Source organism: Xyrauchen texanus, chromosome 38 (genome assembly GCF_025860055.1).
Source record: "Xyrauchen texanus isolate HMW12.3.18 chromosome 38, RBS_HiC_50CHRs, whole genome shotgun sequence".
Taxonomy (NCBI): Eukaryota; Metazoa; Chordata; class Actinopteri; order Cypriniformes; family Catostomidae; genus Xyrauchen; species Xyrauchen texanus.
This window is the reverse complement of record NC_068313.1, coordinates 9,703,250-9,847,428: the sequence shown is the minus strand read 5'-3', so window position 1 is coordinate 9,847,428 and position 144,179 is coordinate 9,703,250. Positions and strand designations below refer to the sequence as shown.

The window sequence follows — 144,179 nt, the reverse complement described above, 5'->3', positions numbered from 1 at the left end:
CACACTCTCTCAGTTTAAGTCTAGACTAAAGACTCATCTATTTAGCCAGGCATACACCTAATTTATCCTCCAACCCACAATTAGGCTAATTTAGTTGGGTCTGCCAGAACCAGAAACCGTGATCATGATCTCTAACTCTGCAATAAATGTAATGCCATCTATGCTTACATCTTTTTATTTGTTTCCCTGTCTCAACCTCGGGACTCCTATCCTGAGGTCACCAGAACCGGCTGGATCCAGCACCATTCCTGCTTCATGTTGGACTCCACTGCTACATGTCACTGAATGATGATGACTAAATGCAGCCGGTGCCAGCCATATATCACTTCAGTCTATTATGATGGACTTCAGAGGATGAACTGATGCCAACTCCAACTGCATCACCTCGGTCTATTGATGGACTACGATCTTGAAATGGAATGCATAGACTATCTATTGCCAACAAAAGCCTTCATCAGCCAATTAACAAGGACAATTGCATCTATGTGAACTTCTGCAGTTAATCAAGATGGACTTCAAAGACTGTGGTCATTAATCTTACAGTTCAAACACAATCGGTGTTTAAACACTGACCCTTAACCCTTACTTAGTTTAATCATTTTAAACCATGATTTTAACTATACATAAGTAATATTTACATTACATTCATAATGTTAGCCAGAGGGGAACTGGCCCCCACAGTGAGTCTGGTTTCTCCCAAGGTTATTTTTCTCCATTAATCTACATCTTATGGAGTTTTGTGTTCCTTGCCACAGTCGCCTACAGCATGCTCACTGGGGTTATTAATACAATTATTATTTAATTATTTTTAAACACGATTAAGAATCATATTTTATCTAAATTACACAATGATGATTCATCGACTTTATAGACATTACAGTTTTATCGTCTGTTAATGCTGATCTTCTGTAAAGCTGCTTTGAAACAATGTGTGTTGTGAAAGGCGCAATACAAATAAAATTGACTTGACTTGACTTGACATTTACAGTGGTAAAAGAAAATGGTAAGCGCTTACCTTAAAATATTATTAGTTATAACATTATTGGAACTATTATTATTGAATGCATCCTCGAAAGGCTTATGTCTGTTGAGTCTACCCTAAAATGATGTTTCTTCCATTTGAGATAATATGAATAGAATAGTGATTAATCACTTATTCAGTGTTTTTATGTGTACCTGCTACATCCACTCCCTATAGATATCCCTTTGGCAGGGCGGAGGGCGGGGCCGGGTCGTGATCCTACACACCCGGTCCCATATTAGGCTAATTATGCCTCTGTGAGGGATAAGGGTCGACTGCAGAGGATTGTGTGGAAGAGAGAGATCGTTAATGGACATGCCCGTCATGTGTGTGTTTATGTTGTCTTTTAAGTTTACTATTAAAATATGATTTATATCGTCAAGCCGGTTCTCGCCTCCTCCTTTCCAATGATCCCGTTACAATCCCCCTCTCTTATTTCAAGCAATTTGATAGCATAGCGAAGTCCTTCATTTGGAATGGTAAACGTCCCAGACTACATTTCAACAAAGTACATAGGCCGATTGGCAAAGGTGGGCTAGGCCTACCCACAATTTTGATTTATTATTATGCGTTTGATCTCAGGCATTTGGCTCATTGGTCACTTCCTCCTGAATGAGCCCTTCCCTGGTTTTCTATTGAATTAAGTCATGAAGTCCTTGCCCCTATTTCGCCATTGCAAAGCCTTTCTATCAAACTAATCAGCGAAGCTAAGTTACACCCTCGCATTTGCTCTCGGTATGGACAAAAGTGTTTAATTCAGACATTTATTTGAATGCTGCCTCGAGCATATGGCTGAACCCAAAATTATGTATTGATAAGTCCCCCTTCTGCTGGTCAAAGTGGATTGTGAGGGAGGTTACTATACACTGTGACCTATATGAGAGTGGAGTGTTGAGATCCTTTGGTAATTTGGCTCAACATTTTGGGATTCTCTGATTTAATCTTTTTAGGTATTTACAGTTGCGCCACCTGCTCTGTAATATTTTTGGGAGTAGCATACACCCCCCTAAAGCAGTAGACAATCTGGGAGTGGGGATTACTGTTTTTGGAAAAGGTCATTAGGCATTAGTGTATTACTCCCTGCTAGTTCAGAGTCTGTGGTATGGAGCTTTAACCTCTATCATGAGACAATGGTAGAAAGATTTTTATTTGGTATTTATTTAGTCATTAATTAATCCTTTTATAAACCCTTAACAAAGGGAAAAATAATGTAAAATGTTACTGAAATATTTTTATCTTTTTAGAAAGTAGTCATTTAGCAGATGCCTTTATTCAAAACAACCTCCAGTACACTTATTACTATGGTGTATAACAATTAGTACACAGGGAGTAAGCTGTGGTTAAGAGCCATGATCAGAGGCGTTTCCAGCATTGAAAGACATCCGGGGCTTAGCCCAGACAATTTTATTTTCACACTAGCAACCACTTCTCTGTAGTCCAAAGCTGGTGAGAGGGTATTCTTTGAGATTTGCTCTGGCTGGGCCTGTTTCTACAGTTCCTAAATCTTCCACTCTAGTACTATCCTCAACTAACTCATCCTCTCTCCTCCCTGAATCATCTGTGATGCAAAAGAACAGATACAGCACATAACTTACTGCAAATCAGCTTCAAACAACTAATTCATCAAGTGCTACATATGTCAAATTGTAGACCAATACCATTGAAGAAAATGTATTGGGAAGAGCAGATCAGTGGGATTGCCCTAAGCTCTATCATGATTCTTTAATTTTCATGTACATTAAATTCATGTACCATAAAGTCATCACAAAAGAGTTATATTATAGTGAGTAAAGTGAGGTAAAAAAAATATTGAATATAAATAATTTATATTTTTTGACATAAATAGTCAAAATGATGTATAAGATCCTAAGTTAAAGCAATACATGAATAACTTTAGTCCAAGTTCATTGACACACCATGACATCGAACTGTATATAATTCTCATCATCTCTATGAGAATAATTCATCTGTCAAAATCCTTTCATTAGGATCATTGGGATAAACAATGTTTCACTTTTAACTTTCTCTAAAGTAAAGTGACTGATTAATTGTTAGCAGTTTCCAAGCCTGATTCTGGCACAGCTGCTGCTGCTGGCTCCTCAGTCTGTAGCGTATCTTTGCTACACTCTACAAAACCATTTAATCAAATCAAAGTGTATATTTACTACAAACTATTATCACAAAACAAGTCACACATACATTTTATGCTAATGATTATTGGTTATCCTTAGCGAAAACAACCCCTGATAAACAAGAAAAGTACACTCCGAACGGGACTCGAACTGCGGTCTCTGGCGTGAGAGGCGAATGCGCTAACAAGGAGGCTAGAGGCTACAACATGTAATGACAGTCGGTAGTGGACCTCTTCAGGTTCAGCCTACTGTGGGTGAAAGCCAGCTAGATGATGATCTTCAGACTTTAAGGACAAAAACAAATGTGAATTCTTACCCACTGACTTCTTTCGGAAAAATCCCCAAAGCCTTATTTGCTTCATTTTTGCTGTCTTTCCTGCTAACTGCTGTTAACTCGCCACCAAGTAACGTTAGTTGATGTCAGCGACTGCGCAAGCTCCTCCTCTACCTGCTGCATATTCAACAGAGAGGAAGAAACGGAGTCGCCCATAGGCTACCGACAGCAAAGGAATTTATTCTATAGACTAGATTATGCCTATTTTTACAGGCTGTATGCAGTATGTGCAAAGCCAAAGCACAATGAAATAAGGCAACTTATGATTTCGGGGGTTTACATAGGCTTTTGTTCGGTTTCATATTTGTCAGTCAACATTTCAAAATACATTCAGGGCTACACTCAAAACATTCGGGGCTGAAGCCCCGGCAAAATCGGCTGCCGCCGCCTCTGGCCATGATTAAGGGCAGAATATTGATGGCTCATAGCTCAAACCATCAAACATCCAGTTAATATCACTGTGCTTTATCCACTGTGCCACACCTACACTGTTTTTTGTGTTTCTAGTGAAGGGAAACATTTGATGGGTTTGTACAGTTTATGCAAATCATGCCAACAGAGAGGCCTCTTGAGACATATTTAATGCTATAAAAATACTAGCTTGTACTGTATCTTTACAACACAATACAAGAAGGTCTAATTCCCTACATATCCCATCATTGCAGTTTCAGAGTTTATCACAGAAGGTATTTCAAATTTGCATTTTTTTAATGTTGTTAATGAAATGTAACTTTTTTCAAGATGTTTATTAGTATCTAGCATATGTATATAGTGAAACTGATTAAATAATTCATACCATAAATCATAAGGTTACAATATGAATAATTTAGAGGACATTTTGGAAAAATTATATCTTAAGCTGAATAACAATGACATTTTTACTTTTTTATTTGTCTTCTCTCTTTCTCAGTTCAATGAAGGCATCCTTTGTTTAACAGAAAATGGAAAATGGAACATATTATACCTTGATGTTGTTTGAAAACATTGGTTACATAAGATATGTTCTCTTCAGTATGGGATTTATTGTATATTGTGCTATCATATTCTTTAATGCCCTTGTTATTCTTGCAATATTTCTGGAAAGGTCATTACACCAGCCCATGTACCTTTTGATTACAAGTCTGTCCTTCAACAATGTGTGTGGTACTGCTGCCTTTTTCCCAAGGTTAATGACAGACTTGTTATCTGATACACACACAATATCCCGTGGAGCATGTATCTTACAGGCTTTTGTCATTTACACATATGCCACAAATGAGAATACAATATTAATGGTTATGGCATTTGACAGATTTGTTGCAATTTGTAAACCTTTACAATACAACAACATAATGACTCCCAGGTTTCTAACGGTTTTAATTGCTTTAAGCTGGATTTATCCAATGCTTTGTGTTGGTATTGCTGCTATTTTAAATGCCAGACTGACAGTGTGTGGTAACAAATTGTTGAAGGTGTACTGCCACAACTGGGAAATTGTCAAGCTCTCTTGTGAAAACACTTTATCTAATAATGTTTGGGGCTTTTTCATTGTGACCACGACTCTTATAATGCCTTTATGTTTTATACTATATTCTTATTTAAAAATTCTTATCATTTGTAGAAGAAGCTCACCAGAGTTCAGGAGCAAAGCATATCAAACCTGTGTTCCACACATAGTGATCCTTTTAAATTTCTCAATTGCCATTTTTTGTGAAGTCACTTTGAGTCGGTTTGTGAATGTAGAAGTTCCTATAGGGCTATCGATTGCTCTTTCACTGGACTTTATTGTTGTACCACCGATTCTTAACCCTCTTGTTTATGGATTTAACTTTCCTGATATTCGCAAAAAAATCTTATGCATTATAAAAGCATCCAGGTAGCATGTAATGTTTCTGTTTTAAAATATGTAACAACTAATTTTATTTTTTTGTAACAAGAATGGTTAACCATTGTCATGCTCAATGCTAAACAGGAATAAAATTAAGCAAGTTTAAAATCACTGTTCAATCATGGAATCTCTTTGTTAAGGGAAAGGAAGAGGCATGAACTGGCTTGAAATTGCAACTCACAATTTAATAGTGAATTAAAACAAAAGCCAAATAACAACCTAACATGCAGGACAGCTGCCTGAAGCTTTATCTCTCTCGAATTGTTGTCTCCGGTCACCTTTGTCCCTAACTCACCTTATCAGGGCGATTGAGGTCCAGGCGTGCGTCATTCCGGCCGTGCCCTAATCCGTGCTCTTTCATGCACATTTTCAGGACATTTTTCCAAACTTTATGATGCTATGCCATACATGTATGAGTTTGAATGTATTTGTTTGAGATATCTGCATTGTACTGAAATGCATCTGTTACTGTTTACTGTACAGCATATTTTTAAACTGATCACTCTAGTACTTTTTGCCACAATTTATAAGAGTATTAGGTAATCACTTTTTCCCCTTTTATATGAGAAAAAACCCTTAGTTATAAGGGCATCAATTTCATATTAACTTTATTTTAAACAACTTTACTTCTTATAAGAATATAAATTATTATTGGAGTCCCCAAGGAGCCCTCACAATTATGTACACAGTGTAAATACAAATTAAACTGGCAATCAATATACATATGTATTTTGTTTTATTATTGTAACATTTATTTATTAAATATTACATTTATACTAAGATCACATATTAACACCACAATTGTTTTGTGCCTAACCAGAAAACAAATTGAGCACTTAATCATGCAATGTTTTAATGTTTAAATGTTAAGGCATAATGCCTTAATTAGGCCTATTTTGATATGTTCTTCTTTTTAGCAATGTGACATGCAATAAAGTTTTATTTATTTGGTAAAACTTTATAATAATGACCTGGTGTAAAATAAATAAAACAAAAACTTTACAAAAACAAAACAAAACCGCAACATTGTGCTAATTTGGCTAAACCGAATGGAAGTTTGCAGCACTGCTCAATCCACAATCAGAAATGAATGCATTCAGCCAGCAAGCCTATTTATAGGCTAAACCCCCACCTACAGGGCATAACAACTTAACAGGTACAAACTAAAAAGTTAGCAACAATCAAATCAAATAATATAAACACCCAACACAACAAGACTTAAACTTCCCAAACAGGTAATACACAATAACAACCATTAACAGAAGACAGTTTAACAACATATTACTGTTCCTAAATTTACATCACACCAAAATGGTAGCTTCCACAGGAAGTAATGTGGCTGCTGCTTTAAAAAGCAGTTTGACCCAGATTATGGGTTTGGTTGTACAGAGTGTGAACCGGGAAATTTCCAGCTACTTCCACAGATGTAGGGTCTGGTTGTGTTTTTAAATAAAAAGTAATGGTGAATCTTAAAATAGGCACAACAAGATAGTGTTTTCCTTGCTTTGGAGGTTTCAGATATAGAAATTGTTTCCAAATATTGTCGAAATTAATTAAGAAATGCCTTAAAATGTGGTTTATGATTGGAAAATTTGCATTTATGTATATGAAATTTGGCCAAAAGAAGTAAAATATTCATAATATTTTTTTTTTCAGTTTCTTTATCTGTATTAATAAACCTAAACAACACATCTTTCCAGTATAAAGAAAACATCTAGGTTATGTATGTAACCTCCGTTCCCTGATGGAGGGACCGAGACGTTGTGTCAAAGAAGCGATACTAGGGGTCTCTCTTGAGCGCCAAATATGCCTCTGATCTATGAAAAAAGGCCAATGGGAATTAGGCAGACAGTATTTGCATACCCCGCCCCAGACATATGGGTATAAAAGCGGAGAAATACGTCAAGTTCATTCAGGAATTTTCTGAGGAGCCAGAAATGGTCCGGCCACCACAGTGGCTCAGCTCAGCAACGTGGCCGGGAGGATACAATGTTTCATTCCCTCCATCAGGGAAAGGAGGTTACATCCGTAACCTAGACGTTCCCCGTCTGTCGCTCACTTCGACGTTGTGTAAAAGAAGCGACACTAGGGGTCCAATTCAAATCACTCCATGCGCTGAGCCATGTACGTGTACTGCTGACACAAGCGGGCAGGTATTTTACGTGCAAAGGTGACCAGTTATGTCAGACTCCACGTACCCTTCCCCAATGCCCCATAAAAAGTCGTCGGAATCCTTTTGGTTACCCTAAGCAGAGAAACAAGGCAAACAATGGGCCGAGCCTAGCCGGGCATCTTTTCTCTCTAAGTTTCTCGCAGAGAGCCAAACAGCTGGGGCCCTTACATGCATCGTGGGAAGGGGGTCTTACCCAGTTTCCTATTCTTTCAAGGGGAAAAGAACCTGTGGAGACCACACCTGCCCAGGGACAGGGAGGTAAAGTGGTGAATACATCACATGGGCCATTTAGATCACATGTGGAAACATGACGCTGTGGTAGATCCAGCCTCAAGGAGGGGGGAGTTGCTACAACACAGCGACCCTAGGGCAGCTGGAACTGCCTAAGGGAGACGCGGGTCCACTCGCAAGGGGACCGTACCACGGAAAATACACACAGGAGGAGTCCAAGCAGGAGTCCCGACCTGTGGTGCACCTATTCCAGTACAGGGTAGATTTGAGTACCCACAGTGGATTGGGTCCGCGAATTCCTCCGCCGAATTACGAACCCACAGGGCTAGGGAGGAATCATCCAAGGGTCCGAATATACAGAATCTCCAGGGAGAAAAAGCTCACAGTTTTACCTCGACCGAGGGAAAGGGCGCTAGGTGCAAGCGATCCACCCGGCCAGTCCATCAGCGTGTTACCGAGTTCTACCGGCTCGGACCTGAGAAAACACGGGACGATACTGACTCAACCCTGAGATTGTAAAATCTTGCAAAGGTATTAGATCATGAATGCATGATCACAAGCTTGGATTCCAAATGGCCTGGCTCAGTGAATTTTCCGTGAGTCTATGTTGTGTCAGCGCTTTGAGGAAGGCAAGTTACATTTGTTACAGTACAAAACACTTTAAAGTGTTCATTTTAAATTGTGACACAGCAAAACTTACACAATTTTCCCTTTTCTGTGGCAGGGCTTTTTGATGGCATGTTGGTAGGAGACAGGGGTTATGCATGCCAGATGTTTTTGCTAACCCCCTATTCTGACCCTCAGACAAGGCCACAAAACCGCTTCGATGTGGCCCTCAGTAAAACCAGCATCCTAAAGGCCCGTTTCAACTGCCTTAGGCACTTAAGAGTATCACTAGAGCGGGCATCACAGATAGTGGCTGCATGTGCCATTCTGCACAATATAGCCACTACCAGAAAGGAGTAAGTACCACCACAAAACCAGCTTCTCCCTGATGAAATTGACTCCATCACACTTGACCCAGCTGGCACCGCTGTCAGAGATACAATCACAACACAATATTTTACTTAATAAAAGCACATTGACACTGCAGAATCAGATAGGTCTCAAACTGTATTATTGGTCATGTGGCTAGGGAGGAAGAAAGAGAGCAAGAGAAAGTTACATTATAAATATTCATAGTGTTCATACTAAAGGGTTACTTGGTTAAATAAGTTCACACACTGAGATCTGTTTTTTCCAGCTGTTTGATCTCCAATTAAATGTTTTTAATTTGGAGCCTCCTCAGCTCACAGTCCAGCTCCTTTAGTGAACAGTATAGGTCTAGACTCCTTTTGTAAAGGGCCCTGACTGATTTGGTTTCCACCTGAAACAATTCCACCACAAACAATCATTACAAGTTTTCTGGAGGTTAATCAAATCACAAAAAGTGGCATGACTTTTTACAAACATAGGACTGACTGTAATTTATGTCGAGGGTTTAAAGTATTACCTTGTTCACATTCCTTCTAGAGCCCATTGAGGTAGAGCAGGGGTTCTCAAACTTTTGCAAGCTTGGCCCCCCCAAAGCTGGTTCATTGCAGTTGGGGCCCCAGTGCCCCCTGCCCTGCCCCATGCTTTATTGTTGTTGTTATTATTATTATTATTATTATTATTATTATTATTATTATTATTATTATAATTGGCAGTAGCACCAGACTTCTAATGTGAGCTTGCAGGCATTATTATTATTATTATGAGTAGTAGTAGGCCTATCATCATTACTAGGCTATTGCTATATAATTATATGAGGTTACATGCTTTATTGTTGTTATTATTATTATTATTATTATTATTATCATCCTCAGTAGGCCTATTATCATTACTAAGCAATTGCTATATAATTATATGAGGTTACATGCTTTATTGTTGTTATTATTATTATTATTATTATTATTATTATTATTATTATTATTATTATTATTATCATTATTATCATCATCATCAGTAGGCCTATTATCATTACTAGGCTATTGCTATAATTGGGAATTGGCACCAGACCTCTGATATTAATTTATGCTTTATTATTGTTATTATTACTAGGCCTAATAGTAGGCATCATCTGCATTATTTACAGAAGCTTGCTGGTAGGTGATGTTAATGTGAGACCTGAGCCTGCTTTGCCTTGCAAAGATCCTCAATTCTTGGCTCAATATTTGATAAACATAGCCTCAAATCATCCTCGATTTGTGCACGATTGCAGTATTTCGTTTTGAGTGCAGTCATTTTTGAGAATCCTGCCTCACACAAATATGTCGACGCGAAAGGAAGGAGAATCTTCAAGGCGACGTCACAGAGATCAGGGTATTCCTGCATCAATGCTGCCCAGAATGACGAAAGAGGGCAGGAGCTAAAGAGTTCCTTCAGTCTACTGTCACTCTTCAGCTCAATAAGCTGTTCCTGCATATCAATTGATAGCTCATTTGCTGTGCACACAAACGGATCTCGAACCCACGCAAAAGAGCGATAATCCTCTTTAAAGTACGTCGCAAATTGTTTTCTCATTGCTGACAGGTGCTCAGACGCTGATTGAAATAGGGAGGAGAAATCGTGTGACGTGCCTGCATCAGTGATAAAGTCTGCAAGGCTGGGGAACATGTCGCAGTTCCCTCGATTGATGCGGCCATGCCAGAGGTCCAGTTTTTGTGTGAAGGCGTGCACTTTGTCTGCAAGGAGCAAAATATGAGTTTCGCGGCCTTGCAAAGACAGGTTGAGGCCATTCAAGCGGTCAAATATATCGACCAAATAGGACAGAGACGCAAGCCACATAGTGTCATCCAGATGCTTCGCCAGATCTGATTTGATTTCTGTCAAAAACCACTTCACCTCCTCTCGCAGCTCATACAACCGCTCTCGCAGCTCATACAACCGCTGTAACACCCGCCCCCTGGAGAGCCAGCGAACTTCAGTGTGCAGAAGCAGCTGTTCGTGCCCTGACCCCAGCTCCTGGCAGAGCACCCCAAACAAGCGAGAGTTTAGCGGCCGTGATTTGATGAGATTTATTATTTTCACGGATTGGTTCAGCACGGAGTCAAAGAGAACCGGCATTTTTTTAGCAGCTAGTGCTTCGCAATGGACCATGCAATGTGTCCATTTCACAAGTGGAGCTACTTGCTGAACGCAAGCAGCTAGGCCACGCTCACGCCCCGTGATTGCCTGCGCACCATCCGTGCATAGGCCAATGCATCGGTCCCAAGCCAAACCATTTTCACGGATAAAAATATCAAGGACATTGAAAATGGCTTCTCCTGTAGTGTGCGACTGAAGAGGCCGGCAAAACAGGACATCCTCCTCAATCGCCTTGCCCCGCAGATACCTGACATAGGTGAGGAGCTGTGCCTGCCCAGCAGCGTGTAGTAAGGACTCTTTTTTACGAACTCTATCAGTTGCTCTCTGATATCATTGGACATGTCTACAATTCTCCTAGCGACTGTGTCATTGGACAGTGGTACTGCACCGAGTTTGGCTGCTGCACTATCGCCTATCATTATTCTGCACATGTCTTGCGCTGCCGGCAAAATGAGAGTCTCGGCGATTGTATGCGGTTTACCCAGTTTACCGATCCTTTTGGCCACTACATACGATGCCTCCAAACACTGTTTAGACACAGTGCTGTGCACTGAAATGGTTGCCTGTTGCTGATGGAGGCCATCAAGCTTTGTTTTAAAATATTTAGCTGGTTTATTTTTAATGCCAGCATGCTTTGTTTTGAGGTGCCTTTTTAATTTTCAGGGCTTCATACTGTCGTTTGCCAGCACCTCGGCACACACGACACACTGAGGTCTCAGATCAGCCGTGACTGTAAACCCAAATTGCAGGTATGCCTCATCGTACCTTCGAAGCTTTTTTGCAGGGTTTTGCAACCCATGTTTGTGGGTTTAGTCTTTAAAAAGAATATTGGGGTTTTGTAGTAAAGGCCTATATAAATCGAGAATGATAAGACTAGCGAGAGCTGGCACAAGCGAACTTGGCAAGAGACTAGACTAGAGTGAATGGAAAGCTATGTCGTGAGTCAATTTAAATGCAGTAATTTATTTTTGTGTGAGAGTGAGTGAACATTTACATTTATACCCCGCTCTGTAAGCCAGGGCGGGAACGGCGGCGGCCATGCACATGCGCGATTCATTTGCAGCCTGGACGCGGAGGGGTGTGTGTCTCCTCTCTGCTCTGACTGCTGCACGAGGCTACTGAGAGACTGACCGCCTGTGAGTGCTTTTGGACGGGAGAGGGGCTCACGGCAGCATCCGCTGTTCGTTGAGCACAGTAGGCCTAACTGCAGAGTGATTCGTGCTTTCGAGTCTCCAAACACCACAAAAGTCTCCAAAAACACCAGTAAAAGTCGCTGGATTTGTCGCTTTTGACAAAACAAAAAAAAAAGCCGCCAGGAGGATGATTTGTTTGTGTTATAATCAGTGCTAATCTCTTTGCATTGGCAAATCATGACATTTTTACAGTGAAAAACAAAACTTGGAGATATTGCTGTTACAGCAATGTATTGTTATTTATTTAGCATAGCGCATCTCACAGCAATACTCAATCGTGTTTTGAATGATTCAGTGTTGTGAACGAATCGGTTGAGTCAAAGATTCAATGACCCATTCACAAACATCTGTCTCATTCTTGATGAATCGTCCGTTTGAACGAATCGTTTGAATGAACGACTCAGTGACTTGCTTAATGAAACCGCTTATGCTTATAACCTGCATTTGCACTCACTATCGACAAACCAATCAAATTTGTTCAAAACTTTTTTTTTAAATCAGTCCAAACACATTAAAATTTTTATTCAGGAGTTATGTATATACAAAACTATAACTTTTTATGACAGTAGTTTAGTGATAAAAAAAATTTGCCCAAAAAATATTTTTTTCCAGTTTTTTTTCCCTTCCATCGTAGCCTACTCGCGCCCCCCCGGGAGAGTGGGGGGGCGCGCCCCACCGGTTGAGAACCACTGAGGTAGAGGCTTCAGTTTCTGGGTCAGGTTGTGAAAAGCCCTACAATAAAAGAGATGTGTAAGGGCCAGTCACTTATTTATGGCATACAAATGAGTGCCATAATAAAAAGCCCAATGCATTCACCTCAGCAACTGTTTCAAAACACACAGACAGAGTGTCTTCATCATTTGCTTCACCCTAATAAATAAAAGTATTTTCTGTATTTCACACTTTTTTCTGTTTGCTGCAAACAAGTGTTTGTGATAAAACGTTCACAAAAATAACAAAAGGTTGTGGTAAATACTCACCACTTTGAATTATAGTTATATATTTTGTCTTGATCTGCTGCCAAGAATGTTTGGAGTTGGGGTTGCATCTAAAAAACAATGAATATCAATCTTTCTTAGGATGTCATGCCAATACATTCACATTTTACACACACACATACACACACACACATACATACATACATATACACACACACAAATGTTTTATATATTAACATAAATACACACATTTTCATTTTATAAAAAAAAAAAAATATGATTATATACATAATTTTACATTAATGGCCTATAGAATGTATTTGTTTAACTTACGCATAAATGCAATCAGCAATCTTCCTCCAAGATTGTTCTCTTGCTTTGGCAGCAGAGACGGTGTTACTAATATAGTCCACTTGAATGAGTGAATTTAAACGCACACGTAACAATTTACAATACAATTGGTCATTGTATTGTAAAATGTCATTGTAAAACTCTTTATTCATAAGAATAACAATTTAGGTCTAAACTGATCTATTATTATATTGATATTGATATATCTTTTTTATCTTAATGCAAGGTATTTGCTTTCAATCACTATTCATTAATTAATTCTATGAAAATTAGATTGAATGAAAGTACTGTAAATGTAATTAAATGTAACTCTAATTCTCCTTTTGTGTTCAATAATAATTTTCTATAGCATGCCAAAATTCTTGTCAATAACTTATATTTAACAAACAAAATTTTTGTGCTCTGGTTTTCTTAGGCAGCCTCTGCAGCCTGAATCTTTGGCAGCCTTTATCCAAGAGTCTGATTAAGGTAAGTAACGCAACTTAAAAGTAGAAGCATTTTAGAAATGTATTGAGAGGAATACTCTAATTTTGGAAACACATGGAGGTATTATCTTATAATATTTACAGAAATCATACACAATGAATAAGGAAAAGAGAGAACGTTCAAGGCAATATCTAAGATCATGGAGAGCAGCCAGATGTGTTCTTGAAACTATAGCAAAAAGTAACAGAATTAGATCACACAGTGAGTGATAACACAGAACTAGTCACAGGGTGTCAGAGTGACTCAAGTGATGATGCCTCAAGTTCTATGGAGGACCACTTGTCCACTGAATCATCACGCACATGGGAAGATAGTGACTGGGAGTGTGACTTTGTGGAAGCAATGGACCTTGCTGAAAATAACGACATCACTGACCAGGAAAACGTCTCGGGTTACATGTGTAACCATTGTTCCCTGAAAAAAGCAGAACAAGATGCTGCGCTGCTAAACAACTCTAGCTGTGAACCGAGCTGAATAATGTGTGCAACACGTCAATGAACATTGACCGGAATTTATAGCCTCGGCTGATGTAATCATTAGATGCACCTGCGGCCAGGCTATAAATGGATACATCACCAGGTGTTGTCAGATACTTCTTTTTGAAGAGCAGTCCTGGGACGTCCCAGTGCGGCAAAGCAGCGCAGCATCTCGTTCCGCTTTTTTCAGGGAACAAGGGTTACACATGTAACCCGAGACGTTCCCTTTACAAAAAGCTTCACTACGATGCTGCGCTGCTAAGCGCTACGGGGAACGCAATACCCACGCCGCCGCACTTGGGGCTGTCCGGACCCTTACGGTTGTGCAGTGTACTCACAAAAACGCGAGAGGTCTCAGACATGAGCTTGAGATGTCGACTCAAGGGCATAAGAGCCCGGAGTAGTATAAACATCTAAACCATTCAATTTTGATGAATGTGTGCGGAGAGGACCAGCCTGCCGCATCACAAACTTGTTTAGGCATGGGCTGAGATGTCAACTCAAGGACATAAGAGCCCGGAGTAGCAAAGCATCTAACCCATAAAGTTCGATGAATGTGTGCAAAGAGAACCCTATCGCAACACAAACTTGTCATAAAAACTGATGAATGTGAGCGGAGAGGACCAGCCTGCCGCATCACAAACTTGTTCAGGTATGAGCTGAGATGTCGACTCAAGGGCATAAGAGCCGGAGTGCAGAACATCCAAACTAAAAAAGTCCAATTAATGTGTGCGGAGAGGACAACCTGCCACATCACAAACTTGTTTAGGCATGGGCTGAGATGTCGACTCAAGGACATAAGAGTCTGGAGTAGCAAAACATCTAACCCATAAAGTTCGATGAATGTGTGCGAAGAGAACCCTATCGCAACACAAACTTGTCATAAAAACTGATGAATGTGAACGGAGAGGACCAGCCTGCCGCATCACAAACTTGTCCAGACATGAGCTTGAGATGTCGACTCAAGGGCATAAGAGCCCGGAGTGGCAAAACATCCAAACTATAAAAATCGAATGAATTGTGTGCGGAGAGGACAACCTGCCGCATCACAAACTTGCTGCAGAGGGAGACCTCTAGCCAAGGTTTTAGAGGAGGAGAGCCCTCTGGTAGAGTGCACCCTAAAACCTACTGGCGAAGCTTGACCACGCGCCTCGTAGGCCTGGGCAATAATGAGGATGCACCCCGCCCACCAAGCCGTGGCAAACCGCAGTGGCCACATAGAACCTGGCAGTGGCGAGGCAAGTGCCCGCTGACAGTTCTTTCTACAGAAAATCCAGAACTGAAGCAAACTGGCAGTAAGCTGGTTCTGTAATAAGAACTTTAGTAGAAGGAAACGCATGCAGGCGCATTTGTGCTATGTATGAGTTACTACTATTGGGGGGGGGGGGACTGGGCGACTCGGGGAGAAGTAGAGGAGACATTGCGCTATCAACAGAGGCGAAGAGGTCCTCTAAAATCTGCCCTGTAAAATCTACCCAGATCAGTTCCAAGTGGAGGGAGCCCTAGCACTTGAAATGGTCTTGATTTGTGAAACCTTTCATGTCTGGAGAAAACCCTGTGAACCTCATTTGGTACCTTTAGGGGCCAGACATGAAAGGTTTCACAATTCGGGCCAAGGATGAGAAGGGAAGGGACCCATGAGGCATTCCCTTTCTTAGACTGAAGATAAAATCTATCCCCTAATTTGGAGCATTTGGGGGTCTCTTTTTCGCGTGGCCAGTCCAATCTGGCAACCGCACGAGTAACAACATCGAGCAATTCCTCCGTAGATTTTTTATCGCGGACGGAAAGCTTGGAGGCAGGAAGAGAATCGCGATCCACCTCATGATCCGAAGAAGCGTCGGAACGCGCTTCGAGATCATGTGAAGGACCAGCTGGGTTTGGGGAGAGAGTGAGAGAAAGGGATCAACCCGTCTCTTGCTCCTCAGCCAAATCCATGCAAGATCCCCACAAACTATCTTTTTTTTTCATGAGTGCTGACTCCAGGAAGCAAGCGAGGCGAGCACGACGCACTCTGCCTGTTAAAGCAAATCGCAGTTCTCGCACCCACCCTGCTGCAACGCGAGAGCAGCGTGCTCTTACCCCCAAACAAACAGAGCAAAAACTGATGTGTGTCGTCTTCAGATATAGAGCGAGAAGAGGGGAACACGCACCGTTTGCGGCTTTCAGTCATTCTCTCTTTTTTTTCTTTCTTTTTTAGAAATATATATATATTATATTTTCTAAACAGAAGAGAAAAGAGAACAACGTTCACTGCACACTGCCTAACTGATTCTAACTCCTAACAGAGGAAAGAAAGTTTTGACAGGTTTTGTGAAACAAACGGAAACAAAATCGCTCTGAAAAAAGAGTTTCTGACGACACCTGGTGACGTATCCATTTATAGCCTGGCCGCAGGTGCATCTAATGTTTACATCAGCCGAGGCTATAAATTCCGGTCAATGTTCATTGACGTGTTGCACACATTATTCAGCTCGGTTCACAGCTAGAGTTGTTCCCCGTAGCGCTTAGCAGCGCAGCATCGTAGTGAAGCTTTTTGTAAAGTGAACAAAATATCACTGGCAACAGATCTAGCAACCTGGGTATCACAATTCCAAGTGAAAAGCAATGCTGTTTACCAGTTGCTGAAGATTCTTCAGCAACATGGCCACACAGATCATCCATCCTCTCTGCTCGTACTCTGCTGAAAAAACCTAGGCATGTAGCGACAATACAGAAATTTGGAATGGACTATTTACTCTATCCACAGAATCAAAAGTTACTGGACTGCCTGGAGAAGTACTCTGTTGAATAGCTACAGGACCATGACACAATTAATCTGTCATTCAACATTGATGGCCAACCATTGTTTAGAGCTCAGGGAAAGATATGTGGCCTGTCCTCTGTGCTATCCACCTGAATCCCATTTTTGTTTTCCCTACAACATTAACTTGTGGAACCAAGCGGCCAAATGATCTGCATTTCTTGGACGATGTTGTAGCAGACCTCAAAGACCTCCTGTCTAGTGGCATTCAATACAATCGGAAAAAATACAGTGTAAATGTTCTCAGCATCGTCTGTGATGCTCCACCAAAAGCCTTTGTCCACGGCACAAAGCTGTGCTCTGGATATTATGGCTGTGATAAATGTGACCAAAAGGGCAAATGGTTTAATAAAGTCACCTTTCAGGACACCGAAAACCTTACTCTTCACACAGATGCATCATTTAGAAGCCAGGTTCAGCCAGAGCATCAAAACAAAAGTACAGCGTTAGTCCAGCTATCCATTGATATGATCAAAAGCTTCCCAATTGATTCTATGCATCAGGCATGCCTGGGGGTGATGAAAAGGCTTCTTCTCAGTTGGACCAGTGGAGCAAGAGGAGTCAGGCTCTCCACCACCCAAAAACAAGAGGTAAGCAATAGGCTTCTTCAACTACGAAGTGAAATCCCATCCATCTTCACTCGCATGCCTCGTAGTCTGGGTGAGCTGGAGAGGTGGAAGGCAACAGAATTCCGCCAATTCATGCTCTATACAGGTAAGCTGATGTTGAAAGGAATCTTTGGGGATGACCTATATCATCATTTCCTGAACTTCAGCGTGGCCATGTGGTTGTTAGTATCCCCAACACTAATCAAGAGGCATTCAGAGTATGCAAGAAACCTACTCCACTACTTTGTCAGTAGAGGACGAGAGCTCTATGGTAGCGAGTTTATTGTGTACAGCATCTACTCTATGCTCCACATCACTGACGATGCTGTTCAAGTCAATAGTCTAGACAACTGCAGTGCATTCAAATTTGAAGCATACCTGTACACCATGAAGAGGATGGTACGAAGTGGAACACACCCTCTTAGGCAGATTGCCAAGAGAATAGATGAAAGACTGTCATCTCCTCTTAAAAAATACAAGGAGAGAGAAACAATGAGTGCAAAGGACAAAGCATTCTTGCTGCATGATGAGAACGGCTGTGAGATTACAGACAAAATAGAGAAAGACAGAAAGGTCCTTTGCAGGGTTTACCATAACCCTGCACCACTGTTCATGGAGCCATGCCACTCATTTCTTGTAGGAGTATACAATTATAGGAAAAAACAAACATCAATGAGATGGATCCCTAGATAACAAATTGAAAAGATTAATAATGGAGACACAGTAACGTTCATGGCAATCTTACATCAACAGTGAATTTTTCATGACATTGTTTCATGTAAGAACAAGAATGTTTAATTCAATGAACATACATATATTCTGGAAGGAACAATAGGTGATATCGTAATACCATTAATATTTATTTTATTTTATTTTCCTTAGCATGTACTATATTGTGGAATTTACAGAGGAGTCATCAGTTGGCATTGTAGCCCAGTGTTGGGTCTATGAAGATGAAAGGGTATAACCATCCACAAGTCCAACCCACATCAACAAAATAATCTTGATCAAAATAGTTTAAATTGACTTAAGAAATTAATCAAATTAGACTCAGAATTTTTTTGTACACATTTAGCAACAATACAGTTACTGGCCACCTACCAATCAGACAAAACGGGCAAAAAAAGAAGAACTTCCTGATGAGGAAAAATGGATTTCACGAAACATTCGTGTTTTTGCCAGAACTGGTAAGGTTCCATTCCGAGGGAACTCGCACTGCGTCGTTGAAAACGACTCTTTGGGGAACGCTCCTTAGCGTGCGCCTCTGAAGTATGAATGAAACTATTCCAATCTTGATTGGTGTTGCGTCATGACGTAACATGTGACGGCATAACCGGATGCATAAAAGTGACGCCGGCACACACACACATTAGCTTTCGCTCTTCAGCAAGCGCTCTATGTATATTGTTTGTCTTATTTGGTGTTGTTTGTCCTATTTAAAAGAATTATGGCCACCGAACAGTTCAAGAAGTGCGTGCACCCCTGCCCTCGTTTTATTACGGGTAGGGACACGCACGATTTGTGTGTGAACTGTTTGGGAGCGCAGCACGCACAGGCAGCTCTCGAGGGATCTGCCTGTGAAAGCTGTGAAGCACTACCCCTGAGAGTGCTGCGCTCCCGGTTGGCGTGGTTTGATGAGCACGGTCAGGCTCGCGTTCCCCACGGTTCTGGTCCCGCGTCTGTTGAGGCAGCGTGGCGATTGAGATCGTGGGGTTCGCAGCGGGATCTTGCAGATGAGAATGAGACTGCTCCGGCACTTTCTCATTCTTCGTTTGAGGATCCCGAGCCTACTATGAGTGGTGCAGAAGCCCGCGTCGCGGCTTCTTCTGCCCACGATCAGGTCCCAATGCTCGAGCTCTCTGCTTCCGAGGAAGTGGAAATGCTCAGCATTGATGTGGACGACCGTGAGCCAAGCACGCCGGGTTTCGACCAGGCTTATGAGGAGCTGGTTCAGGTTGTGACGCGTGCTGTGGCCAGACTTAACATTAGCTGGCCACAAAATGAGCAGGGAACGCACGTCGGAAGCAAATTAGACGAGCGTTTCCTGCAGCACACGTCACAACCCCAGCGCCGGGGTTTGCCGTTTTTTCCCGATCTCCACAAAGAGATCTCGAGATCGTGGGATAAACCACATTCGTCCCGTGTCTCCACCCCCAGTGTGGTCGATTACAGCTATGATTTAGGGGCACGGGATATGGGCTATGGGAAGATGCCTGGTGTGGAGAAGGCTTTAGCCGGTTACCTCTCTCCTGAGTCAGCATCTTCCCTTAAAACCCCGGCGCTGCCTAGTAAGCCCTGCTGAGATACATCTGCATTAATAAGCAGGGCTTACATGGCGGCAGGTCGGGCTGGTTCATGCCTGCACTCAATGGCGACTTTGCAGGCGTACCAGGCCGATCTCCTGAAAGATTTAGACGAGGGGGGGGCCAACTCCCGAAGATATCGTGGATTTGCGCAGAGCCGCAGATCTGTGTCTCCGGGCCACTAAAGAGATGGCCTGCGCTATTGGCCGCTCTATGGCAGCTATGGTGACCACGGAGAGGCATCTGTGGCTAAATTTGTTGGGAATAAAAGAAAAAGACAGAGATTTTTTGCTTGATGCCCCGCTCTCGCCCTCTGGCCTGTTCGGCGACGCCGTTACATCGGTCGTCGACAGGTTTCAGGAGGCGAGGAAACAATCTGCGGTGTTCAAGCAGTTTCTCCCCCGTAAATCCAAGTCTAAATCAAGTAGGGTGGGGCAAACAGATCAGCCCCAGCCTTCAGTCAGCTCCTCGCACCGGCGGTCATGGACGGCCGCTTTGCCAGGGGTCTGTGGCAGGACCATCATCATTCTTGGCACATAAACTGTCTAGAGATGTTGGCTGTGTTCAGGGCTCTGAGGAGCTTCCTTCCAGACATCAAAGGTTACCATGTCCTAGTACGTTCGGACAATACATCAGTGGTAGCTTATCTGAACCGACAAGGAGGACTCAAGATCGCGCCCTCTGTGCAGACTGGCGCATCAGATAATTCTTTGGTCCCAAGGGAAAATACTGTCTATCAGAGCAATATATAATTCCGGGGGTTCAGAATCAGGGAGCAGACATCCTGTCGGGGCAGGGGCTGAGGAATGGAGACTTCATCCAGAGGTGGTGAAGTTGATGTGGGACAAATTTGGACCATCGGAAGTGGATCTATTTGCGTCTCGAGAGACGTCCCACTGTCCACTTTGGTTCTCCCTCTCACATCCAGCCCCACTGGGGTTGGACGCCATGGTACAGGCTTGGCCGAGGCTTCGCCTGTACGCATTTCCCCCTATCGCTCTGCTCTCGGGAGTCCTGGAAAGGGTCCACCAAGAGGGCATCAGTCTTCTTCTGGTTGCCCTGATGTGGCCGGCCCGAGTATGGTTCTCAGACATAATTTCACTCCTGATAGCTCCGCCATGGCAGATTCCTCTGAGGAGGGATCTGTTGTCTCAGGCAGGGGGCACAGTCTTCCACCCTCGTCCAGAGCTGTGGAAACTGTGGGTCTGGCCCCTGAGGGGGTTCAGTACCTAAATGCTGGTCTATCAGCGGGGGTGGTTGAAACCATACTTAGCTCTAGGGCTCCGTCTACTAGGAGATTATATGGCCTCAAGTGGAATGTGTTCTCCACTTGGTGTAGAGAACATGAATTAGATCCAGTTAACTGCCCGGTGGCTTCAGTTCTGGAGTTTCTTCAAGATCGTTTCTCTGCGGGTCTCTCCCTTCCACACTTAAGGTGTACGTGGCTGCCATTTCGGCGTTCCATGCACCACTGAGTGATGGGCCTCTGGGGAGGCACCAGCTGGTCATTCGTTTTCTCCGTGGTACATGGAGGATGAGACCGGCAACCAGGTCCAGGGTTCCTGCCTGGGACCTGGCGGTGGTTCTTGAAGGGTTATCCCTGGCCCCCTTCGAACCCCTTCAGTCGGCTTCAGCCCAAGGACCTGACGTTCAAGATGGCTTTTCTCTTAGCTATTACCTCTCTAAAGAGGGTGGGTGATCTTCAAGCCCTGGCAGTGACGCCAGCTTGCTTGGAGTTTGCCCCTGGCGGAGTTAAAGCCATTTTGCACCCGAGACCTGGCTATGTGCCTAAGGTGCCGTCTAACACGGCACGGTCTACGGTCCTGCAGGCATTTCATCCTCCACCTCATGTGTCGGCAGAAGAAGAGAGGCTCCATTTGCTCTGCCCTGTCAGAGCTTTGAGCGTTTACCTCGAGAGGTCCTCTTCCTGGAGGAGGTCGGACCAACTGTTAGTGTGTTTTGGGTCACCTAGGAAGGGGCTCCTGCCTCGAAACAAACCATTAGTAATTGGATTGTTCAGGCTATTATCTCGGCCTACAAGGTGCGCAATTTGCCTTCACCTTTGGCCGTAAGGGCTCATTCAACTAGAGGCATGGCGTCCTCTAGGGTTCTCTTATCGGGAGTACACCTCCAGGAGATCTGTGAGGCAGCCGGTTGGGCTACCCCGCACACTTTCATCAGGTTTTATAGTCTGCACCTCCCTAGTACGCCTGGCGCACGTGTGCTCTCGTCCTAGCTGAGTGCCTGAGTTCAGTTTCACCCTAGGGCAGGCCTTTTTTCGGTGCGTGGCCTAGTGGGCATTCATTCCCCAAAGAGTCGTTTTCAACGGCGCAGTGCGAAGTTCCCTCGGAGGGAACGTCTCGGGTTATGACTATAACCCTTGTTCCCTGAGAAGGGAACGAGACACTGCGTCGTCCTGCCACGCCCCTCAAGGCCTGAGAGCGGCTTGCTTCATCGCTAGGCTAATGTGTGTGTGTACCGGCGTCACTTTTATGCATCCGGTTATGCCGTCACATGTTACGTCATGACGCAACACCAATCAAGATTGGAATAGTTTCATTCATACTTCAGAGGTGCACGCTAAGGAGCGTTCCCCAAAGAGTCGTTTTCAACGACGCATTGTCTCGTTCCCTTCTCAGGGAACAAGGGTTATAGTCATAACCCGAGACGTTCTATCTATGGCAGGATTTGTTTAGTATCTGATTGAACTAGATTATGTGATTACATTTAGATTTTCTATTTCCATAAACATTTCATCCCTAGGTGTTTTTGAGAGGGCCCAAAAGTGGAGCAAAACAGCAGAATATACTTCTGCTGTAGAGAACGATGATGGTAAAGCTTAAAGAGGCCAACAAACAAACCAGATTTGAAGACAACTGTGATGGTATGAGATATACTGTATATAACCTTATGCACCCTTTTCTGAAAATGAAACAGATTAGACATTAATTTTCAGGTAACAAGGTATTCTCTGTTGGAAGCTGATAATACTGACTTTTTTTTGTTTAGATGAGAACCACCTGCAACAAAGAGAAAGCATCAAGGTATACCAGTAAATTCCCTACTACTTACTACTATATTCAGCTTACGTATTAGTCATTTAATCATGTGCATGCCATTTAGATGGACCATTTCCTCGACTCAAGGCAACAGTTGGCGCTGAAAGAAAAAAGCCAGACAAAGGTATGATAGTATTGTTTTTCAATAATCACCTCTAATTATGGAAAATTTCATTATAAAGATTTGCTGATGTTCAGTTTCATCCACTGAAACCAATTCACTTTATTGTTTAACAGTAATCGAAGCAAAACTTCCAACTCCACCCCAACTGCAACCAAGTAATTTTTTTATAAACAAATAAAGCACCATTGGCATAGGAAAAACACATTGCCTGCAAATATCAGTAATTCGTTTTCTTTTTCTCTTACACACTCAAATAGCCAAAGTCTTCACAGAATATTCAACCTGTGACCTATAATTTCTCCCTTCGCATGATTTGCCTGAAGTTAGAATCAGTAATGTAACTGAATAGTACTGTATGATGCTTTCAATTGTTAAAGTTAACAACTGTGTATTCATCTTGCTTGCAGATGTTGATGAACCTCCCAGATCTTCCTCAAAGGACGGAACAGAGGACACAAATGGTAAAAATAAATTCAGTTTACTGAACTCGTAGGAGACAATTAATTTGTTTATTGAATTGAGCATACACACACAAAAACACCCTTGGCCTATGTATTACAAGTTATTTGTATACTACAGATATAAGACAAACCAGATTGCTACTATAATGCTCACACAACTTTTAATTCAAATAACTCAAGTACAACAGTGTTGCATTCTAATTTTCAAAATTCACATTATCTTCTTTAAACAGAAAACTTTCTTCCTCTTTTTTTCAAACTTACTTGTTTTGAGGTAATTTTTGTTGTAATAAGGAAACATACTCAAACTCAAACTCAAATGTAGTCAAAGTCTATCTACTTGTACATCAGAAAAATGTTCTGATGTTACCTTTTCAGAGGAGAGACAACCATGGGCAAGGTCTTCCAGGGATGCCTCAATGCCAAAAGAGCTTAAAGGTAAAATACACAACAAGAGACCAAATTCATTGAAATGCAATCACAAATAAGTACATCACTGTATTTACCACTTACCCTTAGGTTAAAGGAATTGTTCAACCAAAAATTATCATTCTTATCATTTACTAATCATTCATGTAGTCTCAAACTTATGGCTTTTATTCTACCCCCAGAACACACATTTTATGTTTCATTATTTTGATGGAGATATGTGAATATATTTTTATATTGCAACTTTCAAGCTCCAGAAAAGTACAGAAAAGCTCCATAATGGTAATCCACAGGTCTCCAGTGGTTTAATCCAATTAATGTCTTCTGAGGCCATATGGTCAATTTTGGGTGAGAAACATACAAAAATTGAACTCCTTTTTCACTGTAATTAAATCTTGCCATTGCAGCCTCCAAGTATGGTCATAATTCCAATTGACCCATGTACTAAGAAATGTAATTATGATAATTCTTAGAGTCTATATTGGCAAGATATACAGTGAATAAGTAGTTACATTTTGGTCGGTTCTCACCCAAAATCATATTGCCTCAGAAGACATGGATTAAACCACTGGAGTCATACTCTATCACACCACAAGGATCGAGGATGGACGAAGCATCCAGAGGACGCTTGAGGAAGGAAACACTGATGCATCATATGCAAAAGTATTTTTGCTCAAAGCACCTGACGCACACATAAATACTCCTCCCCTTTCACATCTGTCTCAATAGTTTTGAGTCATGTCTTTGCATTTTAAATAAACCATACATTTCAGATATTTCATTAGCTTTATTGAGATTTATTAGCAATATTTTAATAAACTTTTTAAATTGATGCTTGAGTGAGCAAGGATATTACAATTTACTGTAAAATGATTTCTTCCTTTGATTCCTCCATCCTCGTTTCCTTTCCTTGCATCGTTTCCTAAGAGGGCGGAGCCAGGAAGCGAGGAAAGGAAACGAGGATGTGCAAATAAGGAATTGAGAAGCACCCCTAGAGTGTAGGTGCCCTTATGCTGCCTTTTGTCCTTTCTGTGAATTGGTCACATTCACTTGCATTGTATAAATATGATTCACTCAATCAAATCTTTTTGTGTTCATTTAATTTTCTCAGTCCTTGAATTAACAAAAAACCTTTCAATTGCAGAAAAACTGCAGGTGCTGCTACAAAAAGTAGAAAGCCTGGTAGCCTCTCAGAGAGAAATTCTACTTCTGTTGCGGAGGAATCAGGGTCGGCAAAGGGAGGAAGACATCTTGGAGCTCAATATTGCTCAGACCAAGGAGGAGTTAGGGTACCTTGAGCACCGCCTTAAAGATGCAGAATTCAGAAAGAAAGTGGTGAATGCCGTGTTAATATTTCAAAGGGTTTGTAATTTCCTTGATCTTTCAAAATAAGAGTTCAATGTACTATAAAGGTATATAATAACAGCTTAAACCAACTTAACCAAGGCTGCAGCGTTAAATACAAACCAATCATATGTGAAGCTTTTTTTGTAAAATCATTGCTCTATTACATAATTAGCAGTGCTTCATGTGAGTGGGCAGCAGCGATAAGATTGTTTTGGTGCCAAGTCTATTTTTGCTGCGCTGCTTATGCTGAATTAAAGTGACAGTGACATTGTTCATGGTCAAAACGAACATGGGTTGATACGAAAAAGTAGCAATTTTACCATAAAAGCATATAAATGAAGTCTACTGTGTTTCACACATTTACCATATGACTTTCAGCACTGTGTAAAAAATAATAAGAATTAAAACACACTATTGCCAGTAGTTGCAAAAACCACAAAAGCATGTTAAAATTATGGTTATAGTGCCACTTAGCAGTCAAGAACAGCAAATGCATGTTGCTGCGGAGAGAGGACCTCAGCCAGCCAACTGTAAGAAGTAACTGAATGTGTAATGTGTAAAGGTAAAATATACATTTGCTTATAAAACTAGAAATTCAACATTGCAAAGCATAAAACCAAAATTTAATTAGCAATTGACCAAATATGTTTCATATAATGAAATTGCAGGACATATTTTATAGCCAAATTATGTTAAAATGGCTTAATGATACTCCTGCTGTCACGATTCCCTTGTTGTCTGCCCCGTGTTTCACTAGTCATTTTCACAAACTACAATTCCCATAATTCCCAGCCCTCATCACTGCCAGCACTTAGTCATTGTCCTCACCTGTATGTCGTTTAATCCTCATTACCCCTGTGTACTTAAGCCCCGTTGTTTGTTCAGTCCTTGTCGATTGTTGTATGTAGATGTGTTGCCTTGTCTACCCTATTCGTGTACCCTAGATATTTTCATTTTTGGTTTTATTTTCCCCTCGTGGATGTTTCCTTTGTTCCTGTCTTGTTTATTTTAATTTTGTTCAATAAAAGACCCGCACTTAGATCCTCACCCCTTGTCTGCCTCCTCCTGCTTACGTAACACCTGCATGTTTACCTGAATGCCATAACTTTGATATTTTCTTAGACTCACCATCTCAAACTTATTGGTGGTGCCAATCCAGGAGAGTGTGTAAGGAGGGTCATGCGGGCAGTAGCAATCAACATTATCTGGAGCCACTACAGTCTGCTGGGGAAGCGGGAGAAGTTGCCTCTGATTGGAACAACTGTGTGCAAAGTTATCAAACGTGAGTCAGTTTTCGGTTTATGAAAAAGAGATAGACAGCGATAGACACATTGAACAGTTTAGATAAAGTGAACAGTGTAAATGACAAATAGCTAGCTTTAAGTCATCATTTACCTGCCCTCGTGCCTTTTTAAACCTATATGACTTTCCCTCTTCTGCAGAATACAAAAGACTAGATTAAGAAAAATGTATTTTGTGCATACAATGAAAGCCAATGGGGTCCAATGTTATTTTGGACTGCATTTAATTTAATTGCATAGACAAAATAATTCTTCCAAATATCTTGTGTTCTACAAAAGAAAGAAAGTCATAGAGGATTAAAACAACATAAGGGTGAGTAAATATGACAATTTTCATTTTTGGGTGAACTATTCCTTTAAGATATTTCTGAAATCATATAACTTTCTGTAAAGCTGCTTTGAAATTGTGTATTGTGATAAGTGCTATACAAATAAATATGATTTGTGGTTGTGTCTTTAGTCTGTTCTGAACCCTTCTAGGGCAAACCTCCGCCCATGACAGCTGTCAATAACCCCTCAAGTCACATACTGTGTGTGTATTGCACATGCATACAATAAATTCATGGGTTCACATATAAGAACACATTCAGGAAACCGATTTGGTGTCCTGTTACAAGTTATGCTATACTAAAGTTTCTCAATATTATGAGATACTAAATCATTATTATGAGACAAAGTCATTATTGTGACACCATTTTATTAACGAATACGCTATCTTTTACAATTACAATTGAACTTCTTTTCAAGCGCATTGATAAAGTAAACATGAATAATTAAATAAACGGTACTTACATACTGTAACTGTTGTGACTTTCTGTTTAATTCCAGATGCCGTCATGAAATGTAAAGCTGGTCTTGGAGAGAAGGACGTAGAATGTTTAATTGGAGAGACACTTAAACATGCGCCTGCCCAGCTGAAGAAAAGTGTTCAGGTATGGTTGATGCAAAATATAACTAGAATGTTCTCGAATTCAAAGCCAAAGTTTAAAACAAGCAGAAACAAAGAATAAACAACTATCGATTATATGGCTTATAACACGTGCACAAATTTTCTTCACTCAAGGCACATTCGTGGCATTTTCATGTAGCCTATGTATAAATACCATTGGAAAAAAGAGCAACAATTGACTTGCTTCAAAAGATGTACACAGCTATGAATAATCACACATGAATGCAAACTAGGCAACATGCACGCTACTTTCTAAAACAGCACATGTAATTCGACTTACCTGTAACAATCTATGTAACAATTATAATAAATTGTTTAACTGAAGTGTTAAATGTGAATTTAAAGGTTCAAATGTAAAACACTCACATGTTTCTTTTCATTTTGCTAACAGGGCCGACTAAATGAAGATATGGAGGAGTAGTTTCAAATGCACAATTCCACATTTAAGCTTGTTTATATGAATGTTAACCTGTTTGTGTAATATTGTTGTGAACATATTGTTTTTTTTTATTCATAGTAAATTAACTGAATCAAATTCTGAGTCTGTATCATTCACAAGTTGTTGAAAAAGCCTCTAAAATAGTTGTGGGCAAAGGACAAATTAGATTACCAACTGGTTACCAATACACAACTATTGATTCACAACGTTGCCATGGCGACGACTCCAGGAACTTTTCCGGTTATCACGACGTAGCCACTTACGTTGCCACGACGAAAGATTCGTAATGTGATTACGTTGCCGTTACGTAATGGTCACGTAAGTTGGCTAGCTGGGTAGTTAACAAATTTTAGCAGAGTAGCAGGTGTTCAAAACATGGTAAATTACACTCCCTTTTGATAATCGTATACCTGTAGCACAAATGCTAGCATTGCAGTTTGTTTATTAATTGGGTTGATAGAAGACAATTCTGGTGACAGTCAAACACCTGCTAAGCTAATGGGAGCATTGCAGTTTTGTTTCCTTTAACATCTTCCGAGCATCTGGCATTGGAATACCTTTAGTCAGAGATTGGAGACATCAAGTGGAATATCCCACAACCGATTTGAATGGAATGCAGCATCTGTACCTAAACTCATCTTCACCCCCAACCCAAAGAGATTTAGCGAGTATTAGCTATACATATTAGCGATCTATTTACTGTTTTTTTTTTAGGGTGCTAGTTTCAGTTGCTTCCCAGCTATTTACCACCTAGCTAGGTGCGCAATATACCTAATTTAGTTAACATATATTAAGGGATGTAGCTAATGCAGTGTTAACTTGATGAGAGATTGAGGGGACAGGGCATGTGGTGACAAACTGTTCCCAAGTTACGTTTTTGCGTGTGATAAACAATGACGAGACAGGCCACAAAGTTATCAATGTTAGCTAATGTCAGCTCTGACATAAACGCTACATGCTGCGGTAACGTTCCCTCTCTTGGGTGAGAGAGCTAGAGATGTGGCAACAGAGAGTGGATTCTGAGTAGGCTAATGCACCTCCACGTATATGAAAAATCTACATTTTACATAGGCTGCTTTGCTTTTGTTTGGCATTCTTTGATCTATACAAACAACAAAAAACATACTATATTGTTTAAGAAAAGACAGTGAAAAGTGAAGAATGAAATATTGAATAATTGTTTGATATATCCTGTACTTTATGATGGTTTCTATGGGAAGATTCATCCAGAAAACCTGATGCAATGATTGTTTTAGATGGATGGTAAAACTTGGAAAAGGAGTGTTGAATAAATATGGTTAAGTTGATTTCAGCTCAGTAGTGTTTGTTTCTATTGCAATGCCTTTTTATTATTTAAGACATTTCTCGTGGTACACACAACAAAGACAAAGATCCCCATTTAGCCTTAACAGACTGTAGGGGCAAGTGCTGTTAGCAAGCACCAATGAAGGCTGGCACGGTACACAAGGGGGTGGGTGGCCAGCACCACGCCCGACCACCTTTGTCTCCCCAGTGGCGATGTTTACACACTGCACCAGGTACTCATTTTAGGCTGAGTCGACCTAGGGGAGGCCTGGGACCGGTTCAGATAATCATCACTGGTGTTGGACTTGAATTGAACTCCGGTCGCCCGGTTTGTAACACAGCGCGCTAACTGCTACACTACCGCTCCCCACTAAACTGGCGTGTGCACGCACACACAATTATTAGGAACACCATACTAGTACTGTGCTTGACCCCCTTTTGCCTTCAGAACTGCCTTAATTCTACGTGGCATTGATTCAACAAGGTGCTGAAAGCATTCTTTAGAAATGTTGGCCCATATTGATAGGATAGCATCTTGCAGTTGATGGAGATTTGTGGGATGCACATCCAGGGCACGAAGCTCCCGTTCCACCACATCCCAAAGATGCTCTATTGGGTTGAGATCTGGTGACTGTGGGGGCCATTTTAGTACAGTGAACTCATTGTCATGTTCAAGAAACCAATTTGAAATGATTCGAGCTTTGTGACATGGTGCATTATCCTGCTGGAGGTAGCCATCAGAGGATGGGTACATGGTGGCCATAAAGGGATAGACATGGTCAGAAACAATGCTCAGGTAGGCCGTGGCATTTAAACGATGCCCAATTGGCACTAAGGGGCCTAAAGTGTGCCAAGAAAACATCCCCCACACCATTACACCACCACCACCAGCCTGCACAGTGGTAACAAGGCATGATGGAGCCATGTTCTCATTCTGTTTACGCAAATTCTGACTCTACCATCTGAATGTCTCAACAGAAATCGAGACTCATCAGACCAGGCAACATTTTTCCAGTCTTCAACTGTCCAATTTTGGTGAGCTCTTGCAAATTGTAGCCTCTTTTTCCTATTTGTAGTGGAGATGAGTGGTACCCGGTGGGGTCTTCTGCTGTTGTAGCCCATTCGCCTCAAGGTTGAGCGTGTTGTGGCTTCACAAATGCTTTGCTGCATACCTCGGTTGTAACGAGTGGTTATTTCAGGCAAAGTTGCTCTTCTATCAGCTTGAATCAGTCGGCCCATTCTCCTCTGACCTCTAGCATCAACAAGGCATTTTCTGCCGCATACTGGATGTTTTTCCCTTTTCACACCATTCTTTGTAAACCCTAGAAATGGTTATGTGTGAAAATCCCAGTAACTGAGCAGATTGTGAAATACTCAGACCGGCCCGTCTGGCACCAACAACCATGCCACGCTCAAAATTGCTTAAATCACCTTTCTTTCCCATTCTGACATTCAGTTTGGAGTTCAGGAGATTGTCTTGACCAGGACCACACCCCTAAATGCATTGAAGCAACTGCCATGTGATTGGTTGATTAGATAATTGCATTAATGAGAAATTGAACCGGTGTTCCTAATAATCCTTTAGGTGAGTGTATATATATAGTATGTGGTAATAAAATAGGTGAATGAAGAGGAATCTTCATTTGTTTTCTGTGGGTGTTTTTATGGGAATGTGGATCTTTCAGATCAATTTGAGGAGTGCCTATGGTTTGCATGTTCCACATTTTATCGTAAATGTGTCATGCAGTGTGGCCCTGCCTTGTCTTGGCCTTGACTTGGTCTCAACCCCACGAAGTCTTTGTCTTGTCTCGGCCTCAGTACATTCTGGTCTTGGTCTTGGCTTGGTCTCGGTTTAGGTGGTCTTGACTACAACACTGCCAATCAATTTGCAAAGAATGGATAGGGGGAACTAAATGACAAACTTGTGCTTCACTGTGTTATTGTTGATTTGTATTTTTTACACATTGGCAGATTGACTACCCACACCAAGGACTGAATGAGCCAATGATGGCTCTGTGATATCGAGTAAATAAAATTGGACAAATATGTGAGGCGATTACCAACTCTTAGCTGTCCAAATGTCCTGGACTGAAATGCTTTTAAACAGCGTCCACAACTTAGCCATGCCTCTGGTAGAATGAGCACTCAAGCGCTCCAAATGTCGCAGCCCCAAACTATTATAACAATATAATAGCCTCTACTATCCAATGAGACAGGTGCTGACGTAATAAGGGTCTGCCCTTACATGAATCAGCCCAAGAAACAAGAAGCTGATTACTCTTCCTCAATGCCTTCATTCTTTCCACGTACAAATGTAGAGTATGAACTGGACACAAACAGTGAAACCACTTATCCTCTGGTGAGGAAAAAGGCATCAGGTGAAAAGATAGCAAATCCATCGACTTACAGCTGACCAAAGAGTCAGTCACCTTAGGCACAAAGGATGGATTAATTTTAAGAGACACTCTCTATAAATCCACCACAAAGCGTGTACAAGAGTGATGAATTGACAAAGCATGTAGTTCACTAACCTGCTTTGAATATGTTATGGCCAATAATAAGTTTTGCACCGCTCATAAACCTGCAAACAAGCAGATGTTGACCCATTGTATCTGAGTCTATTCCCACATGACATGTTGATATGACAGTGAGATAAACCTTGACAGTAGAAAAGGCTTTGCCTTTATCTAGCAGAAAACACAAAACATCTTCCACTGAACATAAAAATGGAACAATGTGTCTTTGTGCACACAACTACTCAAACACAACCCATATCAGGTCATATGCGGAGTGCGTTTAAGCAGCTCTGATGTTCTGAATAATTTCAATCACCTTGGGGGGTAACCCGTGACTCTCAAATTTAGCCTCTCACGAGACAGGCCCAAAGAGCTACTCAGTCCGGGAGGGGTGAATTATTTCCCACCGCGCTTGCAACAGGAGATCCCTGCGCAGTGGTATCTTCCAAGGCTGGGCGCATAAAAGTTGAATTATCTCCAACAGCCACAGTTTCCTGGCAAGTTTGGACGATCAGTATGACTGAGTGTACATATTCTCTTACTCTTTTTTTTTTAGTTGGAATGATCAAACTCAGTTGAGGAAACTTGTAAAGTAGCACGTTTGGCCAGGGATGCACTAGATCAACAACACCCAATGCAGCACTGTCTCTCACCATAGATAAGAACAGAGGGCAATGAGCGTTTTTGTCCAATGCGAAGAGATCTACAGAAGATAGGCAGTTTCTCTCCCCTAGCTGACTCACCTGGGGGTGAAGTCTTCATTCTCAATAAAGAGGATTTCCCCTGGACAGGAGATCCGCCCCATATTCATCACTCCTGGAACATTTGTCACCCGTCATGAGAGAAAACACGCACCACTCCACACAATCAGCTGTTGTGCGAGGCTGTGTAGCTACTGTGAATGCATGCCCTCGTCTGTTTATGTATGACATTGTTGTCGTGTTGTCCAATCTGACTAGGACATTGTGGCCTTGAAGGAACTGTACAAAGTGCTTCATTGCTAGAAGCACTGTAAGTAACTCCAGAAAGAGTTATTCAAGAGTTATTCATATAAAGAGTATTCACTATCTGCCGACCATGCCCCAACATGTGAGTGATGCTCATGTCTTGTCATCACCACTTTCTGTGAAGGAAAGCAGGAATTCTCCAGAAATGGAGAGGGAGCATCCCCTCTGAAGTCACTTTTACTCTGCAATTTAAGTGATGATGAGGACACAAGTGCTGCACTGCAATCCAATGCTAAAACTCTCTTATTCACTGTAGTCCCAAAGGAGTGACTGACACCCTTGAGGCCATCAGACCCAATAGGCATAGACACAACCTGAATGAGACTTTTTTCCTGTGATGAGGAGGAGGCTGTGGCCGGGCTGCGAGGGTGCAAGTCTGGAGCTGAGTTGCTTCAATCAGCGAGTGAGAGAGATGGGGAGAAGCCGGTGATGCCAGAGAGAGAGAAACACAAAGAGCTGTGTTTGTCTCTCTCTCTCTCTCTCTCTCTCTCTCTCTGGCATCCTTGGGTGCTCCTTATCTCTCTCTCCCACTAATTTGGCAACTCAGCATCAGGTATGCTCCCTCATGGCCTGGCCACGCCCTCCTCCTCGACAAATATCCCAATGCCCTATTCAGACTGGAGAACCAACCGGCCTGACTTACTCCCCCCCCCCCTTCCCGGAGGTTAGGGTAAACATTTGCAAATTTGGTGCGAGGTACAGCTGTTTTTGGCTGTCATGATAGGCTACTATGGGCAGTGTGTGTATTTGAACAAGGGTGTCCCCCAGCCAGAATCCAACATTAACAACGTCCTTAAGCCAGTAAATTATGTTGGTTTCTATGATGGGTAAGTTAAGACGTAACGCCAGCTCACACTGTTCAGGGTCCACATATAGAGTGATCGAGCTACCCGGAGAGTAAGCAAGGTTGGCCTAAATGGGATTAGCTGGGCTTGAGTTTGCGGAAGCTGTTATTTTTTGGGCCAGGCTAAGGGGTACAAGGTATAGTGGAATCCTACCTATAGCCAAATTGTCAATAGACGAACATACTTCACGCAGCATTTCGGACATTAGTAGATTGACCATTTGAGTCTCTGGATGGTCGTTTTTTTATGATGGAAAATAATTGATTTACGGATTGAATTGTTTGGTTCAAAATAATGCTGTGAGTATTGAGGATAACCATGGATAATCAGTGTTAAGTTCTTAATTTTGGTTGGGACCTTTCCTTGTCTGCCATATAATTCAAGAAAAGAGTGACATGGACTTAATATGAGTGGAGCTTTTTGAAACCCCAATTGGGTTCAGGGTAGCTCGCAAATAGTTGGCTGTAAGGAGTCAATCCTGTGTAATGAATGTGTTAAGTTTTCTCTTTTTTGTGGTACAGTGTATGTATGATTTGTCTGTGATGAAGTTTAAGTGTGATTTTAGTCTAAATCAGCTCCCTTCTCTAGCATGATGGAGCCTGTGTGCCTCCGGATTTGGTTTCGGTGGACCCATTTGAAGATTGGTTCTTTCAGTCCCCGACAAATCTTGATTCTGTAAGCGACTGGGGTGAGTTTATTAACAATCTCATGAGGGCCAGTCCAGTGAGGCAGGAATTTCTGTGACATGCGGTGGGAGGCTGTTTGGCATGATTGTGTGAAATTGAAGTACCAGACTTTGTCACCCACACTGAGTTGTTCTTGAGATGCCTTTTGTTCATAATAGGCCTTCCGGCCTTCTGCGCTTTTCTGGAGTTGTTGCTGGGTGAACATGAAGGTTGTTCTCAAGTGGTGGTGCAACTCTTCCATGTACTGGTGTGTATTATATACTGTAACAAGTGTCATGTGACCAGGCTGGTACAGTAGATGCAGTGGCAGTGTCATTTGTCCAGTTATTAGCCAAAAAATAAAGGGCCATTTTTTTTACAGGGTACCATGACATCTAGTCCTTCCTCCACAAATGGCATAAATCCATAAAATCTAGTTTCTGTAATTTTACATGAATTTATTTATCATAGACAGGAAAAATCTGTCAAATATTACTTCACATTGTATGTAAAATTACATTTCTGAATCTGTATAAGTACTATAAATTGCCATTAAAAAACATAATATTGATGTAATCTCAAATTATGGTTAATTACCTGTAATTATTAAAGGGTAAAATGTTAAATTATGGCAAATATCTGTAAACAACAGGCATTTCATTGTTTTATGGAAAAAATGACAATTCTGAAAAAAAAAAAAATACAAAAATACAGAACATTGCCTATGAAATAACTTTTTTCTTCTTCAGTGCACTGTACAAGTAAATGTTGATGTGAAATGGTGATGTTTCACGGTGGTAAACACTTGACTGTCCCAACTGTTTTTGAAGCGTGTTGCATTCATCTGATTTGAAATGAATGTACATTTAAAAAAACAAACAATGAAATTCACAAGGTAAAACATCATATAATGGATAGCTTTCAATATAGCAAAGGGTGATTTATTTTTGTTTTTATTGACATTTTTCATACTGTCCCAAATTTTTCGGAGTTGGCGTTGTACATGCACACAATCACAGATCGTCAGTGGTTATGATATCAATATTCAGTCAATTTTCTCAACATTTAAGAGAACACCATCATAGAGGAAACAAAATAACTACAAAATAACTGGACTTCAAGCTACAAAACTGTAATTTTGACTTTGTGGAAAGGTTATGTGAATATGTGTTATCTTTGTGTAATTTGCATTGTTGCTTTAAGTGTTACACAAATTTTGTAAACATTTGACCATTTTATCCTCTTAGTGGTGGTGGTGCCAGTAATGTTGATGCAAAGCCACACCAGTGAGCCCTCCTGAGACATGTTTAACACTATAAATATACTAGCATTTGGTGACCCACAGCTCTTCTAAAACACAACACAGGTATTACTGATTCCCTGCATATTAAATAATGGTAATTTTGGAGATTATCACAGAAGGCAAAAATTGTTTGTGGTTCTTGTTGCCTGAATTTGATTATAAAAATGATATTTAAAGCTATTCACTGATGTCTTCCATGTATATTTTTAAAATAATTGAATAATTTACACACTCTTTTCAGGTCACATCATATAATATGTGTTATACATTGAGGCTAAAATCTTTTTTATTTTTAAGATGTATTAAAAAATCATACAAACTATGATTTCTTCCCTCCTCAGGTCAATGAAGGCATACTTTGTGTAAGAAAATGGATAATGGAACATTTTACTTCGTGTTGTTTAAAGATCTTGGGTACATAAGATATGCTTTCTTCAGTTTGGGATTAATTTTTTACTGTGCTGTTGTATATTTCAATGTCCTTATTATTCTTGCAGTATTTCTGGAAAGGACACTGCATCAACCGATGTACATTCTGATTTCTTGTTTGTCTATCAACTCTGTGTATGGTACAGCTGGCTTTTTCCCAAGGTTACTGGCAGATCTGCTGTCTGATACACACACAATCTCCCGTGAAGCATGTCTCTTACAGAGTGTTGTTATTTACACATATGCAGCATATGAGTTTACAATATTAATGCTAATGGCATTTGATAGGCTTGTTGCGATCAGCAAACCTTTGCAATACCACAACATTTTTACACCCAGGTTTCTAACCATTTTGATCATATTAAACTGGATGTTTCCAATGATCTTTGTTGGTATTGCTGCTCTTTTAACTACCAGACTGACACTCTGTGGTAATAAATTGCTGAAGGTATACTGCCACAACTATGAAACTGTCAAGCTCTCTTGTGTGAACAGCAATATTATTAATATTTATGGCCTAATTGTAACAGTCACAACTGTTTTCTTCCCTTTGACTTTCATTATATATTCCTATGTTAAAATTCTTATCATTTGTCAAAGAAGCTCACGAGAGATCAAGAGCAAAGCTTATCAAACTTGTGTTCCACACATAGTGATCCTTTTAAATTTCTCAATTGCCATTTTTTGTGAGCTCACTTTGAGTCGATTTGTGATTGGGGAGCTTCCTTTAGGCTTGACTGTTGTACTTTCACTCGAGTTTCTTATTGTACCACCATTTGTAAACCCTCTTGTTTATGGTTTAAACTTTCCTGATATTCGCAAAAAAATTATATGCCTTATAAAAGCCTTTAGATAAACTATCCTGTTTCTGTTTTAAAATGTTATACAGTTATTTATATTTTAAGATGACAGTCCAATTTTTCAGAGCTTTATAAAGCCATGCACTAAATGCTATTTTTTTCTCTGTCAGTGTTAGAAACACTCAAAAAGTTGTTCAAATGTAGACAAAGATTGGTCTATGCTATTTGAATGCATTAACTTTTAAAAAATGTAAAAGGGCATCATATATGAGCACACATGAATAACATAAAGTACAGATCTCATGCTTTTGAGAAATGTGAAACTTTTAAAAACTATATTTGTTTCAGTGAGGGTTTAAAATTGAAATGTTTTTTTAGAAAATCTGAAATTTAATATTTAAATAAAATTATTGGTGTCTATAATTTGTATTTCTCTTTCTTTGCCCTACAAAGAAAACTATTACTGAATATTCAAAAATAATTCACCAGTTCACATGTATTTATTAGTATCACTCTTTTATGGAATTTTAAAATGATTATGTTTGTGATATGCTCACGATATATACAGTATATTTAGTATAAATACAGCTGAGAATTAACCATCACTAAAATATCAACACAATTGGTATAGATAACGTCTAAGTTATGTATGTAACCTCCGTTCCCTGATGGAGGGAACGAGACCGTGTGTCGAAGAAGTGACACTAAGGGTCTCTCTTGAGCGCCGAATATGCCTCTGATCTATGAAAAAAGGCCAATGAGAAGTAGGCAGACAGTATTTCCATACCCCGCCCCGGACATACGGGTATAAAAGGCAGGGAAATACATCAAGTTCATTCAGGATTTTTCTGAGGAGCCGGAAATGGTCCGGCCACCACAGTGGCTCGGCTCAGCAACGTGGCTGGGAGGACACAACGTCTCATTCACTCTGGGGGAAAAGACCCACACCTGCCCAGGAAAGGGGAGGTAAAAGTGGCGAAATACATCACATGGGCCACTCATGTCACATGCGGAAAAATGGCGTGGTGGTAGATCCAGCCTCAAGGAGGGGGGAGTTTCTACAACACAGCGACCGGAGGGCAGCTGAAACTGCCTAAGGGAGATGTGGGTCCACTCGTAAGGGGACCGTACCACGTAAAATACACACAGGAGGAGTCCACACAGGAGTCCCATCCTGTGGAGCACCTATTCCAGTACAGGGTAGATTTGAGTACCCGCAGTGGATTGGGTCAGCGAATTCCTCCACTGAATTGCGGACCCACAGTGCCAGGGAGGAGTCATCCAGGGATACAAATGAACGGGATCTCCTGGGAGAGAAGGCGCACAGTTTTACCTCAGCAGAGATAACGAAGGGGCTGGGTATGACTCCTTCCGGGGCAGCACTTGCAGGTTCACTACCTGGTCTCTGAAGGGCGTGGTAGGAACCCTGGGCACGTAGCCCGGTCGCGGTCTTAGGATCACATGTGTGTCTGCCAGACCGAACAGGTAAGGCAAGTGTCGCTGACAGAGAACGCTTGCAGGTTCACGACCCTCTTGATGGAGGTGAGCGCGATCAGCAGGGCAGTCTTTAGAGAGAGGGCCCTGAGTCAAACTGATTCTAGCGGCTCGAAGGTGGGTCTCTGAAGGCCCGCAAGGACCACTGAGAGATCCCAGGAGGGGAACAGGCTTGGCCGGGAAGATTTAACCTCCGGGCGCCTCTTAGGAACCTAATGATTAAGTCGTGCTTACCCAAAACTTGCTGTATACTGCGTCGAGGTGGGCCGCGATAGCAGCAACATACACCTTCAAGGTATAAGGAGACAGCCTCCCCTCCAGCCTCTCCTGCAGGAATAAGAGCACTGACCTAACTGCGCACTTCTGTGGGTCTTCAGCCCGGGAAGAGCACAAATTTGTGAACAAGCACCACTTCAGGGCATAAAGTTGCCTGGTAGAGGGGGCTCTGGCTTGGTTGATCGTGTCTACGATGGCAGGTGGTAGACCAGCTAGATCTTCCACGTCCCATCCAGGGGCCAGACGTGGAGGTTCCAGAGGTCTGGTTGTGGATGCCAGAGCATTCCCCGTCCCTGAGAAAGAAGGTTTTTCCTCAGAGGAGTACGAGGTCCGAGAACCAGGCCCGGGTGGGCCAGTAGGGAGCCACTAGGGTGACTTGCTCCTCGTCCTCCCTGACCTTGCACAGCACCTGTGCAAGAAGGCTCACTGGGGGAAATGCGTACTTGCGCAGCCCCGAGGGCCAGCTGTGTGCCAGTGCATCTGCCCCGAGTAGGGTTGCAATGGTATGAGATTTTCACGGTATGATAACCATCTCCAAAAATATCACGGTTTCACAGTATTACAGTATTACACAATTACTATTATCAGTGAAAACAGATAATACTATTTTATTTATCTATATATTTTTTAGCAAAAACTTTACTACAATTGAAACTTGAAACCATTTATTTTATTGAAGTATGTGTAAAAAAATTCTACCTTTTGAAAATAAAATAAATAAGAAAGCTAACAGAATTATAAAAAACAGAATTATAAACAAGATAAAAAAATAGCATGTAACTATAACGTCTCGGGTTACATGTGTAACCCTTGTTCCCTGAAAAAAAGCAGAATGAGATGCTGCGCTGCTAAGCGCTAAGGGGAACAACCCTAGTTGTGACCGAGCTGAATAATGTGTGCAGCACGTCAACGAACATTGACCGGGATTTATAGCCTCGGCTGATGTAATCATTAGATGCACCTGCGGCCAGGCTATAAATGGATACATCACCAGGTGTTGTCACATACTTATTTTTGAAGAGCAGTCCTGGGACGTCCCAGCGCTTTTTTCAGGGAACAAGGGTTACACATGTAACCCGAGACGTTCCCTTTACAAAAAGCTTCACTATGATGCTGCGCTGCTAAGCGCTACGGGGAACGCAATACCCACGGCGCCGCACTTGGGGCTGTCCAGACCCCTAAGGTTGTGCAGTGTACTCACAAAAACACGAGAGGTCTCAGACATTAGCTTGAGATGTCGACTCAAGGGCATAAGAGCCCGGAGTAGCAAAAACATCTAAATCGTTACATTTTGATGAATGTGTGCGGAGAGGACCAGCCTGCCGCATCACAAACTTGTTTAGGCATGGGCTGAGATGTCGACTCAAGGGCATAAGAGCCCGGAGTAGCAAAGCATCTAACCCATGAAGTTTGATGAATGTGTGCGAAGAGAACCCGATCGCAACAAAAACTTGACATAAAAACTGATGAATGTGAGGGGAGAGGACCAGCCTGCCGCATCACAAACTTGTTTAGGCATGGACTGAGATGTCGACTCAAGGACATAAGAGTCTGGAGTAGCAAAGCATCTAACCCATAAAGTTCGATGAATGTGTGTGAAGAGAACCCTATCGCAACACAAACTTGTCATAAAAACTGATGAATGTGAGCGGAGAGGACCAGCCTGCCACATCACAAACTTGTTCAGGCATGAGCTGAGATGTCGACTCAAGGGCATAAGAGCCCAGAGTGCAGAAAATCCAAACTAAAAAAGTCCAATGAATGTGTGCAGAGAGGACAACCTGCCGCATCACAAACTTGTTTAGGCATGGGCTGAGATGTCGACTCAAGGACATAAGAGTCCGGAGTAGCAAAGCATCTAGCCCATAAAGTTCGATGAATGTGTGCGAAAAGAACTCTATCGCAACACAAACTTGTCATAAAAACAGATGACTGTGAGCGGAGAGGACCAGCCTGCCGCATCACAAACTTGTCCAGACATGAGTTTGAGATGTCAACTCAAGGGAATAAGAGCCCGGAGTGGCAGAACATCAAACTAGAAAAATCAAATGAATGTGTGCGGAGAGGACAACCTGCCGCATCACAAACTTGCTACAGAGGGAGACCTCTAACCAAGATTTTAGAGGAGGAGAGCCCTCTGGTAGAGTTTGCCCTAAAACCTACTGGCGAAGCTTGACCGCGCGCCTCGTAGGCCCGGGCAATAATGAGGATGCCTCTTTGAGGGCACCCTGCCCACCAAGCCGTGGCAAACCGCAGTGGCCACATAGAACCTGGCAGTGGCGAGGCAAGTGCCCGCTGTCAGTTCTTTCTACAGAAAATCCAGAACTGAAGCAAACTGGCAGTTAGCTGGTTCTGTAATAAGAACTTTAGTAGAGGGAAACACATGCAGGCGCATTTGTGCTATGAATGCGTTACTACGATTAGCCCCTCCTGGGGGGGGTTGCTGGGCGACTCAGGGAGAAGTAGAGGAGACATTGTGCTATCAACAGAGGCGAAGAGGTCCTCTTCTGCCCTGTAAAATCTACCCAGATCAGTTCCAAGTGGAGGGAGCCCTAGCACTTGAAATGGTCTCGATAACCTCAAGAGAAAACCCTGTGAACCTCATTTGGTACCCTTAGGGGCCAGACATGAAATGTTTCACAATTCGGGCCAAGGATGAGAAGGTCCTCCCTGTTCGGAATCGCCCAAGGCGAGCCGTCGAGAAGAGGAATTAACTCCGAGAAACATATCCTGTTCGGCCAGCGCAGTGCTATTAATAGTAGGCAAGACTCTTGCTGGTGAACATCGCCAAGACTGCCGGGAGCAGACAAACCGAGGAAAGAAACGCATACAGACGCATTCTGGGTCATGTTTGTGTCTTAACGTCCAGACCCAAGGGGGCTGGGTGATTTCAGGGAGAAGTAGAGGAGACATTGCGCCTCTTCTGCCCTAAGATCTCACCCAACCTTGTTCCAAGTGGAAAAAGCCTGGCATTTAAAAAGGTCTCGATAACCTCAGGAGAGAGCCCTGTGTCCCTCAGTTGGTACCCTTAGGGGCCAAACACGAAAGATTAAACAGTTTGGGGCAGGGATGAAATATTGCCCTGTGCCTGAGATAGAAGATCCTTCCTGTTCGGAATCGCCCAAGGCGAGCCGTCGAGGGAAGAGATTAGCTCCGAGAACCAAGCCCCGTTCGGCCAGCGCGGTGCTATCAGTAAGAGGCAAAAACCCTTGCTGGCGAACTCTGGGCAACTACTACCTTAGGGTGGAGTTCTTAACTCCCCCATTGGTATTTTCTGTCTGGACCATAAATCTGCTCCCATATACGGGCATCCAGGGATATAACTGACCTGAGTGACAGGAGCTTGCCCTGGGCCCTAAGGAGAACCCGATGTGTCAGAAATACAGCTGACAAGAACGTGGGTCTCCTTGATGATTTATGTAAGAGGCTACCGCTGTATTGTCCACCCGCACCAAGACATGGCAGCCTCAGGAGGAGGTATTTCAGGGCCAGAAATACAGCCATCAACCCGAGACAGTGACTGTGACAACCGAGCTGACGACCCTCCTATCCCCTTAAGCTGGACGACCACTTAAGGCCGCTACCCCGCCCGTCAGGGAGGCGTCTGTCGTTAGCAGCCTGCGACAACAAGACGCACCTAGAGTGGGACCCAAGGCAGAAAACCGGGGTCTGAACCACATAGAAATGGAACGAAGCCTGAGGCGCGTAACCCTTTTTAGCCTAGGGGTTTTGGCCCTTGGAAGAAATCCCCTGGCTTTTGGCCACAACAAAAACGGTCTCATGAGCAGAAGATCCAGAGGGATCACCGTGGACGTGGTCGCCCTGAGACCTGGAAATCGTTGATACTGATAACAGTGCAACCTTGACCTAGCCTGACTTTGCTCAGGGTGATCTGAATGGACACAATCCTCCCGCATTGTGATTGAACTCCATACGATGCCCCGATAGACAGTGTTCTGATTGGGAGAGAGGACGCTTTTCTTGGCATTGAGCCTCAACCCCAGAGAGATAGATGAGCTAAGACGATGTCCCTGTGATGAACTGCCAGTTCCTGGAACTGCGCTAGGATCAGCCAGTCCTCTACATAATTCAGAATACAGTTGTCCCGGAGTCGCAAGGAGCCAGCGCTACATCATGCATTGTGAATGTGCGGGTAAAAAGGGCTAGGCTGAGTGAAAGAACCTGACCCTGGAAGACTTCGCCCCGGAAGCAAACCTCAGGAACTTTCCATGTTGTGGCAGAACTTCTAAATGAAGTATAGAAGTGCATCATAAGATCGATGGTGACCAGCCAAACGAGTTGTAGGGCTTGAGACATGACCGTCTTGACAGGCATCATCTTGGACTCTAACACCCACAGGTAGTTCAAGCTTTAAGATCTAAGCCAGACGCCACCCCTCACCCTCCATGGGAAATGGGAAGTATATGGTGCGATCCAGTGAGAGCTGAAGGTCATGGACTGATGATGACATGAAGACAACATCATCTGCAAAAAGCAGTGATGAGATCCATAGCCCACCGAACCGCACACCTTCCCCACCCCGACTACGCCTCGATATCCTGTCCATGAATATCACAAACAGGATTGGTGACAAAGCGCAGCCTTGGCGGAGAACAACCCCCCACATGGAATGAACTCGACTTTGTGCCGAGGACCCGGACACAGCTCTCGCTTTGGACGTACAGGGATTGGATCGCCCTAAGAAGGGACCCCCCCACCCCGTACTCCCGCAGCACCTCCCACAGTCTCTCCGGGGACCCGGTCATACGCCTTCTCCAGATCCACAAAACACATGTAGACCGGATGGGCATACTCCCAGGCCCCCTCCAGGATCCTTGCGAGAGTAAAGATCTGGTCCGTCGTTCCACGGCCAGGACGAAAACCGCATTGTTCCTCTTCAATCCGAGGTTCGACAATCGGCCGAACCCTCCTCTCCAGCACCTTGGGGTAAACTTTACCAGGGAGGCTGAGAAGTGTGATACCCCTGTAGTTGGCACACACTCTCTGATCCCCCTTTTTGAAGAGGGGAACCACCACCCCATTCTGCCACTCCTTAGGCACTGTCCCAGATTTCCATGCAATGTTGAAGAGGCGTGTCTTCCATGACACCCTCTCCACATCCAAAGCTTTCAGCATTTCTGGTTGGATCTCATCAATTCCCGGGGCTTTGAGTTGTTTGACTACCTCAGTGACCTCCCCCAGGGAAATAGAATCTGATCCCCCATCAGCCTCCAGCTCTGCCTCTAGCATAGAGGGTGTGTTGGGATTTAGGAGTTCTTCAAAGTGTTCCTTCCACCGCCCAATAACCTCCTAGGTTGAGGTCAAAAGCGTCCCATCTTTGCTGTATACAGCTTGGATGGTTCCCCGTTTCCCCCTCCTAAGGTGGCGGACGGTTTTCTAGAAGCACTTTGGTGCGGACCGAAAGTCCTTCTCCATGGCTTCTCCGAACTTTTCCCACACCCACTGCTTTGCCTCCCTCACGGCCGAGGCCGCAGCCCTTCGGGCCTGTCGGTACCTTGCAACTGCCTCCGGAGACCTTCGGGACAACAAATCCCGGAAGGCCTCTTTCTTCAGTCGGACGGCTTCCCTGACTACCAGTGTCCACCACGGTGTTCGAGGGTTACCACCCCTTGCGGTGTGAGTTGAAGATCTCGTGGACAGGGACCTCCTCCAAACGTTCCCAGTTCACCCGTACTACTCGCTTGGGCTTCCCAGGTCTGTCCAGAGTCTTTCCCCACCCCCTGACCCAACTCACCACCAGATGGTGATTGGTTGACAGCTCTGCCCCTCTCTTCACCCGAGTGTCCAAAACATATGGCCTCAGATCTGACGACACGATTACAAAATCGATCATCGACCTTCGGCCTAGGGTGCTCTGGTACCACGTACACTTATAAGCATCCTTATGTTCGAACATGGTGTTTGTTATAGATAATCCATGACTAGCACAGAAGTCTAATAACAAACATCCACTTGAGTTTAGATCGGGGAGGCCGTTTCTCCCAATCACGCCTTTCCAGGTGTCCCTGTCATTTCCCACATGTGCGTTGAAGTCACCCAGCATCACTATGAAGTCCCCTACTGGGGCCCTATTCAGGACTCCATTCAGGGTCTCCAAGAAGGCCGAATACTCTGAACTGCTGTTCGGTGCATATGCACAGACAACAGTCAGAGTTTTCCCCCCCACAACCCATAGGCGTAGGGAGTCGACCATCTCGTCCACCGGGGTAAACTCCAACATAGTGGCGCTCAGCCGGGGGCTCGTGAGTATCCCCACAACCGCCCGTCACCTCACACCCTGGGAAACTACAGAGAAGAATAGAGTCCATCCCCTATCCAGGAGTACGGATACAGAGCCAAAAATGTGTGTCGATGTAAGCCCCACCAGATCCAACTGGTAAAGCTCCACCTCCCTCACCAGTTCCGGCTCCTTCCCCCCCAGTGAGGTGACATTCCACGTCCCCGAGCTAGCCTTTGCTGCCCGGGTCTGGTCCGTCGAGGCCCACGGCCTTCACTGCCACCCCTATGGCAGCACACCCGACTCCTGCGGTTTCTCCAATGGGTGGTGGGCCCAAAGGATGAGAAATATATATATATATATATATATATATATATATATATATATATATATATATATATATATATATATAATATTTTCTAAACAGAAGAGAAAAGAGGAAAATATTCACTGCACACTGTCTAACCAATTCTAACTCCAGCAGAGGAAAGAAAGTTTTGACAGGGTTTGTAAAACACACAGAAACAGAATCGCTCTGAAAAAAGAGTTTCTGACGACACATGGTGACGTATCCATTTATAGCCTGGCCGCAGGTGCATCTAATGATTACATCAGCCGAGGCTATAAATTCCGGTCAATGTTCATTGACGTGTTGCACACATCATTCAGCTCGGTCACAACTAGGGTTGTTCCCCGTAGCGCTTAGCAGCGCAGCATCATAGTGAAGCTTTTTGTAAAGGGAACATGTTATATAACTAAAGCATGTTAGTTTACATGTTAGCATAGCATGTTAAATTAACTACTAAATGAAAAATAACATCAGCTGTATGAGCTTTTAAAGTAATGTCCTATGATTATTAACAGTTGACATATAATGTAGGTGCATGACAGCACAGCCATACTGCTCCTGTCTGTACCTTTACTGCTTATCAACTGGTTTTGCTTCAGGAAACATTGGAAATCAAGTGTCGACCTGTCATAGATTAAACATAACCTGTATTTAATGTATCCTGGGTTGCATTTTCTTTTATGTTGTGTAGTTTTGTTCATGGTTTTCCAGTACAAGGACATGCATCAAGTGACATTATTTTTGTTGTTGATGTCAAAATCTACAGGAAGTTGTCGCTCCCCCTTTTTGAAATTTGAAGAGCATTGTTACTTATATGAGCCCCTTATTATCCCATTTGTTATCTAATATTACATATTTATACACATATTACCCAGAAGGAAAGGCTCCTCATTACCATGGTTTGGTCAGTGTGCTAGTCTTAAATAATAGTAATAATAATAATAATAATAAATTAATGTATTTATGAAAAATAAATACTGATGAAACACATCTTGAAACTTTAACTACAACTGCCACTGTTGATATAAAATGAGGTATAATAGATTCTACCTTTAGATTATTTCATATGAAACTATAACTGTTTGTCAAAATATAACAGTTACTTTTACTCGTGTAAAATCGTGAAACAAATTTGTAAAGGTGATGGTGTGTAATTTTTTATTTATGTATTTGGCGCATAGCACAGTGTTGGTCTTTTCCTCCACAGTGCTGTTTGGCATGTCAGGACAGCTACTGTTTGAGAGGATCGAATTGACAATCTCCGTAACACTTTCAATTAGAAAAGTATCACTAGAATTGAAATTGGTCAGTTTTGATGTCTGAGCTCCGCAATATCGAGGGAAGCTCAGTTGTTGAATGCGCGCACCAGAGAGAAGAGCAGAAAGCAGATGAGAAGTCTTTAGCTGTTTGCAAGATTATCATTAAATCTGCCTCGGCACGTAAATACTCGATCACTTTGGCGGCCTCCGAAATATCTTCAATGGGAGAAGTTACCATGGCATTGTTATTTCCCTGCTGTCTGCGACCCAGTCCGAATAGACCAGTTGATAAACACTGCTTTAACTCACACACACACTCATGTCAGACCCCCTCGCCTCACTTCTCTCTGAAATCTGCTGCATGTGTTTGGTGCAAGTTGATGAGTCTGACAGACAATCGAGAAGGAAAGCAGATGCACATACGCATGTGAGAATCTCTGTCCGGTTGAATTTTTTTCTCAATACCGTAGATAAGCAAATGTACATGGTATGATAACCGTCAATTTTCAAACCGTGGTATACCGTGAAACCGGTATACCGCTGCAACCCTAGCCCCGAGGGGAGCCTCTGTTCGGGCATAACAGAGCGTGCAGTGGGAGGTCTCTCGGGAGGCAAACAGATCTACCTGGGCCTTGCCAAATCGTTCCCACTGGGGGTGAAGCCTCCACTCTCCACCGGGCAAGCATTGTCGTGACAGCGCGTCTGCTACCACATTGAGGTTGCCGGGGATGTGAGTGGCACGCAGTGACTTGAGTTGGCTCCAAAGGAGGAGATGACGGGGGAGTCGCGACATGTGGTGGGAGCGTACGCCGCCTTGGTGATTTATGTATGCTACCGCATGGTGCTGTCTGACCTGACTAGGACATGTTTGTCTCGAACTAATGGGAGAAACTTCCGCAGGGCAAAGAAGAACAGTCAGAAACTCTAGGCAATTGATGTGCCAGTGCAGCGGGGCCCCTTTCCAATGGCTCGCGGCTGCATGCCCGTTGCACACGGCGCCCCAACCCGATCTGGAGGCGTCGGTCGTGACCAGGACGCATCAGGACACCTGCTGCAAGGGTACACATGCCCGCAGAAAGCAGAGGTCTGTCCAGGGTTTGAATGTTTGGCGGCAGGCAGGGGTGACCATCACACATAGGTCACTTTTGACCAATGACATTTGAGATTGGGTCCATGGGCAGGACTTTCCATCCAGCTGTGAAGCATTCTTGGTAACCGAGTTCAATGTCTCACCTTTGATCATAGAACAAAGGGCCATGCGGTCTCCGCTGCCATATATTTTGGTGCAAGGCCCTACATCCCTATATAAACCACTGTCATCATAGGTGCCTACTTCATTCTCCGCATATCTCTTATCTGTGCAACTGCAAGGAGGTAAGTGTGGTGAAATACCTCACTCATGCTATCAGAGATCCTGGATTACATGAGTAACCTAAAGTTTTCTTTCTAACGTTTGTTCGGTATCTCACAATGGGATATAGCCAAATCCTGTATTGCAGACATGCTGTCCGAAGCAAGCTATCAACCGACCTGTAGTATCCAATGTACACCCACCCAACCAATTTGCAAAAATGGATAGGGGGAACTAAATAACACCCTTGTGCTTCACTGTGTTATTGTTGATTTGTATGTGTATTTTTATTTTTTACACATTGGCAGGTTGACTACCCACACCAAGAACTGAATGAGCCAATGATGGCTCTGTGATATCCTGTAATTAAAATTGGACAAATGTGTGAGGCAATTCCCACAGCTGCCTGGATTTCCTGGATTGAAATGCCTTTAAACAGTGTCCAAAAGTTAGCCATGCCTCTGGTAGAAAGAGCTCTCAAGCCTTCTGGAGGTCGCAGCCTCAGACTATTTTAACTTAATATAATAGAATTTACAACCCAATGAGACAGGCGCTGACGTAATAAGGGTCTGCCCCTACAAGAATCAGTCTAAGAAACAAAAAGCTGATTACTCTTCCTCTATTCCTTTGTTCTTTCCATTTACAAACGTTTAGAACGAACTGGACACAAACAGTGAAACCGCTCATCCTCTGGCTAGGAAAAAGGTGGCGGGTGAAAAGTTAGCAAATTCATCGACTTACAGCTGGGAGCAGAGTCAGTCACATTAAGCACAAAAGCTATATTTGTATTAAGAAACACTCTCGATAAATCCACCAAAAAGCGCATACAAGAGTGATGAACTTACAAAGCATGTAGTTCACTAACCAGCTTTGCATATGTTAAGAACAATAATAAAGCTGCCTTAAGAGATTTAATTCTATACTTTCAACTGGCTAAAAGTGAGGTTGAGAAAGTGCGTTCAGGACCACAGACAGATCCCATTACAAAACCAGTTGTTTTGACACCCTGTTCAAATATTTTGCACCCCTCATAAACCTGCAAACAAGTGGGTGTTGACCCATTGTATTTGAGTCTATTCCCACACGACAAGCTGATATGGCAGTGAGATAAATATTGACAGTATAAAAGGCCCTGCCTTTATCTAGCAGAAAACACAAATCATCTGCCACTGAACATAACAAAGAACAATGTGCCTTTGTGCACATGACTGCACAAACACAGCTCATATCTGATAAAACACAAAGTGCGTTGAAGCAGCTCTCACACAATGAATAATTTCAATCACCCTGGTGGTTAACCCGTGACACTAAAATTTAGCCTCTCACATGACAGGCCCCAAAAGCTTCTCGGTCTGGGCAGGGTGAAATATTTCCCCTGTGCTTGCGACACAGGTGACCTGTGCAGCGGTATCTGCCAAGGTTGGGCACACAAAAGTTGAATTATCTCCAACAGTCACAGTTTCCTGTCTGTCGCTCTCTCAACGTTGTGTCGGAGAAGCGACACTAGGGGTCTCTCTTGAGTGCCGAATATGCCTCTGATCTATGAAAAAAGGCCAATGAGAAGTTGGCAGATAGTATTTTCATACCCTGCCCCTGGACATACGTGTATAAAGGCGAGGAAATACTATGAGTACATACAGAAATTGGTCGAGATGCGTGAGACCGACAAGACTCACTTTCTCGATGCCCCAGTCTCCCATTTCGGCCTCTTCAGCGACACTGTCGAAGACTTCGCCCAGCAGTTCTCCGAGGTGAAGGAACAGACGGAGGCCATCTCTCACATCCTGCCCCGCCGCAAGTCTGCCGCCATGGGCCATGCCCCGTCTGCTCGCCAAGGGCGTCCCCCTGCAAAGAAACACCAGGCTGCCCCGCCTCAACCTGGGCCCAGCTCTCAGCCCAATCATCGAGCGCCCCGCAGGAAGCAGATGCCCCCCGTCTCACGGACCACCTCGAGGACCCGGAAGGCTCCCAGGCGCTCCTGAGACGTTCGACCCAGAGCCCGAGATGTTAGCTCCGGAGATGGTAAGACCACTCAGTTCCCCAGTGGAGGGCCGGAGGAGAATCTTTTGTTGAATTCATTTCATTTGCCGCCCCCCCTAGACGGGGCTGCAGTACCCAAATTCTCAATAATAGAGCTTTCCTTTGTCTCTGGGTCACCTGGCCTGTAAATTCCGTTCTCACGGCACTCTACCACCAGATCTCAACAGTCCCGGCATGCTGGATGCGGAGCCCCCGCCTTCAGCACCAGGACTGTTCCGCGGCCGGCCGGTTCCGACAACACCTACACTGGACCTCCTCCTTGTGCAGAGCAAGGTAAGTGCTTTGAGTATTTTCTCAGCACTAGAGCCTCGGGACGCACCCTTGCCTCCCGACGCCATACTACCTGCTCCGCCCCGCTGCGAAGCCCCGCCGGGTATGTCAAAAATACTCATCCCTTTGGTGCCCCTAGCACGGAGATTGGGTGTGTGGCTTTCACTTCCCAATGTGTCGGGCTGGCTGGCCCAGACCATCCAACTCGGTTACACAATTCAGTTTGCCAGGCTCCCATCCCCTTTTGTGGGCGTCCGCTTTACTGCAGTACATGGCGAACATGCCAAATCCCTGTGCGTGGAAATCGCTACTCTTTTACTCAAAGACACGATAGAGCCTGTCCCTCCAACCGAAATGAAGAAGGGTTTCTACAGCCCTTACTTCATTGTACCCAAGAAAGGCGGCGGTTTACGACTGATCTTGGACTTGCGAGTTTTCAACCGGGCTTTGCTCAAACTCCCGTTCAAAATGCTCATGCAAAAAACATCTTAACTTGCGTCCGGCATCTAGATTGGTTCACAGCGGTAGACCTGAAGGACGCGTACTTCCGCGTCTCAATTCTGCCTCGACACCGACCCTTTCTACGGTTCGGGTTCGACGGCCAGACGTACCAGTACAAATTCCTCCCCTTCGGCATGTCTCTGTCCCCTCGCGTCTTCACGAAAGTTGCAGAGGCAGCTCTTACCCCGCTCCGAGAAGCCGGCATCCACATACTCAATTACCTCGACTGGCTCATACTGGCCCACTCCCGAGAGTTACTATGTGCTAGAGAGACCAGGAGCTCAGGCACCTCAGCCGCCTGGGGCTTCAGGTCAACCGAGAAAAGAGCAAGCTTTCCCCGGTTCAAAGCATCCCTTTCCTCGGTATGGAGTTAGACTAAGTCTCAATGTCAGCACGCCTCACCAACGGGCGTGCTCAGTCGGTGCTGAAATGCCTCACCAAGTTCAGGCCAAGGCACAACGGTCCCTTTAAAACTCTTCCAGAGGCTCCTGGGGCATATAGCATCCTCCTATGAGACCGCTTCAGCACTGACTTCAGACTCGACTCGAGCATGGCGCGGCACGCAGCTGCGGGCCATTGAAGAGGGGCCCCACTGCTCTGGCATATAAATTGCCTAGAGTTGCTGACTGTTTTTTTTGCCCTGCGGAAGTTCCTCCTGTTAGTTTGGGACAAACATGTCCTAGTCAGGTCAGACAGCACCACCGTGGTAGCGTAAATAAATTACCAAGGTGACGTACGCTCTCGCCACATTTTGCGACTTGCCCGTTGTCTCCTTTGGTTTGACTCAGGTCGTTGCATGTCACTCACATCCCCGGAAAACTCAATGTTATAGTGGACGCGCTGTCACGACAACACTTGCCCAGCGGAGAGTGCAGGCTTCACCCCCAGTCGGTCCAGATGATTTGGGAACGATTTGGCATGGCCCAGGTAGATCGGTTTGCCTCTCGAGAGACCTCCCACTGCCTGCTCTGGTATGCCCGAACAGAGGCTCTCCTCGGGGCAGACGCACTGGCACACAGCAGGTGCTGTGCAAGGTCAGGGAGACCGAGAAACAAGTCACACTAGTGGCTCCTTATTGGCCCACCGGGGTCTGGTTCACGGACCTCATACTCCTCGCGACAGCCCCTCCCTGGAAAATTCCCCTGAGGAAGGACCTTCTTTCTCAGGGGCAGGGCATGCTCTTGCATCTGCACCCCAACCTTTGGAACCTCCACGTCTGGCCCCTGGACGGGACACGGAAGATCTAGCTGGTCTACCACCTACTGTCGTAGACACGATCAACCAAGCCAGAGCCCCTTCACCAGTCATCTCTACGCCCTGAAGTGGCGCTTGTTTGCGAATTGGTGTTCTACCCGGGCCGAAGACCCACTGAGGAGCACGGTTAGGTCAGTGCTCTTATTCCTGCAAGAGAGGCTGGAGGGGAGGCTGTCCCTTTCCACCCTAAAGGTGTACGTCGCTGCTTTCGTGGCCCACCACGCCGCAGTAGACGGCAAGTCCTTGGGTAAGCACGACTTAATCATCAGGTTCCTAAGAGGTGCCCGGAGGTTAATCCCTCCCGGCCAAGACTGTTCCCCTCCTAGGACCTCTCGGTAGTCCTCGCTGGCCTCCAGAGACCTCCCTTTGAGCCGCTAGAATCAGTTGGATTCAGGGCCCTCTTTCTTAAGACTGCCCTGCTGATCGCACTCGCCTCCATCAAGAGGGTCGGGTACCTGCAAGCGTTCTCTGTCAGCGACACTTGCCTGGAGTTCGGTCTGGCAGACACATATGTGATCCTAAGACCACGACAGGGCTATGTGCCCAAGGTTCCTTCCACGCCCTGTAGAGACCAGGTAGTGAACCTGCAAGCGCTGCCCCGGGAGGAGGCAGACCCAGCCCCTTCATTGCTGGGTTGGGCAACACCTAATACCTTTGCAAGATTTTACAGTCTCAGGGTAGAGTCAGTATCATCCCATGTTTTCTCAGGTCCGAGCCAGTAGAACTCCGTAACACGCTGATGGGCTGGCCGGGTGAATCGCTTGCATATAGAGCCCTTTCCCTCGGTTGAGGTAAAATTGTGCGCTTTTTCTCCCAGGAGATCCCACTCTTCGGATCCCTGGATGATTCCTCCCTAGCCCTTGTTGGTCCGAATTTCAGTAGAGGAACTCAACGACTCAATCCACTGCGGGTACTTAATCTACCCTGTACTGGAAGAGGTGCTCCACAGGTTAAGGACTCCTACGTGGACTCCCCCTATGTGTATTATCCGCGGTACAATCCCCTTACAAATCTGGACCCGCGTTTTCCTTAGGCAGTCCCCGGCTGCCCTCTGGTAGCAGCGTTGTAGCTCTCCCCCCTCCTTGAGACTGGATCTACCACCGCGCCACTTTCCACATGTCGCCTAAAAACCCATGTGACATATTCACCACTCTAACCTCCCTTCTGGGCAGGTGTGGTCTCAGCAGGGTCTTTTCTCCCTGAAAGAATAGGAAACTGGGTAAGACCCCCTTCCCTTGATGCATGTAAGGGCCCCAGCCATTTATTGCTCTATGCGAGAAACATAGAGAGAAAAGAGGCCCAGCTAGGCTCGGCCCATTCCCAGGTTGGCAAGCGTCACCTTGTTCCCCTGTGTAGGGTAACCAGAAGGATTCCGCCGACTTTTTTGGGGCATTGGGGAAGGGTACGTGCAGTCTGACACAGCTCGTCTCCTGTGCACATAAAATACTTGCCCGCTCCTGTGTCAGCAGAACATGTACACGGCTCAGTGCATGGCGTAATTTAAATTGGACCCCTAGTGTCGCTTCTCCGACACAATGTTGAGAGAGCGACAGACGGGGAACAGCTAGGTTACGGATATAACCTCCGCTCCCTGATTCATAGATCAGAGGCATATTCAGCGCTCAAGAGAGACCCCTAGTGTCGCATCTCTGACACAAAGTCTCGTTCCCTCCATCTGTGAACGGAGGTTACATACGTAACCTAGACGTTTCCCGGCAAGTTGGTGCAATCAGTATGTCTGTGTGACCATATTCTCTTTCTCTTTTTAGAGTTGGAATAATAATGATAAGACTCAGTGGAGGAAACAAGTAAAGTAGTGTGCTTGGCCAAGGATGCGCTAGAGCATCCACACCCAAAGCAGCAATGTGTGTTTTTGTGCAATGCACAAAAGGTCGCTGCTCGCCACTCACAAGAAAAAATCTGTCTGAAAGTCGCTAGCCCGCTCCCCTTTATACCCGTATGTCCGGGGGCGGGGCATGCAAATTCTGTCTGCCAACTTGACATTGGCCTTTTCTCAAGTTCAGTGGTACACGAGGCTCTCAGAAGAGACCCCTTGTGTCACTACAATCAACACAACGTCGAGTGAGTGACAGAAGGGGAACTATGATTATTATCATCCACTGAATGAATGAGTGAATGAAGGACACAGTACAAAATATATAGACCATCTTCAAATTGTGAACCACAGCAGATCAGTCTGCAATGTATGCTTATCATAAATTGGTTATTGTTTAATAACAATAATTTCTTAATAATTTCTTAAACAAAAAATGTCTAATTTACGACATTTAATTTAGTTGAATGAGTTTTATGGTAACTGAATATAAAACTTGTTTGAATTTAAACTACAGGTTTTACAAAAGTTTACTTTTATGTTATTTATTTTGTAGTTGTTCTGTGTTACAGAGTGTTGGCCGCTAGTTACTCCTCACTGTTTTCATAACAAAGGGAACAATAATGTAAAGTGTTACTGAAATATTTGTATCTTTTTAGAAAGTAGTCATTTAGCAGATGCCTTTATCCAAAACAACCACCAGAACACTTATTACTATGGTGTATAACAATTAGTACACAGGGAGTAAGCTGTGGTTAAGAGCCATGATCAAGGGCAGAATATTGATGGCTCATAGCTCAAACCATCAAACATCCAGTTAATATCACTGTGCTTTAGCCACTGTGCCACACCTACACTATGTTTTTGTGTTTCTAGTGAAGGGAAACATTTGATGGGTTTGTACAGTTTATGCAAATCATGCCAACAGAGAGGCCTCTTGAGCTTTATGATTTATGCTATAAAAATACTAGCATGTACTGTATCTTTACACACAATACAAGAAGGTCTAATCCCCTAAATATCCCATCATTGCAGTTTCAGAGTTTATCACAGAAGGTATTTCAAATTTGCATTTTTTTTATGTTGTTAATGAAATGTAACTTTTTTCAAGATGTTTATTAGTATCTAGCATATGTATATAGTGAAACTGATTAAATAATTCATACCATCAATGATCAGGTTACAATATGAATAATTTAGAGGACATTTTGGAAAAATAATATCTTAAGCTGAATAACAATGACATTTTACTTATTTATTTGTCTTCTCTCTTTCTCAGTTCAATGAAGGCATCCTTTGTTTAACAGAAAATGGAAAATGGAACATATTATACCTTAATGTTGTTTGAAAACATTGGTTACATAAGATATGTTCTCTTCATTATGGGATTTATTGTATATTGTGCTATCATATTCTTTAATGCCCTTGTTATTCTTGCAATATTTCTGGAAAGGTCATTACACCAGCCCATGTACCTTTTGATTACAAGTCTGTCCTTCAACAATGTGTATGGTACTGCTGCCTTTTTCCCAAGGTTACTGGCAGACTTGTTATCTGATTCACACACAATCTCCCGTGGAGCATGTATCTTACAGGCTTTTGTCATTTACACATATGCCACAAATGAGAATACAATATTAATGGTTATGGCATTTGACAGATTTGTTGCAATATGTAAACCTTTACAATACAACAACATAATGACTCCCAGGTTTCTAACGGTTTTAATTGCTTTAAGTTGGATTTATCCAATGCTTTGTATTGGTATTGCTGCTATTTTAAATGCCAGACTGACAGTGTGTGGTAACAAATTGTTGAAGGTGTACTGCCACAACTGGGAAATTGTCAAGCTCTCTTGTGAAAACACTTTATCTAATAATGTTTTGGGCTTTTTCAATGTGACCACGACTCTTATCATGCCTTTATGTTTTATACTATATTCTTATTTAAAAATTCTTATCATTTGTAGAAGAAGCTCACCAGAGTTCAGGAGCAAAGCATATCAAACCTGTGTTCCACACATAGTGATCCTTTTAAATTTCTCAATTGCCATTTTTTGTGAAGTCACTTTGAGTCGGTTTGTGAATGTAGACGTTCCTATAGGGCTATCGATTGCTCTTTCACTGGACTTTATTGTTGTACCACCGATTCTTAACCCTCTTGTTTATGGATTTAACTTTCCTGATATTCGCAAAAAAATCTTATGCATTATAAAAGCATCCAGGTAGCATGTAATGTTTCTGTTTTAAAATATGTAACAAATAATTGTATTTATTTGTAACAAGAATGGTTAACCATTGTCATGCTCAACCCAATGCTAGACAGGAATAAACTTAAGCAAGTTTAAAATCACTGGTCAATCATGGAATCTATTTGTTAAGTGTTCAAAGGGAAAGGAAGAGGCATGAACCGGCTTGAAATTACAACTCATAATTTAATAGTGAATTAAAACAAAAGCCAAATAACAACCTAACATGCAGGACAGCTGCCTGAAGCTTTATCTCTCTCGAATTGTTGTCTCCGGTCACCTTTGTCCCTCACTCACCTCATCAGGGCGATTGAGGTCCAGGCCTGCGTCATTCCGGCCATGCCCTCTGCCGTGCTACACTCTTTCATGTACATTTTCAGGACATTTTTCCAAACTTTATGATGCTATGCCATACATGTATGAGTTTGAATGTATTTGTTTGAGATATTTGCATTGTACTGAAATGCATCTGTTACTATTTACTGTACAGCATATTTTTAAACTGATCACTCTAGTACTTTTTGCCACAATTTATAAGAGTATTAGGTAATCACTTTTTCCCCTTTTATATTAGAAAAAAACCTTAGTTATAAGGGCATCAATTTGATATGAACTTTATTTTAAGTGCTCAATTTGTTTTCTGGTTAGTCACAAAACAATTGTGGTGTTAATATGTGATCTTAGTATAAATATAATAGTTAATGAATAAATGTTACAATAATAAAACAAAATACATATGTATATTGACTGCCCGTTTCATTTGTCTTTACACTGTGTGCATAATTGTGAGGGCTCCTTGGGGACTCCAATGATCATTTATATTCTTATAAGAAGTAAAGTTGTTTAAATCTGGGGATCATGATGCTCCGCGACAAACTCAAAATGACGTATAAAAGTTTAAAACACATTTTATTCATGTCTCTTTTATATAATTCTCAACAGAAAAATACACTTTTCTTAGACAACAATTGATCTCATTTTGTTTTCATACATTTAAACGACCGCACATCTTTCTGTCTAGTGATTTAACTCAGCGGCTGTTTTTATTATAATATTATTGAATGTAGGCCTATTAGCTTGTTTTTAGTAGGCGGTTGCGCGTGAAGAAAGGACCCCATTAATTTACAATATTAATATGTTTAGTTAAAATCTCTTTTAGAACTGAATAATGCAACATTGGGATGTTTGATAGTTTAATCTGTGCCTGAATCATTTAAAAGGACTGTGGATAGGCTATACCAAAACCCCCGTTGTGAAAAATTTAGAGATCAAAGGTTTAAATTGACACTTCGAAATCTTGGCGCGTCTTCACTACACATGCCCGCCACAAAACATCTGTCGATCGTCGCCTTTATGTCTGAATCATAAAATGAATTATCACGCCACAAGAAAACTGCAAGCCCCCGCTGCTCAGCGCCTTAAAGTCTGGATCAAAAAACGCCTTATCAATTTGGATGCTCTCAAATAATTTTGATTGGAAAAATGCAATAGGCCTACAACACGTGTTAAAGTTACAATTTATAATGCATACTATTTCAATGACAATATTGTGTTTGCCAATCTGAACATTTGGTTTAAAATACGTTTTAGTCTCTGGTAAAAGTAAATAATACTTGTTAATCGTTTATTCGTTTTTTAAAGTGACCGTCTGAGATTGCTCAGCCAGTATCGTCTGTTTGCGTAAAATAAACTAATATCATTCAATATCCACTGTTTTAGAATCTCATGGTTAAAAATAAAAAAAAATGTAACAAACTTTTGTATTAAAGATACTTCGTCAGAATTATATATAAAATAAACCTGTTTACCAAAATACTGTATTTTCTAGTGATGTTGTTAAAGTTTTTATAATTTTAGAGTGCCTTTGCTGTATTTGCCAACTTGATAAATTTTTTTAAAACAAAATGTCAAAGTTTTCGTTAAATACATTTAAACATTTAAATAATGTTTTAAAACACACAAACACTGATCAGGAGGGGTTAAGCCCCACCCCCGCGGAGGGGCTTGTCAACTGCTCTTACGCCATTGTCATTTTGGATGAGATCGTGAAAGGACTTTAAACGGAGTCGTGTAAGATTTCTGTCTTATATAGTTAAAATTATATATTATGTTTTTAGAAAATGTATCCTGTGTGCTAGGTTAATGTTAAACATCGTCTTACTTACATCCCTTATCGCTGAATGAGTTCATGAAAGGATTTTAAACGGTAGATTTTGTGCTGCATTTTACAATTTATGCTATTTAAAATGCTCTTTGTTGAAATACAATTTTTAAATACATTTTATGTTTTTGTTCAGCATCTTTAAAGTGACATTGCTAGAGATGTGTTAGACAACGTAATGTTTAAAAACACATTTTCTTCTCTGTCAAAAGTTTAAAAAACAAAACAGTTTTTCACCAAGCATTAAACCCCAATAAAGACATCATTTAAACACATTTTAAACGTAATACTACTTTTTTTTGTCATCTCAGTTTTCCATTAAAGATTAATAATCTTTCTACTCTTTTAAATACACATATGGGGGTATCAGAACAGACACGTCATATCACAGCATGTACAACTGCCGGAGGGAGGGGAGGGGAGGGGGCGGAGGGAAAGGTCAAATGTACAGCAATTAAGCCATAAATCATTTTTTGTCACAACGTACATAATACATACTACTGAGGTTTTATATTATTTTCTAATAATTTTTGTCATCTGTTACCCAATACCTTTCTTTTCTTTTTCAACAATCATGTAAGAATGGCTTTTTGCACATTTTTACGCTTATTTGCGCTAATTTGCAAAGGAAAAAATATATATAAACAGCTGAAAATAATAAAGACAGCGGGTAGGGAGATGTGGGTAAAATTGTATTTTATTTTTGAATAATTTTTGTCTTCTGCTTCCTGATTTCTTTCTCTCCTCTTGCGCTCTTTCTATATTTAATTGGTTTGGGCTCATATTAGCCTCTCACTCGTCGGGAGAGTGTGCAAACCTGATGACAAGACATCTAGGTATCAAGCTGTTTTGAAAACTGTAGTAGTGTCTGGAACTTGTCTCAGCATGTTGCAGAAGTGTGCACAAAACAAGACCATTCATCGTGAGATCTATGACTTCTCGTTGCAGACCAATCGCCACTCGCCAACTAAAAACATCAATGAGACGAGCTTGAGTCCTGTAGTGTTCACTAGGCATTAAACCAAGCTAATGCCTGTCCACAAATGCCAACATTATTCTCAAATCTATCCATGAGAAAATCTTGATCAATGGTGTTGAAGGCAGCGCTAAGATCTAAAAGCACTAGAAAAGAAATGCCATAATCAGATGATAAGATCAAGTCATTTGTATCTCTGATAAGTGCAGTCTCTGTACTATGCTGGAATCACACACACCTGGACACAATCAACTAGGCAATCACAGTCTCCATATGTACTCACCTCGTACTTACCTTCAGTGTCTAGTCTCAACAAGGAGTGCGGTGCTTTTGTGCAGTGTTCCATCTTCTAAAGTTTATCCATTCAAGATCCTCATTGAGTGCCGTATTATATATCTCTTAGTGTTTGTTCTTCCTCTGCTCTTATTTGCTACACCATTGCATTGTTTATTATACATCTGCAATATCTTCAATAAAAGTCCCAGCATTGGGTTCATCTTCCTCGGTGTGTATGTTTCCTGACATATAGGGTCTAGCATACATGTTGTTGGTTCCCCTTCTGTCGCTCTCTCCACGTTGTGTCAGAGAAGCGACACTAGGGGTCTCTCTTGAGCGCCGATATATACCTCTGTTCTATGAAAAAAGGCCAATGAGAAGTTGGCAGATGGTATTTGCATATCCCGCCCCCGGACATACGGGTATTTAAGCGGGGCGAATACGGGAGTTCATTCAGAAAATTTCTTCGGAGCCGATGGTCATGCATGCAGTCTGCTACAAGTCACACTCCAGTTCCTGTTTAATCCTCTGACGCTCTGCAAGCTGTTGGATCTTACGGCGCATAACAGCGGCTTTCTCCTTCGTGCACGGTTGTGCATTTTGTTGCCCCTGGGCGCTTCGACAGCACAGACAACTCGAAAGAGTTATTCTAAAAGAGTAATTTCGCTCTAAAAAGAGCAAAACGCAGCGGCGTTGAACGTCTTTCTCAGGACGCGTCTTTTTAAAGACGATTTTTCCACCCCTGTGTAGTTTCTGGATGCGGTTGATTTCTCCCCACCTCTGACGGTCATAAAAACTGCCTCGCATACCTGGGTTGCGATCACACGCAGGCAGCGTTTTTATAAATGGTCTATGTTTTCAGTACGAGAACATAGCCATGACAGCATTGCGGTCGTAGGCTTTTTCTTGTAGTGAGAGAAAGCCACTTCAGCCGCCCCCCGCGCCTCGCCTCCTTCCTACGGGATTGAGGCAGGCGCCGCGGGCGATGAAGACGATCTGGGGATGACAGGCCCCCTCGAAACCCCCCGCCTCCCCGGCACGCTTGCTTGTTTCCGTCCGAGCTCGGGATGAGCATTCTCTCCAATGGGTTATGTTTTCAGTGTGAGAACATAACCGCGGCAGCGTTGCGATCTCTGCTTTCTCTTGTAGTGAGAGAAAGCCACTTGAGCTGCCCTCCGTGCCTCGCCTCCTTCCTACGGGATTAAGGCAGGCGCCGTGGGCAATGAAAGACGATCTGGGGAGAATAATGGGATACTTTCGCCGGGTAAATCCCCTCGAAACCTCCCGCCTCCCTGGCACGCTTGCCTGCTTCCCCCGAGCTCGGGATTAGTGCGGTCTGCTTAACGGCCTACCGTCCGGTCCCTCAAGCTCCTCGGCATTGGATGATGACATCACCGCTGCACCGGAGAGCGGAACAGTGGCATCGGATGCGGATAACTCGCCTGGGCCGCCACCTTCCGGTGGCCGACAAAGCACGCTTTCTCAAAACGCTCCCAGCTCCGCCCATTTGGCGACACCACTTGACGACTCCGCCCAGCAGTCCTCAGTGGTGATGAAACAGACGGACGCTGTTTCACACATCTTGCCCTGCCACAAACCTGCCGCCAGAGGCCATGCCCTGTCTGCTCGCTGAGGGCGTCCTCCTGCAGCTTTCAAGAAAGAAAGAAAGTGGTGCTCTGCCTCAACTAACAAAAGAGAGTGGTCCCAGCTCTCAGCCCCAGCGTCGAGCCCCCCGCAGAAGTTGGACGCCCCTCGTCTCACGGACCCCCTCGAGGACACGGAAGGCTCCCAGGCGCTCCTGAGATGACCGACCCAGAGACCGAGACTGTAGCTCCGGAGCTGGTAAGACTGCTCCATTCCCCGGTGGAGGGCCGGGAGGAGAATCTTTTGTTAAATTCATTAAATTCTCAATAATAGAGCTATTTCCTTTTGTCTCTGGGTCACCTGGCCCGCAAATGCCGTTCTCACAGCACTTTGCTTCCAGGTCTCAACAGTCCCGGCATGCTGGACGCGGCCACAGTCCGCCTTCAGCCCCACGACTGTTCCCTGGCTGGCCGGTTCAGACGAGTCCAGAGGATGCCAACATCAGACCTCGATGTCTGAACCTGCCACCTGCCGGGTGCGCGGAGCAAGGTAAGTGCTTCGAGTCTGTTCTCAGCACCAGAGCCTCGGGACGCTTCACTGCCTCCCGACGCCGTATTACCTGTGCATCCCCGCTGCGAAGCCCCGCCAGGTACATCCAAAATACTTGTCCCCTTGGTGCCCCTAGCACGGAGTTTAGAGGCGTGGCTTTCACTGCCCAACCAGTCACGCTGGCTGCACCGGACCATTCGACACGGTTACGCAATTCAGTTTGCCAGGCTTCCGCCCCCCTTCGCGGGCGTCAATTTTTCCGCAGTATACGGCGAACATGCCAAGTCCCCAGCAAAGACGCAATAGAGCCTGTCCCTCCAACCGAAACAAAGAAGGGTTTCTACAGCCCTTACTTCGTTGTACCCAAGAAAGGCGGCGGCTTACGACCGATCTTGGACCTGCGAGTTTCAACCGGGCTCTGTCCAAACTCCCGTTCAAAATGCTCACCCAGAAACAAAATTCTGTCTGGAGTCCGGCATCTAGATTGGTTCGCAGCGGTAGACCCGAAGGACGCATACTTTCACGTCTCAATCCTGCCACGACACCGACCCTTTCTACGGTTCGCATTCGACGGTCAGGCGTATCAGTACGAAAGTCCTCCCCTTCGGCCTATCTCTGTCCCCTCGTGTCTTCACGAAAGTCGCAGAGGCAGCCCTTGCCCCGCTCCAAGAAGCCGGCATACGCATACTCAATTACCTCGAAGATTGGCTCATCCCGGCCCCCTCGCGAGAGTTACTATGCACGCACAGAGACCAGGTGCTTAGGCACCTCAGCCGTTTGGGGCTTCAGGTCAACTGGGAAAAGAGCAAGCTCATTCCGGTTCAGAGCATCTCTTTTCTCAGCATGGAGTTAGACTCAGTCTCAATGTCAGCACGTCTCTCCAACGAGCATGCACAGTCCGTGCTGAAATGCCTCGCTTCCCTCAAGCCAGGCACTGCTCTCCCTTTAAAGTTTCCAAAGGCTCCTGGGGCATATGGCATCCTCCGTGGCGGCCACGCTGCTGGGGTTGATGCATATGAGACCACTTCAGCACTGGCCTCAGACTCGAGTCCCGAGACGAGCATGGCGCCACGGCACGCACTGTGTGAGAATCACTACCGCCTGCCGCCAAATCTTCAAACCCTGGACAGACCTCTGCTTTCTACGGGCAGGAGTACCCTTGCAGCAGGTGTCCCGACGCATCCTGGTCACAACCGACGCCTCCAAAGTGGGTTAGGGTGCCGTGTGCAACTGCCACGCAGCCGCAGGTTGTTGGAACCGGGCCCCTCTGCGTTGGCACATCAACTGCCTAGAGCTGCTGGCTGTTTTCTTTGCCCTGAGGAAGTTTCTCCCATTAATTTGAGACAAACATGTCCTAGTCAGGTCAGACAGCACCACAGTGGTAGCCTACATAAATCGCCAAGGTGGAGTACGCTCCCACCACATGTCACAGCTCGCCCGTAGTCTCCTCCTTTGGAGCCAGCAGCGACTCAAGTCACTGCGCACCACTCACATCCCCGGCAACCTCAATGTGATAGCGGACACGCTGTCACGACAACGCTTGCCCAGCGGGGAGTGGAGGCTCCACCCCCAGTTGGTCCAGCTGATCTGGGACTGGTTCGGCAAGGCCCAGGTAGACCTGTTTGCCTCCCAAGGAACCTCGCACTGCCCGCTCTGGTATGCCTGGACAGAGGCTCCCCTCGGGGCAGACGATTTGGCACACAGCTGGCCCTCGGGGCTGCGTAAGTACGCATTTCCCCAGTGAGTCTTCTTGCACAGGTGCCGTGCAAGGTCAGGGAGGATGAGGAGCAAGTCACCTTGGTGACCCCCTATTGGCCCACTCAGACTTGGTTCTCGGACCTCACGCTTCTCGCGACAGCCCCTCCCTGGCGAATCCACCTGAGGAAGGACCTTCTTTCTCAGGGATGGGGCACGCTCTGGCACCCGCACCCAGACCTCTGGAACCTCCACGTCTGGCCCTTGGACGGGACGCGGAAGATCTAGCCGGTCTACCATCGACCGTCGTAGATAGAATCAACCAAGCCAGAGCCCCCTCTACCAGGCATCTTTACACCCTAAAGTGGCGTCTGTTTGCAATTGGGCTGAAGACCCACAGAGGTCCGCGGTTAGGTCAGTGCTCATGTTCCTACAGGAGAGGCTGGAGAGGAGGCTGTCCCCCTCCACCCTCAAGGTATATGTTGCCACCATCGCGGCTCACCACGACACGATAGAAGGCAAGTCTCTAGGTAAGCAGGACTTAATTATCAGGTTCCTAAAAGGTGCCCGGAGGCTAACTCCCTCCCGGCCAAGACTGTTCCCCTCCTGGGATCTCTCGGTCATCCTCACAGGCCTCCAGAGACCCCCCCTTCGAGCCGCTAGATTCAGCTGGATTCAGCTTTCTCTCAAAACGGCCGGGTGAATCGCTTTCGCCTAGCGCCCTTTCCCTCAGCCGAGGTAAAATAGTGCGCCTTTTTTCCCAGGAGACCCCATCGTAAAGGTCGGGTCCCTGGTTCATTCCTCCCTAGCCCTTGTGGGTCCGCAGTTCAGCGGAGGAACTCGCCGACCCAAGCCACTACGGGTACTCATCTACCCTGTACTGAAATAGGTGCTCCACAGGTTAAGGCCTCCTGTTCGGACTCCCCCTGTGTGTAATTCCGCGGTACTGTCCCCTCACGAGCGGACTCCCGTGTCTCACTTAGGCAGTTCCAGCTGCCTCGGTCGCCATGCTGTAAGCTTCCCCCCTCTACGAGGCTGGATCTACCACCGCGCCAACTTTCCCACATGGGTCCTAAGCGGCCATGTGATGTATTCGCCACTCTTTGCCTCCCCTGCAGGGTAGGTGTGGTCTCCGCAGGGTCTTCTCCCCCTGAAAAAATAGGAAACGGGGTAAGACCCCCTTCCCTTAATGCATGTAAGGGCCCCGGCCGTAGTTGCTCTATGCGAGAAACATAGAGAGAAAAGAGGCCCAGCCAGGCTTGGCCCGTTCCCAGGTTGGCAAGCATCACCTTGTTCCCCTCTCCTGGGTAACCAGAAGGATTCTGATGGCTTTAATGGGGCATTGGGAAAGGGTACGTGCAGCCTGATACAGCTGTTCGCCTTTGCATGTAAGAATACCTGCCCGCTCCTGTATCAGCAGTTCACGTACACGGCTCAGCGCATGGCACGTTTAAAGGTGGACCCCTGGTGTCGCTTCTCTGACACAACGTGGAGAGAGTGACAGAAGGGGAACGTCTAGGTTATGTATGTAACCTCTGTTCCCCGATGGAGGGAACGAGACATTGTGCCTTCCCCGCCACGTCACTGAGCCAAGCCACTGTTGTGGCCAGACCATTTCCGGCTCCTCAGAAAAATCCTGAATGAACTCCCGTAATCGCCCCGCTTTTTAGTTTTAGCTTTTTAGTTTCTTGGTTAGTTTGGCGGGATATGCAAATACAATCTGCCAACTTCTCATTGGCCTTTTTTCATAGAACAGAGGTATATCAAGAGAGACCCCTAGTGTCGCTTCTCTGACACAACGTCTCGTTCCCTCTATCGGGGAACGGAGGTTACATACGTAACCTAGACGTTTCCATGCATGTACAAGTTTTGCTAGATCTTATTGACATATAACAGGGAAGGACTGAAGTTTCTCATAGGGAATACTATGAGACACTGTCTCGTGTGGTGTTGTTGCAGGCGGTTGCATAATTAGAATTTTTTTTCTGATGGTCTCAATTTTATTTGTAAAGAAATTTATATATTCATTATTACTGAGCTGCGAGGGGATGTCTGATTCAGTCAAAGCTTTGTTACTTGTCAATTTAGCCACTGTACTGAATAAACATTTAGGATTGTTGTGGTTATTTTCTATGAATTTACTGAAATATGCATAACCGGTGCTTTTAGAGCCGTTTTGTAACTGGAGACACAATCCTTCCATGCAACGCGAAACACCTCAGTTGAGTTTTGATCGATAAAATAATCAGTGTCAGAACGCAGAGATAAAAACTGATGCATGCTGTATAATTGAGGTGAAAGTAAGAAAAAAAAGAAAGATGGAAAAAAGGATGCACATGGAAAAATAGCTGAGATTAAAGACTAAATGCTGAGAATGGGGAAAATGCTGAACAGACTATCAGACTTCAAACACAAAATCGAGTGACGCGCCAGAAGCAATAGGAACAGGATGCAGTGTCACAGCCTAGGCGCAAGTGGGTTGTCGAAATCAGGTTGTGTCTAGACCTAATCACTGGTTTCCTTATGTCTCGTGAGAACTGCATTCAACGTTCACACACTATTTATTTTGTTTAGTTGGAGTCCTGAAGAAACACTACGTCAATATAATTGAAGACAGCCTATTTATAAGAATTCAGTTGTGTAAATGGGCTGTATGTAATTCATTAGAATAAAAGAAATATGGACCGTTTGATGTAGCACATGGTCATTGCGAATTGCGCTACGCTTTGTGTAGTCACGAAAACAGAGAAATATAAATTCATTATATTGTTAGCTAGGTTGAAAGAGATCTGCTGCTGAAGTTAGTTTGGCAATGTTGCCCTCTGGCCAGCGCTACAGAGCACTGAGCACCTGAACGTTCAGGCACAAGAACAGTTTCTTCCTTCAGGCATTCACCTTATGAACAGTTAAACTATAAAAGTCTAAAATAAAAATAAGATACAGCAGATAAATAGAGGAAACTGAAGTAGGGCAATAATAATGCTGTTCAAATGTGCTGCCCGAAGAGGAGATTGCTTAGAGAGGGAGATGTTTGATGCTGTGCTGCAAAAAATATAAACATTCTTAAAACATGATTGTAATGGGGTAAAGGTGGGCAAGGAAGATGCGGGAACTGGCTGAACAGTCAAAGTAAACTTTAATGCCAAACTCAACTTAAAACAACATAAAACATAAGTTACCCACACACAGCGGCTGCGTGCGTCTCTCCCTCTCAAACTGGTGCCTCCGGCTCCCCTTTATCTCGCTCTCCCACTGATCATCTGTGCACCTTTACTTGTTTCATGTTATACACAGTTTTTTTTTTCTTTTGGTGTGGGTTAGTAATTTTTGGGTTTGTGAATGGAGAGCGAGATCAGGAGATGAGGACGGTAAGATATTCCTGAGTTTTCTGCACCAGGAGGGTGCTGCCGCCGCTACCCCGGACTCCGTGACCACCCCGTCCCACACTTCGTTCTGCTAGTCAAGATGGGCCCCCTTGATAATCCGGAATCCTTCTTGGAGCTTTTTTAGAAGATGGCAGGGGCATGCAGATGGTCGAACACCCAGTGGGCAGTCCGATTAATTCCACTGCTGTCCAGGGAAGCCCAACTTGTGGCACAGCAGTTACCAGCCGAGAACATCCTGGTGTATGCTGACTTAAGCAAAGCCATCCGGCAACGGGTTGGCCGGATTTCCGAGCAGCAGCACCAGCACTTCTGCTCTATGACCATTGGCGAGCAAGGCTGCCCGTTCACCTTCGCCCAACAGCTCCTGGACGCCTGCCGGAGGTGGTTGCTGGCTGAGCAACATGACGTCGGAGCTGTCATCGATCTGGTAGTACTGGAGCAGTTAATTGCTCGACTTCCGAGAGGGACAGCGGAGTGAGTCCAGGGTCACCGTCTGGCGTTGCTCCAAATGGCCATCCAGATGGCAAAGGATCACATGGCGGCTTACTCTATTATGGGTTTGTCTTTGTCTAATTTTGCAGCAGTTTTTCTAAATGTGCAGCAGCAAAATGTCCACATGCTTAACTCAGTATGTCTTTATATGTTTGTGACAGGGCGGAGGGCGGAGGGCGGGGCAGGTCGTGATTATACACACCCGGTCCCTTATCAGGCTAAATAAGCCCGAGAGGGATAAAGGCCGATTGCGGACAGTGGTGCGACGAGAGAGAGATCGTTTACGGACATGTCCATCGTGTGTGTATTTGTCTATAGTTTAAGTTAATCATTAAAATATTGTTTATATCGTCAGGCCGGTTCTCACCTCCTCCTTTCCATTGAACTGCTTTACAATGTTCTAGCTGTAGTAGCAAGTCTCTGTATTGCTCTGCAGCTGCAGCAGCAGCAGAAGTTTAGCAGATCTTGTCCACCAAGACTTACAGTATGTCCTATAAATGTCATACCCACAATAACAGGCAAAGACTTTCCCAGAGTGGTCATGACTGAATTACATTTAATGTCCCAACCTGACCTGAAAAATACCTTTGTATTTTTGTATATAAAAATGCCTTAATGTATGTCAGTAGGTTTTATTGTGTTTGCTTGTTCACACAAGAGCTATAACGAATTGTGATGACATTTCAAATGTACTTTGGCAAGACAAAGTCTTGATGACAAGATTTTTAATTCCAAAGACTGTGCCTTGTTGGATGCTAGAAATCTAACTCCAGACAAACTGGTTCTATATTATGAGGTGTGTTAAAACTCTTACCGTGAATTTAGGATTGCAAGGACTAGGGGTGATTTGGTGACTCATTAATATTTTGCTGACCCTGCTTCATGCATATCGCCACCTACTGGGCAGAGAGAAGAATTGTATATTTGAATATTGATCTCACCCACACCTGTCTTATCAATTCTGAAGTCATGGATTAAACCACTGGAGTTGCATGTATTACTTTTATGTGATTTTTGGAGCATCAAAATGTTGGCACCCCTTCACTTACATTGATTGGAACTACAGAGCTGAAATATTCTTCTAAAAATCTTAATTTGTGTTCTTCTGAAGAAATTTGTGTTCTTCTGAAAGTCACACACATCTGGGATGACATGAGGGTGAGTAAATGATAAGAGAATTTTCATTTTTGTGCGAATTATTTCTTTAAGTAGCACCCCCCCATTTTAATGATTTCTCTTTCTCTCCCCGTCCCCTCCCAGATTCAGGAAGGCGAGGATGACCTGCTGGCTGATGGGGCTTCAGGCATGCCCTCCCCCAGGGAAAGGGGGGTATACGTCATGCCGGGGGCCCCCCAGCCTTAGAGAATGAGGGAGGAATGTGACAGGGCAGAAGGCGGGGCCGGGTGGTGATTCTGCACACCCGGTCCCTTATCAGGCTAATTAAGCCTCAAAGAGGGATAAAGGCCAACTACGGATGGTGGTGCGAGAGAGAGAGATAGTTTACGGCAGCTGACCATCGTGTGTTTATGTTTGTGTCTTTTGTTTAAGTTTATCAATAAAACTATTATTTATATCGCCAAGCTGGTTCTCGCCGCCTCCTTTCCCGTATATTCCTTTAAACTTGTTAATATTGTTTGATTAATAGCCTTTATATGACATAGCCTACTAGACAGAGCTCAGTTCACATACATGTACACTTCAAATAAAAAAGCAAATACGCTTGTCCCACTGTTTATGCTCACTGTAGACCAAAACCTACTGCGTTTACATTAATGCCTCATCAAGATGGGCACTGGCAGAATTATAAAGTGTATTTGACCATTTAGGTGCATTCTCACATAAATTCCCTCAATAAAACAGCACGCAGCTACAGACGTCAGGAAATAAAAAGTAAATCTTTTATATTTCATCTAGATCAACCAACCAGTGTTGCTCTTGCCATTGTAATCGTTGAAATGAACACCCCTGTTCTAGATGTATATCATAGGCTAAATATAGAAAATTACTCAAAAGTTGGATCGAGGACATCTCTCTTTTTTCCGATAAACATCTAGATAATTTTATTACACAGCCTAATTGATAGCATTGCATTAATCTCTCACAGCAGCCCAATAATCTCAGTAATAGATAGTTAAATTACAAGCTACATTATAGACACACAGAAACTTGAAAGCAGAAATATGAAATTTATCTTGAGATATTTATTCAAATTAGAGGCAGGATTAATGCTGATATCTTGAGCAAGTTAAACTCACATGACATGATCAAGCAATTGTCCTTTTTCACTGCGAAAACCCTTTCAGGTTTTGAACTGTGCTTGAGACATTCTCCACAGTTGGCGCCAGATCTGCAGTTGCCATGATCATGAGACCATGATGATGGATAAAAATAAAATCAGGACAGAGAAGTAGCAAACACAGATGGTGGGAAAATAGCGCAGTAAAAGTACAGTTACAGCACTAAAAATTAACTCAAGTATAACATTTTTAAACTACTTAAAAAAGTACAATTCCTGGGGAAAACTATTTATTACAGTAACATGAGTATTTGTAATTCGTTATTTTACACCCCTGCTAATGACATTTTCATAGCAGTGGTTTCAACTAGCAGGCCTCAGTAAACTTTCAAGAGGGCCTTAAGATGATTTGAGGTATAAAAATAAAATAAGTTAATAACATATAAATAACATACTATAAATCTAAAAATGCCACAAAAAACAAACAAAACAACAACTACACTGAAACCCAAGATGTAAAACATTTAAACTAACATAATATTATTATTTTAATTCAAAAACTCCCACATCAATAACTGTTTTATTGATAAACATACAATTCTTGAACTTATGTAATGATAAAATAAATCAAGATTAATTATTGTAATTGACATTCCAAGTTTCTGCTAATAAAATTTGAAAACAAGCAGGTTTATTATCGTTACAGCAGAATGTACAGCAGAAATATCTAAGCTTACATGGGTGGGCCTTGGACAAAATGGTCTTTGGACCAATGTTTAAAGGGTTAGTTCACCCAAAAATGATAATTTTCTCATCATTGGCTGAACGATCGTATGTATTCTTATGTAAAGTTTAGTTCAAGCAAACGTACATTTTCTATAATATAATTCATAACATTACTTTAAATAACTTTCAGATGAATCTCTGTTTCTGTTCTTTGATTTGTCTGCCATTATTCAGTAATTACATAGAATATTTGATTTGATATTTTACATAACATTTAAAAATAAGAATACATGATAAAGAATTATACCAAATGTATTTGAAACTTTTTGCAAAAATCAGATTTTTCCCCAGACAGGTTTATCCTGGGACGCTGCTCCAGGTAGGGGGCCATCTTACCCTAGTAGTGTGGTAAGATGGTCCCTTTTCTTTTCTTTTTTTAATGTTGTGCTATGCAACTAAACTAGCAAATGTTTCATTGGATATATTTTCCCTATGATAAAATTGGATGATGCATCATCATCATCATCATGTGCATGCTAAACATGTATCTAAATGTGTTAAAACTGAAAAGTAAATGCACAGTAATCTTTAAGGGGGTTTCTTCAGCTATCTTGCCCGAGAAAGTACGATCATCATGTATTTAGGCTGATTTGTATTTAAACAAGTTAATTATGTCATCATACTCGAACCCCCTAATATGTGTTTCATGAAGATGACAGATTTTCTGTTTAAAGAGATGAACTACCACAAATATCCTCTACTGAGTATTTAAGGAGCTGTGTACATTGTGGACCCTGTGTGTTAAAAAAAGAAAAAATTAAATTTCCCAGAATCCCTCGTCTAATGCCCAACCCATTCTTGAGTTGTCCTTGTTGTTTACATACTAGTTTGCTGGTTAAGGCAGTTTGCACCGAAATAAATGGTTTCAGTGCCAAAAAACATTCCCATCGAAGACGTATTTATGACGTGACGCGCGATTATAACAACTGTCTCGGTCACATCGGCCAAACCACAGCCAATGCTAACTGCATGTGGCTCACCAGCTGCTTTTGGTGAGGAAGTGTGGTTAGAGTTCAAGTGAACTAAACACAATATAAGGCAGCTAGAGCGTGTTCGTATTTCCTTCGATTTGGCATATGGACAAGGATAAATTGACGCGAAGCAATATTTTAACATGCACGCATTGCAACGGGTTGAATCCATGAGGATTGTGGATCTGTGTCAGTCTGATCTCTCTCTCTTGGTTTCCTTTTTGACCCATTTGAATGGTCCAACCTGTGACGTCACTCGGCATTTTCCGACCATGCTGTGCGCAACAACATTCAGTCGCACCGTTTAGAAGCAGCCGGGATTGAGGAAGTTTCCATCCAAAGGCTCCTGTCTGGGAACTACTGCTAGAATGGGTTCTAACGGAGACGTCAACGCAAACTCCGAGTGTCTCGGCAGCTCTGGGGAACCGATCCTAGACAAAGCGGTCAGTCAGTGGATTACCTGGGATAAGGTGAGAATGCAACATGTTTTTTATCATTTAAAAGCTGACAGTGACAGGGATGACTGATGTGATCATGGTTACCAAGCACTGACAGCCACTTTGCATAATGTCTCTGTGAATTTCCATTGTGTTTACGTCATTTTCCAAAGATATTTTTGTCACAACCTTCTTGTGCTCATACATTTTTAAACATGTCACTAGCTTAGAAATAAGGTGCATGCGTTTATACTGCCATATTATTATTAATAATAAAAAAGCTAGACCATCTTATGCCATTTAACCACATTAAATCGCATTTTACTGCATTGCAGTGCCACTTCGAGTCATTCAAATGTTGGATCTTTCCCTACTGGGGGAGTAAAAGTAGTTTTTACTTTAGTCTGTTGATTTGAAATTTGATTTGCAGTTTGCAATGAAATTAATTAATGCATAAATGAAAGTTACACTTATAGTTAAGGTCAGAAGTTTACATGCACTTGGTTGAAGTCATTAAAAAGAATGTTTAACCACTCCACAGATTTAATATTAGCAAACTATAGTTTTGGCAAGTCGTTTACGGCATCTACTTTGTGCTTCACACTAGTAATCTTTCCAACAATTGTTTACACACAGATTGTTTCACTTTTAATTGACTATATCACAATTCCAGTGAGCCAGAAGTTCACATACACTAAGTCAAGCCTTTAGACAATTATCATATGATAGGAGGTGTACTGAATTGGAGGTGTACCCATGGATGTATTTTAAGGCTTACCTTCAAACTCTGTGCCATTTTGCTTGACATCATGGGAAAATAAAAAGAAATCAGCCAAGACCTTAGAAAAAAACAGCAAAGGACCTTGTGAAGATGCTGGAGGAAACAGGTAGACAAGTATCTATATCCTCAGTAAAATGAGTCCTATATCGACATAACCTGAAAGGCTGCTCAGCAAGGAAGAAGCCAGTGCTCCAAAACTGCCAGAAAAAAGCCAGACTACAGTTTGCAAGTGCACATGGGGGCTAAGATCATAAATTTTGGAGAAATGTCCTCTCGTCTAAAGAAACAAGAATTGAACTGTTTGGCCATAATGATGACCATCGTTATGTTTGGAGGAAAAAGGGTGAGGCTTGCAAGCCATAGAACCCCATCCCAACTGTGAAGATGGGGGTGGCAGCATCATGTTGTGGGGGTGCTTTGTTGCAGGAGGGACTAGTGCACTTCACAAAATAGATGGCATCATGAGGAAGGTAAATTATGTGGATATATTCAAGCAACATCTCAATACATCAGCCAGGAAGTTAAAGCTCGGTCGCAAATGGTTCTTCCAAAATTGTGGTAAAATGGCTAAAGGACAACAAAGTCAAGGGATTTGAGTGGCCATTATAAAGCCCTGACCTCAATCTGATAAATGTTTTGGGCAGAACTGAAAAAGCGTGTGTGAGCAAGGATGCCTACAAACCTGACTCAGTTGCACCAGTTCTTTCTGTTGGAATGGGTAAAAACTCCAGCAACTTATTGTGAGAAGCTTGTAGAAGGCTACCCAAAAAGTTTGACCCAATTTAAACAATATAAAGACAATGCCACCAAATACTAACAAAGTTTATATTAACTTCTGACCCACTGAGAATGCAATGAAAGAAATAAAAACTGAAAGAAATAATTCTCTCTACTATTATTCTGACATTTCACATTCTTAAAATAAAGTAGTGATCCTAACTGACCTAAGACAGGGTGCAGCATCTACCTAGATGATGCGGCAGCAGTCATAGTGCACCATAACTAGGAATGTGCACGGTTACCATTTTTAACATTTGGTTAACCGCAAGGTTTCATGAATGGTTAATCGATTTTACGTTTGGAGTCGGGACGTGGTAATAAAGAATGTTTATTGTAATGGAATTTCCTTAACCATTACTCAAAACAGCAGCAAATAAAGTGCATAGTGAGCTATGAGTCTAAATAGCACAATACATACATCTTCAAATGATAAAATCTTGCATCAAAGCCAAACAAAATAATCTAACTGTCACTGTCAGTTAAACGCGCTATGAACTGGAAGGTTCACACATCCCTGAGGCAGCGAACGCAACTAGACTCATGTACGTGGAGTTACACTGCTGCTGTTAAATAGCCTCTTCTAGGTGCTTTGATTTTTAAATGGTTTAAAAGAAAATGACATTGAACTTGTCTAATTATTGTACTAAATATGCACACTAGATCAAAAGGGAAAAAAACACTGTTTATCAATCGCTGAAACGTTGCGTGTGTCAGGATCACTTATTTATGATAGAGAAACCGTGCAGAAGCACACAAAAGCATGTTTGATCTGCCCTAACTCGTCCTATTCTTGAAAAATGCACCCAAACCCATCCGGAAAACATGACGGTTTGTCAGAGCTCATCACGCTCTGGTCAGGTTGCTGACCTGTATTGCACGTGTAACAGAATAGTGATTTTGCTATTCAAAAAGTGTCTCATTGAACGGTTAACCAAATGTCGACTATCCGTGCATATCCCTAGCCAGAATGCTCACCACACACCAGCTGTTGGTGCAGAGAAGAGAGTAGAGCAATAGAGCCAATTCAAGGATGGGGATTATTAGGAGGTCATGATTGAAAAGGGCCAGTGGGGGAATTTGGCCTGGATACAAGGGTTACACCCCTAGTCTTTATGAGAAGTGCCTGAGGATGTTTAATTACCACAGAGAGCCAGGAAGCTAAGTTTAACGTCTCATCCGAAGGTGCTTTTTACAGTATAGTGTCCCTGAAACTATACTGGGGTGTTAGGACCCACACTGACCATCTGCTGGCCTCCCTAACAGCTCTTCCAGCAGCAACCTTAGTTTTTCCCAGGAGAGGTCTCCCATCCAAGCACTGACCAGGCTCAACCAAGCTTAGCTTCAGTGGGTAACTAGAAGTCTAGAGCTACAAGGTGATATTGCTGCTGAAATGCACCTTCGGCATTAAAGACCCTGTGAAATCAAAATGAACATTTTGCTGCTTTTAGTTCATCTATATTAGCTTTAGTGTCATCTATATGCCAGTTTACTTCTAAAGATATTTAAGCATTTAAGTTCTGCAGTCTCGTTCTTCCTGCTAGAAAGACACAGTCAAATCATGATGTCAAACTGCACTAGAGAAACTTTGTTTAATCAAATGCGTTCTAGAACCAGGAGGCACCAGTAGCATTAATCTGCTCACCGAACATGGCTGTGTTCTCACCTGCGATGATGGTTCCTTTGCAGGGCCCTTCAAAGGGCGTGCAATCCATGTTGTGGGGGTCTTTCCAAACATAATTTCCAACTGTAGAAGTCAGTTGTGAATTATCACCTTTCAGCCCCCTGAAACCCTCAGAGTTGTGGATAATTGTCTTTGAAGAGAATAGGGCATAGGGACTATCACTTCTGATTGGAACGCGTTCACGTGAGTTAGACACTGAATGGTCTAGAGTTTATATTTAATGCAGCCGTTTTTCAGAGGTTTCTTGGGATGTACATGATGAGTTTTCTTTGCTCTTTCTATTCAGTGTAGTGTGATATGTTGTAATGTTTTGTTCGCTTGTTTGTGATTAATCTTCATTACTTGCACAACAGCTCCTGCCTCGTCATAAGTGAAGTCCGCCATGCGCTTTTTTGTTTGTGGGCTGGTTATACTGGATAGTAAAGGTCAGTTTGATCATTGCGGGACTAGGTTGAGATCACTCAGTTTCTGTACAGTTTCACTCTCTAACAGCAGCATGGTGGACAGAGGAATGTGTGTGTGTGTGTGTGTGTGTGTGTGTGTGTGTGTGTGTGTGTGTGTGTGTGTGTGTGTGTGTGTGTGTGTGTGTAGGACTGCGCTTATTGGCTATTTTAAAAAAATGGCATGAGTCGTTTCAGTAGGAAATACATCAACAGTGTTAAGCAAGCTGTGCATTTCAAGGCACTTAAAACCTTGATTTGGAGTTGGGAAGCTTATGTAAACTTAATACTAATATGAATAGAATCATCTTTTAAAAGTTTATTTACGTACATCTAATTTAGGGCTAAATTTAAACAGTCCTGTGATGACGCGTTTCCGCCTTATTTAGCAGCCTAAATCTAGCAAACCTTTCTATATTTGCAATTTTTTGTATTATTCAGTACCAGTAGATGTTGACCAATAGTGGGTCTTGCTGATACAATAATTATGGATGCGAAAACAGACTGATAGCCGATTAATCGGAAGTTGGTTTAAAAAATTTATAATATGAATGAAAACTTTCCGCTCAATGTAAAATTGTGAAAAAGTATTACTTTCCTTGGCAATATTTAAGAAATTTCTCCCACACTGGTACCTTCTTCAAAGCCTTGTGCTATCTGAAATGAATGAAAATATTACAGGTCAAATGTGGTTATAATTCAGCAGTAAACATTGCCTTATAAAGCCAAGTAGCGACTGTATGCTTCATCACTACTCACTAATATCTATTATATTATTTTATTTTCATATTAAATGGGTTAGAGAGTCTTTTAAATTTTAGAATGGCGTTCACACAAGGTGTGTTTGCACTTGGACTTCTGAAGCAGATAACAGCCAAGCAAAAAAAAAAAAACAACTCCGGCAGCATATTCATATAAGTTTGGAATTAATGATGGATTTACTAATGATAATTAACTTATAAATTCACTTACAAACATTACTCCTTCAGAGTGCTCATGTTTATAATCTGACTGGAACAAATTGGACACCCTCAACCCTGGAAAAAAACTCAGTGGATATGCACAAATTGCACAAGTTAGACTTGCACAAGTTACTTTTTTTATTCAAAACAGCATATTAAGTGGAACGGTAAGCAGTTTCCATCTTTAACTTAATATTGTTCTAACCATTCGAACAGCTAATGTCCATCTTCCGTTCCGCACCACCTTGTCGGCATTGCAATTCTCCAGTTTCCCATTTACTCCCATTCAGCGCTATTGAGGGTTTCCCTGCAATCTTTTACTTCTGCGTTGCAAAAGCCAAAAGAGTGAAAAGGGTCCATATCTGTGTGCACATTTTCTCCAGTTTTCCTGGTTAGTGCTGTTTAGAATGGTGGGCTGTTAAATATGGTTTTAAACTAGGTTAATCGCTGGGACATTTGGGGTTTACGTAGGGGTTTCACATCAGGTAATTCTGTACTGAATATAAACCGGTTCTCACAGCTGATGTAACCAGTCCACGAGTAAACGCACCTGCTTTGCGATGCTCTGTCCATTGAGCCATTCTGATAATTGGTCAAGGTATCATTTTATGTAATTTGGGCTGTTGATTATTTTATGTTTCACACACACACACACACACAGAGAGAGAGAGAAAACAGCAGCACAGAATCAAAGAGTGCAACCATTTTGTCGCAGTCTGAAGCCCTGGGATCCCCTTTAAACATTTCATCGTCAAGTGGGGGGGCATCAGCGGTGGTTTCTGGTGAAGCACAAGGAAAATCTATATGCACAATTGCTGAAAAATGATGGCATACTGTCCAAAACTGATTCTTTTTTTTTTTTTGTCTTTTTTTTTTTTTTTACAATTTTGAATTATGTTAGCTAGCTAGATAACATTACCTTGGTAAGTTGACCATTGGCAAATTACCATTCTGTCAGTTGCCCAAAACCCTCTCATGCTTGCCCTGTGCCTTAAGAATGTTCATTCTTATTGTTGAGTGCTGCTGAATAATGACCATATTCATGTACCATGGTATTTACTTGGTTCTCTAGGGTACTTCATAGAAAACTTTGGTACTACCGTACTGATATAGTGCAGACTGTCCAAAAACATGGTACTGCCAATGGTGCATGAAAACATTGTAGTACCCTGACCAACATGATCACATATTTTCCATATATAAATAAGTTAACGTATCATATTCTGGTACCTAAAGGCAGCCTAAGAGCATTGCTAGGGTGACCAAGCCCTCTCTCTATGGGTCATTAAGTGCAGAAGAACAGTAGAGAGAGACTTAAAATGTCAAAAGAGGCATATGTTTTTAATGTTAGATAAATGGTAGGCAATGTCATCTCGGAGTGATCCACAGTGAAATCAGATACAGTAGGCCGACATTCTTTTTATGGCCACATGTGAGCTCTTTTTCCAGATTAAATATTTACAGAGGGGTGCCAAAAGAGTTGTGAAGCAAGTTGTTTTCAGCTGTACAGGATGTAATACAGTGAAGAGGAATGCATATTTATATACTGAACCCCAGTATACCCCTCTGTAAATATATGTATAATTGAATGAGGTGTCAGTTTGTGACTTTGTGCACAACAGCATTGCTTTGATGGCTGTAGCAGTGTAGTCATTTACTCCTTGCACTAAAGGACTTAACATAAAGAATTAAAGACAAAACTTTTTGGTGAGAAAACCAGATTGTGTGGAACCCGACACAAATATAGCTTCCAATATCTATTATTAGCATATTTGGCTAAATGTGTAATATTTTAAATATAAATTTACCCCACCCATATGTTATACTGCAGAAATAGTAGGATTTAATATGGTGTTCCTAACATTTTGAACATCCACTATATAAACTACTTTCGTACTACACCTTATTGTGAAATTATAATTATTGTGACTGTGACATGTGATTTTTTTTTTTTTTTTTTTTTTTCAATACATTTGCAAAGATTTCAAACAAATTTCTTTCATGTTGTCATTATGGGGTATTGTTTGTAGAATTTTGAGGAAAATAATTAATTTAATCCATTTTGGAATAAGGCTGTAACGTAACAAAATGTGGAAAAAGTGAAGCGCTGTGAATACGTTCCAGTTGCACTGTAAACTATGGTGTGTTTTTGTCATTAGAATCGTCATACACGGGAGCAGATTGAGACTCTGGTGCGAGAGGGCCGTGTGGTGGAGCTGAAGAAGAGGTTGTGCTCCAGGATGACGTTTGGAACAGCTGGCCTAAGAGCCTCCATGGGGGCAGGGTTTGCTCGCATCAACGACTTGACTATCATTCAATCTACGCAGGTAAGCCCAGGTAACAGCATGCAGATGAAATGTCAATAATTTCTCCTCACCATGAAAATGTGAGAATAAAGGTAGAAACATTTGATTCAGTCCAGGCCAACAAATATATTCCCCTTGAACACCTAAGTGGATGCAGGCAGGTGTGCTGGACTTGGGCAGCGTTAATTTTCATAGTTTTTAAATTTTAGTCATTAGTTTTTTCTTTTAATCTGACTAAAATGGCATAACATTTTTGTTTTCAGAAATGGCAGAATTAGTTGATGATTATATGCAAAATTGCAAAAACGTGTATAAAACTATTATTGGCCAAACTTTAACCAAATAGTGACAAAAACATTTCCGTCAGTCATTTCATTTGACTAGCTTAACACTAGACACGGGTAACAGTACAGAGAAAAGAGACTTCCCATCCACTGCTATATCTTACAAAAATCCCTGAATATTTATAAAGAACACAACCTTAGTAAGGCATTGACCCACATTTGATGATTGACTGTTACCACTGACAAATATTTAGATGAGGCTGATGTGTAAATTAATATCGATCAATGTTCAAACCTGCTCTCCTTAAAGGGAGAGTTCACCCAAAAAATGTAATTCTCTCATCATTTACTCACCCTCATGCCATCCCAAATGTTTATGACTTTCTTCTGCAGAAAACAAACAAAGATTTTTAGAGGAATATCTCAGATCTGTAGGTCCATTCATTCAAGTGAATGCAGGCCAGGCTTTAGAAGCGCCTAAAAGCAGATCAAGTCAGCATAAACCAAATCCATCAAACTCCAGTTGTTTAATCAATGTCTTTTGAAGTGATCCAGTTGGTTTTGTAACTCCTTTTTTCACTGTACATCTTGACCGCAGTCTCCATGGAGATCATGATTTCAAGCTTGATTACATTTCCTATAATGTTCTGTGCATGCGTCAAGCTCTGGGAAGTGTAATCCAGCTTGAAATCATGATCGCCAAGGAGACTGAAATGGGAAAGGAGTTATATTTTGGTTTGTTCTCGCCCAAAACCAACCGGATCACTTCAGAAGATATTGATTAAATCAGTTTGATGGATTATGTTTATGCTAAATTGATATTAGCTTCAAAGGCCTGGCCACCATTCACTTGCACTGAATAGACCTATAGAGCTGAATTGTTCTTCTAAAAAAATGTCTTTGTGTTCTGCATTAGAAAGAATGTCATTCACATCTTGTATGGCCAGAGTAAATAATGAGAGAATTTTCACTTTTGGGTGAACTATACCTTTAATTCTATTTGCACTTAACAGGTAATCCAATGAAATATTATTCATGTCATGTCAGATGCCATTCACTTAATTTTAAAGCAGAGTTCTAGAATAAATGCAAATGACTAATGCAGCATAACTATGGGTTGAGGAACAAATTAGTTGTATGCCTGGCTGAAGAGATGAGTCTTTAGTGTAGACTTAAACTGAGAGATTGTGTCTGAGTCCCGAACCATGCTAGGAAGACTGCTCCAGAGTTTGTTTGCCGAATAGGAAAATTATCTCTCTCCTTTTGTGAATTTGGATATTCTAGGTACTATCAACAGGATGGAATTTTGCGATTGTAGTTAACCTGAGGGATTATAGCAAGATCAAAGGTCACTTCAGTACTGAGGGGCTAGACTATGCAAAACAAACAAAACCTAACAGGCAGCCAATGTAGTGCCGATAAAATGTTTTTACTTCGCTAACTTCAGGGTTCGTACGGGTGCTTGAAATCCTTGAAAATGCTTGAATTTTGATGTTGTGTTTTCAAGGTTTGAAAAGTGCTTAAATTTTGGATAAAATGCTTGAAAATGCTTGAAATTGTATTTTTTCCCCACAACAAATACCTATGTGACTGAATAGTCTGTTTATTAAATGGAGAAATAAAATGTTAGAGAGCCTAAAATGAAAACTGCGGTGCGCATGTGCATGTGTGACTGGCACTGCGATCTGCCGCACGTGTGACTCCGCCGTCCGCCCCCATGATGAAACCACTACTGCAACATGCCGGGAGGTTGTCGTTTCAATGAACGTTGGCTGGAAGATGCGAAATTCAAATCATGGATTAAACGGGGACAAACCCCACGAGTTGCCTCGTGTAAAGTCTGCAAAAAAGACGTGCAGTTTTTCACAATGGGCGAGTCTGCTCTCTTGAGTCACATGAAAGGTAAGTCATAAACTTTTCAATTAAGTCAACTGAAGTAGCCTACTGTACACATTAGCGCCTATTTGTTTACGCTAGTAACTGCTAACTTAGCTAGGAATTCGCATTTTTTGACAGAGTACTTGGTGTGATGATGTAATGTTAGTATTGCATGTCCGTTACACGTTCATTTGTGAACATAGCCAAAGTTACAGCACAGTAAATGTAACGTTAACTACCCGCAAATTAAAACCTGCAAACGTTAGTCCAGTGCATAACAACAATCGTTGATTGCTGAACAGAAATCGTGTCAGATGGAGTGTCATACATGCAATATTTACACTGCTCTATTCCAGTAGATGTGTTTTGGCAATGAAATAATTTTTTATAATAATTAATTCATATAGGCTATTTATCAGGCAGGTGCACTGTCAGAGTCTTCTGGGTTAAAATGGAATTACAGGTTGTTGTTGCACTGTCTCAGATTTTGTTAAAACCTTGTCTATATCAAGAATGTGTGCCAAAACCAAGGCCTGTAAAACAAATTCTTAATTTTTTCAAATCCTGTCTTCATATTTTCAGCCCTTGAAATTACTTCAGTTTTACAGCCTGGAAATCACATTATCTGGGAAGCAATATTTGTACATTAAATTAATATAATGAAAAGTATTATTCACAGGCAGCCCACATTTTGTAGGGTGGAAGACAAACATGTAAATATGACTGAACCATTACAAGTTTGTACGGCATGCCCTGGATTTGGAAAAAAGTGTGAAAAGACTGACATTCAGGGTAGCATAAACTTTGAGCAAAATCTAAGAGAGTGCAGCAACTGTTTTCCTGGATTCTGTCTGATTTGACACAGAATGACTCAGCTGCATGTCATTTGGCTCAAATCCTCCCATTCAGTGCTACTCTCCATAGCTGTCTTACTGTATGTTATGTTATGAACCATGAAGAGATTAAACATTTTAAAGGTGATAATTCAGCATTTATACAGCAACATAGTTAACTGACAACTATAATTTTCAGCGTCTTACTGATAATTGTATTGAGAATAAACATAATTAATAAAAAAAATAACATTTCCCTCCTATTTTTGTTGTTACATAGGAAAAAAGCACCAAGACCTGATGCGAAGTCATCTGAATACAGGTCCAGTAGTAAGTGATTTTTTTGGGCAGAAAAGCACAGCTACATCCATCAATAAAACCAGCAGGCACAGTGCAGTGGAAGCAGCCGGTGGAGTAGCCCCTCTACCATCCACATCCACTCCTCCAGTCCAGTCTTCTAATCCACATCAGGCAACCAGCAAGACCACAAGCACCATAAAATCATTTGTCAGCTCTAATCCAACACTTCAAGCAGAAATATGCTGGGCAACAAAAGTTGTAACCAGCCACTATTCCTACAAATCATGTGAGAATGCAGCAGACATGTTCAGAACCATGTTTCAAATGATTTTATGGTGCTTGTGGTCTTGCTGGTGTAAACTCAAGGTACCTAACATCATTTTTCATGGGTCATCACACTGCAGAACAAATGCATGAGAAGGTTGAAAAAGTGTGTTCGGATATAGGCTTCCAGAACCTGATTCAGCTGTCGATGGATGGCCCAAATGTGAATTTGAAGCTTTTCTCACTGGCCCAGCAGAACATTGACAAACAAACAGGTAAGAAAATGTTAAATGTTGGAACTTGTGGATTGCATATACTACACAACTCCTTCAGAGCAGGGTGTGCATCCACAGACTGGGAGCTGGGAAATGCTCTGTCAGGCCTTAAATGGCTATTCAAGGATGTTCCAGCTCGCAGGGAGGACTACACAGAAGTCACTGGTTGCACATCCTTCCCTCTTGACTTCTGTAGTCATCGGTGGCTGGAAAATGTGGAGGTGGCTGAGCTTGCCCTTCAGATTTAGCCCTCTCTGAAAATGTACATCAGTGCTGCTAAAATGAAAACTGTAACAGAACCACTTACAAAGTCTTTCAAGACGGCTGAGATGATTGTGCAAGATGCCCTCTTCCCAGCAAAGCTGAACTTCTTTCTAATGGTAGCTAGGGAAATCACACCATTTTTGAAGTTATACCAGACGGACAAACCCATGCTGCCGTTTATGTGCGGTGATCTCACAAATATGCTGAGGAGTCTAATGGAGAAGTTTGTCAAGCCCAGTGTCATGAAGGATGCAACTACCCCTGTAAAGCTTCTTCAAGTTGACTATGCTAACTCAGTCAACCACATAGATGTCACCAAACTGAGAATCGGATTTGTCACAGAGCGAGCCCTAGAGCACATGAAACAAAACTCCTCTGAGAAGCTGAGCCTGGAGCTCAGACAGAACTGCAAGCTGTTTTTACTGAAGATGTTGTCCAAACTGTTTGAAAAGGCACCACTTAAATATCCGCTTGTTAGAGGCCTGTCTGTCCTTGATCCAAGGGTGCTCCTCAAAAGCAAAGAGACAACATTTATGACCACAATCTGATGTGTGCATCAGATTCCTTCAGGAATTTCAACCCACAGATGGGAAGGTTGGATGAATTCTACCATGAACATTTATCAAACAAGGCAGAGTTTCGCCATCTCTGGGAGGTAGTAAAACTCGTCCTGGTCCTCTCACATGGTCAAGCCTCTGTTGAGAGAGGGTTTTCAGTTAACAAAGAGGTGATGGTGGAGAACCTGAAAGAGCATTCTCTGATTGCTCAGCGGATCGTTCATGACCATGTGAACCATATTGGAGGGCTGCTCAACATAGTCTACACGAAAGAGCTACTCCTCTCTGCAGCTGCTGCCAGACAGAAATATCACAATTATCTGGATGATCAAAAACGTCGAAAAACAAGATGAGCAGACTGCTCAGAAGAGGAAGGGAGTAATAGAGGAGATAGGTGAGATCAAGGCCAAAAAGAAGAGGGTGGAGGAGGACATCAGGGTTCTCCTGAAATCTGCAGATAGTAATGCAGAGAAAGCTGAATCGGTTGGAAAACTCAAAAAAGTCTGGAGGCTATAGAAAAACAGCTAAACGACAAGCTGATGGAGCTCAAAGACACTCCTTCGTAATTTTGGTGTATGTTTTGTTGTTGTTTTATTGTTGTTGTTTTTTTTTCAACAGGAGTGGATAAAGTCCACTGAAGTCAACTTTAAGTTGACTTGTTTACTTGAGTTGATTGTTAAATTAAGTTAAATATGCACTTTGAGGTTATAGACCATATACATAAAATGTAACCTTTGGCCTAATCTTTATAACGCACATGTAGCACTTTTGGCCGCATATACTTTTGCACTATTTTGTGTTGTTAATTCTGTGTTTGACAACTCAAGTTGTTTTGATTTGCACAATATTGTTAAAAATGGTCAATGAGCTGAATCTGATTGACTGTCTACCTCAAAGACGAATGTTTGCATTTTTTATATTTTCAATAAATTAATTGGAAGTGAACTTGTTGAGTGATTTTTGTTTGGGGTAATTGTTTTTACATTGATTCAGGCAGGTTAGATAGTAAGCAAAGTCTACTTAGACACTGATACATTTTGAAAAATAAAACTTGTGATTTGCTTAAATATCTGATACTTCTGCTGCTATTACAAAACACAATTTTGGCTGTTTATAGCATTTAATGCGATAAAAACACTAAATACTAATTTTGACTATGTATTGGTATGTAATTAACGGTGGTGTAAAAAGCTGTAAAATGGACCTTGAAAGTGCTTGAAAAGTGCTTGAATTTGATCTTGGAAAAGGTGTACGAACCCTGTAACTTGGAGTTAGCAAAGTTTCACCAGGTCTCAAGGAAATAAAAAGGAAAGTATTATCGGCATAACAGTGAAAACTAATTCCATGGTTCCTGATTGTTTTGGAATACAACTTAACCTTAAAGAGACCGTTATGAATAAAAATCCAGGGTCAAGTTTACAATGAATTGACAGAGTTTACTGAAGACAAAGTGTTTTCCATTCTCCACAATTCTAATGGCAACAATCAGCAAGAAATGTTACAGATGAGTTCAGGGAGCAAGCTAACTTACTGTAAAATACAGAAATATTAAAATTGAATAGGCAGATGCTAAATTAGTTTACGTCACAGATTTTCTAACATTCTCCAAACATTGTATTCATCTGAATTAGTGACAACAGTTCTAATTAAGACATAATATTAATTATAATTACCATAACTAATTCTAGCACTTGGGCAGGTTTAATGGGTTGTGGGGCCTCTTCTCATGATGTCCATGAAATATCACCTTTTTTGGAAGCTGACTGGCTATGAGGCACCCCATTAACAAAAACATAGTCACATTCCCATGAAGGAAGTGATTTTTAGACAGAACAAACAGGTCTTATTTATACAACATGTCTAATTTACAAGGCAACATTGCACCCAGACCTGTCTGGAATGCATGGCCTGCAATGGGACGTGGAAAACATAGAGAAATAGAACCAAATTCTATCTAAAGCTTCCACTTATAATTTTAAATCTATTTGTAAATAAAACATACTGTATAATATAGAGTGATTCTTAGAGATAAATGGAGCTAGAAAGGGTTGAACATGTTAACAATAATGTTTCAGGGGCTTTCTATGAAAGTTATCTTACAGTCACCGAAAATTATAGCATGGCCTTTTTTTTACCCACATTGCTTGCAAGACACACAAATACTAAAATATCTTACACTGCTTGTATGAATGTGCTACAAAAAGCTTATAAAATACACAGTAACATTAAGATAAAATAAATTAGATTAAATTAATGATTAATAAACTTGGAAATATAAAGAGTATTACATCAGTGCATATCTATCTCATTAAGAATCCAGACTAAATAAGAAAATGCTGTTATTGCATTCCTGACATGGGTCAGACCCGCAGTCACTTCTCAAAGATTAAATATACACATCCCTCACAACATAATTATTATGACAGTGTAATATAAAATTATGAATAAGTAGGATTACTATTAATTTGATAAAATATATCAACCAGGCCCAAACAACTGAGAAATGCATAACAAATAAAAGGGTAAGGTCCAAAAATAAACTCCTTCATGATAATGTCTCCCAAGGGAAGCATATATACAAGGAGAAAAGCAGAGGACCTCATACTGAGCCCTGTGGTACTCCATGATTCACTTTATCTGACAATTCCTTGTTGTAGATTTTCCATCATATCTATCAAGTATATTGCTTAAATATGTGTTCCCATTTACAGATGATGGGCCCTATTTTGCAATGCTGCGCTATGCCTTAAGCGCAGCATTATGTGATGCGTCATATGCATAAAGTCAGTGTGCATGGCCATGAAGTTTTCATATTTTGTGCGAACATGCGCTAAGTCTAGGCACTAGCGTGCAAAGTGCTAATAGGCTAGGTCAAGTGCAGTGAAATTCTGAGGTTCTTCTCCAGTTACTGCATCATCTGCATCTTGTTATATGTTCCATTTCCTGTCAATGGAAGATACCGATATAAATGAGAACAGTTCATTTCTAAGAATATGGTAGTGGTATTAAATGGGCCGTATGCAATGGATCCCCTGCTCTGTGACTATTGTCGCCTGCGCTGCTCCGGATCGTGATGTATGTGTTGTATATTGTATATATTCTCTATCTGCCTCTTTGTGACTATTGGCTCTTGTCCTGCTCCCCCATGTCTCACCTGCTTGAAATATGCTTTCCTTCTCTTCCATTGTTCATTGTTTTCTTAATGTGTATTTGTTCTGTTTTCTTGTTATATGTTTAATGTTTAATTTCTGTACAGTATCCTTGAGTTTTGGAAAGGAGCTATAAAAAATAAACATTATCATTATTAATCATTTTTATCTACTGACACACAAATCATGGCTAGTAAAACAGTAATCGATAGCTCTTTGATATTATCTGCTGGTGGAGTCCCCAAACAGCGAATGCTGGAACTGAGTTTATATTTTGCACTGAGAGTAGACATGGTTCACAAACTTTTAGTGCAATGACCCATTTCTCAGAAAAAATTTCACTTTACTCTTTGTGGCACTGCATTAACATACAATACACCCACAGTTTGCAGGCATACACTCTCATATAGCGTAACCCCTCCCATCCACACACAGTTGGACTTTGCACTGGCACAACATTTGCGCTTAGAATTAGCGCTGTCATGAAAGTTGGATAATACGTAGCACATGGCCATTGCGCATAGTGCTTCATCTAGTGCTGTCATGAAAATAGAGCCCATATCTCTCTCCTTTTTTACAGTAGTCTTGGTAAATAATAATGCATAATAATATTTATGATCATCATTCCAGCACTTATCAATATAGTAAATAAGTGGGACAAACCAGGCAGTGCCTCCTACCAACTATGACCAATACAAACTTACTAATGAATGGAGAGCCCCATTCCATCAAACATCTACTCACCAGATTAAAACCAAAATATACTGATTTATACAACTTGCATTATGATTCAAGTCTTCCTCCTTTGTGACTTTAGACAATAAAATTTGACAAGTATTTGGCCAAATCTATGAATACTCTAGATATTTTCTTTTTTTAAAGTGTGTCCTGTTCTGTCATGTCAATAACACTGCCTGTCCCTCATTGTCCTTTTAGGGGTTGTACAAATACTTAGCCAAATATTTCCCTGACCTAAACACAAGAGGACTCGTAGTTGGATATGACACTCGTGCCCAAGCAAGCAGTGGCTGCACCAGTGAACGGTAAGATTGTCCTCTCTGCTATGAGAACTCTGTCTGCAAAATGTAAAAATACTCTCTCAAAGTGTCCATCATCTGAAAGACAGAAATATTTTGTTTTGTTGTATGTTCCATAAAAACATGAATAGTTAATTGTTAATGTTAGGATTCTTAAATTTGGGATTTAAAATTATGTTTATCTGTTAACTCTTGCCATCAGCCTGCTATATTTTTGCGTTGAAAAGCATAATTAATTTAGTTCCAATTAAACATGTTGGCCCTGCTTTACTAAAGGTTTGCATGTATAAATCAAGTGCAAACTTAAAAGCACACAAAAGAGGCCTGATAAATGAATATGTCATTTAGAGCCATGCCCCTAGATGTGCAAAATAAGATTGGTGTAGCAACGTGTTGTTCAAAGTCATTTCTTTTCTTTTAAAAATGCAAAATGATGTCGTTGGGGCAAAACAGAGACTTTGAGAACAGAGAATACTGTACATAGAACACCCATTGATGACACACATTAATGGTATATTCAATTATTTCTCAAGAAAAAAATTACTTATTTGGTTGTTTTAGAACCCAAAATCATAACCGATTACATACTGATTATCATTAAACTCTTATAACTAAGATAAACACAGCCTACAAACAATTTATGCCCAAATTACATCATATTTCAATGTTTTAAACATTGTTTTTAACTGACAAAATATAATTGATGGTTCTCTCCAGTGCTTAATTGAAGTGGCCTGGACGGTACGCACCAGTGTGGTGAATATTTGGGATCTTAATAAATCAGGGTCTTAGACAGTAATGGTGTGTGTGTAGACGACAGTGCTAGAAGTCCAATTTTTTCAGTAATATTCTCTGCAATATCAATCAGCAAAAGCTGATAAACAATACTGCCCTACAAAGCAAAAAGGCAGTAACTACGCAGAGTGCAGAACTGAGAAAAATGACTTTAAAGTTATCCTGTCATCCAGCCTAAGTAGTTGTAGGTAGATTATTGGACATGTGGCTTTTTTGTTACTTTATATTAGCTTATTCTTTGTACATATCAATCCTCATATTTAATTTGATATTTTACCCCTATTTTGCAGTTACTGTATTCTTGCTTTGTATTACTTACCAAAAGCGTGGCACCATACCAAGGAAAAAGGCGGTAACTACAGATTCTCCAAAAACTATTTTGCCACAACTTGGGCTCTGGGTGTGTTATACACTGTATTTGAAATAATTGGAACCATTTGTTTTCCTATATACCAAACCCAAACTAATTTGACCATTTTAGGTCAATATTTTCCACCCAGAAGCTGTTCTGATGCTGAAACGGCTGCTTAAAGTCTCACATTGCTAAACTGTGTCAAGGCCCAAATTGGGAAAATTTATTTTGAATAGGACCACATGCTTTTCTAGTTATTGAATATTTTTCCACCTCTGGTTGGATTATAACTTTGTGACATGAACAACAAAATGATGACATGGCATCGGCGATGATGTGAAGTTACAGAGGATAAAGTTACAGCTAGGAGCAGGGAGGATCAGGGGCAGGTAAGCAAAGCTATTTAAAACATCGCCTGTCAATTAGCATAATGCTATCTGAATGGACCTCTGAGAGGAAGTCCCGCCCTGGTGGCTGACAGGTGTTTATATTGTGATAGCCTAGCCTCTAAATGATCTGTCACTGTTACTTACCATTCTCCGGGTATTTTCTTTTCAATGCCATTTCGACCATCTTCTTTCCTCGGCTTTGTGCCATCTCAAACAAAATTTGTGTGAAGTTAGAAGTGTGAAATCGCAAATGTTAAAACCGTCCAGTGAGGATGCCGCGAAGTCAGCTGTGTGTGTTCACCATGGAAACAGTAACTTCACTGCGCAGCAACACGGTTATTTTTTGTTAGGTAAAACATAACAAGAATACAGTAATGGATGTTACTGTACTCTTGCTTTGTTTCACTAGGGCTTATTGCAGTTACTGTACAAACGACTACCATTTTTCTCCAAAACGACACACATTTGAGATAAGATGTTTTGTCACATAACAAAGGATGCCTTGAATATCATGAAAATGATAATAACTCATTTTTGACCAAAAATGCAGTTACTGCCTTTTTGTTTTGTAGGGCAGAATAGTGCACATGCTGAACCTATTCACGATCTAGAGAACGATCTAGATAACATGTCTAGTGTCAGTAGAACAATAAATAGGGTTATTCATGTCAACTAAACCAGAGTTTCCCAGCTCAAAATAATGAGCTGTGATCTGGATGCATCTGGAGCAAAACTACAAGTCTACTAACCTTAGAAATATGCCATCATCAGAACTGTGGCACAGTGGGTTGCACAGGTGCTCAGTATGTATAAGAGCTCTTGCTCACTGGGACCCAAGATTGAGTCCGATCTGGGACATGTCCTGATCCTCACCACCCACTCCCCCCCAACCCTACTTTTCTGTACACACTCTACTGTCTGAAGAATAATGCCAAAAAGCTCCTTGTTGCATGATATTGTAATAGTGTGAGTCCCAAAATTGGTAAATACACTTTTTTGTGTTATTGTTTTACCTGTTGTTTTGCTCCATATCATAAGTAAAAATTGTCCTTGTGTCACCCTCTTCTGAATTATTTGATCCATGCTATTTCATATTTTGGCGTTCATCTTCAAAAAAGTGTTAACAAATTTCACTCAGCTCGTGAAATTTCTGAAATTTGGTTGATTTGACAAGAAGAACCCAATAGAGTTTAAGGGGACACTGGTGAAATTTTCATTCACTCACTCTGTATAATATGTACAGAATTTTGGCATGAGGTTGCTGCTGTAAACAATGACCATGTTGAAAAATAATAGTGATAATCTATTAATAGTTGATTTTATTATGTTTTAAAAAAAATAGCAAGAAGCAGGCACATCCCACAAACTAATACAAGTACATGACTAGAAAAGTATATCTCATGAAAACACAGCAAAGTCGGCACACTGTTGCTCCCAAACTTGTGATGTCACACTCAATGTCATGCTTGAGAAAAAAGTTTGTTTATGATGACTTGGCAGAATTTTCGTTTTCTAATGTTTGTGTAGTTTTGCAATAGTATAAAAGCTCTCTACCTATATATATATATATATATAATATTTTTTATATGTATTTTTTTATGAAATATAAAATTCTAGAACCAACCTTATTTTATTTCCCCTTTTGCTTTTTCTGCAGACTTGCACGGTTGACTGCAGCTGTTTTTCTTTGTAAAGATATCCCTTGTTATCTATTCTCTACATATGTGCCTACCCCATTTGTGGTAAGACAATGCTATTTATAGATGTCTATAAACATTATGTCTGGGATAATATACAGTTAGCCCCTTATTATTGCAAAATAAACCCCAGCAGGATGATCTGGACCCCACAAATTAAGCGAAGGGGTCTTGAATCATCCCTGAAGGGGTTTGGTTTGCAATTATGGCCGGCTAACTGTTCATTGTTCTGTTTAATATGAGAATATTTACCAAATAAATAAGTAAATACATGAACATTATATATTCATTTGAGTTGTTTTATTTTTTACTTGTAGATCTTAAAGGAATGTTCCAGGTTCAATACAAGTTAAGGTTAATCGACAGCATTTGATGCATAATACTGATTACCACAACTTGTTCTTCCTTTAAAAACATAAAGCAAAAATAGGTTACAATGAGGCACTTACAATGGAAGTGAATGGGGCACATTTTTTGACCGTTAAAATACTCACTCAAATACTCAAAAGTATAGCGTCAAGACAAAAACAATATATGTGTAAAACATGATTTTAGTGTGATAAAATCCCTTACTAACCTTTTCTGTGTAAAGTTATAGCCAATTTTACAACTTCGTTACCAATACGATGTTAAGTCAGCAAACCCTAAAACGACTGTAAAAATGACAATTTAAACAACTTTACAGCTCAAATAATACACAAGTTTTAAAGAAGAATTAATGTAAGTGCTTTTATAAATTATAAGCTTCACATTTCTGTTTAAACCCTTCAAACATTGGCCCCATCCACTTCCATTATAAGTACCTCACTGTTACCTTAATTTCTGCTTTTTTTAAAGAAAAGGAATGTCAACATTATTTTTTGTGGTAATCAACATTATAGGCTAGTGACAAATGGTCAAAAAGTGCTTTAGTTTTTGAGATACCCCTACCGGAGGTAGAACTAAACCCAACAATGTTTTTCATCATCTCTAAGGTCTCCCATACATGAAATGGATTCTTGGCTCAAAATATTTTACTGCTAAGATTGTTAAATTAACAAATATTCTTATAAACCCCAAAACCAAAAAAGGACTGAAATATAGCCTGTCCGTATGGGAGTTAAGGCATATAAACTAGTGCAGATCAAACACACAAGCTCTGAGAGCTTTCAAACTTGGCATGTTTGTAGTCAGGAAGTTGCTTTAACTACTAGAAAAGACTGGATGTGAATATCTTGATGTATGGAATAAATAGAGACATATAAACACATACCTAAAATAAGCGGACATGCACAAATTGAATATCTATGCAGAATGTTTTAATTTACTTTATTGTTGCTTTGCCAGGGATTATCATAGAAACACATATGATGGCTTGTTGGAAAGGTGGGGTTGTGCTGAATCCAGAAATACCAAATATGTAAATATAGCATGAAAAATCAGAGTGTTCTGTTACTCAATGTATGAGGTGTACAAAATGAATGAAAACGAAACACTGACAAAATAGTCTCAAGTCCAAATCACATTATCAGTGGTGAGAAGAATGTTGAGAAATTCAGTGTTACTGAAGTAAGTTACTGAAAGTAAGATTACTGAAAGTAAGTTACATTAGGTACGTGCTGATCTATATTTATGATACATTTAGCATACATTTCTTAAGGCACATTATACTTTACAATTCATATTAAACACAGATCCAATTGAATCAGGTTAGCATTGGAATGGAACACCTTTATTAAAATATGTATATCCACTTGAATTTTGTTTTGGTCAAGTTATTACTGAATAATGAAAAATAATATTGTTAGCTTTTGTCTGTCCAGACCAGCAGTGGGCAGTAGAGCCTACACTGCTTACTTCACCCCATTGGTGTGATCTTTTATTAGATAAGAATAAGATAAGCGTATTCTAGTGAGTTGACTACTGTTAGGCTAATGGTTGGGTCCAGCTGTAGCTAGCTACTTAATTGTCTTTATTGATATCTTCCTAACCAGACAGGTAAATCATTACAAATATTATGTCATATGAAAAGGCTGACCTAGCTTAATACAAGTAGCTAAATAGCTAGTTGTAGAAACTAAGCTATTTAAGAAATTACTTAGCCCTCTGACTAATGTTGCTGCATGTGTAATTCAACTTGATTTGCATTTCAATGAAAATTCTGAAATGTATATAATTTTTCCTTTTCACTAGTCTCTTGAATTATGGAGAATGTCTTACAGACATTGGATCCAAAGCTTTGTATAATTTGTGGGAAACATCTTGAAAAGGGCAAAAAAAAAGATCCCTATGTTCAAAACCCCACAGTAGAAGGCCTCCAACGCATACTCACTCTTGCTCAGCAGAGAGATGATGATGTCCATAAAACTCTGGCTCCATATACAGATGACATACTTTCCTCCAAAATCAAAGTTTCATATCATGTATCATGTAGAGCGAATTACTGCAGTAAGACAAAAATCAGTGAGCAGCAGCAAGTTGAATATGTTGAGAGTGAGAGCACATCTGCACCACGAAGGATGAGTAGGGCTGATACAACATCATTTAATATACGGAGAGATTGTTTCATTTGTGGGAAGGCCAGCTCTAGACCAGAACCTCTGACAGCCATTTCGACTGGTACAGGCGCAAGTACCAGAGACAAGGTCCTTCGGGCAGCTTCTGAAAGGCTTGATGAAGATGTTCATCTTCGAATTCTTTCATGCCAAGATCTCTTTGCATATGATGCCAAATACCATAAAATGTGCCTTGCACACTACATCTCTGAACGAAATATAGAAGCTGCCAGACGAAGAAAAGAATCAGAAAAGCAGACCAATGTCTATGACAAAGCCTTTATTAAGCTCACTGAAGACATTGATAAAACTGTATTGTCCAAATATAAGAAAGTGAGGACTCTCAACTCTTTGACTGATAGCTATGACAACTTACTAAAGACCATTGCTGAGGAAGAAGGTGTGTCCATAGTTCAACACAAGAAATATAGATCCTGGAAACTAAAGGAAAAGCTGATACAGCATTACAAAGACAGGCTTGTATTTGTTCCACGTCCAGGACAGTCAGATCTGATCTGCTCAGATAGTATGACCATAGGTTGTGCACTGAGGGAAGCTGCTAAACTCACAGAAATAACAGTAGACTTTGAGACAACACTTCCACATACAAGTCAGAGTCTTTCCGAAATCCAAATATTACACAGGGCTGCAGACATATTGAGGAATAGCATGGAACAGGTAGAGCATGACAGTCAATCATATGTCAGCAGTGACCGTCTATCACGTCTCCAATGCAGCAAGTATGTACCCAACATCCTGTATGACTTTGTCAACTGGTGTGTTGATTCACATGCCCACAGAGATTACCAAACATGTGATGATGATCCAGCTTCAAAGGACAATCTGTGTGTTATCGCAATCTGTCATGATCTCATTGGACAGAGCTGTCACATCCATACGCCAATCACACTGGGACTTGCCATTTTGATACATCATGAGTTTGGTAGTAAGACTCTCATCAATGAGATCAGTGCAATGGGCCACTGTGTTTCCTATACAGAGGTTAGGCACTTCCTCACATCTGTGGCAGCAGACCAGATATCAAGGACAGAGAGTGGTGTCTACATCCCAACTGGCCTCACTGGAGTCGCTGAACATGGAATTGTTGATGCAGCCATCGACAACTTTGACCAAAATGAAGACACCCTGGATGGGAAGCGTACAACTCATGCTATGGCGTCTGTTGTGTTCCGAAGAGGCCAAGTCTCCACAGCAGATACATGCCTAGCACGGGTTCCACAGAGGTCCCTCGCCACCATAAACACGTTTGATATTAATGGAGATAAACTTTACAGGTACATTTTGTCCATTCTTTTTTCTCTGAAATCTATTTTTATGTTGTTTTTGTTTTGTTATGGTATTCGCTTAGTCACATGAACTGCTAAAGATTAATACAAAGTAATGTTCAATATGAATGTATGTCATGAGGTTTTGAAGTGATTTGATATTCAATGCATATGATCATAAGCTTATCCTCTCATTTCAATTGTGATTACAGATACATCAAATCTACAAAGCGACCCGAACCACCTGAACTTGCCCAACCTGAGTTACTGCACACAAACACAACAATCTCTAAAGCAGCTGAAGACAGAGATCTGGTATGGAAGCTGTCCCGAAATGTAATTGAGAACCAGCAGCATGTCCCTGCTTGGTCTGCATTTAATGCCTTCATGTCAGACACTGCTTGTTCAGTAGCCAGTGTACTCTACCTACCCTTCATAAGAGAATCACCCTCAGAATTGTCCACCATCTACACATCTATGATACGACTTGTACAGCTTGCTGCAGAACTGGGACAGCACCATATTCTTGTAACAGCAGACCTTGCTATTTATAGTAAAGCACAACAGATCTTGTGGAGCAAACCATCGCCCTTACAAGGAAAGATCACAATGAGACTGGGAGGTATGCATATCACGATGGCTTACCTAGCAAGCATTGGAAAGCTATATGGCGATGGTGGACTCTTTGACATACTAACTGAGTCAGATGTGTATGCAGAGGGAACAGCTCGACAGTTGCTTCAAGGGAAACAGCTGGCAAGAGGAGTAAGAAGCATAAAGCTAGCCTCTGAGGCTCTGTTCAGGCTTCTCTGGCAAGCCATGCAATCATGGCTTGAAAAACAAGGCCAATGTTCAATGACTGAAGCACAAGAGCAAATCCTACAAGATGTACAGCATGCATTTCATGGTAATGACAAGGCCACTGCTCAACAGCTCATCAGTGAGATGGAGACTGAACTTCCTGAGATCCAGAAGAGAATCCAGATGTTCATAAATGAGGGAGTTAAGCAATCAGCAACCTTTGGATACTGGTTAATGTTCCTCAGTGGTGCTGATCTATTGCTAAGGATTCTTCGTTCGGAGCGTGAAGCTGACTTTCAACTTCACCTGAATTGCATGTGTGAAGTGATGCCTTGGTTCAGAGCTGCTGGCAGGACCAATTATGGAAAGTACATGCCAGTCTATGTTGCAGAAATGAAAGCACTTGAACATGAACAACCAGAAGCATACACATTCATGCAGCAAGGTGGGTTTGTTGTTCGCCGGTCTGAGCATCGAAGCTTCAACTGTGTGGCTACTGATCAGGCACTGGAGCAAACCATTAATCGAGAAGGCAAGAGTCAGGGTGGAGTTGTTGGCTTCACATTACGAAAAGGAGCTCTCACAAGATGGTTGATGACAAGACATGTGACCACAGCATATGTTGATGCCATGAAAGAGCTTTGTGACACTGATGATCAGAGCCCGAAAGTACACAAGGAGCATGGAGCATCCAGAATAGACCGAGACGAAAGAGACATACAGAAGATAATGGAAGCTGTGGAGCAGAGGCAGAATCCCTTTGATCTTGATAGCATTCCTGAGGAACTGATCAACATTGCAAGTGGTCAGGTTGCATCTGAGAAAGTTGCAAAAGAGCTCTCAAGCTTCCTCCAAGATGGTGCAAAGCAGAATGCCATCTATATTGAACAACGTCTGGCAAAATCAAAAAGAACAAAGAGCTTCTGGGAGCCAGAGAAAAGAAACCAGTGTGCAACCTTCAAGGACATGAAAACATCAGTTGGAGTCAGCATATTTAGAAAGGTTCACATGGACTCAGACGTGCTCTTTCGAAGATTACTGGCTGTCTCCAAGCAAAGAGAGGTGTCCATGGAGACTGTGATGTCTCATGAACTCGCAGCTGTACCACCCTCTTTGTTTTATGATGATGGAAGCATGAGGAAGACAACAAAAGCTGACCTGGCCAAGAAACTCGAGGCTGTTGTTGAAGAATCAGAGCAGCTGCCAAATGATAAAGAACCATCAGCATATATCATTGATGGCATGGCTCTTCTACAGAGTCTCAATGATTCAGCCTTTAAAACGTTCAATGACCTGGGTGAGTGTGTCTGGACAAAGATTGCAACTTTAATGGGAAAGGAAGGTAACCGCTGTGTCGTTATAGTGTTTGATAGATATGACCACCAACACTCAGTCAAAGATCTTGAAAGACAAAGAAGAGGCACCATTCACACCAGCAGACGAACACATATCATCACAGGAGAAACAAGTGTTCCAAACTACAGAAAATACCTCAGGATCAGCGGAAACAAGGCTGCTCTATGTAGCTTTGTCAGCACCTACATCGCCAGTACTGGGCCAACGAGAATTTCTTCAGGGAACACTGTCATCTTGGCAGGTGGCTTTGAAAATGGTCAGGAGGTTAAGAGAGTTAGCAAGTCAGGCATTGACTGCTTGAAAGATCTTTACAGTGACCAGGAGGAGGCTGACACGAGGATGGTGTTACATGCAATACACCTTGCACAGTCACATTCTCGTCTAATTGTCAAATGTGATGATACAGATGTACTAGTTTTGCTTCTGTACTATTCAAGCAAAGGGATGTTTGGATCCTCAGCAGTGTTTATGCTCTCTGGGCATGGCCTTAAGGAAAGATTCGTCCCTATCTGTTTGATCGCTCAGAAGCTTGGAGCAGTGCTTTGTGAGTCTTTACCTGCATGCCACGCCCTCACGGGTTGTGACACCACAAGCAGTTTGTACAGAATTGGGAAGGCCACTGCCCTCACAAGACTGAAGACCCATCTTTGTGAGTTACAGGAAATGACCAAATTTGGACTCTCTGGTAGCCTGGAAGAGACTTTGCCTGTGGCAAGAAGGTATGCCCTCCTCCTGTATGGCCAAAAGAAAAAGATGGATGGGCATCCTTGCACCAACCTGGATGAGCTGAGGTACACACTAGCATCTACCACAGATTTGTCAGCAGCAAATCTACCTCCAACAGAAGATGCCTTCCAGCAACATGTGCTGAGAGCCTTGTACCAAACAGCAGTGTGGCGTCACAGCCACCAGGCCAAACCTCTTCTCTGGAACCCGGTTGGTAGAGGATGGAGGCTCCGAGAAGATGGGTGCATTGAACCTGTGATGTTCCAGAAGGCACCAGCACCTAAAGAAGTTAGAGACATCACCCACCTCTACTGTAAAGACGGAAACTGCAACAATGCCACCAAATGCCAGTGTCTTTCAGTGGGCTTGACTTGCACAGAGTTTTGCTCTTGCCCTTTCCCAGACTGTCCAAATATGACCCACTTTGTCACTGATGACAATGTGGATGAGTGACAGTGGTGTGTTGCAGTTGTAACATCATGGGGGGCTGACCACAGAATAGCTACCAAAGTAAAAGCAGTTCATGTTCCAAATGGTTGCTGCAAAAAAAAAACAGCCTGAGAAGAGAGGGGTCATTCCCCCTCAGAGTGTTTGTTTTGTTTGATTGCCATTTGTTTGATTTAAGACAGTAATTTAATTTGTATTTTGTGAAGTTAAGTTATAGTTTTATTAAAAGGCTCATTAAGGTCAAACTGCAATCCTGACTCCTTGTCTCCTGTTTGTGCTATGGTAAGGTGTTATCTTTCGATTTCAATCTTTGTTTCCATATAGTACAAGGTGCCATATGAAATGTTTCATAATTAAATATATCTTTTATTTGAATTTCTCAACATTCTTCTCACCACTGATAATGTGATTTGGACTTGAGACTATTTTGTCAGTGTTTCGTTTTCATTCATTTTGTACACCTCATACATTGAGTAACAGAACACTCTGATTTGTCATGCTATATTTACATATTTGGTATTTCTGGATTCAGCACAACCCCACCTTTCCAACAAGCCATCATATGTGTTTCTATGATAATCCCTGGCAAAGCAACCATAAAGTAAATTAAAACATTCTGCATAGATATTCAATTTGTGCATGTCCGCTTATTTTAGGTATGTGTTTATATGTCTCTATTTATTCCATACATCAAGATATTCACATCCAGTCTTTTCTAGTAGTTAAAGCAACTTCCTGACTACAAACATGCCAAGTTTCAAAGCTCTCAGAGCTTGTGTGTTTGATCTGCACTAGTTTATATGCCTTAACTCCCATACGGACAGGCTATATTTCAGTATTTTTTTGGTTTTGGGGTTTATAAGAATATTTGTTAATTTAACAATCTTAGCAGTAAAACATTTTGAGCCAAGAATCCATTTCATGTATGGGAGACCTTAGAGATGATGAAAAACATTGTTGGGTTTAGTTCTACCTCCGGTAGGGGTATCTCAAAAATTCAGGGGCATTGTCACTAGCCTATTATGCCACAAATGCTGTCAATTGAGCTTAACTTGTATTGAACCCAGAACATTCCTTTTAAATAGTTTAGGCACTCCTAAATGTTTATGTATTTCCATCTACCTAAAGTTTTATTCCAAAGTTTTAAACTTAATACTTAAGTTCCAATGCCATTTTTACTATAGCTGGCCACTTTGAGTTGCAAAATGGGGCCAATTAGCATTTTTCTGGCTTGAATTTATATGTCATGAGAGAGACTGTGGAGTGATAAGAGACTGAAGCACCAATATGTAAAACAATCGGTTTCCTGGGACAATGGTCTATTAAACAGTTAAAGGTCATTATACAAATATATTTGACTACTAAATGCTATGATTGACCAATCAGAATTAAATATACCAGTGAGTCATGTATGTAGACAATATAAAATAGTTATCTATACTATAACTTTAGTTGTTGCCTTCCATGTGCATTTAAATTTAAAAACGTTATTTTGTCTGGCTTGGGAATGTTACATAAAGTGACGATGAGAAGCTATAATAATAAAGTCATTAAGAGTTAGATGTTATCTTGAACCTTGTGAATTGTCTTGTGGTTCTTAAGCCGTACGCTGTGATGAAGTATGGAGCTGCAGCTGGAGTCATGATCACTGCTTCTCATAACAGAAAAGAGGACAATGGATACAAGGTGAGCTTTTTCTCCAGATTTGTTGTCAACCAGTTCATTGTTAAGAAAGTGCTGAAGGCCAAATCAGTCATGCTGATATTTAGTACAACATTACTCTTGCTTATGTAATATTGCTTTTATACAACAGTCCTGTAAACAAGTTAATATTGAGTTAGATTTTAGACACAATATGGCCTGTTTTTGCTCCACTAACAAGAAGAGTTCCAAAAGCAGGATCAATCTGTCTAGAATACCATAAACGCAGACATAAAAATGTATACAAACAGTGAAGTGTCACAGTGCTGTTATTCTAAATATCAGCACTCTTGGAATGCCACTTATCCAATTCAATTAGATATGATAAGAGATATTAGTGTAGGGCCTTGCCCAATATAAATGTCAGTGGAGACCGCATAGCTCTTTATTCTATGATCAAAGGTGAGACCATTGAACTAGGTTTCCCAGAATGCTTCACAGCCGGATGGGAAGTGCCGCCCATGCACCAACCGTCATTGGTCAAAAAAGCGGCCTATGACCGATGACGTCATCTTCTCCACAAAACTAGCGGCCAGATTTGATTTTGGTCTCTCTGCATAGAGCTGCGCAAGTCTGCGGTTTAAAGAGATGCGTATCTACACATGCAAAGGAATTTCCCTCCTTCTGGACAAAGAGAGGCCACGTTTTCTAACCTCACCATTTGGCCACGGTAGAGTACGATTAGCTTTAACCAGTTCATTAATTTTCACTACGAGACAATGGTGAATTTATTTAGAAAACAGAAAAGGCGACCAGCTTCCCTTCTCAACCGTTTTCTATCAACGTTGCCTACCTCCTGCATTTCTCTCCATCACCGGACCCAAGAAATAACGCAGAGACACGTCTTTTTGCTGACAAGCGTAAGACAAAGGACCGAATCCAGATCGTTTTCTCCTGACCGCTCAACGCAACAGGAATTTCAAACGGACAACCCTGCTGAAATCACACAGGATTTCACAAGTAAGGCTTGATATCGGGGCAGATTTAGTTTAGAAACTGTGACTTTTCTTGTACAAATCGTATATTTGATGCTGAATGTTTGATGTTTTGATTACAATTGTATGTTTAACTATGATTGCTGATTGCTGTTTTGATTTGTGAGATCGTCAATTTTGGGTGAAATGTTATTTTATTGAGTGATCTGAACTAACGATTCAATCTCGCTGTTACCAGCGTTTATCCTCAGTTAATTTGCATGCACCCCTGTTTGTTCGCTCTCACACACACTGAAATTCACGGAGCGAGTAGCACCGCGTTTTATGTCTGAATCAGGCTGGTGTTTTCAAATTCTCCCACCTGTTTGGTCAGTTCCTTTGTGTGCCTGCTCATTTCCACCCCCACGTGGTAGTAGCTCCGTCACCTGGATCTGATCCAGCCATCTTTTTTTTCCCCTCCACATTCAAATAATCATTGGCTCTGTCCTTTATGATCTAATCCTCCATTTTGAAACTAGTTTCCATTTTGAATTCAGTTCGCCATTTTGAACCTAGTTCTCCACGTGGAGTTTAATCCGCCATTTTGTTTTCCTTTTTTACAGAATCTAGACACACACCCACATACATACATCCATACACAAGCATATAGATCCACTATTTAGTTAGGACTTTATGTTTTTGTGTTATATTCATATAGTATTGGCGGTGTTCAGTGCTGTTATATTATAATAAGTACTCCTAGTTGTTTGTTTGAATATTTGTGTTGAAGCCAGCCTCTGCCATGTCAAGAACTCCCATATTACTTCAGTATTGTTAAATTGTTGTTGTTAGAAACCAACTGTAACCAGATTACTGTTTGATTCGTATGGAAATAATTTGACTGGCTTCTTCTCCTTTTGAGTATTTTGATTATTAATCAAAATACTCAACCTTCACGGTAGAATTTTATGAGACTTGATCAGTCACTTACTATAATTTTTCTCTTGTCAAAGAGTGATGCCCCAAGGATAGAATTTAACAAGTTAAATTATATAATTTAATTATTAATTAATAATGAATAAACATTAATTATTAGTTATATCTGATAGTAAAACTGATCTAAACAACCAGTGCACCCTATATTAGAGAGGAGTATTTTGTGTATTTTTGTATGTATTTGTCTATTTTAGAAGTCCCTCACATCTGCAAACCAAACTAATTCTTCATTATCATTATGCATCCTGTTCTATTTATTTATGAGCTTTATGGGAAGGCATGAAGTGGGACAAATGTCTACCCAACTGGAGACATGTAGTGTGGGGCAAATATCCATGCAACCCACTGGATTTTCATAGAGCGTATCTGTTTACTTGAATAACACTGATAGTTTTGCACAAACGCCCATGTATTGTAGATTAATTTGACTTGCACAGGCCACGATTTGATCCATTTCTCAGTATCCATTGGGTCACATAGTCCCACTTGCACTTGTAACAGCACTGCAGTGTTGATGCCCTTTTTCTTTTTTTTTTTTAAATCTGATAATATCTTGGTGTGAAAAATTTTATCAACACCTGGTTTAAGGTAGATTGTTGTTGTACATTGAGCACGTCTTTAAAAGCAAAATCTTTTGAAATTGGTACTGTCCTTAAAGGGATAGTTCACCCAAATATGAAAATTCGCTCATCAATTTCTCGACTTCATGCCATCCCAGATGTGTATGACTTACTTTCCTTTGCTGAAAACAAAGATTTTTAGAAGGACATCTCAGCTCTGTTGGTCCATTCAATGCAAGTGACCGCAAAAAAAGTAATCCATACAATTCCAGTGGTAAATAACATTTATCTGAACCGATATGATAGGTGTGTGTGTGAGAATTAGATCATTATTTAGATCCTTTTTTAATATAAACTCTCCTCCCTGCCCAGTAGGTAGCGGTATGCACAATAATGTGAATCACTAAAAATAATTTAAGAAGAATGTGAATTCTAGTAAAAATGTATTTAAATATTGATTGATCTGTTTCTTACCCACACCTATCATATAGTTTCTGTAGATTTGAAATAAACAACTGTTGAGTCGAGTGATAGAATTTTCATTTTTGGGTGAACAATCCCTTTAACTGGGTATACCTCAGATGGTATTTTGTAAAAGGAAAGGTTGATGAGTGTCCAAATGGTCTGAATCAACCTTGTTTTTTCTGTAGGTTTACTGGCACAATGGAGCGCAGATCTCCTCACCACATGATAAGGAGATCTTGTGTTGCATTGAAGAGTGTACTGAGCCCTGGGTTGAGTCCTGGAATGAGGACCTTGTTGAGAGCAGCCCACTAAGGAAAGACCCTCTAGAGGATGTCTGCCGCTGGTACATGGAAGAGCTAAGCACTGTCTGCTTCCACAGGTGCTATAATCTCACCTGTACTACAACAGTGCTGTTAGTCTTTTACAGCTGCATATAATGGTATTTCTTTGGGTATAGAGAGTATTATTTTCTCTCCAATTTGGAATGCCCAATTCTCAATGCGCTCTTAAGTCCTCGTGGTGGCATAGTGACTCGCCTCAATCCAGGTAGCAGAGGACGAATCTCAGTTGCTTCCACATCTGAGGCCGTCAATCCGTGTATCTTGTCACATGGCTTGTTGAACGTGTTACCGCGGAGAGGTAGGAGACATTTGTGGAGGCCCATGCTATTCTCCGAAGCATCCATGCACAACTCCCCACGCACCTCATTGAGAGCGAGAACCACACATTATAGCGATTATGAGGAGGTTACCCCATGTGACTGTACCCTCCCTAGCAACCGATCAAATTTGGTTGCTTAGGAGACCTGGCTAGAGTCACTCAGCACGCCCTGGATTCTAACTCGCGACTCCAGGGGTGGTAGTCAGCGTCAATACTCTGAGTTATCCAGCACCCATATAAGGGTGTTTTAAAACCTGTTGATGCTCATTGACCACACCCATGGTCCTGACTTTACCTTGCTTAAATTAGTTCACATTTACTATATAGTGTGCTGTTCGAATAGTTCATAATGTTGACAAATTATACATCTAATTATACATCTAATTTAAGCAAAGTGACATCAGTTCTGGTGGGAGCGGGGTGGGGCATGCACATCAACAGGTTAAGCTTTTGAAAATAATTACTAATTGGGGTTCACTACCAGTTTCCACAGCAATACTCTGCACTTATGTGTCTTGATAATGAGTAATGACACTGACTTAAAAAAACAACAACAACAAACTTTCATTTTTGATTGTCTAAATGGAACTTTATTAATTTTCTATTATTTGTTGTAACATGTTGAGGGTAGTTAGTTTGATCAGAAATGTAGTTTTAAAGAAGTTCATCCACAATACTCAAGTTTTTCTCATTGCAGAGAACTTAACGCAAAGTCTCCGCTGAAGTTTGTCCATTCATCTTTCCATGGTGTTGGTCACGACTATGTCCAGAGAGCTTTTCAGCAATTTGGCTTCCCACCTCCTATTCCTGTTCCAGAGCAGAAAGATCCTGATCCAGAGTTTTCCACTGTCTCTTGTCCTAATCCAGAGGAAGGACAATCAGTCTTGGTAAGAAAACTTACAAGGAAAACCTCACAGGATTTTAATGTTTACATCACTTTGAATTAAATGATAAGAGAATTTCAATTTTTGGGTGAACTTTCCCTTTCAGTTTTATTTTGTCCATTGCACAAAGCAAGCAAGCAAGCAACTTTATTTGTATAGCACATTTTTAAACAACAGACGTTGCCCCAAAGTGCTTTACAGAATAATAACATGAAAGTCATACAACAAAAAACAGACATACATTATTCAAAAGCTAAAGAAAATAAATACGTTTTTAAATAAGACTTAAAAGTTGTAATCGATGGAGCTGATCTCACATGGAATGGGAGACTATTCCAAAGTTTGGGACCTACCACGGAAAAAGCACGATCTCCTTTTGATTTTAAATTACAACGAGGTACCTTTAAAAGTCGTTGATCGGAGGACCTGAGAACTCTAAAAGGAGAGTAAGGAACTATAAGATCTCTGATGTACTGCGGGCAAGCCTGACAATGCCTTGTAAACAAACAAGAGAATTTTAAAATCAATCCTAAATTTGACCGGAAGCCAATGTAGGGATTGCAGTACCGGAGTAATATGTTCTCTCTTCAGCACCCCGTTAAAAGCCTTGCCGCTGCATTCTGCACTAACTGTAGGCGGACAAGCAGAGTCTGGGGGAGACCGATATATAAAGAATTGCAGTAGTCAAGCTTAGATGTAATAAAAGAATGAACTACAATTTCTAAATCCTCACTAGATAAAAAATGCTTTAATTTAGCAATTGATCTCAGGTTAAAAAAGCTTCCTTTGACAACAGCACCAATCTGTTTCTTAAAGTTAAGTGATGAGTCCATGATTACCCCTAAACTCTTTACATGATTCTCAGTCTTTAGGGATAAAGATCCCAAATGATCAGGAAAGCAAGATAAGACGGGAGAGCCTACAATCAAAACCTCAGTTTTACTCTCATTCAATTGGAGAAAGCTGCTGGATAGCCAGAGTTTAATGTCACTGTAACATTCCTGTACTTTGTCCAACGAACAGGTGTTATCTAGCCTCACAGGAAAATAAAATTGGAGATCGTCTGCATAGCAATGATATGAAATGCTATACTTTCGAAAAACACTGCTTAAAGGAAGCATGTAGAGCTGAAAACAGCAACGGTCCCAAAATCGACCCCTGAGGGACACCACAAACTAAAGGGGCCAATGTGGAAGAAAAGTCTCCCAGATTCACAGCAACTGTCCTGCCTTTTAAATATGAAGCAAACCACTGAAGAGCTATACCCTGCACACCAACCCAACACTCCAGACGACTGAGAAGAATTTCATGATCTATTGTATCGAAGGCAGCTCAGATCCAATAAAACCAGAACAACATGTGATCCAGAATCCAACGATAATAATACATCATTAGTGACCTTGAGCAGTGCCGATTCTGTACTATGACAGGTCCTAAAGCCTGACTGGAATATATCTAAAATATTATAAGTATTCAGATATGAATATAACTGTGAATAGACCACTTTCTCTAAAATTTTCGAAATAAAAGACAATTTAGAAATTGGCCTATAATTGTGATATACTGTATGATCCAAGTTAGGTTTTTTAACAAGGGATGAAGAATTGCATGTTTAAAACTATTAGGTACCACTCCGTTCATTAGAGAACTGTTAATTATAGCTGTTAGGCTAGAACTCACAGTAGGAAAAACATCTTTAAAAAGATGGGTAGGTAGAACATCCAGTCTGCAGCTACCTCCGTTCATTTTAGAGACAATATCTGCCAACTGCGCTGGTGAAACTGGTTCAAAGTTAGAAAAAATATTAGACAGCGCAGGATTAATTAATGAACAGGAATGTACAGGTACTATTTCACTTCTGATCTTCTAAATTTTTTGTGTAAAAAACAATAAAAAATCTTCACAAGTCTCTTGTGTGGCAAAGTGATCATATACATATCGGTTTGGAAGCTGAGTCGTTTTGGATTACTTTTACTGTGGTTTTATCGTGTTTTTTTTATCCTTTTCTGATGTTGTCATACCTGAGTCACTTTTCACTTACATTAGCAAATACACCCTGTGAAGACTTAGAAAAAAATCACCTTTTATGTTCTATGGAAGAAAGTAAGTCATGTAGGTTTGAAGTGACATTAAGGTAAATTAAGTAAATAATAGTAAAGAATTAAAAGTGTTTGTGTGAACAATTCATTTAACATCAAAGTATTCATGAATTGAGAGCTGCTGTAATGAGTATTTGCTTGCACAAATACCACTCAGATGTATATTTCACCAGCTGTAGTTTTTAAAGTATACACTATGGAGTACTTTTAGTGATATCATGGTGTTGAAATATGTCTTCTAGAAATTGTCCCTTCATTTAGCTGAGAGAGAAGGGGCCCACATTGTGATGGCCACAGACCCTGATGCTGATCGCCTTGCTGTTGCAGAGCAGAATGACAAGTAGGTTATCCTGCCCTCTTCTACTTGAACTTTGTATTGCATTATTATGTACATTGTGGCAGCATTCAGATTTTGCTGCAGCATATAGCATTGTCAGTCATAACTGACAGTATTTGTTTAAAGAGTCTAGTGTCTTGTATTTAGTGTTCACTATTTTTATGGGCAGTTGCAGTTGGAAAGTGTTCACGGGAAATGAGTTAGCTGCATTGCTCGGTTGGTGGATGTTATTTAACTGGAAGGAATCACACCCAGACCCAGCAGACACTGAGAGAGTATACATGCTGGCCACCACTGTTTCATCCAAAATACTTGATGCTTTTGCACGCATAGAGGGTTTCCATTTTGAGGTTAGTACAAGTTGAACTAAGACTGAAAATATCTTGAGTGTTTATTAATTCATAAAGCTACACTATGTAAGATTTTTGTTAGACATGAACAACATTTCATTAATGAGCGAGTACAGCAACAACCCTTCTTCCAAACCATACTTTTGCCTTACCCCCAATTCACTATGGTAAGTGTACAATAGAGATTTTTATTTAGAGCTGTTGGGATGGACTTGGCACGAAATACGTCATTCGTCCTTGCGTGTTTACGTCATGTCCGTAAGCTCAGAAAAAAGGTCCGGCTGTGGCGCATCTCACACAAGTGTCAAGAGAAGCCGGGGGCGAGTGCAACACCTGTTCAGTGGCTTGAAATCACTCTCTTAATGGATTTTGTTAATGTTTTTAACTGTTTGGTGAAGTTGTTTACTTGCTGTAATGCATGGGTATGTTTTCTGGTGGTAGAGTTGTTATGATGTAATGAATCAAACGATCGCAATGTGTTTATAAGTTCTTTTCTGGTGAATTTTGTTACTTCTTTGACTAATATTCATAACTTCTGAGTATTGCTGCAATTTTGATATTCCCAAAGTGTGCGCCTCTAGATATACGTGTGCCGCAGTTTTCTTAGGCTTTTTTTATTATTTATTTATTTATTTTTATTTTTTTTTTACATCAGTCACGGAATTGCACAAGTTGAAATATAATTTATTTTTATTTATTGCCTGACGAAGATCTAATGGTCTAAACGTTGCAAGCAAGTGTAAGCCAATAAAGTATTTTTGGAGCAACAAATCAGTGTACAGACACTTGCTAGTGTTTCCTTTAAACAGATCCCCATGAATGTATGCTTATCTCGGAAGTTGTTTATAAAGTACCGATTTCGTAGCATGGTAATGGACTGTATATTCATTTGTTTAGCATGTAACCATCTCTCTGTTGGAACTTTACTTCCAAATAAGCGATTAAACATGTTTTTTATTGTAATTGTGATATTGCATATTTCTGTGAATTATTTTCATGTTCAATAGAGTATATCATCATTATTAAATCCTTGTTTTGTATTTCTATGTGTTATTGTTTGTAGTGCATAGACCTACTATTGTATTATGGTTCACTCACATTCTCCACTGAGACTGTAGATTGTAATATAAAAATACAGTGTCTTCAATTGAGCTCATATCTGCCATTTCACAAGTTAAATTGATGTGTAGTACAATAAAAACCCTATTGTGCATTGTGTAGAGGATAAACACTTTAATAATCATAATAAAATATAATTAAGAGTGTTGTTTATCTTCCTCAAAGTAATATATCGGTTCTAAATGTTTAAGCGAATAACATTATATCAATTTGAAACTAGCACGTCGTGACTCGGAGTCCTCTCTCAAACCCTGAGATTCATCCGCCACAAGAGCAGTGCCGAATCAACCAACGTAATGTGTTCCTCCACAAGTAACTTGCAGTTTTATGCTTCAACGTCTAGAAGGCCAAAAGTTACATAGTGTAGCTTTAAAAATAGACTGCGATCTAAATACGTTAATGCATAGATTTTACATGATGAGCGTTGGTTTTCTATTTTGTTTATTAGTTTTACTCACTGACTTTTGTATTTTTGTTTCTTTCCTGTGTCTCAGGAAACATTGCCAGGCTTCAAGTGGATTGGAAATAGAATCCATGAGTTAACAAAAACAGGAAAGGAGGTCATTTTTTCCTTTGAAGAATCCATTGGTAGGTATAGTTTTAAATCCAGACATTCTGATGGGTCACTATCATTGGCTAGTCGTGCAACAACCGACAAGTTGATTAGTGTGGTTTAATAGTACATTTATCTATATTATTATTATTTATCTTTAATATTTTTATTAAAGATAATAAGTTTATAAAAAAAAAAAGTCTATGCATCGCACTATGAGTGTTGCATTTTGAAGATAAGTCATGTTAAAAATAGTTATATAAAAATAAAATAAAAGCTTATAAAAATGCATCTGGAGGGCCCTGCATTATGTTACATTGTTGCGCTCTGTCCTGCTGTTTTAAATGCAATCTACATGAATGCCCCCTAAAAAACGTGCCCGATTGAAGTGTGGTTGACATGTTGTTCAGATAACCCACTGACTATTCAATTTAGAAATGTTTTTGTTTTGCACGTTCCTTCCAGACCCACTAAGTCTTTCCCACTATTTCATTCTGTTGACATGGCAGCGGGTTGTGTTTATTTATTTTGTAAATCAATATTAAAGGGATAGTACACCCAAAGTTGAAATTTGGTTCATTATTAACAGACCACCTTCTTGTTCCAAACCCTTATGACTTAAGACAAAAGGAGAGGTAAAGCATAATGTTAATCTCAGCCATCATTCACTTTTATATTATGAAGTTGCAATGAAAGTGAATGATGGCTGAAGCTAACATTTCGCAACTCTATTTGTGTTCCACGGAAGAATGCAAGTTATGCACATTTTGAACAACGTGAGTAAACAATGACAGGATTGTAATTTTTCTGTGAACTATGCCTAATAAAAAGTACAAATCACCATCAAGGGTCAATTACGTCTTACCTTCTCTTTTATTTTGATTCCAGGCTTTCTGTGTGGAAACATGGTTCTTGATAAAGATGGAGTCAGTACAGCAGTGGTTGTGGCTGAGATGGCTGCGTATCTACACACCAAAAACCTTTCCTTGAACCAACAACTATGTAACATCTATGAAATGTGAGCACCAATCTACATAATAATTCCTCCTGCTGTTTTTTTTATTTGTTTTAAGGCCAGTTCACACCAAATCTGTGACAAATTTGCAAGACGGGTTGCCGACAAAAGCTCTACTCATATCAAGGCCGAAACTAATACAAAGAAAAGCTATTTCAAGCCTGTACAGTATGTGGCACTCTTAGGCCTATTTATTCTGATTTACTGCATGGATGTTTTAGCACCGTTACAGGAATACTTGTGTTATATTATCCTGGCATTTAAAAAAAAGTAGTGAAGTTCGGCAATTTGTTTGTCTTCACTCATCGCACATGGCCATCACACATGGTGATACTGTGGTTACTGTTGTAAACCCATGGTTAATTTTTTGGAAGGGAAGGTTAGGGTTAGGTTTAGGGGAAGGGGTTTGTGTAGGGTGTTTGTGTGACTCTAAATTGAATTGGGTGTGAAACCTCAAGCAGCTAAACGTCCAGTATAGGCGTTTCTTGATCTTTGGCCGTTGATTTGTGCAACGTCTAAATCGTGCAATAGCAACGACTCTGGAAACATGACAAAAAGCTCTTATCTCATTGGTCAGTCTATTTTCTTCACAGTAGTTCCATAGGAATCCATTGTTTCTAATTAAAAGCTCACTCACAATGAATATTTGCACCAAAAATCCAGGTTTGGTGTGAATAAGCCTTTACTTATTGTGTACCCTATTTTGTTTTCTTATGTATTTTCAGTTAAACTAATGAGAATTGATGTTAAAAATGTCAAAGGTTTAAATAAAAAAAATGAAGTCTTGATGTGCTAAACTACCATTGTTTTACCTTTTTTTTTACATTATCTTGATATTTATCTTTTTTTCGCCCCATTGTTTCACCCCAGATATGGCTATCACATTTCCAGAACCTCCTATGTTGTTTGCCATGACCGTCCCACTATCAATAGAATATTTAGCCATCTGCGCAACTTCGGAGGTCAGGATGTATACCCAGGGTTATGTGGTGGTTACTGCATCACACACATCAGAGATGTGACCACTGGTTATGACAGCAGTCAGCCTGACAAAAAATGTGTATGTCAAATCAGTTTTTAATGTTTTAATTTTTGGTATTTTATTTATTAAAGGAGACCTATTATGCCTCTTTTTTACATGATGTAATATATGTCTCAGGTGTCCCCAGAATGTCTGTGAAGTTTCAGCTCAAAATAACCCACAGATAATTTATTATACCATGTTGTAAATGCCTCTTTTTGGGTGGCATCAAAAACACCGTTTTCATGTGTGTCTCTTTAAATGCAAATGAGCTGCTGCTCCCTGGCCCCGACATGGCTCTGGTCTCCCTTGAATACAATCAGAGACAATGGTACTTTAGCTGCATTTGCCGTGGAATCAGATAACAAGCACATTCGGAAAGGCGATTTGCAAACATTCACAAAATATAAAGTGGGATACTTTCATCTTCAGGATATAAAGCTGGAACACAAACATTTGGTACTGATCCATGCTTGAGAATGTAATTTTTTTAAATCCTGCTTTATATTGACATATCCACAAAGCAGTCCGGTGTAAAATTATTTGCACAAACATATGAAAATTTTGGTATGGTTTGGGGCACATTTCCTTCAAAAACAAAACTTGTCCACTGCATCTTCAGTGGCTCTGATGCCGGGAGTACATGAAGACTCTTTTGTTCACTTTTACAGCCAACAACAGAACACTTATGACGCTTAGGAAGCTGGGACATTATTCTTCTCACTGTATCTGCTCCAGCATGGGAAAAAATGGTGGACTGTGTGTAGATCACTCAGGGGAGCATCTATGATAATAGGGTGGAGTCCGTCACAAGTCGTGGGTATGGCCTGCTCTAACGTGACATCACTTTAGAGCAGAAAAAAACCCATTAATTTTGACACACTGTTTTTGATTAACAGAAATATAAGAAAGAGGAGTTGGTGGACTTTTAACATTGTAGGGTGGTTGTGTACACACACTGATGACTCGCATTTAAGTACAAACACCATGTAAAAGTGAATTTTGCATAATAGGTCCCCTTTAAGGTTAATGAAAACCAAAGTTTGACATACAATAAATTCTATCTTTAATATTTTCTACAGGTCCTTCCCTTGTCCAAAAACAGCCAAATGGTCACATTCACATTTCAGAATGGCATTGTTGCTACTCTGAGGACCAGCGGGACTGAACCAAAGATCAAGTATTACACCGAATTCTGTGCATCACCAGGAGAACGGTTTGTATCTTGTGTTATATTAAAAGTAATTGAAATGGATGATGTTGTTGGGACTAAACAACAGTAATATACAGTTGAAGTCAGAAGTTTGAACACCTTGGCCAAATACATTTAAACTCAGTTTTTCACAATTCCTTACATTTAATTTTAGAAAACATTCCCTGTCTTAGGTCAGGTAGGATCCCTACTTTATTTTAAGAATCTGAAATATCTGAATAATAGTATTTATAGAATTATTTATTTCTGCTTTTATTTCTTTTGTTACATTCCCAGTGGGTCAGAAATTTACATACAGTTTGTTAATATTTGGTAGCATTGCCTTTAAATTGTTTATCTTGGGTCAAATGTTTTGGGAAGCCTTCCACAAGCTTCTCACAATAATTTGCTGGAATTTTGGCCCATTCCTCCAGACAGAACTGGTGTAACGGAGTCAGGTTTATAGGCCTCCTTGCTCGCACAAGCTTTTTCGGATTGAGGTCAGGGCTTTGTAATGGCCACTCACTCCAGTACCTTGACTTTGTTGTCCTTAAGCCATTTTGCCACAACTTTGGAGGTATGCTTGGGGTCATTGTCCATTTGGAAGACCCATTTGTGACGAGCTTTAACTTCCTGGCTGATGTCTTGAGATTTTTCTTCAATATATCCACATAAATTTCCTTCCTCATGATGCCATCTATTTTGTGAAGTGCACCAGTCCCTCCTGCAGCAAAGCAACCCCACAACATGATGCTGCCACCCCCATGCTTCATGGTTGGGATGGTGTTCTTTGGCTTGCAAGCCTCACCCTTTTTCCTCCAAATGTAATGATGGTTAAACAGTTAAATATTTGTTTCATCAGACCAGAGGACATTTCTCCAAAAAGTAAGATCTTTGTCCCCCTGTGCACTTGCAAACTATAGTCTGGCTTTTTTATGGTGATTTTGGAGCAGTGGCTTCATCCTTGCTGAGCATGTTGATATAGGACTCGTTTTACTGTGGATATACTTGTCTACCTGTTTCCTCCAGCATCTTCACACGGTCCTTTGCTGTTGGTCTGGGATTGATTTGCACTTTTTTCACCAAACTACGTTCATGTCTAGGAGACAGAATGCATCTCCTTCCTGAGCGGTATGATGGGTGTGTGGTACCATGTTGTTTATACCTGCGTACTATTGTTTCTACAGATGAATGTGGTACCTTATGGCTTTTGCAAATTGCTCCCAATGATGAACCAGACTTGTGGAGGTCCACAAATGTTTTTCTGAGGTCTTAGTTGATTTCTTTGGATTTTCCCATGATGTCAAGCAAAGAGGCACTGAGTTTCAAGGTAGGCTTTAAAATACATCCACAGGTACACCTCCAATTGACTCCAATTAGCAGAATCTAATGGGCTAATTGCCTAAAGGCTTGACATCATTTTCTGGAATATTCCAGCCGCTTAAAGGCACAGTTAACTTGATTTATGTACATTTCTGACCCACTAGAATTGTGATAGTCAATTAAAAGTGAAACAATCTGTCTGTAAACAATTGTTGGAAAAATTACTCGTGTCATGCCCAAAGTAGATGCCCTAAATGACTTGCTAAAACTATAGTTTGCTTACATGCAATCTGTGGAGTGGTAAAACAAATGAGTTTTAATGACTTCAACCTAAGTGTATGTAAACTTTTGATTTCAACTGTATTATATATATACTGCTCAAAAAATTTAAGAGAACACGTAATCATCACAGTATAACACCAAGTCAATTAAACTTCAGTGATATCAATCTGTCCAGTTAGGAAGCCTAAGTGATTGTGAATCAATGTTACCCATTTTAGTGCAAATGAAAGTGACAGCAGGTGCACTGTGGAGGGGCAAAAGCAAGACAACTCCCAAAAAGGGAATGGTTTTACAGGTGGTGGCCACAGACAAATTGCTCTCTCCTTATCTTTCCTGACTGATTCTTCTCTAGTTTTGCTAGTGTCCTTGTCACTACTGTTGAGGTGGTAACTGCAGCCCATTCATGTTGCACAGTAAGTCCAGCTCCTCCAGGATGGCACATCCATGCGTGCCATCGCAAGAAGGTTTGCTGTGTCTCCCAGTACAGTCTCAAGAGCATGGAGGAGATACCAAGAGCTGGGCCTTACACGAGGAGAGCTGGACAGGACATCAACCCAGCAGCAGGACTGGTATCTGCTCCTTTGTGCGAGGAGGAACGGGAGGAGCACTGCCAGAGCCCTATAAAATGACCCCCAACAGGCTACTGGTGTGTATGTTTCTGACCAAACTGTCAGAAACCGATTCCATGAGGGTGGCATGAGTGCCCGACATCCTCTAGTGGGACATGTGCTCACAGCTTGATTGGCATTCGCCAGAGATCACCAGAATTGGCAGGTCCGCCATTGGTGCCCCGTTCTCTTCACAGATGTGAGCAGGTTCACATTGAGCACATGTGACAGATGTGGTGGTGAACGACATCATCCAGCATGACCGGTTTGGCAGTGGCTCAGTGAAGGTCTGAGGAGGCATATCCTTGGAGGGTCGCACAGACCTCCATGTGCTAGCCAACGGTACACTGACTGCTGTTAGGTACCGGGATGAAATCCTCAGACCCATCGTCAGATCTTATTTTGGTGCAGTGGGCCCTGGGTTCCTCCTGGTGCAGGACAATGCCCGGCCTCATGTGGCCAGAGTGTGTTGGCAGTTCCTGGATGACGAAAGCATTGATGCCATTGACTGGCCCTCACGTTCCCCAGACCTGCATCCAATTGATAACCATTGGAACATTATGTATCAGTGCATCCGACACTACAAAGTAGCGCTACAGACAGTCCAGGAGCTCACTGATGCCCTGATCCAGGTCTGGGAGGAGATCCGCAAGGACACCATCCGCCATCTCATCAGGAGCATGCACAGACATTGTCAGGAGTGCATACAGTCACGTGGTGGCAATACACAGTACTGAGTCACATTATGAGTTGCCGTGATGAAATTCACGCAAGTTGGAACAGCCTGTGATTTCAATTGTTTACTTTTGATTATCGGTGTGAGTTTGAATCCAGCCCTCAATCAGTTGGTAATTTGGTTTCCATTGACCGGTTACGTCATTTTGTTCTCAACGAATTCCACAATGTACAGTAAAGATTTTGATGTTCAATATATTTCATTCATCGAGATCCGATGTGTGATTTTAGTGTTCCCTTAAATTTTTTGAGGTGTGTGTGTGTGTGTGTGTGTGTGTGTGTGTGTGTGTGTGTGTGTGTGTGTGTGTGTGTGTGTGTGTGACCCCAATTCCGAAAAAGTATGACATTATGAAAAATGCTAATAAAAACAAAGAAGTGTTTTGTAAATTATTTTCACCACAACTAAACATAATGTGATGTTTTACCTTTTTAATTTTATTGTTGTTGTTTTTTTTTTTAAATATACAGTAAGTTTAAATCCGATGAATGCTCACACTCCAAGAAGTTGAGATTGAGGCAATTTAAGACTAATAGCATTTTGATGAGTTGAAATGGCAAGGCATTGTGAAACAGGAGATGTTAAACAGGTGAGGTAATTGTGTCATAGTACAGTATACTGTATAAGGAGCCTCCAACAACAGCCTAGTACTTCAAGAGCATGGATCATTCCAGACTTGTCAATTTGCCAACAGATGCCTCAGCAAATAATACAGCACTTTGAGAACAAAGTTCCCCAAAGACTAATTGGAAGGTTTTTGGGCATTTCACCCTCTACAGTGCACAATATATTTATAAGATTCAAGGAATCTTGTAAAATCTTGGTGCGTAAAGGGCCAGATGAAAACAACTTCTGAATGCGTGTGATCTCTGATCCCTCAGACATCACTGTCTTAAAAATGCCACAAAATGGATATCATGAACATGAACATGGGCTTGGGATTACTTTAGTAAACCATTGTTAGACAACACCACTTGCCGCTGCATCCACAGATGCATGTTAAGACTTTACTATGCAAAGCAGAAGTAAATATCAATACGGTCCAGAAGCTCTGCCAACTTCTCTGGGCTCAGTCTCATCTAAGATGGAAAGTAGAACAGTGGAACTGTGTTTTTTGGTCTGAAGAGTCCACAATTTTTGTGGACCACCCAAGCTGTTATTAGTGTCAAGTCCAAAAGCCAGTGTCTGTATGGGTCAGAGGTGTGTCAGTGCCCATGGCATGGGTAACTAGCACATCTGTGAGAACACCATGAATGCAGACAGATATGTACAAATCTGCCCGCAGCCCTGACCTGTCTCCAATTGAGATTGTGTGGCACATTATGAAACTCATTAGATGGAAACGAAGTCCCTGTACAATTGTGCAGTTAAAGACCTGCATAATGGATGAATGGTGGAAAATTCCACTTTATAAACTTAACAAACTTGTGTCTTCAGTGCCCAAATGCTTAATAAGTGTTATTAGAAGAAATGGTGATGTTTCACAGTGGTAAACACTCGACTGTTCGACTTTTTTTATTTTTTTTATTAATGATACTCACATATTAAAACAATATATATAATGTGTAGTTGTAGAGCTTTCAATTTAGCAAAGGGTGAATATATTTACAAATCACACATTTTTGTTTTTATTAGCATTTTTCATACTGTTTTAGCATTCATAGCATAACTTTTTTGGAATATATGTGTATAATATACACACAGATACAGTGCATCCGGAAAGTATTCACAGCGCTTCACTTTTTCCACATTTTGTTATGTTACAGCCTTATTCCAAAATGGATTAAATTCATTATTTTCCTCAAAATTCTGCAAACAATACCCCATAATGACTACGTGAAAGAAGTTTGTTTGAAATCTTTGCAAATTTATTAAAAATAAAATGAATTCACAGTATTCACAGCCTTTGCCATGACACTCAAAATTGAGCTCAGGTGCATCCTGTTTCCACTGATCATCTTTGATACTTCTACAACTTGATTGGAGTCCCTCTGTGGTAAATTCAGTTGATTGGACATGATTTGGAAAGGCACACACCTGTCTAAATAAGGTCCCACAGTTAACAGTGCATGTCAGAGCACAAACCAAGCCATGAAGTCTAAGGAATTGTCTGTAGACCTCCGAGACAGGATTGTATCGAGGCACAGATCTGGAGAACGGTACAGAAACATGTCTGCAGCATTGAAGGTCCCAATGAGCACATTGGCCTCCATCATCCGTAAATGGAAGAAGTTTGGAACCACCAGGACTCTTCTTAGAGCGATGAGCGATCGGGGGAGAAGGGCCTTAGTCAGAGAGGTAACCAAGAACCCAATGGTCACTCTGACAGAGCTCCAGCATTTCTCTGAGGAGAGAGGAGAAACTTCCAGAAGAACAACCATCTCTGCAGCACTCCACCAATCAGGCCTGTATGGTAGAGTGGCCAGACGGAAGCCACTCCTCAGTAAAAGGAACATGACAGCCCGCCTGGAGTTTGCCAAAAGGCAAAATTCTCTGGTCTGATAAAACAAAGATTGATCTCTTTGGCCTGAATGGCAAGCGTCATGTCTGGAGGGAACCTTATCACCTGGCCAATACCATCCCTACAGTGAAGCATGGTGGTGGCAGCATCATGCTGTGGGGATGTTTTTCAGCGGCAGGAACTGGGAGACTAGTCAGGATCAAGGGAAAGATGAATGCAGCAATGTACAGAGACATCTTTGATGAAAACCTGCTCCAGAGCGCTCTGGACCTCAGACTGGGGTGAAGGTTCATCTTCCAACAGGACAATGACCCTAAGCACACAGCCAAGATAACAAAGGAGTGGCTACAGGACACCTCTGTGAATGTCCTTGTGTGGTCCAGCCAGAGCCCAGACTTGAACCCGATTGAACATCTCTGGAGAGATATGAAAATGGCTGTGCAGCGATGCTCCCCATCCAACCTGATGGAGCTTGAGAGGTCCTGCAAAGAAGAATGGGAGAAACTGCCCAAAAATAGGTGTGCCAAGCTAGTAGCATCATACACAAAAAGACTTGAAGCTGTAATTGGTGCCAAAGGTGTTTCAACAAAGTATTGAGCAAAGGCTGTGAATACTTATGTAAATGTGATTTTTTTTCATTTTTTATTTTAATACATTTGCAAAGATTTCAAACAAACGTCTTTATCGTTGTCATTATGGGGTATTGTTTGTAGAATTTTGAGGAAAATAATGAATTTAATCCATTTTGGAATAAGGCTGTAACGCAACAAAATGTGGAGAATCTGAAGCGATGTGAAAACTTTCCAGATGCACTATATATATATAGTTATATATATTATAACATTAAAACCATCTGCCTAATATTGTGTTGGACCCCTCGTGCTGCCAAAATGGCACCAACACCCATCTTGGAATAGCATTTGGAGATGCTATTCTTCTCACCACAATTGTACAGAGCGGTAATCTGAGTTACCATAGACTTTGTCAGTTCAAACCAGTCTGACCATTCTCTGTTGACCATTCTCATCAACAAGGCATTTCCATCCACAGTGAAAATTCCAGGAGATCAGCAGTTGCAGAAATACTCAAACAAGCATGTCTGGCACCAACAATCTTCCATGTGATTATCTAATCAGCCAATCGTGTGTCAGCAGTGCATAAAACCATGCATGTATGGGTCAGGAGCTTTAGTTAATGTTCATCAACCATCAGAATGGGGGAATAAAATATGATCTCAGTGATTTGGTCCATAGCATAATTGGTGCTGGATATGGGCTGGTTTGAGTATTCCCTGCTGATCTCCTGGGATTTTCACGCACAACAGTCTCTAGAATTTACTGCGAATGGTGCCAAAAACAAAAAATATCCAGTAAGCGGTAGTTCTGTGGATGGAAATGTCTTGTTGATGAGAGAGGTCAACAGAGAATGGCCAGACTGGTTTGAACTGACAAAGTCTATGGTAACTCAGATTACCGCTCTGTACAATTGTGGTGAGAATAGCATATCAGAATGCTATTCTCCGATATGGATTGGCGCTGTATTGATGGCACGAGGGAGACCTACACAATATTAGACAGGTGGTTTAATTTTGTGGCTGATCGTATATATGTGCTAGATACATCTAATATATACTGTATATAAATAAGCCTAAAAATATTGTTCCCCCAACAATTATTTTAGCCATGCTTTAAAATCTATGAATGTATTTGCATTATTTACCAACATATCAAAACATTTATTAATTGCAAAATGAAGTCTATGTATTTGTTTGTCACCTTCTGGTTGGCAGACATTAGCGGAATTTGTCCATAGTTAGTGTGCTGAATAGGGTGTGAACTAAAGGGGAACTGAATTCATCCATCCACTAAAGATCTGAAAAAATGTTTTAGCATCTATGTTTGATCATTTATGCAATGCAATAATACAATTTAATGACTTAAAGGGGTCATGATATGCCTTTTTGTAATATGTTCCTTGAGGTTCACTTATAATATTTGCACAAAAAAACAGTCATATATTTGTAAACCACAATAATTTTCCACCCTCATACTGACCCATTGTCAGAAATGATCGCTTTTGGTGCTGCTTCTCCTTTAAGACCTGAGAGTATACACCCACTTTTATGATTGGCCTTCAGCTCTTGACTTGACTTCTCTTTTACCTCATTTTTATTTCTTAATTTTTTTGCAGCGATATCTCTTGTCTGGAGGAAGAGTTAAGAAAAGTGACCTCTGCTCTAGTTGAAGAGTTTCTAGAACCTGACAAGAACAACCTGATCCGCCGATCAGAATAGCTTTATTTTAGTTCTAGTGGGAAGTTTGTTGTCCTCATGGGCATTTCATTTAAAATCAGCCCCAAAGGCCGGTTAGTAAACTGTCATGTGAATGTTGTTTTATCACTGTGAAATAATTTAAAGCATAATCACTTTATGGCTTTCAAACCAAGAAAGAAATATTCAAGTAAACATGACTGCTCGTTTTTCAATTTAGTAGTTCATATATGGCACGTTTTGACATGAATAATTTTTTTTTTATAACACAACCAGAAAAAAAGCCACAGGCTTTCATTTTATTTCTATTACTTATTTCAAGAACCCATGTCAGTTTTGCCTTGGTCTTTGAGTGTTCTACATTATCACCATTACAGTTCTGTTGCTTCAGGGATATGGGGTCAGGATTTAAACTATATATGGGGTCAGGATTTAAACTGTTCATCTTTCTCATTTGATAAACATTCACTCCACCTAGACCTATTTTCAGTTTGTACCGTTATTCTTAAAGTTGTACTCCTAGAGCTGCTGCTGCTACCGTTACACTATGTGCATGTGTAGCCTATTTGTGTGGACTCATAAAGTGTCCATATTAGATACAGTATAGTGTTGATGTTCACACTCACAAAGCATTGTATGTTTAGATACTTATACTGGAAAACAAGACAAAGAACATGTTTTTTTGTTTGTTTGTTTTTTCTCCAAGTTCTCTTGCACTTATCCTTGTAAAAAGACAAAAGGCTAGTTAGTGCTGTCTTTTCTGAAGTAAAGGTTATTTTTTTAAGTGCAATAAAATAACTTCCCTATATATTTATGTTGCCCTATCACTATACAATCAGTCAAAAAGCAATTTCTAACATTTTGTTTTTACCATTGTATTTATACTATTTTTATTTATGAATTGGATTTATTCTTTACTCTCATAACATTTCTTTGTGACATGAAATACCCAGACTGCTGTTGTTGTACTGTAACACTGAGTGTGTATTACAAATATCCTTAATGTGTTGTTTGATTGAAGACAAGACATATTCTTGATTTTGTCTTGATTATTTGCTTTCCCAAAAATGTAATGTAAACTTATTTAGTTGGTTCTTTATGAAATCTGTGTAAAAGAGTGTAACTGATATAATTTTTGAGGTGAAAAAAATATATAGAGAGAGAGAGAATGAATGATAATCAAATGAAGAACCATATTTTCTTTAGAGTATCCTTCTGTACAACAATGTTTTTTTGTTTTCTATACAAGCATTTCAAGGTAAATATTTATTTGCAGTGCAGCTGTGATATTCCTTATACTGTATATGATGTATATTGTATGTCAACCCTTATACAAAAGAAATGTTGTATTTGTAACTTGTTGCAATTTCTTTTTGGGGAAAGAATTATATGCACTTTCAATTTTGGACATTATTCTAAGCCAAGTAACCTGTGAGCTACAGTGGCAAGTAAAAGTATGATAACCCTTTGGAGTTACCTGTATTTATGTATACAGTTGTCTTAAAATCTGGTTTGATCTTCATGTAAGTTACAATAATAAGCAAACACAATCTGTTTAACAAATAATGCACAAATTATTGTTCTTGTACATATTGAATACATAATTTTAAACATTCACAGTATAGGTTGGAAAACGTTTGTGAACCCTTAGCCTAATGACGTAAACATACGCTAATTTGAGAAAGGGTTACAAAGTTATTCGAAGAGCTTACTCGAAGAGTCCACAGTTAGACAAATTGTCTATAAAATGAGATGATTTATTACTGTGGCTACTCTCCCTAAAAGTGGCTGTCTAGCCAAGATGACTCGAAAGGCACACCGCAGAATACTCGGGTGAGGTAAAATGGAACACTAGAGTGAAAGCTATAGACTTCAAGGAAACATTAGCCTAGTTCCATCCACTTTTCGCACCATTTTGTTATCGACAAAGTGAAAATGTGTAAAATAAAAGATTTTGCAATGTCTTTAAGTTCTCATTGAGCATTTCAAATGATAAAATATGATTCTTTAAAAATTCAAAATTATTTGTCTTTAGGCCCCCAGTGAGCAAGCCAAAAGCAACTGTGGCAAGGAACCCAAAACTCCATAATATATTAGTTAATGAAGTAGAACAAACCATAGGAGTAATCGGGCATGGCTGGGGGAGTCAGATCCCCTCTGGCTATACAGCATGAGTTTAATGCCAATATTAGTTATCTACATGTAATACAAGTCCTGTATTATTTGAGTAAACTGTAGATGTTGGTGGGCATCTTTCAGTTCATTCAAAGGATATTGAATGAACTGAAAGATGAATGATTATGTGTCTTTAAAGTCCATCCCGAATTAACTGCTTAAGTGCAAGTATATGCAGTGTCCTTTTTTATTTAACTGATGAAGGTTTTTGTTGTGTTGGATTCATTGGTTATTTGTAATAATTTCCATTAATATCTGCATATTAATTGTGCTGAGGAAGTTTTTAGGAAACTGAAAAATAAGGCACCATTTTTAGTGTTGAAGCACAGATTACAAAAGAAAGTGCCCTTAAAATATGCAGTGCCCTTTGTTATTTGACTGATGAAGGCTTTAGTTGGCATTCATTTATTTTATATGTGTTCCATTTTAGGAGAGTATAGTCCACCCTACGACCAAGATGATGCAGACAGAGGTCAGTGAGGTGTGGCTCGCAGTCCACCTGGAAGCTTGTGGTAGTTCATTTCTGGTGAAGTCCATCCTAAGTCTGAGGTGCAGGCAGTGGCCAGTAAAGTCTTTCTTATTGTATGGTTGGAGTTGGCTAATTTGTATGTGTGACAGGGCAGATGGTGGGGCTGGGTCATGATTCTACACACCCGGCACCTTATCAGGCTAATCAAGCCTCCGAGAGGGATAAAGGCAGACTATGAGTGGTGGTGCAACAGAGAGAGAGCGTTTACAGGCAGCTGTCCGTCATATGTGTGTGTTTGTGTCTTTTGGTTTAAGTTCTTAATTAAATATAATTTATATTGTCAAGCCGGTTCTCGCCTCCTCCTTGCCCATCTTAACCCCCGTTACAGTATGATATTGTACGACTGAGATCATGTTTGGGTAAGGGCATAATATGAATAAGTATGTCCTTAACGCCTTGTGCGCAAAACTCACACTTACATCTGCTTTAGACATCCGGGCATTTGCATGTGATGAAATCATACAAATTTATATGAACCAACACATATGAAATCATACGAAATAGCTAACTCGTGAGACTTTTCATGAGACTGGGTTGAATATATCCTATATGCACTGAAAGTAATTTTGGAGAAAGGCGTCTGCCAAATGTGTAAATTTAACACAATGGTTTAATCAGTAATTTTTTTATTTTTTTGTGACTAGAATACATTTTATATAGGTGTTACAACTTAAAGTACATTTTGTGTTAAAAGACAGAATTAATTTTTATTTAAGTGTTAATACAATAACTATTGTTACAACAATAACTATGAATTCTCTCTCGTTGTCCATCAGCTACCGATAAAAACAAAATTGCCCTCTTTATTAATATACATTCAAGTATGATTAGGAATTATTAAACTGTGCACATTATTCCAAAGAAAAAAATAACAGTTTGGGTTAACAATATTTTTTTGGTTTAACAATATAGATGCACAATGTATTTTTTATTTTTATTATTACTTAGGCCTGACACAAAATGTATTAAGAACTCTGCTGTCTTAGAGTCTGGTGCTGATCAGGTCTTGAGCTTGTGTGAGACGGTCAAGACGATGCTTTAGATCAGCTCTCATGCGACCTCTCTCTGAGTCTTCACTCAGCAGTTTGACCACATCTGCCTCGTTCCTCAGTTCCATCATCTGATGCCGCAAGATATTGGCTGCATCCTTCAGCATGAAGAGAATTATCAGCATGGGTACATAGTCTGTCAGGCGTTGATAGACTATCTGTATAGAGACAGAATATGAATTACTACAACCTTGTGACTTGTGACTTGACCTGTTGTAAAAAAAAATTGTAAATTTTGCAAAACAAATTTTAAAGTTAAACCTTTAACAGCATACACTGAAAACTGCACATAATAAACTGCATTTTAAGCATTCAATACTTCAGCAAACTAAAAATGTGAAGACAATTACTTAAAGACACCTTAATTGAGGAATTCCTGGAATGTCAAATGAAAACACCACTTAACGTTAAACACTTTCTGTCACTAGAATAAAAAAAATGTATACGTTACTGCATGAAGTACATTTTTTAGGTAAACGCGACCAACTGTATCAGACCGCACGTACCCTTCCCCAATGCCCCAAAAGATGTCGGAATCCTATGGTTACCCTTTGAGGGGAAAAGGCGACGCTTGCCAACCTGGGAACGGGCCAAGCCTAGCTGGGCCTCTTTTCTCTCTATGTTTCTCTCAAAGAGCCAGAGTAGCCGGGGCCCTTAAACGCACTGGAGGAAGGGGGTCTTCGATGAGAAGACCCTGTGGAGACCACACCTAACCTGAAGGGGAGGTAAAAGGTGGCAAACACATAACATGGGCCGCCTAGGACACCAGTGGGAAGAAGGACGCGGTGGTAGTCCCAACCTCAAAGAAGGGGGGGAATGCTACGGCATGGCGACCGAAGGCAGCAGGAGCGGCGTAAGGGGACTAGCAAGGGGACAGAACCAAGGGAATACACACAGGCAGAGTCCGTGTAGGTGGCCTGACCTGTGGAGCACCTGTTCCAGTGCAGAGTAGAGTGGTACCCGCAGTGGATAGGGTAGAAGAGTTCCTCCACTGAACTACATACCAACGAGGGCTAGGGAGGAGCCATACAGGGATCCGAGACATAGGGTTTTACCTCAGCCGAGGGAAAAGGCGCTGAATGCAAGCGTTCCACCCTATGGGAGTTCTACGGGCTCGGACCTGAAAGGACACGGGACGATACCGACTCCACCCGAAGGTTATAGAATCTTGCAAAGGTATTGGGTGTCACCCAACCCGCCGCTCTGCAGATGTCTGCTAAGGAGGAGCCCCTGGCTAGTGCCCACAAGGACACAACACCTCTAGTAGAGTGTGCTCGTACTCGCAAGGGAGGGGGCACGGCCTGGATGTGATAAGCCAACAAAATGGCATCGATGATCCAATGGGCAAGCCTCTGTTTGGAGACAGCGCTCCCTTTCTGCTGTCCGCCAAAGCAGACAAAGAGCTGCTCAGAGCGTCTTAGGCTCTGTGTGTGGTCCAGGTAGGTACGCAAGGCACATACCGCACACAGTAACGAAAGGGCTGGGTCTGCCTCCTCCCGGGGCAGCGTTTGCAGGTTCACTACCTCGTCTCTGAAGGGCATGGTTGAAACCTTGGGCACATAGCCTGGTCGCGGTCTTAGGAGCACATGTGGGTCTGCCGGACCAAACTCCAGGCAAGTGTCGCTGGCAGAGAATGCTTGAAGGTTCCCGACCCTCTTAATGGAGGCGAGCGCGATCAGCAGGGCAGTCTTGAGAGGGCCCTGAGTCCGGCTGATTCTAGCGGCTTGAAGGGAGGTCTCTGGAGGCTCGAGAGGACCACAGAGAGGTCCCAGGAGGGGAACAGGCTTGGCCAGGAGGGATTTAACCTCCGGGCGCCTCTTAGGAACCTGATCATTAGGTCGTGTTTACCCAGGGACTTACCGTCGACTGGGTCATGGTAGGCGGCAATAGCACATAAACCTTCAGGGTGGAAGAGGACAGCCTCCTCTCCAACCGCTCCTGTAGGAACAGGAGCACTGACCTAACTGTGCACCTCTGTGGGTCTTCGGCCCGAGAAGAACACCAGTTCGCGAACAGACGCCATTTAAGGGCGTAAAGGTGCCTGGTAGAAGGGGCTCTGGCTTGATTTATGGTGTTCATGACGGCTGGGAGTAGCCCAGCTAAATCTTCCGCGTCCCGTCCAGGGATCAGACATGGAGGTTCCAGAGGTCTGGGCGCGGATGCCAGAGCGTGTCCTGTCCCTGAGACAAAGGGTCCTTCCTCAGGGGAATTCGCCAGGGAGGGGCTGTTGCGAGGAGTAACAGGTCTGTGAACCAAGTCCGTGTGAGCCAAGATGGTGTCACTAAGATGACTTGCTCCTCATCCTCCCTGACCTTGCACAGCACCAGTGCAAGAAGGCTCACTGGGGGAAATGCGTACTTGCGCAGCCCGGTGGGCCAGTGCATCTGTCACAAGGGCAGCCTCTGTACGGGCGTACCAGAGCGGGCAGTGGGAAGTTTCTAGGGAGGCAAACAAGTCTACCTGAGCTCTGCCGAAATGTCCACCAGGGGACGGAGCGGTCTTACCACCTCCGGAGCTAACATCTTCGTCTCTGGGTTGCCTGTCTCAGGAACACCTTGGAGCCTTCCGGGTCCTCGAGGGGGTCCTGGGAGCAGGGGGCGTGTACTTCCTGCGGGTTGCTCGACGCTGGGGCTGAGAGCTGGGCCCGGGTTGAGGCGGAGCAGGGCTTTTCTTGGCCGCAGGAGGACGCCCTCGGCGAGCAGGCGGGGCACGGCCCATGGCGGCAGGCTTATGGCAGGGCATGATGTGAGATATGGCCTCCGTCTGCTTCTTGACTGCGGAGAACTGCTGGATGAAGTCCTAGACAGTGTCGCCGAATAGGCCGAACTGGGAGATAGGGGCGTTGAGGAAGCGGGTCTTGTCGGCTTCACGCATCTCTACCAGGTTCAACCACAGGTGACGTTCCTGGACCACAAGCGTGGCCATCGCCTGCCTGGGTGCCTGCGCTGTTACCTTCGTGGCTCTCAGAGCAAGGTCAGTCGCTGAGCGCAGTTCCTGCAGCACATCGGGATCAGTACTATCCCTGTGCAGATCTCTGAGCACCTTGGCCTGGTGGACCTGCAGGAGTGCCATGGCGTGCAGGGTGGAGGCGGCCTGACCAGCCGCGCCATAGGCCTTCGCTGCCAGCGAGGATGTTGTCCTACAGGGCTTGGTCAGGAGTACAGGGCGACCCCGCCAGGAGGTAGAGCTTCCGGGGCATAGGTGGTGCGCAACTTCCCTATCCACCGGGGGAATCGCCGTATATCCATGGGCTGCCCCACTGTCGAGGGTAGCGAGAGCGGATGAGCGGATGGCGTTTTGACGAGCGGAGAGGGGTGCTCTCCACGATGACGTCAGCTCATCATGCACCTCCGGAACAAACGGGACCGGGGGGACGAGGCTGTGAGCGGTGCCCGGAACCCAGGAACCAGTTGTCCAACCGCGAAGGCTGTGGGGAGGATGGAGGGTTCCAAACCCCACGCAAGCATGCGGCCATCTGGTCATCGCCTCTGTTTGGGCATACTGGCCCGAAGGCGGCAGCCCAAAGGAGTCCTCAGCACCAGATGCCGCACTCTCCGATGCAGCAGCGAGCTCATCCGCTTCCAGCTCGAGAGGATAGGCAGACTGGCCGTGAGGCGAGCCGCTGTTACCTCGAGCAGAGACGGACGTCAACGAGCGTCTTGGGGGGCGGGAGGTCCGAGGGGGCGTACCCGGCGGAACGGCACCCGCTGCCATCCCCAAATCACCTCCAGCGCCAGCCGCATCGTCCTCAATCCCGTGGGAAGAAGGAGCAATACGGGGGGCGGATGGAGTGGCGTTCTTTTTGTTGAAAGCCAACCGTGACCGCAACATTGCCATGGACATGTTCTCGCAATAAGGAGGAGGCGAGAACCGGCTTGAGAATTTAAATAATATTTTAATAAAAAACGTAATCAAAAAGACAAACACACAAAGGTGTCGGACAGCTGTCACTAAATCTCTCTCTGTCTGCCACTCGGACTGGAGGCAGTCTTCCGCCCCCTGGCGGACGGAACGCCCCGCCGTGTTCTCGTGAAACAGAAGGGGTCTCCCCCTGCCCCTGGCAGTGGTTCCCGGTCGGCTCGCGGTCAGCAATCTCAGACCCCGCTGCGTTTCTGTGGATGGAAGGGGTCTCCTCCACCCCTGGCAGTGGCCCTGACCGCTCCAGACGGTCAGTTAGGAGCCCCTTCTCCCTTCGTGGTCGGTGGACGTAACTCCGTCCCCTGGCAGATGGCCACAGCTGCTCTGTTGGGGTGGATGGTAGCGGCAATACTTAAACAATAAGACAAACACGCAATAAATCACTCCATAAATCTCTCTCTCTCTGTCGCACTGCCATCTTTGGTCGGCCTTTATCCCTCTCGAGAGCTAATTAGCTCGAATAGTGGAAAGGTGTGTAGCATCATGACCCGGCCCTGTCCTCTGCCCTGCCACACTATTATAACCCTGGATACAGTAAAATCAACATCTATTTTATTTTCTTGTTGAATATTATATTTCAATATGAATGTCACAGTGTTTACAAATACCCTTTCTTAATAACTTTTTTTTAAAACTGATGCATTTTCATCATCATAATTATACAGTATATGAGTCACCTCATCACCCTTAGTCCATGTAATTCTAAATTTATGGTAGCCTATGCATTTTACCTCACCTCATGGTAGAGAACCAGTTTGTCTGGAGTTAGATTTCTAGTATCCAACAAGGCACAGCCTTTGGAATTATAAATTGTGTCATCATCTTCATAGAGGTTCTCGTCACTAGAGTCCAGTCCAGCCTCCTTAGGGATGTCTGAGCTGTTAAGTTTCTGTTGTAACACCTTGTCTTGAGTAAAGATCAGTTGCTCCATATTAATAAGTTCCCTTATTCTTTTCTCCACTTTGGACTCTTGTTTTGACTGAATGTCATTAACCATGTTCTGAGGAGTACAACATATTATTATTACTATTAGTAGTAGTAGTAGTTGTAGTAGTACTAGTAGTAGTATCAATGTTTTACTTACAGAGACAATGTATCTAAGTTGAGGGTACTGTTCAAAAGATGAACAACATAACTCCTTGAACTCATTCTGAACAATCTCTGAAAATGTGAACAAACTTACATTTTATTTTGTAAAGTATAACAAGTTCTCCATAAGACATTAAATATACAGTCTTATACAGATACAGAGATATGACGAAACATTGGTTGTTTATTTGTGTCTTTAAAAAAGGATGAACGGATCTCTCTTTTCTGCGTGCAGTAGTTTTAATTTGGGCAGAACAAAAATACTTTGTAATAGAGCACTAAAAAGATAACAGTTCTTTAGAGTTATATATACTGTATTTGCTTATCTTTAATTATTTATTCATTTATTTTTATATTGTTATTGCTACATATACTGTACCTCGTATATGCTTCAGGGTTGCCACAGCTGGCTCTTGAAGAGCTGCCACATGGTCTTTGATGACACACTCAAATTCACAGTATTCACTGAAAGTTAGCAGCTCTCTGCCACGATGCATCTCATTATACCTGTCTATCATTTCCTTCACTTTTGCAGTGACTAAATTAATGTTAAAAGAAGGTTAGGTTAAGGAAAACAGGTAAGAGCATTACCTTCAAATGACACAAATGAATTCATCATAATAAAACAATCTCACATGACACTTCAGTGCCTCTCAGGTAGACGTCCCATTTCTTGAACACAGGACGTAGAAGGGTGTAAATGTTTTTGTTTTTTGAATTCCCTGTCCTGCTCAATTCATGAATTTGATCGCTGAACTCCATTATGATCTAAATACATAGAAAACTAATTTAAAGAGGATTATAACCAGGTATCTAGTAGCCATGTGCACTTTCTGAATTTCAAAGAGCCAATTTAGGTACTTTGATTGCAGTAATGGAGTGAAGCTGTACAGTCCCAGTAAAGAACGCCAGATTTTGATTGTCTGCTTCATCCTCCACAACCAAGCACTCAAACCAGCCTGCAAGCTGGGAAACTGCAGCTTGCAAATTAGATTCAGCATAGATTTGTGGGGCATCTTTGTGTCTTCATCTTATTTGCATAATTTTATTTTGTGAATCGAGTACAGAAACAACACAGGTAGTATGTGCAAATAAATTCTGTAATCAGCAATCTAATTTTTTATGTAAATTTAATTAAGTAACATTAATGTATTTTATTCTCAGAGCTCTTACCTCACTGAGAAAAGGTCCCATTAATTCCTCTTCCAGAGGAGGACCCTGCTCATAGGATTTAAGCTCTCTTTGCACATTGAGTAGCCTTGTCTGAATCTGCTCAGTCAAATATGGTAGTGATTTCTGTGTCCATAAGAAATATAGATTGTAAATATTAGTGGAAAAATGTAACTGATTATTTTAAGGTGTGATTCTGTATCATCATTTATTACATGCCTTGATATGATCAACCAGTTCTTTTGTCAGCTTGTCTGCCAGGCATTGAGTAGACGCTTTTCCATCATCCAGTAGAGAGCTGTAAAGAAAAATAAATAAATAAACATTAATAAATATACTGTTATGCTTACAGGTGCACTCACCTAGGATAGAACTCAATAGTACTTTTAAGAATGAACTGTACTTATACTGTAAATAATATCAATTATAACAGTACTAGTACTTTCCCAGTTAAATCGAACACAATGAAAGTTTTTTTTTTTTTCAGAGACACAGGATGGTTTGAGGACCATGAATGAAATTATTCCCAGTCAAAATGTTGCGTGAGCTTGTTGTGAAAATAAATTGCATAATTATTTGGTTGAGCACCTGTATCGAGAATTAATTTTTGGATACGTATCGCATATTGATTTAGTTTTATTTACCTGACATGCAAGTTTTTTGACTGGGGAAACAGGTGCACCCAGGCTAAACCTGCACAAAACCCACACCGAGAGAACATGCAAACTCCACACAGAAAGGCACAGGGTCAGCTTGGAGTCAAACGGAGAACCATTTTGCTATGCGGCAGCAGTGCTAACCACTGGGCCACTGGTCTAGGAGGACATGTGACACAATATGTTTTTAGTGACCATTTTGAAGGAACATTTTCTCGATGTAGAACCTTCTTAAGTGTAGAACTGGATGCATGCCACCATCTCTCTTTACAGCCATAAAATAGCAGTTTAAAAAGCATCACAGAACCTACTTGGGAGGAACTTCTCTAATTCTTCTCTTGTGGAGAAGAGACTGAATTTCCTGCATAAAAATCTGAGATTCATGCAATGGAACAATGTGGGAGATAATGCCACAGAAACAAGGAGGTCTCCAAGCAAATTGAAGCACAAAACCCTGAGTTACAGCTCAAGCAACCCACTTCACTTTGCCGGAAAATCAATACGAAACATCTGCACAGCGGAAAAATGGGGCAAGTAGAGTGTCATCCTGGCCTGTACTGTGCGTTCCTCTCTCTAGAGTGGCACATGAAACATCTACAATGGGTCACATATTGACTGACATAACAGTGTCCAGACCATTAACACTTGGGCCTGACTCTCTCTCCAACAAATGAGGTAGGGACTTTAATGATTCAGTTGTTCTGGGGTGTAGAGCAGGTGGTGCTGGTTCCACTAGGTACTGAAGTAAGAAAATGTAACTAAGATGGGTCTAAACTCTGATTATATGCACTACGAGATGCAAAAGTCTAAAGTATACTTCAGTTGTATAAGGTCCTCGTCTGTGTGCAACATTGGCGCACGTGCCTGCTGATGACTGTGCTAAAAGTGTATAACATAACAGTTAAAGTGCCCCTGCATTGAAAGTGTTTATATTCGCTCATGGCCAAAAGAGTATACTTTTGAAAGGCAACACGTTCGACCAGGCAATATTGATCCGGAGTGCTGAAAAACGATATATATCCAGGCCTTAAGAGGGCAGTATGCCAGTGAAGGCAGCATAAACCTAAAAATGACATAAGGAATTACCTGAAATAACGGTGGTTCTTAAAGAATTTAATTTCCATCTGCATGGCTTTATCAAGAGGGATTTTGTTGTTGATGTCACTCTGACCACGACATCGCACGATAATGTAACCTTTGCTGAGAGGAATGATTTTGCCCTGCACAATGTTTAAAACATCAATCTCTGCTCCTCTGTCAATGAGATCTGGTTTTGTGAGAATTGCTAAAAAAAAAAAAAAAAAAAAAAAGAGAGAGACAGATAAAAGGTTAAAATAAGCAAGAATAATACAGCTGGAGTTATAGAAACACAGAAATATGCAATTGTTGGCATACCAAGCGATCTGTGTCCTTCTGGGTCTACTTCTTGTGCCATTCTTAGTGCTTCTGTTGTCGCTATGTCCACATTGCAGGGTACAACAACTAGATTGATGGTTTCTCTTTTGTCAATATATTTCAGTATTAAGGTTTTGATCTAAGAATATAAATTGTCCACTGGTCAGTCAGGGGAGATGTTCAAGTCAGCATTACATTTAGCAAAATTTTTACTTCTGAAATCTGAGATATGTCTGAGTGAAGAATGATATTCATAAGCAAATGTAAAGCAGAACTAAAGCAGAAGATAATTAGACCGCAAAAAGTAGGTGTTACACACTATAATAAAGCCAGGTGGTTAGAGGAGGGCTTGATAAGTAAGAGGAAGTTATGAAATGATGAAATTTTGATATACTACGAATATATATATATTTATTTATTTATTTTTTAAATAAAGCCAGCATCATACTAGACTTTTACTATGACTGCCTTTGCTTTTTGTTGCTTTAAAGTGCTGATCCCCTTCCACTTGCATTGTATTGACCTACAGCACTGAGATATTCAGTTCTTCTGGTGAAAGAATCCGGAATGGCATGAGGGTGAGTAAATGATGATAGAATTAATAATTTTGGGTGAACTAGCCCTTTAACTCACAAAGGAAAATAATTAATATGTTAATGTTACTTTTTACTTCAGAACACAAACATAATTATTCCCAGTCTTTTTTGTTTTCCCAAAAAGACGAGTTGCAGATATGTCCATTACTTTAGAAGTTAAAGGCAAATTTCCAGATTTACCAGGTTCATCACCACTATGCTTAATTTATGTCACCATGAATACAAATCACAATGGTTTATAAAGAGGACAGACATCTAGAATTATAGGAGTGTCAAAAGTCATCTTCCATGGTGATTTGGATGTAACAATGTATTAAAATGTATTTTAAAGATTTGTGCACCATGTATCAAAGTTTTTAAATTAGATCTGACAGAGCTATAAATAAACTACCTGTCTGAGACATGAAAAACAAGTTTTGCTTTCTGCCAATTTGGAGTGACATAAGTGCCATTTAATCTCACCTGATCTCCAATATCCTCTGGTTGACCATGCACAGGAACACGGGTTATACCAGGGAGATCAATCAGAGTGAGGTCACACACATAAGGAGATGAAATCTCTAAAGTGATGAGTTCATCGCAGATTCCAACTGTATTTCCAGCAAGCATGTTTTGAGCTGTTGAATATGTTACACATTTAAGGTTTGCAACAGACACACACAAGAGTATTCTCTAGGTTTGATATGAACTAGTACTGATGGATTATTCCCTCATGAAATCAACCTCTGAACAAACAGTGACCCAAAACTGTATTTGGACAATTAAGTCAAACTTTTTACCTAGTGGAACATATCCATAGTTAATGTCATGAACTACACTATTTTTAGCTAGGACACCTGTGTGAACTTGAGGGGAACTGATTTAATACATCCACTAAAACATCTTAGGAATAGTTGGTTAAATTCATTACAAAAATAAAGTTAGTTAGTTTTTTGTTTTGCAGATGCCACTTGGATTGTTATTTTCTTATCTAATACAATGACATTTATACATTTTAAGTGTAACTGAAGTGTCCAAATATTTTTGGTGTCACTACAATAGACTACAATATTCAAGCCAATGGTGTCAAGAACGGTGAAGGAAACATGTCGAGCTCAAAGCGACCACGTAGTGGGGACCTAGGTAGCTCAACGAGTATTGACACTGACAACCGACCTTGGAGTCGCGAGTTCGAATCCAGGGCATGCTGAGTGAATTAAGCCAGGTCTCCTAAGCAACCAAATTGGCCCGGTTGCTAGGGAGGGTAGAGTCACACAGGGTAACCTCCTTGTGGTTACGATTAGGGGTTCTCGCTATCAATAGAGTGCGTGGTAAGTTGTGCGTGCATCACAGAGAGTAGCATGAGACTCCACATGCTGGGAGTCTTCGTGGTAACATGCACAGTGAGCCACGTGATAAGATGAGTAACTGCGCCACCATGAGGACCTCCTAATTAGGCATTCCAAATTGGGAGAAAAGAGGATAAAAAAGCAATCCCGCAGTGTGAGAACAGGAACAGTCCAACACCTAGGCGAGATTAGCAACCAGCAGGCAGCTGAAGCAGGCTAACCAGGCTGAAGCGGGGAAGGCAGGAATCAAGGTCATGGCAGGCTCAGAGATGGGCAGGTAGAACATATGGACTGGGCAGACAGGGGAACAGACAGCTTGTTAGAGGGGCAGGTAGAGATTGATAGCTGGAGGGAACAAAGTACCAGGCAGACAGGACCAGACTGGGAATGGTCTTAGACAAAGTCAGGGGGATGAAGAGCTTAAAATCCAGGGGGGTGAAGGAGGCAGGGCAACAGATTCAGGCAAGGGCCAGGCTAACTCAGCCAGATGCAGGCAGAGGACAAAGGCCAGGAGGACTGGGGATCAGGCTGTCGACGGGCAGAGGGATAGACAAACTGGCCAAGAATTCAGGAGCCAATAGGAGACAGAGTAAGACACACTGACAAGAACAAGGCAGGTAAGCAGGCTGGATGCTGATAGCACGAGGGGAACATTGATCTGACACATCATCATGCGGACATGCGATAACACAGATTGCCCCTGTGAGGAAACCCTGTGATCACAGTCAGCACATGGCATGATCAAACAAACACACCGAAATACATGAGGCAGGGGAATTACAAAGACAGACAAAGAAAAAGAACGGGCACATGGATCCCTATGATAACACTACCACTGATGCTGGTTGTGATCTGTAAGTGTTTCTGCTACTTACCTTCTCTAACAAGGTGATCCACCTTTAATGGGTCATGAAAGGTCTCTTTGTGACCACTGTATGATATGATTCCTGACCATGTTCCTTTTTGGATCTTCCGTAATTTCAACTCAAGAGGACAGCGAGTAACGATACCTTACAATAAAAAAAAAATTATATAACAATTTACAATAGAACACTTTTTAAGTGAAGTTATTTCCTCACAAAGAGCTAAAATAAAGGCACTAAAAAGAAAAATGTTTTAGAGTCATACCACTTCCTCTAGGTAGAGACACCCCTGAGAGAGCCTCTATAACAGAACTCTTTCCAGAACTCTGATCTCCCACCACTGCAATGGTTGGCAAACCAATGTCTTTATCAATGCCAATCAATCTCAGAGAGTCAATCAACTCAATCAAGGGCCGAACAGATTCAATTAAATGACTATGGACCGCCCCATGATTTTGTGAGTTGGAAAATGGGCTTTATATTGAAAACATGAAAAAAGAGAAAGAGAAAATGAGAGATGTCTGGGTCAGACACAAGGAAATGCTGGGTCATATTTTACCACAAAATAAATTAAAAAATAAATTACATTTTGCATTAAGACAATGAAGACAATCTTTTTGACTATTAATATTATTTGGCATTGTATTACTGTTTTCATGACTAGGACATCTTCCCCACACATCCGCTATACTTTAATGCTCAAAAAGATTTATTCTCATTACTTTAATGCTCAAAAATCTAATCTTCTATTTTATAATGTCAAAAAATGTCATTCTTATTACTGTGATTCAGTAGGAAACAGGACACACTTTTTAAAATTAAAATCATAAATTAAATTCAGTACAAGTACTACCTTAATGTATACAGACAGTAGAATAGTTTACTATTGACCATATCATTTTTCTTTCTGCTTTACAGTAATTAGATTCAAGCAGAGGCAGACAAACTTTTCACTGCAGTGCTTTACAATAGTAGAAGATACTGAAATTCTGTCAGCATGTTTGTAATTGTTCTAAATTAAAAAAAAAAAATCCTTATGTACAGTTGTAATGATTAACCTGTCTTGTCTCTCTGTTGCCCCCTTGTTTTCTATCTTGTCACTTTTCACTTCTTAAGTTTTCACTTTAGTCCCTTATTTAATTCCATAGTCCACCCTGTCTCGTTTCACTGTTGCCCTCTCGTTTTCCATCTTGTTGTCACTTTAGTCCTTTATTTGATTCCACAACCCTCTGTTAGCGTTCGTATTCACTGTTCATTGTTTACACCTGCCCTGGTTAATCTGCCCCAGCTATCAATTTTACACCTGCCCTCCCGAGCTTTCCAGAGCTCAGCCATCCGAGTTTCCCAAGCTTTCCAGAGCTCAGCCATCCGAGTTTCCCGAGCTTTCCAGAGCTCAGCCATCCGAGTTTCCCGAGCTTTCCAGAGCTCAGCCATCCGAGTTTCCCGAGCTTTCCAGAGCTCAGCCATCCGAGCTTTCCAGAGCTCAGCCATCCGAGCTTTCCAGAGCTCAGCCATCCGAGCTTTCCAGAGCTCAGCCATCCGAGTTTCCCGAGCTTTCCAGAGCTCAGCCATCCGAGTTTCCCGAGCTTTCCAGAGCTCAGCCACCCGAGCTTTCCAGAGCTCCGCCTCTCGAGCCTTCCAGAGCTCCGCCTCTCGAGCCTTCCAGAGCTCCGCCTCTCGAGCCTTCCAGAGCTCCGCCTCTCGAGTCTTCCAGGGCTCCGCCTCTCGAACCTACCAGGGGTCCGCCCCTCAAGCCTCTCGAGCCTCCCAGGGCTCCACCTCCTGAACATCTCAAGCCTACCAGGGCTCCGCCCCCCAAGCCTCCTACGGCTCCACCCCCAGAGCCTCTCGAGCCTCCTGCAACTCCGCCCTCACGGGGCCTCCCTACGGCTCCGCCTCCAGAGCCTCCGATTGCTCCGCCTCTCGATCCACTCAAGCCTCTGGCCGGTTCCGCCCCAGAGCCTCTTGAGCCTCCCTACGGCTCCGCCCCTCAAGCCTCTCCGAGCCTTCCAGGGCTCCGCCTCTCAAGCCTCTCGGGCCTTCCGAGCTCCGCCTCTCAAGCCTCTCGGGCCTTCCGAGACTCCGCCTCTCCGAGCCTCCCAGGGCTCCGTCTCTCAAGCCTCTCGAGCCTCCCAGGGCTCCGCCTCTCAAGCCTCTCGAGCCTCCCAGGGCTCCGCCCCTCAAGCCTCTCGAGCCTCCCAGGGCTCCGCCCCTCGAGCCTCCCAGGGCTCCGCCCCTCGAGCCTCCCAGGGCTCCGCCCCTCTCGAGCCTTCCAGGGCTCCGCCTCTCGAGCCTTCCAGGGCTCCGCCCCTCGAGCCTCTCGAGCCTTCCAGGGCTCCGCCCCTCGAGCCTCTCGAGCCTTCCAGGGCTCCGCCCCTCGAGCCTCTTGAGCCTTCCAGGGCTCCGCCTCTCGAGCCTTCCAGGGCTCCGCCCCTCGAGCCTCTTGAGCCTTCCAGGGCTCCGCCCCTCAAGCCTCTTGAGCCTTCCAGGGCTCCGCCTCTCAAGCCTCTCGAGCCTTCCAGGGCTCCGCCTCTCAAGCCCCTCGAGCTTCCCAGGGCTCTACCCTTCAAGCCTCTCGAGCCATCCACGGCTCTGCCTTCCGAGCCTCCTCCAGAGCCTCCTGCGGCTCCGCCTCCGGAGCCTCCTGCGGCTCCGCCTCCAGAACCTTCTGCGACTCCGCCTCCTGAGCCTTCCTTGGCTCCGTCTCCTGTGCCTTCCTCGGCTCCGTCCCCGGAGCCTTCCAGGCCTCCGCCTCAAGAACTGTCTCTGGCGCCACAGCCCTCAGCTCCGCCTCCTGAGCCTCCAGAGCCTCCCTCTGCTCCGCCTCCTGAGCTTTCCAGGGCTTGGCCCCGAGCCTCCTCTGGCTCCGCCTCCAGAGCCTCCAGAGCCTTCTAGGGCTCCGCCTCTAGAACCTCTTTCGGCTCCGCCTCCTGAGCCTCCCTCAGCTCCGCCTTCTGAGCCTTCTACGCCATCGCCTCCCCGGCTCCACCTCCCGGAGCCTTCCACGGCGCCGCCTCCCAAGCCTTCTACGGCTCCGCCCACAGGGTACACCATGGCTCTGCCTGCCTCTGCTCCGCCCCCAGGGTCTCCTGCGGCCCTGCCTATGCCTCCCTGTGGCGCCGCCACCCAAGTCTTCGACTGCCCGCCTCAGAGGTCCTCCTTGGCTCCGCCTCACGCGGCTCCGCCAGCTCCCCAGTGGCCACACCTCCCAGGTCCCCTGAACCGGCCATTGGCCCACGACCACCTCCCAGGCCACGAAGCTGGCCTCTATCCTGTGGCCTCCTCCCAGGCCTCCTGACCCGGTCCCTGTCTTGTGGCCTCCTCCCAGGGCTTCTGACCCTGTTCCCGTCCTGTGGCCTCCACCCAGGCCTCCTGCCCCTGTTCCTGTCCTGAGTCCTCTTCCCTGGCCTCCTGACCCAATCCCTGCCCAGTGGCCTCCTCCCAGGCCCCCGACCCGGTCCCTGTCCTTGCCAGGTGGCCAGCTCCCGGGCCATCTAAACCGGCCTCTGTTCTGCGGCCACCTGACCCTGGTCCCTTGACACACCCCCATAGACTGCTTGCCTGCCCTCTCGGCCTCCATGGTCTACCAGTCTACTCTCTCCACCTCCCTGGACTGCCTAATGGCCCCGTGGACTGTCGCAGTGCCCCTTGTACCCCCGTGGACTGTCTCTGTGTGTGTGCCCTTGGTGCCCTCATTTTGTTTTTTCTTTGTGGGTCTTTTTGTCTTTTGTGTTTTTTTTTTTTATTGTTTTGGATCGTCTGGAATCCGATCTTTAAAGGGGGGGCTATGTAATGATTAACCTGTCTTGTCTCTCTGTTGCCCCTTGTTTTCTATCTTGTCACTTTTCACTTCTTAAGTTTTCACTTTAGTCCCTTATTTAATTCCATAGTCCACCCTGTCTCGTTTCACTGTTGCCCTCTCGTTTTCCATCTTGTTGTCACTTTAGTCCTTTATTTGATTCCACAACCCTCTGTTAGCGTTCGTATTCACTGTTCATTGTTTACACCTGCCCTGGTTAATTTGCCTTTGGTTTCTGTTTATCACCTTGTTACCTTGTTTGAGTTCTGTTCTTTCATTGGCCACCTTTCCCACGTTTGTCTATTTATACCCCGTGTCTTTGTGCTGTCTTTGTCGATCGTCGTTTGATGTTAGCCTGGTGTGTGCCTCTCTCCCTAGTTCCCTGTTTGTGTCTACCGTGGTTTCCTTATCGAGTTTACGTTTCTTTTCCCCATCGTGGGTTGTTGCTTTGTGTTTTGCCCTGTCTATTCAGCTAAATAAAGTTCAAACTGCATTTGGATCCGCACCTCTTCGTCAGCCTCGTTACTCAGCATTACAACAGTAGTATACTGTAAGTGGCTATGTAGTAGCTCTGAGTCAATGGTTAGTATTGAAGTTGTTAGTATTTTAGTAATTATTGTTATTTTTTGTAGGTATCATGGTACTTATTTGTAAAAAAAAAAAAAACTGAACACCGTACCTCTCTTCTCCTTGGGAATCAGAGTCTGAATGTTTGTCACGATCGTCCATAGTTTGTCTGAAAAGTAATTTCAATGTAAAGTTCCCTATATCGCTTCATGCTTTGCAGTAATAAACAACATATGCAATTCAGTACTTTCAATAGCCCTGAAGAGTATTACAAAGAGTGAAGATAACTAAGAAACCGTTGCCTCCTTACCTTGTCCTTACGGTACATGTAGCAAACGATGATCAGTATCCCACAGATATATATATATCTACGCCTACTTTCACTTAGTATCCAACATTTATTAACAGAATGTACACCATAAAACCAAATTTCATTGTTTTATTAGGCACCTAGTCACATAAAAGAATGCAATATTAACAAGTTGATTGAATTGCCCATCATATTTAAAAAAAAATAAAAAAACAGAACAGAGGGCAGGGAAAAAATATTTTGGTTTGCAGTTTGATCAATTTAATAAGAAAGGCTTAAAAATGGGTTAATTTATATTGGGTATCTCCGGGCAGACACCTGACCAGACACCCCCCCCTTCAGCACCCCCAACCAACATTAGGCAGGGGGATGGGGGGTTATGAAGGGTGTTCACCCCCCAGGCACCATACAAGTCAGGTTGAGGTACTGAATAGGTAGTTTCAGGCATAGGTAGGTTTAGGCTTAAGGTTAGAGGTAAGGTTAACAGTGTTATTACAAATGTAATTAAATGCAGGCACTTTATGTTTAAGTAAAATGCAACAACATGCATTAATTAGTACATTGTATGAAATGCTTGAGTACATACTAGTTAAAGATAACTTATATAAACTGAAACCAAAAAAAAAAAAAAAAAAAAAAGAGAAAACCTTAGTCTTAGTTACAATAACAAATCACATTGTCCTAACTATTATGAAATATGCTATGAACTTGTACAAACTGAAAGTTTCACACAATTTATTGCGGAAAGCATGTGACAATGTTGCATGTTAACCAATAAAGTCAATGTTCAGCTTGGTTTTACTTTTTCTTTTTTTACTACAGTACTCTGTAACACGTTCCTGTGTTTATAGAATTAATGAGTAATCCTAAATACTTGTGGAATTAACTGCAAATAGTAAATAGCGGAATTTACTTGAAAAACCTTTCAAATAATCTCTCTTTCCTCTTGGATGTCTTAAGCCAAAGATTCCAAATAATCAGTAGAAGAAATAAGTAAAGAGGTCAGGCTGTAATTAGGTTTATAACAGAATTTCATAGTTAAAGTTTAACAAATCACATGATCCTAACTGTCCATTTATCAAAGAATGATAGATATCAAGCCAATAAAGATTATTTTCATTTTTTTTATTGTTGTTTTAGTTGTCTTTTACCAACACAACAAAATGTCACCGATGTCACGCCTGTATTTTAAGTAAAGCATTACGTTTCACTCTGTTTCACTCTCACTAAAGCTATTGCATGACTTCAAAAGACATAGAATATAGCAGATCTATCGTTTGGAATTCTTTAATTTAGTTTTTTGAAAGAAATACAGATAAACATGTATTTATTTACCTGTTTTGTGATAATATTATTAATTAGTGGTCAGGTTTAGGGTTAGTGTTAGGGTTATCTTCATAATATTATAATGGAACTATCCTAATATATTTATAATACAGTACAAGTATAATCAAATATATTGTGGTTAAACACACAATAATATCCAGAAACTGAATCGTCTAGTATGATGGAATCCTCTGGACTGATATGTGAATATTTGTTATGTCATATAAAGTTACATAAAGTTGCTGCAGTGATGTTTCCCTTTTGAAACGGCTCTTATCTCTTTAAGCTGCTATGATGAAAATACTATTTTCAGGCATTCACAGCTGTACGGCAGATCTTTAATCGACGTACATTAAACTGTATACATTTAAGAGTTGTTGAATTATTGTGAACTTTGTCACAATGAGAGTCATTGTCTAATTACTTAATCATGTGATTCAAATCAAGTGTTAAGATTCAGTAGTTAGAGCAGCAGTCATTCTTATGTTTCTTCTTCAGGAACACCGAAGTTCCATCTTTCTCCTTTCTCTTGAGTAAATTGTTGTCACCCAGTGTTTATTGTGTATACATGAGTGAAAGACCAAGAATGTGGGTCTGAATCCACTTGTGTGTATTACATTTGGTTGTGAGGACAGAATAAATAAAGTATGTTATAGATAAACACTTTTAGGCTTATCATAGGCAAAGGTTTAAATGAAATGAAGTTTCAAAATCAAATTCCAAAGCATTATGTCAAAGTCCAATTTAAACTTAATGAGTGTCATGGAATTTGCAAAGACTTGACAGTGACACTGGCTCTCAAGATGTGTACACAACTTTTCAGGGTGTGTGTAGGGAATTGAAATTCTGCCTATTTTTATATTTGGTACAAGTAGGGTACAACGGGACTAAAGGAACACCTTTAGGGTGTAAAGGAAAATTCGCTTTTTTTTCTGGTCACAAACTGTCTCAAGATTCAAGAAATTTGTATTGAATATTGATAGAGCAACATAATTTGTGTTAAAAACAACAACAGAAGGTTGTTTTGAATATATATTAAAAAAAAAAAAATGGTGGTGAGGGCCTTTTACCCCAAGTGAGGGAGCATTTTACCCCTAGTGTGGTGTAAAAGGCTCCCTCACTTGGGGTAAAAGGCCCCCTGGGGGATTATAGAGATATCGTGTACAGGGGCGCTGCTCTAATGGCCACCAGCAGGTGTTCCTCCTCATGCTCGTGGTGTTTTGTGTTATTTTTTTTACATATTTTATCATTTTTATTTGTGTTTCAGCAAGTGTATTTTAAGGGTATTACCCAAGATCAGACATAATGGAGCTATTTTATTTTATTTGAATTTTATGGCATTTTTACTAGTGTAGTTATCTGCCATCCGTACTATGAGCAAACAAACAGACTCCGGTACTCTTGGGATTTTTTATTGGGACTTAAATGGCTTAAAAACTGACTTACAGACTCATCACAAAGACATAACTAAACTAGGAGAAAAGCCTTCTCGATACGAGTTGTGTAAGAGGAAGCGTGGCTGGAAATGAGGTGTGCGTGAGTGTACAGTGGATAAAGCGCATACTGCTTCCAACAATAATCCTGGAAAACATGCATTCTCTGAGATGTTAAGTTGACAAACTGCAGATAAACATTAACCATCTACAAGATCACAAGAATGCAGGCTTAATCGCACTTACGAAGACTTTGCTCACGTTCCAGGACCTCGATTCTTCTCTGTAGATCGGTGAATTTGGTGCTCCACTTAATCTGGACAGGGATAGATAGGTAACGGGGAAGAACCACGGCGTGCAAGTTTGTCTGTACATTAACCGATGTTGGTGTATCAACATTACAGTGAGAGAAAGGCTGTATCTACCTGATATTAAATTAATTTCTGTGTCATTAAGACCATTCTATCTATCGTGTGAAGTCCCACAGATATTTATCACAGTGGTGTACATTCATCCGAGATCAAACAATCATATTGCAGTGGAAACTGTTCAAAAAGTAATTCATTAACTGCAATACATTTCTCCAGACACGGCAACTTTTATTCTTGGAAATTTTAATAACTGTAATTCAAAGAAGTCACCAAGCACTTTATATCAGTATGTCACCTGTCACACCAGGTGCAATTCTCACGTTCACTGTTGTCTTTTGGTTTTGTACTGTTATTTTGAAGTTTAGTTTAGTTCCTGTTTTGGTTTTTGTAGTTTCTTTTATTCTGTCATGTTCACTGTTGTCTTTTGTTTTGTGCTGTCATTTTGAAGTTTAGTTTAGTTCCTGTTTCCTGTCTGGTCTTTGTAGTCCTCTGTAGTTTCTTTTCATGACTGGTGTTCCCCTGATTGCTTCTCCTTCCCTGATTGTTCCCCCCAGGTGTCCCTCATTCCCTTGTTTGTTCCTCTTGTATTTAAACCCTGGTTCTTTGTTCAGTCCTTGTCGATCGTTGTTTGATGAATGTTTATGTTTTGCTCCGTTGTCTGTCTTCCCGTTTGTTCATCCAGTTCTGTGTACCCTCGATGTCTTCCTGATTTAGTTTTGTTTTCCCCATGTGGAGGTTTTAATTTGTTCCTGTTTGTTTTGTGTTAACTTTAATGTCCAATAAAACCGCATCTGGATCCGCACCTCTCGTCTGTCTTGTCCTGCTTCCACACCAAGCGTTACAGAACGATCGACCACAATGGATCCAGCGGTTCTGCAGGCAAGCTGCCACCTCCTGAACCTGAGGCAAGGAAGCCGCCCGGTAGAGGACCACATTAGAGACTTCCTGGACCTAGCATGGGCTACCGACTTCCCAGACTCCTCCTTGGTGGTGTTCTTCCGGGCTAATCTGACCGACTCGCTCAAGGAGCTGTTGCCACCGGCGACACGCGGCTGGAAGCTCCGCGATTTTGTGGAAGAGACTTTGCTGGTCAGCGGCTCGCCACTCACTGTGGGCGTGGCAGAGGAGGACCCAACCTCACCTCCCGCAGTGGTGACCTTCTACTCGCCCATGGCTCTTCCCATCACGCCTGCCCCACCTGTCAGCAAGCTCACCCCCACGCCAGTCGCCCTCCACGAGCCAGCGCGGTCCACTTCGTCTGCCCGGAAGAGGAGGAGAAGACAGGCTTCCGCCTCCCGGCCCACGCCTGCCCCGGTCTGCGAGCCCGCGCCCACGCCTGTCACTGTGAGCGAGCCCACGCCCTCGTCAGCTCCGGTCAACCAGCCAGAGCCATTAGCTCCCGATGTCAGTGAGCTAGCGCCTGTCGCCTCAGTCGTCGGTGAGCCAGCACCTGTCGCCTCAGCCGTCAGTGAGCCAGCGCCTGTCGCCACCGCCAGCAGTGAGCCAGCGCCTGTAGCCTCGACCATCCCTGAGCCAGCGCCTGTAGACTCGACCGTCCCTGAGCCAGCGCCTGTAGCCTCGACCGTCCCTGAGCCAGCGCCTGTAGCCTCGACCGTCCCTGAGCCAGCGCCAGTAGCCATGACCATCCAAGAGCCAGCGCCAGTGGCCATGACCGTCTAAGAGTCAGCGCCTCTCGAGCCTTCCAGGGCTCTGCCTCTCGAGCCTCTCAAGCCTTCCAGGGCTCCGCTTCTCGAGCCTCTCGAGCCTTCCAGGGCTCCGCCTCTTGAGCCTCCCAGGGCTCTGCCTCTCGAGCCTCCCAGGGCTCCGCCCCCAGAACCTCCTAGGGCTCCGCCTCCCGAGCACCCTGAGCCTCTCGAGCCTCCTACGGCGCCATCTCCCTCGGCTCCGCCTCCAGAGCCTTCCAGATCTTCGCCTCTAGAGCCTCCTATGGCGCCATCCCCCTCGGCTCCGCCTCCAGAGCCTCCTACGACTCCGCCTCCCGAGCCTCCTACGGCTCTTCACCCAGAGATTCCAGAGCCTCCTACGGCTCGGCCTCCCGAGCCTCTTACGGCTCTGCTCCTAGAGACTCTAAAGCCTCCTATGGCGCCGCCTTCCTCGGCTCCGCCTCCCGAGCCTCCTACGGCTCCGCCTCCCGAGCCTCCTACGGTTCTGCCTCCAGAGCCTTCTAGGGCTCCACCCCCAGAGCCTTCCAGGCCTCCGCCT

General features: G+C 42.1%; 5 protein-coding genes across 5 annotated transcripts; 4 read left to right on the top strand and 1 right to left on the bottom strand.

Moving 5' to 3' along the window:
- Window positions 1–4,428: 4,428 nt before the first annotated feature.
- On the top strand, window positions 4,429–5,346 carry LOC127631490 (putative gustatory receptor clone PTE03). The gene has a single exon (XM_052109628.1). It carries the CDS (start codon window positions 4,429–4,431, stop codon window positions 5,344–5,346), a length of 918 nt encoding a protein of 305 aa, XP_051965588.1.
- A 30,798-nt stretch (window positions 5,347–36,144) lies between these two features.
- Window positions 36,145–37,059, top strand: LOC127632084 (olfactory receptor 51I2-like). Its single transcript, XM_052110562.1, has one exon. It carries the CDS (start codon window positions 36,145–36,147, stop codon window positions 37,057–37,059), a length of 915 nt encoding a protein of 304 aa, XP_051966522.1.
- Window positions 37,060–55,179: 18,120 nt separating this feature from the next.
- On the top strand, window positions 55,180–56,097 carry LOC127632075 (putative gustatory receptor clone PTE03). The gene has a single exon (XM_052110552.1). It carries the CDS (start codon window positions 55,180–55,182, stop codon window positions 56,095–56,097), a length of 918 nt encoding a protein of 305 aa, XP_051966512.1.
- A 14,990-nt stretch (window positions 56,098–71,087) lies between these two features.
- On the top strand, window positions 71,088–121,339 carry pgm2l1 (phosphoglucomutase 2-like 1). The gene is made up of 14 exons (XM_052109880.1): window positions 71,088–71,699; window positions 78,470–78,637; window positions 87,357–87,463; window positions 90,651–90,735; window positions 99,443–99,526; window positions 102,662–102,855; window positions 103,834–104,023; window positions 106,362–106,459; window positions 106,626–106,806; window positions 108,420–108,513; window positions 109,367–109,496; window positions 110,364–110,553; window positions 111,597–111,730; window positions 119,304–121,339. The coding sequence occupies exons 1-14, from the start codon at window positions 71,598–71,600 to the stop codon at window positions 119,404–119,406; spliced, it is 1,860 nt and encodes a 619-aa protein (XP_051965840.1). The 5' UTR covers window positions 71,088–71,597; the 3' UTR covers window positions 119,407–121,339.
- Window positions 121,340–122,375: 1,036 nt separating this feature from the next.
- Window positions 122,376–138,853, bottom strand: mxf (myxovirus (influenza virus) resistance F). The gene is made up of 14 exons (XM_052109879.1): window positions 138,827–138,853; window positions 138,629–138,685; window positions 134,416–134,624; window positions 134,163–134,297; window positions 132,422–132,576; window positions 131,364–131,502; window positions 131,055–131,253; window positions 129,532–129,610; window positions 129,316–129,438; window positions 128,778–128,910; window positions 128,522–128,680; window positions 128,138–128,214; window positions 127,790–128,053; window positions 122,376–123,293 (listed from the first exon to the last, which is right to left on the bottom strand). The coding sequence occupies exons 2-14, from the start codon at window positions 138,676–138,678 to the stop codon at window positions 123,069–123,071; spliced, it is 1,947 nt and encodes a 648-aa protein (XP_051965839.1). The 5' UTR covers window positions 138,679–138,685; window positions 138,827–138,853; the 3' UTR covers window positions 122,376–123,068.
- Window positions 138,854–144,179: the final 5,326 nt, after the last annotated feature.

Bases quoted from the DNA above. Each gene is read 5' to 3' on its own strand.
- pgm2l1 (XM_052109880.1), top strand. From the start codon at position 71,598: ATGGGTTCTAACGGAGACGTCAACGCAAACTCCGAGTGTCTCGGCAGC. The intron at 90,736-99,442 runs GTAAGACAATGC...GTGGTTCTTAAG, and splicing joins ATGTGCCTACCCCATTTGTG to CCGTACGCTGTGATGAAGTA. The intron at 104,024-106,361 runs GTAAGAAAACTT...TATGTCTTCTAG, and splicing joins AGGAAGGACAATCAGTCTTG to AAATTGTCCCTTCATTTAGC.
- LOC127632084 (XM_052110562.1), top strand. From the start codon at position 36,145: ATGGATAATGGAACATTTTACTTCGTGTTGTTTAAAGATCTTGGGTAC.
- LOC127631490 (XM_052109628.1), top strand. From the start codon at position 4,429: ATGGAAAATGGAACATATTATACCTTGATGTTGTTTGAAAACATTGGT.
- mxf (XM_052109879.1), bottom strand. From the start codon at position 138,678: ATGGACGATCGTGACAAACATTCAGACTCTGATTCCCAAGGAGAAGAG. The intron at 128,681-128,777 runs GTGAGATTGTTT...ACATTAATTTAG, and splicing joins GAGAGGCACTGAAGTGTCAT to TCACTGCAAAAGTGAAGGAA. The intron at 128,054-128,137 runs GTAAGTAAAACA...TGTACTCCTCAG, and splicing joins AACTTAGATACATTGTCTCT to AACATGGTTAATGACATTCA.
- LOC127632075 (XM_052110552.1), top strand. From the start codon at position 55,180: ATGGAAAATGGAACATATTATACCTTAATGTTGTTTGAAAACATTGGT.